The following is a 144,179-nucleotide window of genomic DNA, read 5'->3' on the forward strand; positions in this document are numbered from 1 at the left end:
CAACCCCCCCACCCAACCACCACAAGCAGTATAAGCTAGAACTGAGAAGCTCTCTGGAGAAAGAAGGAAGGGAGGGAAGGAGGGAGAGGGGAGGAAGGAAGAAAGGAAGAAAAAGAGGGAGGAGAGAGAAAGAAAGGAAGGAAGGAAGGCCAGGTATTAGCACAAGGACCTGGGTTCAAGCCCCTGGTCCACACCACAGGGTGAAAGCTTTATAAGTGGTGAAGCAGGGCTGTAGGTGTCTTTCTGTCTCTCTCCCTCTCTATCTCCCCACTTCCCCCTCTTGACTTATCTTTATCTCTTCATAAATAAAAGAAAGAAAGAAAAATAGAAAGAAAGAAAGAAAGAAAGAAAGAAAGAAAGAAAGAAAGAAAGAAAGAGAGGGAGGGAAGGAGGAAGGAAGGAAGGAAGGAAGGAAGGAAGGAAGGAAGGAAGGAAGGAAGGAAGGGAGGGAGGGAGGGAGAGAGAGAGAGAGAGAGAAAGAAAGAAAAAAGAAAGAAAGGAAGGAAGGAAGAAAAACAGAAAGAAGTGAAGAGGTGGCTGGGTAGCAGTGCACCAGGTTAAGCGCAGATAGTGAAAAGCACAAGGACCTACTCAAGGATCCTGGTTTGAGCCCCTGGCTCCCCATCTGCAGGGAGTGTCACATTGCAAGCAGTGAAGCAGGTCTGTTGGTGTCTATCTTTCTCTTGCCTTCTCTGTCTTCCCCTGGTGGCAACAATAAAATAAATAAAATAAGATAAAAATAGGTCTTTATGTGATATGTAAATTACAACTTAGTGGGGTGGCACACTTGGTTAAATGCACATAGAACATAAGTGCAAGTAGCAGTGTAATGGTCTGGGTTCAAGCCCCCAGTTTCCCCCCACCTGCAGGGGGGATGCTTCACAAGTAGTGAAGCAGATCTGCAGGTGTCTACCTTCCTCTCTTCCTCTCTATTTCCTCCTCTCAATTTCTCTCTGTCCTAAATAGAAAGAAAAAAAAAACAAAGAAACAATGGCCACCAGGAGCAGTGAATTAGTAGTGCAAGCACTGAGCCCCAGTGACTGAAGACAAAAATAAATAAATAACAACTCAGAGATGAAAAAGATGTTCAGTTAATTTTATAAAGCTCTACTTGCACCTAAGTATGCCCTGCATCTGTCCCTTTTGGAGCAAAAGAGCTATATTGTCTCCTCTTAACTATTTCATACATTAATATTCACACATATTTTTAACTATGTTTATCACAAACAAATGCACATACACTCTTCATCCATGAAAAAATTTCGAGAGAACATTACCTCATTAGAAGGTTGTTATTTCTATCTATAAGTGGAATTTTCTGGCAGTTGTGGTCCAGTTTGTTATTAAAAATCTCTCCATGGGGCCAGGTGGTGGTGCACCTGGTGGAACACACAGGTTACAGCACGCAAGGACCCAGGTTCAAGCTCCTAGTCCCCACCTGCAGGAGGAAAGTTTTACAAGTGGTAAAGCAGTGTTGCAGGTATCTGTCTCTCTCTCTCTCTCCCTCTTTATCATCCCCTTCCCTTTTTATTTCTGACTCTCTATCCAATAAGCAAAAATGAATCTAATTTAAATAATAATAATAAAATCTGAATCTCAACAACAAGGGCAACAAAAGGGGGGAAGTGCTTAATATAACAGCAAAAAATGAAATAGATTCACTCAAAGGAAATAAAGCCACTAGAAATTATGGATTAAGTTTTCACATGCTGATTTTTAGGTGCTTAAAATTAAAACAATATTATCTTTACTTATTGATAGAGAGTCAGAAATTGAGAGGGAGGGAGGAGACAGGGAAAGAGAGAGACAGAGAGACACCTGCAGACCTGCTTCACCACTTGTGAGGCTTTCACCCTGCAAATGGAAACTAGGGCTTTGAACCTGGTGCTTGGACATCATAACATATGCGCTTAAACAGGTGCACCACCACCCGGGCCCTTCAAATTTATTTTTAATGTTAAATTTTACCTGTTGATGCTTTCAAAACTAGGGAATTGTGCATGCACAATTTTAGTGCTTCTGGGACTTTCTTTTTTTTTTTTAATTTCAGATATAGAGATATGGGGAGATACAGCAGTGCCAGAATGTTACCCAATGCTATGATACTGCCAATGGGACTCAAATCTGGACCACTTGCATGGCAAGGCACACACCTTAACCATGAGCTATATATTCTTTCCCTAATTCTCTAACTTAATTAAATAATTTTTGTAATTTTGGGGATTCACTGTTCTGGGCCAACGTTTCAGATAGAGATAATAGGGTGATAACATGCTGAAATCTAATAAATAACTAAGTAGCATCTACCATTAGATTGCTTGTGCATGCACGTCAGTTTTTCTGTTTTTCACCTTTGGATTATCAGTATGGATTACTTAACCTCTCTAAGCTTCAGCTTCCTAGGCTTTAGTGTGAGTAGTCAATGGATTAATTTATATAGTTGTGCTTGTTATTTCAAGGTACTGAAGAAGTAAGTTATCACTGAATACAAACACCCTCCATGCTCAAGCATTAAACTTGCCCTTTGTCTTAAAAACATTAAAGCATTGTTATCTGACTTCTTTCTCTCACGTCTGTTTCTTCTGTTAACAGATATTGTTATGTAAACAAAATTCTGCTATGCTGGTTTTTATGTGTCACCAGTTGAGATATTTCCTTTAAACATCACTCTTAGGGCTTGGGGATAACTCAGAGGAATCAGCACAAAAAACTTGCAAGCAAGCTTGATGTCACTTCTTCAGACCTTGACTTTACATCTACTGGAGCTTAGTGGAGAAGTCAAGAAAAAAGAGTTCTGCCTTCTTCTCCTCATGTAACAGTTAATAATGTGTTTTTAAATCATTTTCCTCTGATTGTATAGAGTTTAAGGTATTATGATGCAAAAAAAATTAATAAACCCATAGTTCAAGTATCAAACATGTATAAGGAGAATAAACATGTAGTTATATGAGTTGGGAAAAAAAACCTGAATCTCAAAAAAAAAAAAAAAATCTCTCCATGAAAATGCACAAGCATTCTACTGACTCGCTGTTGAGCTGTCTTCCTGAAATCACCCATCACTTACTGGACACAAATAAGACACCAGTGAGATTAAATTCTGCATAAAGGAGTGAAAATAGAAAGCTCTTTTTTTTAATAAATTAACTTACTTATTATTGATTAGAGACAGAGAGAAATTGAGAGGAGAGGGAGAGAAGAGGGGTAGAAAGAGACAGAGAAATACCTGCAGCCCTACTCCACCATTCGTGAAGCTTTCCTCCTGCAGGTGGAGAGCAGGGACTTGAACTTGGGTGCACATACTGTAATGTGTGCACTTAACCAGGTGCGCCACCACCTGGCTCCAAAAGTAGAAAGCTCTAAAGCATCTAGACATGTTACTAATCTACCCAGGATTCGCAAGATGTGTCAGAATCTTCCTCTTCAAGGTTTACTTTAAACTGTCAACATACTGGGAGAGCTTTGGACGTTCAAATATGAGGTTTTGAGTTTGTATTTTCTCCCTTCTCTCCCTCCTCATCTGTCTCTTCCTGCCTCTCTTGCTCCCTCCCTCTCCTTCCCTCCTGCTCCTCTGTATCGTAAAATAAATAGAACACACCTGGGGGCCATGTGGTGGTGCACTCAGTTGAGCACACATTCTACCAAATACAAGAACTCAGGTTTGACTTCCCACTCTCCACCTGCAGGGGGAAGGCTTCATGAGTGGTGAAGCAGGGCTGCAGTGTCTCTCTGTCTCTTTCCCTCTCTATCTCCCCACCCCTTCATTTTCTCTTTGTCCTGTCCAATAAGTTAGAAAGGGAAAAAGTTAGAGAAAATGGCCTCCAAGAGCGGTTGATGTGTAGCGCCAAGACAGAGCCCTACCCGCTACCCTGGTGGCTAAATAAATAAACATCTTTTAAAAATTAAACAAGCAATATGGCTCTTCTGAGAATTGAGCCCCAATGAAATACACTAGCAACAGTGAAACCATCAAGAATCCTTGTCAAAATGTGAAATGTGGGGAAATATAAACTGGCATTAGTAAAATATCCACCCATGTCTCCACAGCGCCTGACACTCCTGCCAATATTGAGTGCACAGAGGAGAGTTAACCATGGAGCTCGAGGCTGCAGAGGCAGCTTAGACCAGTGGAGCACCAGCTTGCACATCTGAGGCCCCAGAAGACACAGGTTTGATTCCCAGCATCACTTTATGGAATAACTCAGTAGTGTTCTGATTCTCTTTACCTCTCTACAGATAAGTAAATACATCTTTTATAAAGAATATTAAGAATAACATCACTCAAAAAAAGATAGGAAGAAAGAAAGAATGAATGAATGAAAGGGAGAGAGAAAGAGAGGGAAGAAGAAAGAAAAGAAAGAGAAAGAAAGGAGGAAGGAGAGAGAAGAAGAGAAAGGAAAGAAGGAAGATAGAAAAGAATAAAGAGAGGGAGAAGGAAGAAGAAAGAAAGAAAGAAAGAAAGAAAGAAAGAAAGAAAGAAAGAAAGAAAGAGAAAGAAAGAAAGAAAGAAAGAAAGAAAGAAAGAAAGAAAGAAGTGAAGGAAGGAAGGAGGCGGTGGGTGTCAGAAGGTGGCACACTGGGTTAAGTGCACGTTGTACAAAGTGCAAGGATCTGTGCACCAGGTTCCTGGTTAGAGGCCCCGGCTAAGGGTGTGCACTTAACCAGGCAATGGCGCACCTGGTTAAGTGCACACATCACAGTGCAGAAGGACACAGGTTTAAGCTCCTGGTCCCCACTTGCAGGGAGAAAGCACTACAAGTGGTGAAACAGGTCTGCAGGTGTCTCACTGTCATTCTCTATCTCCCCCTTCACTCTCAATTTTTCTCTATCCTGTCCAATAAAATGAAAATAAATAAATAAATAAATAAATAAATAAATAAATAAATAAATAAATACCGCCAGAAGCAGTGGATTCATAGTGCTGGAAGCACCCCCAGCAACAATCCTGGATAAAAGGAAAGAGAGAGAAAGAAAGAAAGAAGAAAGGAAGAGAGAAAGAAAGGGAGAAAGAAGAAAAGAAAGAGAGTAAGAAAGAGGGATATTAGAGTGCAAATAAATGATAAAATGTAGAATGTAAATTTAAAAATTTTTTAATATGGAGTGTTCATAGGAGGTGAGGAATTACAGGAGAGTAGTTCCTGTGAAGAAAGGATCAGTCAAAGGTTGTCCAATGAGACCTAACACAGGGAGGAAACAAATCAGGAGGCCACAATGGAAGTCCTTAAACACAAGTGACCACAGAGCCATGAGCACTCATCAGCACCTCCAACTCTACACCAACCGTATGCAAACAAGTGGCCCTACATTTACACACAGAGATACCTTTACATACCAAGAATGACTAGAAGTCTCTGCTGGCCTGAGCTGCTGGGTAGGCAGGCACATTTCTCAAAGGAAGGAAGAGGCTTGGGTGGAGAAAGTCCCCTGTGCTCTCATTGGCTTGCGGCTGTCACTAACTCTTCACATAAATTCAAGGTGCAGTGACATCAAGGGACAAACTCCAGAGGACTTCAGAGACGCCACGAAGACAAGCCCAAGTAAGTGTTGAGACTGAAGATCAAAGACTGTGTGCATTCCAATTACACTCTTATCCTCTGCCTGTCACTGTCTAAAGCTGTTTCCTTTTTCCTCATGCCATCTAACCTTGTTTCATGAGAGCGTCCTTACATTAGTGACCATATGGAAATTTTGTCGTCTTCCTCTTCTCCCTCCTCCTCCTTCTCCTCCTCTTCTTCTCTTTCTCCTTCTCCACCCCTCTCTTCTCTTCTTCCTCTTCTTCTTTAAATTTTTAATTTTTAAATAGAGACAGAGTGAAAGAGACCACAACACCAAAGCTTTTCTCAGTAGGGGGCCAGGCTCCAACCTGAGTCAAGCACATAGCAAAGTAAGCTCTATCCCTGGCCTTGAGGGTAACTTTTTTTGATTTTTTTAATTTATTATTATCTTTATTTATTGGATAGAGACAGCCAGAAATCAAGAGGGAGGGGGTGATAGAGAGGGAGAGAGACACCTGCAGCCCTGCTTCAACACTTGTAAAGCTTTCCCCATGTAGGTGGGGGCCGGGGGCTTGAACCCGGGTCCTTGCACATTGTAATACATGTGCTCAACCAGGTGCACCACCACCTGACCCCTTGATAAGTTCTAACAGACCTTACTAGCGGATTTCTAATATAGAAAGTGCAGTCAATATGGGGGCGCGGGGAGTACTGTTATAATCAGAGTCTGTGGCTTCTTCCAGAAATTCACTCAGCAATGTTTTTCAGTACTGGAAGCAATCATTTTTATGATTTTCAGCTTTCTCTTTTCTTCAGTTCAGGAATTTTAGTGATGGTGTTTTCTATCTCCTAAGTGCACATTCTGTTGAAACATCTTCATGTTCTGCCAACAACTGCATCAGACTGCAATTCGGTTTCAGAGATCATTTAAGGGATTTACCCGGGGCCAGGAATGTGAACTCACAGCTCCCAGAGGGCATCTAAGTTATTCCTCTTGTGCTGGCTTTCACTGTGGCAATCGGTTCCAATGATAATTGGTTGATTTCTGATAGGAAAACAGAGATCCCTGCTTGCCAACTGAGAGTAAAACTGCCAGTGTCTGATTGAAATAAACAACTCTGCTCAGCTAACATAAATTTTCTATTTCTCAAGTGTCCTGCAACTTAACTCCAATTTAATTTTCTGGAACGGAGCTAGAAATGCTCAGAGACACTGTGAATGAGGGAAATTGGTGGTGTGTGTGTTTTTTTAACCCCCAACTGCTACACAGGAATAAAGTACTCTTATTAAATATACAAGAAGTTCCTATGTAAACAATAATGTCTCAGATGATTGCTATCTGAATATGATTTTTTAAAACAATACTGTCTAAGGGATGGGGAGATAACATAATGGTGATGTAATAAGACTTTTGTATTTGAGGCTCTAAGATCCTGTGTTCAATTCCTAGCACCACCATAAGCCAGAGCTGAGCAGTATTCTGGTTAAAATAGCAGTAATAATAATAAATCAATAATAATAACTCATGCATTATAGTTTGTGTAGTGAAAGCAAAGCATTATGCTCTATGCTTTGTACTTGTCAAGTTAAGATAGGGTGGGGGTAGATAGCATAATGGTTATGCAAAGAGACTCTTTAGCCTGAGGCTCCAAATTTTCAGGTTCAATCCCCTGCACTACCATAAGCCAGAGCTAAGCAGTGTTCTGGTAAAAACAAAACAAACAAACAAAATAATAAAGCAAGTTAAGGTACAGAAAAGAACTTATGGTGAATCAAGAAGTTTGTTTTGTTTTATTCTTTACATCTCACATAATCATATATAAACCTGTATGTATAATTCTCAGATATGTTTGAAATTCTTTATATTAGATTTAAGCCTAAGAATTCATACAGATGAGCTCTTAGAATGAAAAGACCTACCATTTTCCATCTAATCCAGACTGTCAATCTGTGAGTTGTCAGAGGGTCTTGTTTGATGGGGACCCTAATTTTCAAATGCACTTCCCATTAGGTGGGGCAGAATTAACTCAGTCATGGTGCAGCAGGAAGTAAAGTGTAGTTATTTGCCTAGGCCAGTCAAATCAGCTAAGCATCTAAAGTCCAGCTGGATGTCATAGTTTCATAAACAAAGAAAACTAAGGGGGCCGGGTAGTGGCGCACCTGGTTGAATGCACACATTACAGTGCACAAGAACCCAGGACTGAGCCCCCAGCCCCCACCTGCAGGAAGAAAGCTTTCTGAGTGGTGAAGCAGGGTTGCAGGAGTCTCTTATCTCTCTTCCTCTTTATCTCTCCCTTTCCTCTAGATTTCTGGCTGCCTCTATTCAATAAATAAATAAAGATTAAAAAAAAAAAAAAAAAAACAAAGATTAAATAGCATTTAGGTTTGGTGTGGAATTACACAATGCCAAAGTCCCTCAAATGCTCTTGGGCAGGAGTTGGGTGGTAGCGCAGTGGGTTAAGTGCATGTGGTGCAAAGAGCAAAAACCTGAGTAAGGATCCCGGTTCGAGCACCCGGCTCCCCACCTACAGGGGAGTCGCTTCACAAGCAGTGAAGCAGGTCTGCAGGTGTCTATCTTTCTCTCCCCTTCTCTGTCTTCCCCTCCTCTTTCCATTTCTCTCTGTCCTATCCAACAACTATGACATCAATAACAACAACAATAAGAAGAAAAAACAAGGGCAACAACAGGGAAAATAAATAAGTATAAAAATTTTTTTTAAAAAATATCCTCTTGGGGTCTACACTCCACTTGGAGACTAGTATATGTATTTCATGAGGCTGAAGGCTGATTATTTTTTTAACTCTTGTCTCAGAGAGCCATTTTAATTTAGTGCCCTTATGTCCCCCTTTTATGTCTTGTCTTTTTTTTTCTTTTTTTAATTTGTATTTATAAAAAGGAAACACTGACAAAAACCATAGGATAAGAGGGGTACAACTCCACACAATTCCTAACACCAGAACTCCGTATCCCATCCCTCCTCTGATAGCTTTCCTATTCTTTATCCTTCTGGAAACATGGACCAAGGGTCATTGTGGGATGCAGAAGGTGGAAGGTCTGGCTTCTGTAATTGCTTCCCCGCTGAACATGGGCGTTGACAGGTTGATCCATACTCCTAGCCTGTCTCTCTCTTTCCCTAGTGGGGCAAACCTCTGGGGAAACAGGGCTCCAGGACACATTGGTAGGGTAGTCTGCCCAGGGAAGTCCAGTTGGCATCATGGTAGCATCTGGAACCTGGTGGCTGAAAAGAGAGTTAACATATAAAGCCAAAAAAAAACTGTTGACTAATCTTGAATCTAAAGGCTGGAATAGTGCAGATGAAGAGTTGGGAGGGGGGGGTCTCCGTTTTGTAGATAGTAGGCCTATTTTAGTTATATTCCAAAGGGCCCATGACTATACTAGTTTTTTTTTTTTCTCCTCAGTCTGGCATCTGATATGCAGGTGGATCCAAGTATTATCTGGGGAGATGATGGCATGGCTGGAAAAAGGACCAGAAAGCTGGATCAGGGGAGAGAGTAGTTCCCAAATATGGGAACGGTGTATAAATATTGTTGACTGTAAACTCCATCGATTTGATCTGATCTGGTCTTTCTATATAGCTAAGGTTCTGTTTCAAAGTTTCATGCCACCTGGGTAAATCTAGTCCTGAACAAATATTCCACCTTATATTTTTTCAATTTTGTAATTATTTTATTGGAGGCTAATAATTTACTGTGTAGTTGTTGACTCATAGGTACAGTTTCTCATTGCCCCATGAAATTTCTTTGTAGAACACTTTTTTTTTTTTTTGCCTCCAGGGTTATTGCTGGGGCTTGGTGCCTACACTACAAATACACTGTTCCTGGAGGCCATTTTTTTTCCATTTTTGTTGTCCTTGTTGTTGTTGTTATTGTTATTGTTGTTATTGCTATTGTTGTTGGATAGAACAGAGAGAAATTGAGAGAAGAGAGGAAGACAAGAGAGGAGGAGAGAAAGATAGACACCTGCAGACCTGCTTTACCACCCATGAAGCAATCCCCCTGCAGGTGGGGAGCTGAGGGCTCGAACTGGGATCCTTAAGCCAGTCGTTGCACTTTGTGCCATGTGCACTTAACCTGCTATGCTATGGCCAGGCCCTCAGAACACTCTTACTTACCCCCAACTGAGCTGTCTTAATTTTCTTTTTTTTAATTTTTATTAGTGACTTAATAATTATAAACAAGATTGTAAGATAACAGGGGTAGAATTCCATACAGTTCCCACTACCAGAGTTACATGTCCCATCCTATTCTTTGGAAGCTTCCCTATTCTTTATCCCTCTGGCAGTATGGACCAAAATACTTCATGGGGTACAGAAGGTGGATATGGACCCATCCTACTATATATATAGATATCAGAGAACTGCTCAGTTCTGGTTTATGGTGATGCTGGGGATTGAACCTGGGACCTCAGAGCCTCAAGCATGAGAGTCTTTTGCAGAACCTGTATACTGTTTCCCCAGTCCTTAATCACAAGACTTTTTGCATTGTCTTGTGTCTGGTCAGTCATGTCTTGTCCTCCTTTCTTGGATTTTGCATATACACAGTAATTTTGGTCACAAGTAAGCATAGTTTTATCTCTTCCTTTGATAGTTACACACTTGCTATTATTGTTTCTCTCAGTGAGTTGCCCAGGCAGGCCAACAGTCCAACTTAGGCTGAGTAGCAGGGTAAGAGAATGGGGTTCAGCAGAGTAAGCCAGGGAAAGGTAACTCATGCCCATGAAAACAACAGTATGAGAGGCCTGATGGTGGTGTGCCCAGATAGCACATAGTACTATGTGCAAGGACCTGGGTTCAAGCCCTGGTGCCCACCGACATCTTAGATGTGTCACAAGTGGTAAAGCAAGGCTGCAGGTGTCTATCTTTCTCTCTATCTCCCATCGCCTCTCAATTCTCTCTCTCCTACCCAATAAAATAGAAAAAAAGCAAAAATAAATAAAAAGTAATTGTTCGATCAAAATTCCGCAGGAACATTCCAGCTAAGGTCACTGGACACAGAATTCATGTGATGCTGTAACTATCAAGGACTGAAATTTCTTGAAAGATAAAAGTATAGATTTGTAAAAAACAAAAAGTTTATGACTTTCTTAATTTTCATATTTTCTTTCTTTATTATTTGCTTATTCTTTCTTTCTTTCCTTCTTATTTTACCATTGGGGCTCTGTGCCTACATAGCTCCACCACCCCTGGTGGTCTTTTTTTTCTCTCTTTCTTTTCTTTTTTCCCTTCCTTCCTTCCTTCCTTCCTTCCTTCCTCCCTTCCTTCCTTCCTTCCTCTCTTTTTCTTTTTTCTCCTTCCTTCCTTCCTTCCTTCCTTCCTTCCTTCTTTCTTTCTCTCTTCCTTGATAGAAGATGAGAGACACAATAGTATATAAAGAGAGATACACCCACAGAAAAGAGATACATGCAGCCCTGCTCCACTGCTTGTGAAGTTTCCCCCATGCAAGTGGAGACCAGGGGTTTGAACCTGGATCTTCTCACATAGTAAGGTATGTGCTCTACCAGGTGAGCCACCACATAACCCCAACTTATATCTTTTATATCCTTCGTTGTTGTAGTTATACAGATGACTATTTTTTTGGTTTTAAGTTTTGAACTCCTGGTACAGACATTGATCAATTTTTATTTGCGCTACTAGATTGGAATGGCTAATAAGTTACTTAGGATACTGAAATCTATGTTGATATGGGAAATTAATATATAAGCATAGTCTTTTATCACTTTTAACCTTTTTCATATAGTCAAACTATTTGGAAAAGATAATAATTGCCTTTCCCTTGAAGGTTAAGTGAAATTCACTTAGAAGAGTGGTGCATGAACCAGAGTGATGTTCTGGTTCATTCTCTCCCATTCATATATATACATATATATATATATATATATATATATATATATATATATATATATATATGATTTATTAGTGAGATAAAGAGAGAGGGAGAGAGAGAGAGAATATGAATTAGAACCTTGCTCTGGCACATGCAGTGTTAGAGATAGAATTCAGGACATCATGCTTTCAAGTCCAGCATTCTAGCCACCACACCACCTCCCAGACTGCCATTATAAATTCTGTTAAGCATTTCCTTTGACAATGCAAACACTAATTTGGAATTCTTACTGTCACATTTAACAAAAGAACTTTGGGCTGGAAAATTAGCTCGGCTGGATAATTAGCTGCTTTGCAGTGTGTGTGACCCGGGTTTGAGCTGGAACTGATTGAGGCCCACAGCATTGAAGGAAGCTTTGGTGCCTGGGTCTCTTTTCCCCTCCCACTCAAAAAAAAAAAAAAGGAAGAGTTTCATAAAACATAGAAAGTGTTTTTATATTTAGTGACCATTTCCAGCTACATTTACCTTATTTTATTTTTGTGTTGTAAAAATATACACATATGGGAGTTGGGCAGTAGCACAGCAGGTTAAGCGCATGTGGCACAAAGCACAAGGACCGGGTCAGGATTCGGTCAGAGGCCCCGGCTCCCCACCTGCAGGGAAGTCCCTTCACAGGCAGTGAAGAAGTTCTGCAGGTGTTTATCTTTCACTCCCCTTCTCTGTCTTCCCCTCCTCTATCCATTTCTCTCTGTCCTATCCAACAACGACGACAACAATAATAACTACAACAACAATAAAACAACAAGGGCAACAAAAGGGAATAAATAAATAATTTTTAAAAATTAAAAAAAAAGAATATACACATATATCCTGAAAAATAGAAAATAAAGTCTCTGTAGGGGCTGGGCAGTGGCCTACCAGGTTGACTGCACATGTCACAATGTACAATGGCCCATGTCCAAGCCTCCAGTCTCTACCTGCTGGGGGAAAGCTTTGCAACTGGTGAAGCAGGGCTGCAGGTGTCTGTCTCTGTCTCTCTCTGTCTCTATCTCTTCCTACCCTCTCAATTTCTGGCTGTCTCTATCTAATAAATAAAGATAATTTTTTTAAAAATTAAGCCTTAAAATATATAAATTTGTTTTAAGTGTCTATAACTGTGGTAATCAAGAAACCAGGATTCTACTCAGTAGAAAACAAAAGTGTGTCAGTAACAACAGGAATGATGTTCGCATGAGAGCAGTTGTTAATGATCTGTGACTGTTGAGAGCATGTTCTAGAAGAGAAGATAAGCTCTGGTCAGATGTGCATGAACTTGGGCTAGATTGAAAGATATGCTGTCAGCAAAATATAGGCAACAGGAAGTTGGGCGATAGCACATCAGGTTAAGCACATGTTGCGCAAAGCCCAAGGACCCGCTTAAGGATTCTGGTTTGAGCCCCCGGCTCTCCACCTGCAGGGGACTTGCTTCACAGGTGGTGAAGCAGGTCTGCAGGTCTCTATCTTTCTCTCCCCCTCCTCTCTCCATTTCTCTCTGTCCTATCTAACAATGACATCAATAACAACAACAATAACTACAACAACAATAAAAACCAATAAGGGCAACAAAAGAGAAAATAAATATATATTTAAAAATTTTTAATATAGGCACCTATTCATGATCAGAATTTTTAGATATATTTTCTAAATTTTCATTAGTGATTTAATAATAATTAACAAGATTATAGATGACAGGGTTACAATTCCACACAGTTCCCACCACCAGAGTTCTCTGTCCCTTCCCCTCCATCGGAAGCTCCCCTATTCTTTTTCCCTCTGGGAGGTTGGACCAAAGTTCCCTACGGGGTATAGAAGGTCAGAGTTCTGATCATGTTATTGCTTCTTAGCTAGGCACGAACGTTGGCAGATGGATCCATACCTCCCAGCTTGTTTCTATCTTTCCCTAGTGGAGTGGGGTTTAGATATCTTCTTGACTTGAATGAAACTCAATGTAAAATACTGTGATTTTGCAAGTTAACAATAAACAATTCTTTTGTTTTCATGGAGAAAAAGGTGGCCACTAAAGAGTGTGCCACTTGGCCAAGTGAGAAAATAATGCATGCCTAACTTTTTCCAAACCTTTTTTCCTTTTTTAGTGTGTGTGTGTGTGTGTGTGTGTGTGTGTGTGTGTGTGTGTGTGTAATGGCTTCCAGACAGCTACTGACACACAGGTACAGTGTCTTCTGTCCCCACTGCAGGTTCTGCACACCACCCTCACCACTCCAAGTCCCCCTTCGACACTGTGCCCTGAATGCCCAACACCCTCCCAGCCATTTCCCCTAGTCCAGAGTCCTTTGCTCTGCTGCAAAACACCTCACCTAGTCCAAGCCTCACCCTGTGTCTCCCTTTTCTGTCTGTGCTCCTTAAGTTCCCCCTGGAAGTGACACTCACCCAGTATTTGACCTTCTTCTGGCTGATCTCTCTTAGCATGTTTAATGCTTAATGGTAATCAGAATGGACTTAATTGGATTCTTTAGATACACACAGTGTTTACAAGAAGCTATCTCAATTCTTTGTTGCTTCAGGAACACAGACTGGTGACAGCTGAAACAAACCCCCAAGTTGTATAAAATGCTTTGCAAAGCAAATTAAAAGCCGCCTCTAAGAATCACACTTCTCCTATTCCAGAGACATTTTTGTGGTGTTGGTGGTGTCCTCCTTCTGCTTTTTGACAGTTAAGGTAAGGAGATAAAGGAAATGTAAAAATTGTACTTTTTTTTTTACGTCTCAAGAATGCATGTTTTTCAGAGGGAACTTGATCCCTTTATTCATTTATTTTGCTCTCTTTCTGTTTCTTTGTTTATTTATTTCATAACTGCTGGATCTTTACTCCAGGTTGATATTTTCAGATAGAGACAGAGACAAAGAGATAGGGAGTATGGTCTGGAGGTGGCACAGTGGATAAAGCATTTAACTCTCAACCCCCAGCAGCACATGTACCACTCGGACATCTGGTTCTTTCTCTCTCTCTTTCTCCTCTTATCTTCTCCATGAATAAATAAATAAATGAAACCTTTTTTAAAAAAGAGAGAGATCGGGAGTTGGGTGGTAGCACGGCGGGTTAAGCGCACGTTACACAAAGCGCAAAGCGCAAGGACCAGTGGAAGTATCCCAGTTCGAGCCCCCGGCTCCCCACCTGCAGGGGAGTCGCTTTGCGAGCAGTGAAGCAGGTCTGCAGGTGTCTGTCTTTCCCTCCTTCTCTCTGTCTTCCTCTCCTCTCTTGATTTCTCTCTGTCCTATCCAACAATGACATCAATAACAACAATAATAACTACAACAAGGGAACAAGAAGGGCAACAAAAGGGAATAAATTTAAAAAAAGAGAGAGACCAACAGCCCTGCTCCACCACTTGTGAAGCTCCCCACCCCTGCTGGTGGGGATGGGGAGCTTGAACCTGGTTCCTCAAGATGGGAGTGTGTGTGCTACCACCAAGTGTGCTACCACCTGCCCCCACTCCATTGGCAACTTTCTAAAATGAAAGGGGAGACAGTGTTCTTTCTTTCTGGATCCCCTGCAGAAGCAATGGAAGAGCTAGTTGTCTGCCTCAGACCATCAGCCATCCTCAGATGTATCTGTCCAGTCAGTGGCAGCAGCCTGCTCCTCAGCCCTGAGTGCAGAGCAGGGGGCAGGCAGTGTTCCTCTGAGCTACAGGTCCTTAGCTGGAACAGTCCAGGGGAAGGAAGGGAGACGTGGCAGGGCCTCGTTTGTACCTGCCCTCACAGGTCAGTTAACTTCACAAACTCTGAGTTGAGTCACCAAAGCCAATGACAAGCAAAATGCCCCCACACAAAACTGGAGCAGAGGGAGGACAGAAACATCTCAACTTGGGGGCAGGAGCGGAGGGGGAGAGGGGAGCGGAGGCGAAAGAACATCATGGTTCTGCAGAAAGACAGTCATGCCTGAGGCTCCAAAGGTCCCAGGTGTAATCCCCAGCACCACCATCAGCCAGAGCTGAGCAGGGCTCTGGCAAAAATAAAGAAATAAATTATTATTTTCTTTTAAAATGTTTACTTTTAAAAATCTCAAGGGGAGGGACCAGATGATGGCACACTTGGTTAAGTGCACATATTACACTGCACAAGGACCTGGGTTCAAGCCCCTGGTCCCCACCTGCAAGGCGAAAGCTTCACAAGTGGTGATGCAGGGCTGCAGATGACTCTCTGTCTCTCTCCTTCTCTATCTCCTCTCCCCTCTCAACTTCTGTCTTTACCCAATAATAAATAAATTGAAATATTAAAAAAAAAAAAAACCTCAAGGAGCTGGATGGCAGTGCATCTAGTTGAGCAAACAGTTTACTATGTGCAAGGACCCAGGTTCAAGTCCCTGGTTCCCACTTGCAGGGGGAAAGTTTTACAAGTAGTGAAGCAGGGCTACAGGTGTCTTGCTCTTTCTTTCCCTCTCTATTTCTCCCTTCCTTCTCAAGTTTTCCACGTCTCTATCCAGAGTAACAGAGAAATAGAAACATATGTTTTTAAAAATCTCCAAATGGAAAGCTTTGACCTATATCCTCTGGGGCACTGTTAAAGAGATTTTCTCTGTTGTGCTAAAACCTTTTCATAAAGACAACTCAAATTTGGTCATTTCATCAGAATGTTCCACAGAGTTCTTAGAGGGGCAGCTATGGTCTTATTTCTGTCAGGTCTCTCCCATAAATAGTTAGGGTAGACGTTTACAACTTGGACTTTGAATCATCTTCTGCTGTCTCTAGTTATCTCAAACAGTGTCATAAAGTCCCCCCAAAGTCGTTGTAGAATCACACTGAAGCATCACTAGAGAGCTGTTGAACTAACCCCTCTGTTTTTTCTCTTTCTCCAGACTCACATCATGCCAAACTACAAACTCACTTATTTCAACATGAGGGGGAGAGGAGAAATCATCCGCTACATATTTGCATATCTAGATATAAAGTATGAAGACCACAGAATAGAACAAGCTGAATGGTCTGAACTCAAATCAAGTAAGTAATACAGACACTATTTCCTGGTGATGCAGGGAAGTATAGATACTTCTCAAATCTTTCATCTTTCCTTGGGTAAATTAAAGCCTGAAGCTTTTTAAAGTATTTTTTTTATATTATATTTATTTTTTCTTTATTGGGGGATTAATATTCTACAGTTGACAGTAAATGAAAGAGTTTGTACATGCATAACATTTATCGCTTTTCCACACAACAATACACCCCCAGTTAGGTCCTCTGCCATCCTGTTCCTGAACTCTCACCACCCCACCCCTACCCCAAAGTCATTTACTTTGGTGCAATACACCAACTCCAGTCCAAGTTCTGTTTAGTGTCTTCTCTTCTGGTCTTGTTTTTCAACTCCTGCCTGTGAATGAGATCATCCCACATTCATTCTTCTGTTCTGACTTATTTCACTTGACATGATTTCTTCAAGCTCTATCCAAGATGGACTGAAAACGGGTAATCACCAGTTTTACTCTGAAAATATCCAATAGTTCCAGTTTACCTTTCTCTTCATTTAGCTCCCTCATTTCTGTATTGATTTTCTGCCTGGATGTTCAGTCAAGTTGAGAGAATGGAGTATTTAAGTTCCCTACTATGATTGTGTTGCTGTCAATATATTGCTGTAGCTCTTTTAGTAGATGCTTGATGTATTTAGATGGCCTCTCCTTGGGTGCATAGATGTAGATAATCATTAAGACCTCTAGATTGATTGATCCTCTGAGCATGAAGTCATGTCCATCCCTATCTTTTCAAATTTTATTTATTTTAAGGTCTATCATGTCAAATATAATGGATTATAGCACAGTTGGTGACATAGGGGTACAATCTTTCATCTCCTGTGACAGGTCTGCAGAACACTCTCATGCCCAACTTAGGTCCTTTCCCTCCATTGTACACCAGACCCCCACAGCTCTCTCCACCCCCTCCCACTTATCCCCTCCCCAGAGGTCTTTGCTTTGGTGTAATAAACTAGAAAAGACCAAAAAAAAAAAAAAAAAAGCACTGAAGAAGATGTGAAGCAAAAATAACCCTCCTGCACTGCTGGTAGGAATGTAAATTAACTCAGTCTCTGTAGAGAGCAGTCTGGAGAATTCTCACAAGTCTACAAGTGGACCTACCCTATGACCCTGCAATTCTTCTCCTGGGGATATATCCTAAGAAACCAAACACACCCATCCAAAAAGATCTGTGTTCACCTATGTTCATAGCAGCACAATGTGTAATAGTCAAATCCTGGAAGCAACTCAGGTGTCCAACAACAGATGAGTTGTTATGGCTGAGAAAGTTGTGATCTATACACACAATGGAACACTACTCAGCTATTAACAACAATGAAGTCAACTCCATTGCTTAATCTTGGATGGAACTTAAAGACATCCTGTCAGGGACCATGTGGTGGCACACCTGCTTAAGCACTCACATTACAATGCGCAAGGACCTAGGTTCAAACCCTGGTCTCTACCTGCAGAGGGAAAGCTTCATGAGTGGTGGAGCAATGCTGAAGGTGTCTCTCTGTCTCTCTCCCTCTCTTTATCCCCCTCCTCCTTCAATTTCTCTTTGTCTCTACTCAATAAAATAAATAAAAGTATTTAAAAAACAAAGAAGTCAAACAAAAAAATAATAACATCATGTCAAGTGACAAAAGCCAGAGGAAAATAATGAGTACTGGATGATCAGACTTACAGGCAGAATTTAAGAAACAAGGCCAGAAAGGGGACATGCAGAGTGAAACAGGCACTATGGCATTCTCAAAATCCACCCCTCAAGCCCTGCTATAGGATGCCATGGAATATGCAGGTACCTTGGTTTCAATCAATATGATTTCCCTTGTTGACACTTGCTTAAAGTACTGGCACCTTGGGCTTCCTGGGGCCTGTTCTGCTCTCCTGGGCTGTTCTTTGCCACCTCTCCATCTACCACCTCAGCCTGTGAAGTTCCTGAGAGTGCCATGAAGGTAGTGGCACACATGGGAAAGCCCTTAAGTAGACAATGATAGTCTGTACTAGGGAAAACACTGTCCTTTCCTTTCTGGAGAGCTCCCAGCAGTCTCTCCGTTCCCGTCCCCCTTTGTTAACAACTCAAGTAAGTACACATTTCTCTCTCTTTCTTCTCCTTTGCACTCTAACTTCCTGTGTATCTATCCAAAAGTAAATAAATAAATGATAGGTGGCTCAGCAATCACCCTTTTAGAGACAAAAACACAAATCTCACAGGAAAAAAAAGAATAATATAAAGATAGATCTGAGGAGACAACACAGTAGTTCTATAGGCAATTTTCTTGCCTGAGGCTCTGAGGTCCCTTGTTTTACCGCCAGCACCACTATTAGCCAGAACTGACATATGGTTAACTGAACTGAACTATGGTTAAAAATAATAATAATAAGGGGGCCTGTGAGGCTAGCAATGTGAGAGAGACAGAGAGAGAGAGATGACCCAGGAACCAAGCCTGTGGCAGTGAGGCAATTCAAATATTTATTCATCAGAGCACCCCAGAGATGGGCGGTAGCACACCTGGTTAAGCCACAAACCGCAATGGCCAGTGTCAGCCTCCCAGTCTGCCTGTGTGCTTCTCCAGGCTGGAAAATGGAAAAGACAAGTCAGAAACGGAAGTGGCTTGACAGTGGTTTGGAAAGGGGCAGAGAAAGGCAAAAGGGACTGGGAAATGTAGGAAATTCCTTAGCAACTATTGTGAGGATTTTAACTGGTAGGATTAATAATACCCTGCAGGCAGGGAGGGTCTTGAGGGTAGAAATAAGATAGATGAAAAAAATTAAAAATTAAAAAAAAAAGAAAGAAGATAGATCAAAGGAATGGAATAGATGGGATCTTTCAGGCAAAACAATGATTATGTAGATAATAAGGAAGCAGGCCATAGTATCAGGAATGCAGGGTATTTTGCCAGCAGGGAATCTGATAAGATGAGGCAAATCTTGGGGAGTCGTATCCCTCCTCACTCGACCTCTCAGTAGAGACAGAAAGACTGACAGGATGGATGTGGCCCTCAGATCAAGCCCTGCCAAGCTCAACCATATCCTCACAATTTCCCTACAGGGGCCAGGCTGTGGAGCACCCAGTTAAGTGCACATACTACCATGTACAATAACCCGGGTTTGAGCCCCCACTCCCCAACTACATGAGGGGAAACTTCACAAGCAGTGAAACTGTTCTTGAGGTGTCTCTCTGTCTCTCTCCTTCTCTATGTCCTCCTCTTCTCTCAATATCTCTCTGTCCTATTCAATAAAATGAAAAAAATGGCTGCCAGGAACAGTGGATTTGTAATGCCGGCACTGAGCCCCAGCAATAACCTTAGTAGCAATAAATAAATAAATAAATAAATAAATAAATAAATAAATAAAATTATACATTAATATGAAGCTTTGTCCAAAGAACTGCAATGGAGGACAGTGAAGTCAACATTCCTTTTTTTTTTTAAAATATTGCCCCAGGGAACTTACCCCGAGCTTCCAGCATGCTCAATACCAGGGTCAGTGTCTTCATTCTTTCTTTACTTTACAGAGTGGGTGGGAAGGAGAAACAGGGAAGACACCACAGCATCACTCTACCAACCATGGAGCTTCCCCTGGTTCCCCATGGTACTCCCATATGATGCTGGGGAGTTAAACCCCATGACCTTGTGTGTAAGGCAGGCTCTGCTGGGTGAACTGTCTCCTGGTGTATTAGAATTGGAGGAACTCTTCGGGTTGTCTCAGGCTCTCCACCTCCCTGGACACTGGTGACAGAGAGCAGGGTAGCCCCTGAAAGTCCAAATGGGGCCCTGGTGATGAGGGCGAAGTGCACAAAGAGGAAGGAACCACACAACCAGCTCCAGGAGAAGCCTCATGGACAACTCACTTATTGGAAGATACAAGCAAGTAGATATACCCAAAAGGTTTGAGAGAGCTTAAGATAATCGCTAAGCCATGCACACAATGCAGAGTTAAACCTTGCCCTGTCAGGTGTTTGATCTTAGCTGGGAAGTTACCATACAGGATCCGGTCATGAGCTCACAATGCATAGGTAGGCCTTTTTCTCTAAGGGTGGATTACAAGCACCTCTGGGCAAGGAGGGGGGGGAGCAGTAGAACTAAGCCAGGATATTTGCAGTGGGTTTCTGGTTGGCCATACACAGTAATTGATGGCTTGTGTTCATAGGGAACGGGGGAGTATGTGCAGCAAGGTACCCCATCTGGAAAAGTGCATCCATTATAAGTTCACGAGGTCAGGAGGACCAGCCTACTGCCCCTCAGAGAGGGGGCTCAGGGTCAACCCACTCAGACCCTCATGGAAATAATGGCTTGGACTTCCCAGACAGTGGACCCTTTCCCCACAGAACTAAACTGCAGATATCAACCACATTTCCACAGAGCACCAGCTTGGCTGCTCTATAGGAAAAACAAGCTCAGACAGGTTCCTCAGAGAAGGAACTGAGTCCTAGCACTGAAAATCCCCAAGGACAGGCTTGCAAGGATGACATGTTGGGTGCTGAGAACAGTGTGGAGTTATACCCCTGTTATCTCCAGTATTAAATCACTAATAATAAATAAATAAATACACTGGTGAAAGTTGCAAATACAACAGAACTGTTGTTCTCTTCTGAAAGAGAATACAAAACTGCTTCCCTAAGGGTATTTTCCAAGATGGAAATACCAGTGCAGAAAAATTTCACCAATGTCAGAGAAAGTATGAGAGAAGTCAGCAGACATCTTTAGCTGACTTCTTTAGCTGATATCTTTATTCCACCCTGACCACCCTGGGCAGATGACCTCACCAATATGTTCTGGAACTCCACCTCCCCAGAGCCCTAACCCACTAGGGAGAGATAGAAACTGGCTGGGGGTATGGAGCAACCCGCCAACACCCGAATCCAGTGGAGAAGCAATTACAGAATCTAGACCTCCCACCTTCTGCACCCCATTAAGATCTTTGGTACATACTCCCAGTAGGGGAGAAATGACAGCAGGAAGATGACCAGAGGGCTCTGAAATCCAACTCCATCAGGACCTAGAGTGAGAAGAAGAAAAATGGAGGGGCATTTGAATGTAGGAATAGTATGTGTAACTTGGAAAGGAAGTGAAGACAGGACCATAGAGAAAAAAATGGGCAAATGTATACAAATATAGAGAGAGTTATAGAATCTGTCTGCAACCTCAGGAGAACTTCTGCAATTTCCAGTGGAGGGAATGGGGTCACAGACCTCTGGTGGTAGGAACAGTGTGGAGTTGAACCCTTGTTATCTTGTAATTTTGTATATCAGTACTAAATCACTAATATTTTTAATTAAAAAAGCAAAAGAAATTAACTAAGCTAAAAGCCATAATAGAGAGAAACACCAGCAAAAACACAGAAGCCAAAGGTTCAAGTGGTTCAAAGGTTCAAGCTGGAGGATAGGGTGGAGTTACTATTCCAGAGAGAGAGAGAGAGAGAGAGAGAGAGAGAGAAAACTAAAGCAAATAAAGAAAATAGAAGGTAGGCATGAAATTCTTTTTGCATAATCATGATGCCATTCCCCCCACTTCTGGTTTTTTACCCTTTCAAGCAGGAATGGCAAGTCAAAAGAACAGATACTTGAGGAAAGTTTCCAAAATAAAACAGAAGAAAAGGAGAAACAGAAGAAAACAAAACATCTCTGAAGAGGTCAAGATGATGTAACAAGAAAAAATCTTTAAGAGCATGATATTCCCTATACAAAAAAAAAAAAGTTGGCATTCTATATACTATAAGGAAGAAGTCTTTGGTATGGGCAGGGGAGATAGCATAATGGTTAAACAAAGAGACTCTCAAGCCAGAGCTGAGGTATACTCTGGTAAAGAGAGAGAAAGAGAGAGAGAGAGATTTAAAAGAATTCTTTGGAAACAAAAATGCCCTGATGATTGAAAATGTGGGCCACAACTAATTAGTAACTACCAATTTTAATAAAATGGTTCTGTTATGAAATTTGACTCTGTTTTATTTCTTTTTCTTTTTAGCTCTCCCATTTGGTAAAATCCCTGTTTTAGAAGTGGATGGCCTTGCCCTTCACCAGAGCCTTGCCATTGCAAGATACCTGACCAAAAACACAGGTAACCTGTGATAAGTGTTGCTAGAAGCTAAAAAAATAAAAAATAAAATAAAAATAAGGCCACACACCTGTGTTATCAAGCACCCTGTGCAGAGAGTAGAATTGAGTGTCATGTGTGCACTTGAATATTCCAGGAAATCCCAGACAGTTTCATACTCCTTGTCCACTGCCCCATCTGGATATGTCTCAGCCCCAACTTTTGCCAGCAGACTCGGGGCCAGTGGTAAAGGTGCCTGCACCTGTGGGTGGGGTGAGAAAAAAGCAAAGGAAATTTCTTGTTTTGTCTTTGACTGACTCCCTTTCTCCCTTCCTGTTCCCTCTCCTCTTAAACTCCTCTAACAGATTTCTCATGAGAACACACACACGCACACGCACACACACACATACACAGCTTCTTTTAAAGTCTTTTCTTTTGTAGCCTGGGAGGTGGTGCAGTGGATAAATTATTAGACTTACAGATTTGAGGTCCTGAGTTCAATCCTCAGCATGGTGTGTGCCAGAGTGATGCTTTAGTTCTCTCTCCCAACTCCCACCCTGTTTCTCCTCTCTCTTTCTATCTCATAAATAAATCTTAAAAAGGTAAATAAATAAAACAAAATAGCTAGACTCAGCATCCCTAGAGATAGTGCAGAGGACACAGCATTGAACTCTCAAGCATTAGGTCCTAAATTCAATGCCCAGCACTGCATGTCCTAGAGTACTGCTCTAGTTCTTCCTCTTTCTCTTGAATATATCATTTTGGGGCCAGATGGTGGTGCACCTGTTACAATGAGCAAGGACCTAAGTTCGAGCCCCCAGTCCCCATCTGTAAGGGGAAAGCTTTGCAGGTGGTAAAGCAGTGCTGCAGATATCTCTCTCCCTATCTCCTCTTCCCTCTTGATTTCTGGTTGTCTCTATCCAATAAATGAAGAAAATAAAAATTTTTAATAATATATCATTTAAAAATTATTTGTAAAAAGGAAACACTGACAAAAAACGTAGAATGAGCAGGGTACAACTCCACACAATTCCCACCACCAGAACTCCATATCCCATCCTGATAGCTTTCCTATTCTTTAACTCTCTGGAAGTATGGACCCAAGGTCATTGTGGGGTGCAGACGGTGGAAGGTCTGGCTTCTGTAATTGCTTCCGCTGAACATGGGCTTTGACAGGTTGATCCATAACCCAGCCTGTTTCTCTTTCCCTATTAGGATGGGAATCTGGGGATGTGGGGCTCCAGGACACATTGGTGGGGTTGTCTGGCTAGGGAAGTCCAGATGGCATCATGGTAGCATCTGGAATATGGTGGCTGAAAAAAGAGTTGTTGACTTATCATGAAATAAATAGTTCAGATGATGAGTTGGGGGGTCTCCATTTTGTAGATAGTTAGCAGGTCTATTTTAGTTATATTCCAAAGGGCCCATGACTATACTAGTTTTTTTTTTATTTTTATGAGCCTGAAATCTGATACACAGGTGGATCCAAGTTATTATCAGGGGAGATGATGTCATGGCTGGAAAAAGGACCAGAAAGCTGGCTCAGGGAAGAGTGTAGCTTCCAAATATGGGAAAGGGGTATAAATATTGTTGACTGTAAACTCCATCTATTTGATGTTATCTGGGGCCCATAATTAGCTTAGGAGTCTATGTGACCGCCGCATCCCTGTAGATTTGAGCTCGCATTCTGTGGTCATGAAGCTGCCCCAATTCCGGGACCCACATTCCTCAGGAGGAACATAGAGTATGTTGTCCAGCCTCTCTTCAGAGGATGGAACATTCTCTGCTGTTGTTGATCGACATTGAGGACAAGGGCCTATGGGGGCCCACAAAGGGTTCTTTTTTGTTGTTCCTGATAGAGATGACCAGTAACAATGGAGAGAGGTATTTATTTGAGGTCTAGGCCCATCATGTCTGTTTGGGAATCTCAGGACTCCCCAGATAGGGCCCCAGCTGATGGGGTGGCCTGGTAGTAACTAAAAAGTCATCGTTAAAGTATGCCAGTCTCTTGCCCTTATTCAGCTTTTGGAGTCCTTGGTTTGATAAGGTTAGCTTTGGAGTGAGTGAGGGAAGTATAATAGGAAGTAGGTTAGGAGGGCATCTAAGTCTAAGTAGACACTATTTCATTATGAACTTTATATATCATTTTTATGTCCTTTATAATTCACCTGAAGACTTATCAACCACCCCCCTCCATACACACACACACTCCACACCCATGCAAGCTCCAGATACAGAGAAAATGGGCCACAACTTTTTTTTTTAACTTTTTAAAAATCCATTTATTTTGAGAGAAAGAAGCCAAAGCCCTATTCTGGTATAAAGCGTGATTCCATGATTGCAAATCCTGCACCCCACCCACTAAGCCACCTAGCACATTAAGTGGTTAATTTTTTTAAGTTATAAGTTTTATATGAAGTATTAAATTGAATATCTTGTTTTCAAATAAGACATTTAGCACGTATCATACAGTGAAAACCAAATAGTCCAAGAATACTGTTATTTTAGAATTTTGATATGTTATGATAATGAAAAATGTCATATCTTCACAAGTGATATCTTTAAACTCTAAAGAAGCTTTGCAGATAAAACAGGAGACTAATCTCTAGAAAACTTTTAGTATTTTAAATATTTTCTTTTTAAATATATATGCTATTATTATTATTTATTTCTTGTTTTTTTCTTTTAAAAATTTATTTATTTATTTTTCTTTTTGTTGTCCTTGTGTTGTTTTTTTATTTTTTATTGGGGAATTAATATTTTACATTCAACAGTAAGTACAATAGTTTGTACATGCATAACATTCCCCAGTTTCCCATATAACAATACAACCCCCACTAGGTCCTTTGAATCCTTCGTGGACCTGTATTCACCCCAGAATCTTTTACTTTGGTGTGCCAATTCCATTTCAGGTTCTACTTGTGTTTTCTTTTCTGATCTTGTTTTTTAACTTCTGCCTGAGAGTGAGATCATCCCATATTCATCCTTCTGTTTCTGACTTATTTCACTCAACATAATTTTCTTTCAAGGTGCATCCAAGATTGGCTGAAAATGGTGAAGTCACCATTTTTTATAGCTGAGTAGTATTCCATTGTGTATACATACCACGACTTGCTCAGCCACTCATCTGTTGTTGGACACCTGGCTTGCTTTCAGGTTTTGGCTATTACAAATTGTGCTGCCAAGAACATATGTATACACAGATCTTTTTGGGTGGATATGTTGGTTTCCCTAGGATATATCCCCAGGAGAGGAATTGCAGGGTCATAGGGTAGGTCCATTTCTAGCCTTCTGAGAGTTCTGCAGACTGTTCTCCACAGAGGTTGGACCAATTTACATTCCCACCAGCAGTGGAGGAGGGTTCCTTTGACCCCACACCCTCTCCAGCATTTGCTGCTGTTACCTTTTCTGATGTATGACATTCTCACAGGAGTGAAGTGGTATCTCATTGTTGTCTTTATTTGCATTTCTCTGACAATCAGAGACTTGGAGCATTTTTTCATGTGTTTCTCGGCCTGTTGGATCTCTTCTGTGGTGAGTATTCTGTCCATGTCCTCCCCCCAATTTTGGATGCAGTTATTTGTTGTCTTGTTGTTGAGTTTGGCTCAACTCAACTCTTGTCTGATGTATGGCATGTAAAGATCTTATCTCATTTTGTGAGGGGTGTCTTGGTTTGGGTAGTGGTTTCTTTTGCTGTGAAGAAGCTTTTTAATTTGATGTAGTCCCATAGGTTTATACTTGCCTTAGTCTTCTTTGTAATTTGATTCATTTCATTGAAGATGTCTTTAAAATTTATGTGGAAAAGAGTTCTGCCAATATTTTCTTCTAAGTATCTGATAGTTTGTGGTCTAACATCCAAGTCCTTGATCCACTTAGAATTTACTTTTTGTATTTGGTGAAATACAGTGGTTCAGTTTCATTCTTCTGCATGATTCAACAAATTGTTTCCAACACCATTTGTTGAAGAGACTCTGCTTTCCCCATTTAATAGTCTGAGCCCCTTTGTCAAAGATTAGATGTCCATAGGTGTGGGGGATCACTTCTGGGCTCTCAGTTCGATTCCACCGGTCAGTGTGTCTATTCATGTTCCAATACCAAGCAGTTTTGATGACAATGGCCCTATAATACAATTTGAGATCTGGGAGTGTGATGCCTCCAGTTCTGTTCTTTTTTCTCAAGATTATTTTAGCAATTCTAGGTCTTTTCTGGTTCCAAATAAAGATTTGTAGCATTTGTTCTATTTTCCTAAAAAATGTGCTTGGGATCTTGATGGGGATAGCATTAAATTTGTAGATGGCTCTGGGTAGTATATTCATTTTGATGATGTTGATTCTACCAACCCATGAACATGGAATATCTTTCCACTTCTTTGTGTCTTTTTCAATTTCCTTGAGTAGTGACTCATAATTTTCAGTATACAAGTCTTTCACTTCTTTGGTTAGGTTTACTCCTAGATATTTTATTGTTTTTGTTGCTATAGTAAAAGGAATTGATTTCTGGATTTCAATTTCTCCTAGCTTAGTGTTTGCATAGAGGAATGCCACTGATTTTTGAATGTTAATTTTGTAGCCTGACACCTTACTATATTGCCTGATGATTTCCAAAAGCTTCTTGCTGGATTCCTTACATTTTTCTGTGTATACTATCATGTCATCTGCAAATAGGGAGAATTTGACTTCTTCTCTTCCAATCTGTATCCCTTTAATTCCTTGGTCCTGCCTGATTGCTATGACAAGAACTTCCAACACTATGTTAAATAGTAACGGTGATAGTGGGCAGCCCTGTCTTGTAACTGATCTGAGTGGAAATGCTTCCAGTTCCATTGAGTATGATGTTGGCTGTAGGTTTGCTATATATAGACTCTACTATCTTCAGGAATTTTCCATCTATTCCCTTTTTTTTTTTTTTTGGTGTTTTGATCATAAAGGGATGTTGTATTTTGTCAAAGGCTTTCTCTGCATCTATTGATATGACCATGTGGTTTTTGGTCTTGCTTTTGTTGATGTGGTGGATCACATTGATTGATTTACATATATTAAACCAACCTTGCATGCCTGGGATAAACCCCACTTGGTCATGATGAACAATCTTTTTGATATACTGCTGTATCTGGTTGGCTAGAATTTTGTTCAGTATTTTAGCATCTATGTTCATCAGAGATATTGGTCTGTAGTTTTCTTTTTTGGTTGTGTCCCTGTCTGCTTTTGGTATCAGGTGATGTTGGCTTCATAGAAGCTGGCAGGGAGTATTCCAGTGTCTTCAATCTTCTGGAAGACTTTTAAAAGTAGAGGTATTAGTTCTTCTTTGAAGGTTTTGTAGAATTCATTCGTAAAACCATCTGGTCCAGGACTTTTTTTTGGGGGGAGATTTTTGATAACTGTTTCAATTTCATTAGCTGTGATGGGCCTGTTCATGTTATCCACTTCCTCTTCACTTAGTTTTGGAAGTTGGTAGGTATCTAGGAAATCATCCATTTCTTCCAAGTTCTCTAGCTTGGTGGCGTATAGTTGTTCATAGAAGCCTCGCATCATATGTTGAATTTTTGCGGTGTCTGTTGTGATATCTCCTCTTTCATTTAGTATCCGATTTATTTGGGTCTTCTCCCTTTTTAGTTTTGTGAGTCTGGCTAAAAGTTTGTCAATTTTGTTCACTTTTTTGAAGAACCAACATTTACTTTCGTTGATCTTTTGTATGGTTTTCTTATTCTCAATGTTATTTATTTCTGCCCTAACTTTAGTGATTTCTGTCCTTCTGGTTGCTTTAGGGTTCCTTTGTTCTTCTTCTAGGTCTTTAAGATGTGCAATCAGGCTGTTTATTTGTGCTTTTTCTTGTTTCCTAATGTGTGCTTGTATAGCTATGAACGTCCCTCTCAATACTGCTTTAGATGTGTCCCAGATATTTTGATAGCTTGTGTCTTCATTTTCATTGAAGTCTCAAAACATTTTGATTTCTTCCTTGATTTCCTCTTTGACCCAGAGGTTGTTAAGAAGTGTATTGTTGAGCTTCCACATTCTGGGACTATTACTAATCTTTTGTTGATTGTTAAGTGTTAGTTTAATTCCACTGTGGTCTGAGAAGATGCTTGGGATGATTTCAATGCTCTTGAATTTTCTGATGCTGTCTTTGTGGCCTAACATATGGTCTATCCTTGAGAATGACCCATGTGGACTTGATTAAAATGTGTATTCCAGTTTCTTGGGTTGAATGACTCTGAAAATGTCCAAAAGTTCTAGTTTATCTATCTCTTCATTCAGCACCCTTATGTCTTTATTGATTTTCTTCCTGGATGATCTGTCAAGTTGAGAGAGTGGGGTGTTGAAGTCCCCTACTATGACTGTGTTGCTGTTAGTATATTGCTGTAGCCCTTTCAGTAGACATTTGATATATTTAGATGGCTTCTCATTGGGTGCATAGATGTTAATAATTGTTAAGTATTCTTGATTGACTGATCCTCTGAACATTAAGTAGTGTCCATTCCTATCTTTTTTAATCTTATCTATTTTAAAGTCTATCGTGTCAGATATGAGAATAGTTGTTCCTGCCCTTTTTTGTGGGCCATTGGCTTGTATGATAGTTTTCCATCCTTTCACTTTAAGTCTGTGTTTGTCTTGTTGAGTTAGGTGGATTTCCTGTAGACAGCATATTGTTGGGTTGTATTTTCTGATCCATTTTCCTACTCTGTGTCATTTAATAAGTGAATTCAGGCCATTGACATTTATTGATATCAAAGATTGAAGATATTTTAACTCCATTCTTGTAGAGTTTTAGAGTGTTCTGATATATGTCCTATTTATGATGGTCTGACTGTTTATAGAAGACCTTTCAGAACGTCTTTCAGGGCAGGCTTGGTGATACTTGATTCCTTCAACTGTTGCTTGTCTGAGAAGGTTTTGATGCCTCCATCTAGTCTGAATGACAGTCTAGCAGGATATAGTATTCTTGGTTGAAAGCCTTTCTCATTGAGCACTCGATAGATATCTTGCCATTCTCTTCTGGCCTGTAGTGTTTGTATGGAGAAGTCTGCTGCTAATCTTATGGGTTTTCCTCTGTAGGTGACTCTTTGTTTTTCTCTTGCAGCCTTCAGGATCCTTTATTTATCCTTATTCCTTTCCATTCTAAATGAGGTGTCTTGGTGTCTTTAAGTCTGGGTTAATTCTGTTTGGGACCCTCTGGGCTTCTTGAATCTTTATGTCTTTGATGTTGTCTAGACTAGAGAAGTTTGCAGCTATTATGGCCCAAAGAATGCTTTCTTCCTCTCCTTCTCTTCCTCTGGTAAGCCAATAATGCATATATTGTTTCTTTTGAAGTTATCCCATAGTCTCTGTTGTTTTTTTAGCATCTCTTAATCTCTTTTTGAGATCTCTTACTTCTTTTTTAGTTGTCTCTGATTTGTCCTCAATCTTGCTAATTCTGTCTTCGGCCTCATTGATTCCATTCTCTCTGCCCTCTACTGTTTTCTGGAGTCCATCTATTTTGTTGGCCTGTTCTGATACTGTTTTAGCTTGTTCAGCTAGTTGTGTTCTTAGCTCCGCTATTTCAGCTTTCAGCTTTCATCTCTCTAATAACCTTGAGATAGTTAGTGTTTTCTTCCAGAGTCTCATTTGTTGTTCCTGTATTTCTGATTACAATTCTTTCAAACTCTTTACTCACTCCTGTGATTATTTCCTTAGCTAATATTTGGGTGTTGAACTCATTTTTTTGTACTTCACCCTTTGGGGGGTTTTTAGCTGGACTGTTGTCCTGGTTCATTGGTTCATTTCTTCAATATTTCTTCTTGTTGGTTTACCCATTTTATATATTGTGTTATGAGTTCCCTCTCTTAGTACTTTTCAAATTACTGATCACTATTTCCTGGATTGACTTGTGTCTAAGTAAGGTAATTAAAGGGTTCATAGTGGTGGAAGTTAACAGTTGTTTCAATATTATTTTAATCCCTGAGTTGGAGCTCAGTGATTTAAAATCCTCTTTTTATTTTTTTCTTCTCTGTAGGCTATGGGAGCCTGAGGGCTTCTAAACTATAAGTAAGACCCTTAGCTTAATCACTGACTCCTGACCAAGAGATGTGGTGTGGCAGAGGTAGTTCAGTGGTTATGCAAAGAGACTTTCACAGCGCCACAGCTATGCCTCCGAGGTATAGGTCTTCTACTGAGTTTCCTGGTTAGATCTTTGTCCCCCAGTGTCCCTCCCTGCCACTGCTTCAGATTCTGAGGGCAGTAGCAGTGGAGACTCAGAGTTGCACTTGGTGAGTCTCTGGGGAGTCCTCTCCTCCCTTCAGTTGTCCCCTTGTTAGTGGAACAGACTGGAGGTAGTGTCTCAACTGATAGACCGTTGGACTGTTACCAGCCACTTAGTCTCTCCCTAGGCTCCTCTCTGTCACCAGCCACGTGTGTTTGCACTCACCAGTGATTTGGTGGGTTCCTGTAGTCGTTCTAGTCCTGTCTTGTTTCAGTCCCAGGTGGTCTCCTTTGGTATTCCTAGTTGATCCGGGAGAGGAGAGGGGAAGAGAGGAGAGGAGAAAAGAGGAGAGGAGAGGAGAGGAGAGGAGAGGAGAGGAGAAGGAGAGGAGAGAAACAGATCTGCTGCTGCTCGTAGCCCCACCTCTGGAAGTCCTGGGGCCACAACTTCTAGACCTGCATCTCGTGGCCCACCAACCCCCTAAATATGGTCACCTCAGAGAAAAGTGCGAAGGACCGCTACAGTGGAAGAGCAGCAGGAAGGATCAGGGAACTTGGAAGGCGACCACCTGGTGGGTCAGGAATGGGCGCAGGGGAGAACAGAATATACCACACTCTGTTGGAGGGTGAATCTGAACTCAATTTTTATTCAGCCAGTGAGAACTTATATATCTTTCAGCCTTACATAAACAATATCTGAAACAGAAAGTAAAGCTCATTTCTTTTTTTTTAAAGATTTTTCCTTTTATTGGGAGATTAATGTTTTACAGTCGCCACTAAATATAATAGTTTCGTACATGAAAGTAAAGCTAATTTCTTGATTAGACGGCAGTAATGTCGTACTTTATGGGGTGATGCATTTCTGAGTAATAGGCTTAGCAGATAGTATTTTACGTAGAGTTTTAATATATTTCATAAGAGGAGGTGAGTAAGTATTATTAAGAATTTTTCCTAAAACTTTATGTATTTGATGACCCATAACTTTGTCTACCTCATTTCCTGTTCATCTGTATCTAATCTGGGAACAGGGGTTGTTTGTCCCCAATTACACAGCATCATTACCATGTACATAATGAAAACAATAATCAGAGTTTTCAATTTAGATCTGCTCAGAATGCCAAGACCCACTCCCAGAATTCTTCTTCCTTGAAGAGAGTTTTCTAGGGTGCTGACCCTGTCAGACCCATCATTCTGGAGTTGAGTGGGGTGTGGCAAAAAGGAGCATGTGCTTTTCACAATTGGCAAAAGGTTCATTGGGAAATAATCAACCAAAAGAAAGATAAATAGTAATTGTGTGAAAAGACCGTACTCCCCCAATTCAGAGCTGACAGACCCTCTTGTCACCCCTGGAGGGGTAAAGTCACCACATCCATTTCACAAAGGGAGACACAGCCTCATTTCCCACAGGAGAAACTGAAAGGCTGGGCTCCATGGTGGGCTTTCACACCCAGGCATCACTCTCTGGTATTGCCTCCTAGGCTCCTTTCAACATGAATCCAGAGCCTGGGAAATAGCTCAGGTGGACAGAGCACTACTTTGCTGCGTGCATGACTCAAGTTCTAGCCCAACCCCACCACAATAAGGAAGTTTTGATGCCATGGTCTCTTTCACTCTCTTTATCTCTCTCCACCTCTCTTTAAACCTCACTTTGAGACACTACTGGGTAAAAACATCTTATGCAGAGAAAATGGTATGAGAAAAAGGAAAAATGGTGGAAATTGCCAGATAATGGAGAAGTAGAAAGAAAAGAGAGTAGAAAAGTAGAGAGGCATCTGGTTAGGAAAATGTGGAGTATAACTATCTTCCCTTAAGAGAAGAATGACAGATCAGGCAGATAGGTTGATAGATAGATGATAGATAGATAGATAGATAGATAGACAGGCAGACAAATGAATAGAAGATATAGACATATGTGCTGTGAACGTGTTTGTTTTTACCTAGGTTTCAGCACTCCAGTTTGACTGGTTTTCAAGTTAAAAAGAGAGAAAGAGATATGGCCTGGGTGATGGTGTAGTGGATAATGTCGTCAAAGTTCAAAGTGTTGGACACTCAAGCATGAAGAGCAGAGAGTGATCCCCAGCATTGCATATGACAGAGTGATGCTCTGCTTCTCTCTCTCTGCCCCCTACCCACGACTCTCAAGAATGAATAAATAAATATTGAGAGAGAGGAAGAGAAAGGTCCCACAGCACAGAAGCTTCTCCCAAAGGGGCAGTGAGTAGATAGCATAATGGTTATGCAAAGAGACTCTCATGCCTGAGGCTCCAAAATCCCAGGTTCAATCCACCACACCACCATTAGCCAAAGCTGAGCAGTGCTATATGGTTTAAGAAAAAAAACAAAAGTACCATGGACATTCCCTAACTTGAGCTACCTATCAACATTTTTCATGCGTGAAAAGATGATGATACACATATGGCTAAATTACAGGTCTACTTAGCATAGACACCATGGTTTTGTTTTCATTTTCTTGTGATGAGAACACAGCGGAGAGACCCTTGCGCTTCCAAGCCTGAAATGCCAAGTTTAGTCTCCAGCATTGCATGTGCCATAATGATGCTCTTTGCTCCTTCATATAAATGCATGCATACATACATACATACATGTTTTAAAATAAATCTACTCTAGGTGCCAGGAAATGGGACACACAGTTAATGTACATGTTGTCAGGTGCAAAGACCTGGGTTCAAGACCCTGCACCCCATCAGCAGAAGGGAACACTTCATAAGCGGTGAAGCTGGGCTGCAAGTCTCTTTCTCTCCCCCCCCCGCAATTTATCTCTATTCTGTCCTATAAAATGTAAAAAAATGGCCACCAGGAGCGATGGATTTGTAGTGCTGGCACCAAGCCCCATCGATAACCCTAATGGATATATATATATAATTTTAAATTGCCAGTTAAAAGGAAAGAGAAAAAAATGAAGTGGTAGGCATAGTAGTTAATCTTCATGCATATTTTTTTACTATTTCAGTCAGATGAAGACTGTTTAATAGCTAATTAAACAGTAATAATAGTAAACATGAATTTAAATGTGTGCATTAGGCCGGGTGGTGGCACACCTGGTTGAGTACACATGTTACACTGCACAGGTTCGAGCCCCCAGTCCCTACCTGTAGGGGGAAAGCTTTTTGAGTGGTGAAGCAAGGCTGCAGGTGTCTCTCTATCTTTCTCCCTCCCTATCTCCCCCTTCCCTCTTGATTTCTGGCTATCTCTATCCAATAAATAAATAAAGATAATTTTTTTAAATAAAAGCATTTCACCAATAAATGTATCATTAACTGGGGCACATTTGTGGGCATAAAGTAACCTCTTTTGTGGCCTGGGAGATGTCACAGTGGTTAGAGCACTCGATTTAGAAGCATGAGGTCCTGAGTTCAGTCCCTGGTATCACATGTGCCAGAGTGATTTTCTTATATCTTTCCTTCTTCTTCTCTCTCTCTCTGTATTTTTAAAATTATTTATTTATTTCAGATAAATACAGAAAGAACTTGAAAGAAGAAGGGGAGATAGAGAGCAAGAATGAGAGAGACCTGCAGCTCTGCTTCACCATGCATGAAGCTTCCCTGCTGCAAGTGAGGACCAGGACCTTGAACCCAGCTGAAGCCAGTTCCTTGCATACTGTAATGTGTATACTCAACCAGGTGTACCACCACCTGTCCTCCTGTCTCAATATTTTTTCTTGCCACCAAGGTTGTCACTGGGACAATCCAATGACAACGCAATGAATCCTGGTGGCCACGGTCTTCCTTTACCTTTCTTCTTTCTTCCATTTTATGTGCTAGAACAGAGAACTTAAGAGGAAGAAGAGAGAGAGAGAAAGAGAGAGACCTGCAGATCTACTTCACCACTAGTGAAGCTTTCCCCCTGCAGGTGGAGACCAGGGGCTTGAACCTGGGTCCTTGCACACTATAGTGTGTGCACTTAACCAGGTGCACCAACACCGGGTCCCTAAATAAATCTCTTTCAAATGCCTTCTCTCTCTTCTGGCCTACAGACTTGGCTGGGAAAACAGAACTGGAGCAATGCCAGGTTGATGCAGTCGTAGACACCCTGGACGACTTCATGTCCCGCTTCCCCTGGGCAGAGAAGAGACAAGATGTCAAAGTAACTGCACCCCTTTGCTTCCACTGCCAGTGCTCACACACACCAGCCAGACTGTGTGCCAGGCACTTTGGAAAGTTTCATCTGAGAGGCCGGGCAGTGGTGCACCCAGTTGGGCTCACATGTTACCCTGTGCAAGGACATGGATTCAAGCCCCCTGTCCCCATCTGCAAGGGGGAAGCTTCATGAGCAGTGGAGCAGGGCTACAGAAGTCTGTGTTACCCTCTATCTAAAATGAAAACAATGATGGGGTGGGGGGGATGGTAGATAGCATAATGGTTATGCAAAAAGACTCTTGAGCCTGAGGCTCCCAGGTCCCGGGTTCAGTTCCCTACACCACCACAAACTAGAGCTAAGCAGGGCGCTGGTAAAAAGACAAAAAGTAGGAAAACAATGGCCACCCAAAGCTGTGTCATTGTGCATGTGTGACATCCCAGAAATAAACCTGGTGGCCAAAATAATAGTAATAATATCAAGTAAAATCCAGTTTAAGGACTGACCTTTTATATGTGACCTATTTGGATCCCAGAGTTCTCAAATTTTAGAGTGATTATTCTTTTTTTTTTTTTTTTCCCAGAGCACTGCTCGGCTCTGCCTGATAGTGGTGCAGGGATTGAACCTGGGACTTCGGAACCTCAAGCATGAGTCTCTTTGCATAACCATTATGCTATCTACCTTCACCGCTGAGTGGTTAAACTTTGTATTGATTAGTGAGAAAGATAAGAAAAAGAACCAGACATCACTCTGGTACATGTGCTGCTGAGGATTGAACTCAGGACCTCGTCCAATGTCTAATCCACTGCGCCATCTCCCAGACCACTGTTTATCAATTTATTATTTCTCTTTAATTTTTCTGTCATCGCTGGACTTCACTGCTCTGGGATTTTTCAGACAGAGACAGACACAGAGGGAATATGGAAATAAATAAATAAATAAATAAATAAATAAATAAATAAATAAAACACAGAAGGAAGTCAGCAAGACAGTGCACCTGATTCTCCCTGCACTTGACCCAGGTTCGAATCTGGCCCCCACCGAACTGGAGAAAGCCTTGGTTCTGAGGTATCTCTCTTGCTCCCTCTCTCTCAAATTCTTATTTTATACATTAGGGACATCTCCTAATCCACTTTGAAGTAGCCCTAAGTACCTGTGGATGGGTAGAGAATGAATAAAAGGTCCTTTGTAGGCTCTACAGCAGAGAAAATATTCTGTGAAGGTTTATGGTAGGAGGGGTTACCCTCTCTCTGCATTAGGAGCACGCTGCTCTTCCGTATCATCAGCTTCAAAAGCAAATGTTACCCACAGACTGTAGCAGCCCAGCTTCCAGAGCCAGCCATAGGCGGGGAGAAGGGGCAGCAACACCACAGGCAGGGCCTTAGGACTTAAGCCCCCGCTGGGTAGCACAGTATTTAGAAGCCAGGTCTAGGGAGTTGGGCGGTAGCGCAGCGGGTTAAGCGCAGGTGGCGCTAAGCCCAAGGACTGGCGTAAGGATCCCGGTTCGAGCCCCCGCCTCCCCACCTGCAGGGGAGTCACTTCACAGGCGGTGAAGCAGGTCTGCAGGCGTCTGTCTTTCCCTCCCCCTCTCTGTCTTCCTCTCCTCTCTCCATTTCTCTCTGTCCTATCCAACAACGATGACATCAATAATAACTACAACAACAGAACAACAAGGGCAACAAAAGGAGTTAATTAATTAATTTTTTTTTTAATTAAAAAAAAAAGCCAGGTCTCTGCAGGCTGCAGGCTCATCAGGTTTTCACTGCTGCCACCTTGTGGTCAGGTAAAAAAAAATTTCAAAAGCAAAGACCTTGAAAAAGGTGCCATGTGCTTTAGCCTCAGACAGAAATGGTTCCTTACTTGTTATCCAGAGCTCAGTGTTTAAACTAGAACAAATTTGAATATAATAGAAATGGTAAATTCAGAGCTGTGAACCAGGGAGCCCCACAAATACTGGGGTTTACACCAGTGTCCTTTTTTTTTTTAATATGTATTTATTCTCTTTTGTTGCCCTTGTGGTTTTCGTCGTTGTTGTTGTTGTAGTTATTGATGTTGTTGTTGTTAGATAGGACAGAGAAATGGAGAGAGGAGGGGAAGACAGAGAGGGGGAGAGAAAGACAGACACCTGCAGACCTGCTTCACCCCCTGTGATGTGACTCCCCTGCAGGTGGGGAGCCCGGGCTCCAACCGGAATCCTTATGCCAGTCTTTGCGCTTTTTGCCACCTATGCTTAACCCGCTGAGCTACTGCCCGACTCCCTCTAGTGTCTCTTCTTTTGAAGTGCCTGTTTCTTTGTTTATGTCTATTTTCCTTTCATTTGATAGGACAGAGAGAGATTGAAAGAGGAGAGGGGGAGTTAAAGAAGGAAAGAGAAGAGGGAATCTGGTGGTAGCACAGTGGGTTAAGCACAGGTGGCACAAAGCGCAAGGACCGGCATAAAGATCCCAGTTGTAGCCCCCGGCTCCCCACCTGCAGGGGAGTCGCTTCACAGGCGGTGAAGCAGGTCTGCAGGTGTCTGTCTTTCTCTCCCCCTCTCTGCCTTCCCCTCCTCTCTCCATTTCTCTGTCCTATCCAACAATGACAACAACAATAACTACAACAATAAAACAACAAGGGCATCACAAGGGAAAATAAATAAATAAATAAATAAATAAAAGAAGGAAAGAGAGAGGGGCCGGTGGTGGTGCACCTGGTTAGGTGCACACACTACAGTGCACAAGGACCCAGGTTCAAGCCCCTGGTCCCCACCTGTAGGTGGAAAGCTTCATGAGTGGTGAAGCAGGGCTGCAGGTGTCTCTCTGTCTCTCTCCTTCTCTATCTCCCCCTCTCAATTTCTGATCGTCTCTATCCAATAAATAAATAAATATAATAAAAATATTTTTTTAAAAAGGAGAGAGAGAGAAAGAGATCTGCAGCACTGTTTCCCTGGTGATGAAGATTCCCGACAGGTGAGAACCCGGAGCTTGAGCCCAGGTCGATGTACATGGTTTAATGTGAGCTCAGCCTCCCAATGCCTCTGTTTCTTTTTTCTCTGAGGACAAAGTAGACGTGGAAATGAGTTCAACTGAGGGAATGTTAGTGGTTCTGCCTCAGTGCTGTGATTTTGACAGCTGGCTCTTTTTTGTTTGTTTGTTTTGTTCTGTTTTCGTTGTTGGTAGAGATAGAGAAGGAAGACAAGAGAGAATGAAAAAGAAGACAACGTCGGGCGGTAGCGCAGCGGGCTAAGCGCAGGTGGCGCAAAGCACAAGGACCAGCATAAGGATCCCGGTTCGAACCCCGGCTCCCCACCTGCAGGGGAGTCGCTTCACAGGCGGTGAAGCAGGTCTGCAGGTGTCTATCTTTCTCTCCTCCTCTCTGTCTTCCCCTCCTCTCTCCATTTCTCTCTGTCCTATCCAACGACAACAACAATAATAACTACAACAATAAAACAACAAGGGCAACAAAAAGGAATAAATAAATAAAATAAATATTTAAAAAATTTAAAAAATGTTTGTGTCATTTAAAAAAATAAATAAATAAAAATAAAAACAAAAAAAAAAAGGAAAAAAATAGCCTCCAGCAGCAGTGAATTTGTAGTGCAGGCACTGAGCCCCAGCAATGACCCTATAGCAAAAAAAAAAAAAAAAAAAAAAAAAAAAAAGAAGACAACATTGCAATTTCCTTCAATACAGCAGGGGCCAGGCTTGAACTTGGCACTAGTGAGCCCAGATGGTTGACTCATTTTTTAAATTATTATTATCATTATTTATTGGATAGAGACAGTCAGAAATTGAGAGGGAAAGGGGAGGTAGACAGAGAGACACCTGTAGCCCTGCTTCACCACTTACCAAGCTTTCAACCCTGCAGGTAGAGACTGGGGGCTCGAACTTGGGTCCTTGTTCATTGTACTGTGTGCTCAACCAGGTGCACCACCACCTGGCTCCTGACAGTTGACTCTCTAAAGGTCACTCTGGAGAAGCACACAGCCCTCCCTACTTTTTGGAGAAGTCATTTGCTAGATCAAATACCACAGCAATGACTGGGGGGAGGGATAGTTCCTGCTTTAACTTTCTGTGGAAGAGGGAATGGGAAATTTCATAGGCCACTGAGTGTAGTAGGTGAGAGTCTAGGATTTACTAGAAAATGCTTTTTTAAATTTTTATCTCTTTTTAAAATTTTTTATTATCTTTATTTGTTGGACAGAGTCATCCAGAAATGGAGAGGGAAGGGGGTGATGGAGAGAGACAGAGAGACACCTTCAGCACTACTTCACCACTCGTGAAGCTTTCCCTCTGCAGGTGGGCTTGAACCTGGGTCCTTGCACATTGGGGTTTTTTTGTTTGTTTGTTTTAAATTTTATTAGTGATTTAATATTGCATTACAAAATTACACGTCAACAGGGGTATAAATCCACTCCATTCCCACCACCAGGGTTCTGAATCTTCAGTCTCCCCACTGCAAGCCCCTGCAGTTCCCCTAAGGTTGTAGACATGGGCCAACCATCATCTCTACAGCTGTTTGTCCACTTGTCCACGTTTATACACATGCCCCCTTTTTCTTCCTGATCCAATTCTCTCTCCCCCTCCAAGCCACTCAAACCATTACCACCTCCACATGCCTCTCCTGTTTTCCTCCTCTCTCTCTGGGACCTGATGGAGCTGGAGTTCAGAGCCCTCTTACCTTCTTCTTCCAATCACTTCTCCCCCTAGCTGAGAGTATGGACCAAGGTTGTTTTTGGGGTGCAGAAGGTAGGTGTTCTGGCTTCTTTAATTGCTTCTCCGTGGGACTCGGGAGTTGACAGGTTGAGATCCTTGCTCACTGTAACGTACACTCAACCAGGTGCACCACCACCTGGCCCCTCTTCCCTTCTTTTCCCCCCTTCTTTATTATGTCTTAGTTTACTAGTGGTCTACAAGTTTCTAATTCTAAAATTACAGGGAATAGTTCCACACACCCACAGCCAGTACTCTGTATTCTCACCCTCACCATAGTTTCACAAAATCCTATAGAAAGTTTGCAGTTCTATGTTCTATGTTTTTTATAAGTGCATGTGTTTCAACTCTATTCCACATGAGTGGAACCAGCTGGTGGCTGTCTTTCTCTTCCATACTTACTTTCTTCTACATCATCACCTCAAATTCCATCCATTTTGTCCTAAAAGACAAAATCATGTCTTTCTGTTTATTTGTTTTTTACCAGAGCACTAATTTGCTCTGGCTTATGGTAGTGTGGGGTATTGAACCTGGGACTTTGGAGCCTCAGGCATAACCATTATGCTATCTATCCCCCAACCCCCAATATAGTCTTTTTCTAACCAGACAGTAGTACTTCATTGAGTATATGCCCCATAGCTTCTTTAGCCAGTCACATGTCAGCTGCTTCTACTCTCTGGCGATTGTGAACGAAACGCATCAATGAGCATAAGGAGTGTACATGTCCCTTGGAACTGATGTTTCTGTGCCCTTTGGACAAATGCGTAAGAGTAGTATTGCTGGATCATATAGTAACATGTTTCCATGTCTACTTGTTTGAGGAGTCTCCGTACAGTCTTCCAAAGGGGTTGCCCCAATAGGCACCCCCAGCAGTGGAACAGAGCTCCGTTTATTTCCACATCCTCTCTAACACTTGTCCTCTCTTGATTTGCATAGGTGAGAGGTTAACAGCTCATTGTGGTTTTAATTTGCATTTTTCTAAAGGTAAGTGAAGTGTTGCAGCACTCCTTATAGGCCATATGTGTAACTTCTGTAGAAAGCTGTCTGTTTAGACCTTTTGTTCACTTTTTTTTACTTCTTTGCATTGCTGTTGAGCTGTGTAATGCTTCATGCTGCAGATTGAACTTGGGGCCTCTCACATGTAAGTGCTCTACCTCTGAGCCCCTTCACCCCCAATATCACACAAGTATGAGGATGATAGAAAAATACAGACTGGGTGGGGGAGATAGTATAATGGTTATGCAAACAGACTTTCCTGCCTGAGGCTCTAAGGTCCCAGGGTCAATCCCCCACACATTAGCCAGAGCTGATCAGTACTCTGATAGAAAATAAAAATAAGGGAGTCAGGCGGTAGCGCAGTGAGTTAAGCGAAGGTGGTGCAAAGTGCAAGGACCGGCATAAGGATCCCAGTTCGAGACCCCGGCTCCCCACCTGCAGGGGAGTCACTTCACAAGCAGTGAAGCAGGTCTGCAGTTGTCTTTCTCTCCCCCTCTCTGTCTTCCCCTCCTCTCTCCATTTCTCTCTGTCCTATCCAACAACGATGACATCAATAACAACAACAATAATAACTACAACAATAAAACAAGGGCAACAAAAGGGAATAAATAAAAATAAATAAAAATAAAAATAAATCAAAATTTAAAAAAAGGAAAATATAGAATTAGGAGCCAGGCTGGGGTGCACCTGGTTAAGCACTTGCATTACAGTGTGCAAGGGCCCAGGTTCAAACCTCCTTCCCACCTATAGGGGAAAACCTTCATGAGTGGTAAAGTGGGGCTACAGGTATCTCTCTGTCTCTTTCCCTCTCTGTCTCCCTCATTCTTCTCAGTTTTTACCTATCCAATAATAACTAAATAAATAAAAAAGAAAAATAGGGCCAGGTAGTAACACACTGGATTAAGTACACACGGCACAAAGCGCAAGGACCGGCACAAGGATCCCAGTTGGAGCTCCCAGTTCCCCATCTGCAGGGTGGTCGCTTCACAAGTGGTAAAGTAGGTCTGCAGGTGTCTTATCTTTCTCTCCCCCTTCTGTCTTCCCCTCCTCTCTCAGTTTCTCTCTGTCCTATCCAACAACAATAAAAATGACGACAACAACAACAACAAGGGCCACAACGAGGGCAACAAAGTGGAAAAGTGGCCTCCAGGAGCAGTGGATTCGTAGTGCAGGCACTAAGCCCCAACGATAACTCTTGAGGAAAAAAAAAGAAGAAACGAAAAATATGGGATGGCCAGGGGGTGGTGCAGCAGGTTAAGTGCACATAATACCAAGCATAAAGACTTGCACAAGGATCATGGTTTGAGCCCCTAGCACCCCACCTGTGAGGTGGGGGGGGAGTCTTCACACTTGATAAAACAGGTCTACAGGTTCTTTCTCTCTCCCTCTCTAGCTTCCCCTCCTTTCCCAACTTCTTTCTGCTCTATCCAAAAAGAAAAAAAGAAAAGAAAGAACAGACGTCTATTTCCAGAATATCCAAATTTTGAAAATAAAAGTTTTTTCCCCAAACTTTTGTTTGTTTTTCATTTTTTAAATATTTATTTTATTTATTTATTCCCTTTTGTTGCCCTTGTTGTTTTTTATTGTTGTAGTTATTATTGTTGTTGTTGTTGTTGGATAGGACAGAGAGAAATGGAGAGGGGAGGGGAAGACAGAGAGGAGGAGAGAAAGATAGGCACCTGCAGACCTGCTTCACTGCCTGTGAAGCGACTCCCCTGCAGGTGGGGAGCCGGGGTTCGAACCGGGATCCTTATGCCGGTCCTTGTGCTTTGCGCCACCTGCGCTTAACCCGCTGTGCTACAGCCCGACTCCCTTCCCCAAACTTTTATGCAAGGATAAAGATGGACATTTTATTTGGTCTCCAAATCATGTAATGTATTCTATTCTTTCTCTCTCATCATATATGAAACCGGATAGAGACAGAAATTAAGAGGGGAGGGAGAGAGAGAGAGACAGAGACACACGTGCAGCTCTGCTTCACTGCTTGTGAAGCTTTCCCCCTGCAGGCAGGGGGGACTGGGTACTTGAACCTGCATCTTTGTGCACAATATTATGTGTGCTTAACCAGGTGCACCACCACCCAGCCCCTATTTATTTTCTCCATTATCCTTTAAGTCACCTTTCTCTCTGTCTCCTAGGACCAAGTATTTAATGAACTGCTTACGTACGAAGCACCCTGTCTACTGCGAGATTTGGATACATATTTAGGAGATAAAGAGTGGTTTGTTGGTAACTCTGTGAGTATTTTTTACATCTTCAAAATATATGTACATATGCTTACAACTATTTCTTTGTTATATGTATTTACATAGACATGTTGAGAAATCAGAGAGTACAAATAAACATTAAACTTTTTCCGACAGACCTTTTTTTAAAAAAATTTCTTTACTGGGAAATTAATGCTTTACATTCGACAGTAAATACAATAGATTGTACATGCATAACATTTTCCATATAACAATATAACCCCCACTACAGACAAACATTTTTGACTTACTGTCAGAACCATAATATTTTATAAACTGAAATATTTTATAAACTAAAATATTTTATATGGGCCAAGTGGTGGCACACCTGGTTAAGCACACATGTTACAACATTCAAGGACCCAGATTCAAGCCCCCGGTCCCCAACTGCAGGAGGAAAGCTTTTTGAGTGGTGAAGCAGTGTTGCAGGTGTCTCTCTGTCTCTCTTCCTCTCTGTCTCTTCCTACCCTCTCAATTTCTGGCTGTCTCTATCCAATAAATAAAAAGATAAAAGAAATTTTAAAAATTAAAATTAAAAATATGGATTTTATAACAACAAAATTATCATTTTAAAATTAATAATTTATTTATAGGATAGAGATAGATACTGAGAGGGAAAGGGGAGATAGAGAGGGGAAAAGAGAGACTTACAGCACTGCTTTCCCACTGGTGAAGCTTCCCCCTTGCAGGTGGGGACATGGAGCTTGAACTGGGTCATTCTTCAGTGTAATATATATATGCTAAATCAAGTGTGTCACCACCCAGTCCCTACATAAAAAATTCTGAAGTTATCACAAGAAAGCAGAAGCAAAGTGAAACAAATGAGGCTGCCAAATTGATGCTAACAGTATAGAAGGTGGAGAGACATCACCAAGCATGCCAGTAGTAAATCTCTTCAAGAAAGAGTATCATCTAACAACAGTGAAATAGTGAGCTAGACTAGAATCAGACTCTAGTACATTGAATGAAGTTTTGGTTTTGTTGCTGTGGTTTCCTCTCTCTCTCTCTCTCTGCCTGCCTCTGCCTTTGCCTCTGCCTCTCCCTCTATAAGGAAGGAAGAAAGGAAGGAAGGAAGGAAGGAAGGAAGGAAGGAAGGAAGGAAGGAAGGAAGGAAGGAAGGGAAAGAGAGAAGAGGAGGAGGAGGAGGGGGAAACCATGGCCAAGAATAGGCTTGGCTTTGCCCCACAAAGGATACTTTAGGAATATGGGAAAGTACAGAATGAGCATTTAATCCAAGGGAAATGGATTATCAGTGGCTGGGTGGTGCACACCTGGTTGTGTGCACACACATTACCATGCAAAAGGACCCTGGTTCAAGCCTCTGCTTCCCACCTGCAGGGGAGAAGCTTCATGAGCAGTGAAGCAGGCCTGCAGGTGTTTCTCTTTCCTTTATCACCCTCTCCTCTCTTGATTTGTCTCTATCCAATAAATAATAAATACTGCAAGAAATAAAGGGAGGGAGGGAGGAAGGAAGGAAGGAAGGAAGGAAGGAAGGAAGGAAGGAAGGAAAGAAGGGAGGACAAGGGAGTCGGGCTGTAGCGCAGCGGGTTAAAGCGCAGGTGGCGCAAAGCACAAGGACCGGCATAAGGATCCCGGTTCGAACCCCGGCTCCCCACCTGCAGGGGAGTCCCTTCACAGGAGGTGAAGCAGGTCTGCAGGTGTCTATCTTTCTCTCTTCCTCTCTGTCTTCCCCTTCTCTCTCCATTTCTCTCTGTCCTATCCAACAACGACAACAACAATAATAACTACAACAATAAAACAACAAGGGCAACAAAAGGGAATAAATAAATAAAATAAATATTTAAAAAAAAAAAAGAAGGGAGGGCAGGAGAGGGGGAGGGAGGGAAGGAGGAGGGAGGATGGCTTATCACAGGGAGGCAGAAGAGTCAGGAAAGTATGGACGGAGGCCCTCCACTGTAGGCAAAGCACGCAGCACATAGGAAACCCCTGAGGCACCAGAAATTGGTATTCACCAGCTATGAGTGCTGGGGGTGTGGCATTCGCTATAACTTTCTATCATACATGCATTGTCTCTTTTTTTTCTGATTTTTTTTATTGGGGAATTAATGTTTTACATTCAACAGTAAGTACAATAGTTTGTACATGCATAACATTCCCCAGTTTCCCATATAACAATACAATCCCCACTAGGTCCTCTGAAGCATTGTCTCTTTTTTAAAAAGTATGTTATCTTTATTTAATGGATAGAGACAGCCAGAAATTGAGATGGTAGGAATAGAGGGAGAGAGACACAGAGGCACCTACAGCCCTGCTTCACCACTCGTGAAGCTTTCCCCCTGTAGGTGGGGACTGGGGGTTCAAACAAGGGTCCTTGCGCATTGTTACAAGTGCGCTCAACCAGGTGTGCCACAACTCAGCCCTCATGTATTGTCTCTATAGTAAGACAAAACATTTTTTAAAGATCTATGTATTCAGACCCAGCTGGTCGTACACCCAGTCAAGCACACGTCTCAGTGAGCAAGGACCTGAGTTCAAGCCTGCAGTGGGGAAGCTTCATGAGCAGTGAAGTAGTACTGTACATGTCTCTCCCTCTCCCTCTGCCTCTCCCTCTCCCTCTCCCTCTCCCCCTCCCCCTCCTCCTCTCTCCCTCCCCTTCCCTCTCCCTCTCCCTCCTTCACTCCCTCCTTTCACCAGATCCCTGCTCAGCTCTGGTTTATGGTGGTACAGGGAATTGAACCTGGGACTATGAAACCTCAGGCATGAGAGTCTCTTTGCATAACCATTATGTTATCTACCCCTGCCCTCTTTCTATCTCTCCCTATCCTCTCAATTCTGTTTCTAGCCAATAAAATAAATGAATAATATATTTTGAAAGATCTATGTATTCATAAATGTGAGCAAAGAGAGAGAAGCAGAGTATCACTGGTACATGCAACACCAGGCTGGGAAGTCCAGTGCTCTAGCCACTGCACCACCTCCAGGGTCACACACGAAATTACTATTATTACTTTTTTTAACACAGAGACCATGAGGGAGAGGGAAGAGAGAAGAGAGAGACCCCACAATGCTCCCTCCAAGTGAGCTATTTTGCCAGCCCCAAATTATTAATTTTTTTAAGATTCATTTTTATGAGAGAGACAGAGGTCAGAGAACTGCCCAGCTCTGGCATGTGTCAGTGCTACAGATTAGGCCTGGGCCATCAGGGGTCTCAGGCATGCAAGTGCTGTGCTCTACTGCTGAGCTGTCTCCCTGGACCCATGAAGAAAAAAAAAAAAGGGCCCAGTGCACCTGGTTGAGTGCACGTGTTACAATGCACAAGGACCCAGGTTCCAGCCTCCCATCCCCACCTGCAGGGGGGAATCTTCACAAGTGGTGAAGCAGGTCTGTCTCTTTCCCTCTCCATCTCCCTCTACAACTTCTGTCCTATCCAAAATAAATAAAGATTTAAAAAAGAAAGGAAGGAAGGAAGGAAGGAAGGAAGGAAGGAAGGAAGGAAGGAAGGAAGGAAGGAAGGAAGGAAAGAAAGAAGGGAGGAAGGGAGGGAGGGAGGAAGGAAAGAAAAGGTTTGGTTGGGCAGTATCTTTCCCAAATGACTTTCCTTTTCCCTTGAATCCAGGTCACATGGGCCGACTTCTACTGGGAAATCTGCAGCACCACACTCCTGGTCTTTAAGCCCAACTTGCTGGACGCTCAGCCCAGTCTGGTGGCGCTGCGGGACAAGGTGCAGGCTCTGCCTGCCATCGCCAGTTGGATGCAGCGCAGACCTCATACTAAGCTCTGAGCCTGCGGCCACGCCCCTGGCAACAGCGGCCCCGCCCCTAGAAGCCCTGGCCCCGCTCCCCACTCACCTCCCTAGCCCCCTCAAGATGGCATCTCTGGGCTGGGAAAATAGCTCCCTTGGATAGTGTGCTGCTCTGCCATGGGCACAACCCAGGTTCGACCCGTCCCCACTGCATTGCAGGAAGCTGTGGCCTCTTTGTTTCTCTGCCTGTCTTTATTAAATAATAATTAATAATAATAAGATGTCATCATTGCCATAGCTTGCTTCAAAAAACTAAAAGGGTAGATCCGGCAAAATAATTCACCTGGAGAGTGTGCCTGCTTTGCTGTGTGTGACCCAGGTTCAAGTCTGACCCCCACTGGGTTCAGAGGAAGCTTTGATGCTTTGGTCCCTTTCACTCTCTGCCTCTATCAGAAAAAGTCAACCTAAGTGGCCATGTCCTGGTGATGATGAAATATTAATAATAATAATAATAATAATGATAGGGGCCAGGCAGTGGCTCACCTGAGCACATATGACCCCGCAAAGATCTGTGTTTGAGCCCCTGCTCCCCAGCTGCAAGGGGGACACTTCACAAGCAGTGACTCAGGTCTGCAGGTGTCTTTTATCTCCCCTCCTCTCTCAATTTATCTCTGTTCTGTCCTATAAAATGGGAAAAAAAAAATGGCTTCCAGGAGCAGTGGATTCGTAGTTCTAGCACTGAGCCCCAGGAATAACCCTGGAGAAGAAATAAGTAATAAAAAAAGGACAAAAGACCACCTCCTTTCCAGTTTGTTTCCCCACACACACTTTTTTAAAAACATTTTTTTCCTTTATTGGGGGATTGTTTTATAGTCACCAGTAAATACAATAGTTTGTACATTCATAACATTTCTCAGTTTTCCACATAACAATACAACCCCCACTAGGGTAGTTTTCCATTAGATTATGACTGAGGACACAGAGTGCACAGGTTCCAGCCTGGATGCTGGTCAGTTTAGTTCCTTAACATGCACACCCCACCCCAGAGTCTGGATGGCAGCTCCCGCGACCATAAACTGGAGAGAGGGGGGCTCAAGTCTCCTGTGAGCAAGTGGGTCCTCCCTCAGAGCGCTTGGATAGTGTGCTGCTTCGTCATGTCATCTACACAACCCAGGCTCTAGCCCCGCCCACATCATGGAAGGAGCCATCAGTGCTGTGGTCTCTCGCTCTCTTTTTTTTTTAAATTTTTTATTTATAAAAAGGAAACATTGACAAAATCATAGGATAAGAGGGGTAAAACTCCACACAATTCCCACCACCAGAACTCGGTCTCTCGCTTTCTTTCTCTAAAAAGGGACTGGACGACTCAAGGGTGAGTTTGCAGTACAGAGTGACAGCAATGAGATGTACAGATAAACGGAGGGGATGAGTGCAGAAGCTCCAAGTCAGGACTTGGTAAGGCTGACTTAATGGACATAACAGACAAAGAAGATGGAATTCCAGAGGAAGTGAGACTTGCAAAAGCCCTCACACTGAAAGAACAGAGATTTAGAGAGTGAGAAGAGAGGCCAGCAATAGTATACCTGGTTAGATGCATGTTACCAGGTGCAAAAGGACCCAGATTCAAGCCCCTGCTCTCCCTTCCTACTCAATTTCTGGCTCTAAACATTTTTTTAAAAGATAGCATATGATCCAGCAGTATCACTCCTAGGTATCCATCCCAAGATGAAAACACTAATTTGAGAGGACATCTGTACCTCTATGCTCACAGCAATATGATTCCTGACAGCCAAAACACAGAATCAAACTAAAACCCCATCAACCTGTGTGTGACTGGATCAGGCAGTTGTGGTACACACAGGAAATGGAGTATGACATAACTATTAAAAAGATAAAGCTGTCTTTGAAAGCAGTATGAAAGGCAGCATCAACAAATGCTGGAAATAAACCCTCCTGCACTGCTGGTGGGTATGTAAATTAGTTCAACCCCTGTGCAGAGCAGTCTGGAGAACTCTCACAAGGCTAGAAATGGACCCTCCCTATTACCCTGCAATTCCTCTTCTGGGGATATATCCTATGGAACCAAACATACCCATCCAAAAGTATTTGTATACACCTATGTTCATAGCAGCACTATTTGTAATAGCCAAAACCTGGAAGCAACCCAGGTATCCAACAGATGACTGGCTGAGGAAGTTGTTGTTTACATACATGATGGAATACTTTAGTTACTAAAAATGGTGAATTCACCTTCTTCACCTCATCTTAGATGGAGCTTGAAGCAATCTTGTGAAGTGAGATAAGCCAGAAAGAGAAAGATGAATATGGGATGATCTCACTCATGGACATAAATTAAAAATAAGAACAGAAGGGACAGAGAAATTGAGAGAGGAAAGGGAGGTAAGAGAGGAAGAGACACCTGCAGACCTGCTTCACCAGTTGTGAAGTGTCCCCCCTGCAGGTGGGAAGCCAGGGGCTCAAACCTTGTGCTTAGCAGTCCTTACGTTTAACTAGGTGTGCTATGACCTCCAGGATTTCCACTCTTAAAAAAACTATCACTGAGTCAAGTACTTCACCAACTAGTTTCATTTGCTCTCCTGACTGATAATGGATCACAGTCTTTACACCTTTCAGTCCAATAAAGGGACTAATGAGAATACACCCTAAGTAATAAATTCCATTTTATTGAAAAACACAATATTAAGAACATAGTTTGACCTCACTTGTGCACAGTTATCTTTTCTTCAAGGGCAAGGGGAGAGGGGATTAACAAGTATTAAAAAGGGTGTGAAAATACAACTTAAGATCAAACATTTTTATTACAGCTACAATGTAACAGAGCAAACTACACTTCGTTAAAAGATAAAAACATGGACTTAACAGTTAACAACAAGAACAACAGAATCACCTTATCACTGAAGATGTCAATACAGAAAGGCTCTGAGAACTCTGTAATATCCCAAAGACATAACTGGCTGAGTACTGATACAGGAGGCAGTAATGGTGTCTGCAGATTCCTCTCAGTACACTCCCATGGTGCTGAGTGCGTGCAGTAGTTTCCAGATGGGGAAGTCTACCAAGTCATGAGTTTCCTGTCTCTGATATACCAAGAACCACTGTCAGAGCTTCATTTGTCTCCTGAATCTAGGAGTGTAGCGCCTGCCATCTCCCTAAGTCAGGATGCCTCAAAAATGATGATCTCCAACAACTAACAAGGGTTTGATTTATAAATAAGTTTATTTATGATATTTACATAATAAAAACACACATGAAACTCACAAATTATACAAAGAAACTGATGTATAATAAAGACAGCAATATAGACTGACAGGCAAAAATTTAAAGGGAGATTAATAAAGTCATACATCAAATAGACAATTGTACGTCTAAATTTTACTTTTTGTCACTCACACTGAACTGGAATTGAACCACTGCTCTCTCATTAGAAGGTCCTGTACTGGGAATTCCAGAAACTGGCAAACTATATTTTGATTAATATTTTAAAGGTAATGACAGATTTCCACTGCCCTAGGAGGTCCTGATCATCATGTCTGAAAGTGAAATAGCCTCATAGCCTGTTCTGCAGGCTAGAAAAATGTCGCTGACATCATGTTGATGTGGGGAGATGTGGCAGGAATGAACTGCTGTTCACAGTCAAGAGAACGGGGGTGACTGGGCCACAGTTTCAAGAGTAGCCAAAGCCAGGAGAGGGGACTCAAAACATGCATAATAGGCAGAACTGATAAGCACAATCAGTGCAATTGGGAAATAAACAGAAGGAATTAATCCATGGAAGAAGATAAGGGCTTCTTTAGTTACTATTCACTGGAAAACAACTTAGTGCCTACTCGAACAAATCTGTTTTAACAGGAATACTTGGGAGGACCTGGGGGTGTTAGTCCATGGAATGCCACCTTAAATTCAGGTTGAGATCTTGCTGACAGCAGTGAACATCTGCTTTTAATAGCAATAAAATGAAAGCTAGCAAATCTATACAGCTGCATTTTAAAAAAATGATTCCAAACAAAACAGGCAAAAAGACAAAAAGCATTGTCAAATAAGGCACATGTAAAAATCTACACACATTTTCCAGTGAAAGACAATATATATATATTTGGAGGTAGAAATAATTACAAAAATACTGACATTTCTAAAGCATTAGCGTATTCGTTACAAACAATCACCAACTAATCCCCGTTCAAAAATCGTTTTGTAAAATGATTATTCAACATCTTCAGGACTACATTTTTTTTTTCTTTTAATTTCATGTGTGAGCATCTGGAGAATTCAGTTAGTGGCAAAAAAGTTGTCCATACTATGAGAAATGTAAAATGGAAATTATAAAAAGGTAGAAATGTTCATAAGCCCCGTGGTCACAGAAGGTGACTGTCCTCGAATGCAGGGAGCAGCATGTCCCCGCCTAGGAAGCAGGAAGCTGGCTTTGTCACAGGCCCATGGACGTCTTGAGCAGTGTGGCGATGTCAGCGGGGACGCTCCCCTCATCCCCTGCAAGGCAAAGCAGCAGAAAAGCTGGATGAGTGCACTGGCAGCTCTCTCCTTTGTGAGTGTCTAGCAGCTGGCTGGCACTTGGCCCTGGACACCTCTTAGAAGCCCTCCCCTGGTCCTCCAGGCAGGGTCCTGTTCCCTCTGTGCCTCCACAGGCCTCCTCCCGCTCCACAGGTATGGAGCATGCTGGGAGAGGCTGGCCCACAGTATCAACACTTTGTATCTGATTAGACAAGGTTAAAATGCTGCAAAACTGGCCCCAACTCTCTCTCACCCCAGTTCCATCTGGAATTAGGAAAGTACTTTCTTCTACTGCTCTTTCAATCAACTCATAAATGGGCAACTACATAAGCTGGTTCTTAAATCTCAAGAAATTCACCACAACTGTGGTTCCTGGCTTATCCAAATTTGAAAATAGCTCAAGAAATTTAAATGGACCACTTATTCAAAATTGTCACCACAGGGACTGGGTGGTGGCGCACCTGGTTGAGCGCACATGGTACAATGCGCAAGGACGCAGGTTCGGACCCCCAGTCCCCACCTGCAGGAGGAAAGCTTCACAAGTGGTGAAGCAGGACTGTAGGTGTCTCTCTGTCTCTCATCCTCTCTATCCCTCCCTTCTTTCTCGATTTCTGACTGTCTGTATCCAATAAATAAAGATAATAAAAAATTATTAAAAAAAAATTGTCACCACAAAGTAAGTGAACAAGTCCAGGAAAAAAAAAAAGACAATAAGAATAAAAAGCCTCTAAGATCCCAAAACTCTGCTAGGAGGGATGGAGGAGACAGTAAGAATACAGACTGGGGGAGTGGGAGGGGGTGTGGGTACACCTGGTAGAGCACACTTGTTGCAATTGCAAGGACTTAGTCTCCACCTGTAGGGGAACAGCTTCATGAGCAGTGAGGCAGGTGTCTCTTTCCCTCTCTTTTTTGCCTCCAGGGTTACTGCTGGGGCTTAGTGCCTGCACCTCAAATCCACTCCTCCTGGAGGATATTTCTTTCCCTTTTGTTGCCCTTGTTGTCTTATTGTTATTGGTGTCACTGTTGTTGGATAGGACAGAGAGAAATGGAGAGAGGAAGACAGGGGAAAGAAAGACAGACACCTGGAGGCCTGCTTCACCGCTCCACGTGAAGTGACCCCCCCTGTAGGTGGGGAGCCGGGGGCTCGATCTTTCCATCAGTCCTTTCGCTTCGCGCCACCTGTGCTTAACCAGCTGCGCTACCACCCGGCCCCCTCTCTCTCACTATCTCCCCTTTCCCTCTCAATTCTTCTGTCTCTATCCAATAAATAAATGGAATGTTAAAATTTTTAAATAAGAAATGCATAATAGCTCTAAGACTCTCCAGTACTGCTAGGCACAGTGGAGGAGAGAAAAATGGCAAGGAAAGGGCAGGGGTAGACAGCATAATGATTATGCAAAGAAGACTCTCATGTTTGAGGTTCCAAAGACCCAGGTTCAATCCCCCACCACCATAAACCAGAGCTGGAGTAGTGTTGTGGTAAAAAATAAAACAAACAAACAAAAACAAGGAAACTCTGCTGCTGATACATTTACTTTGATTGCATCCTGGTTTTAAACATTTATTAATAGTATTAAGGCATTAAGGGTAACTGGGAACATCTGGATGTAGACAATATATGACAGTGTGATACTGTGTCAACACAAGAGAAATATTAAAATATTCAGTCGGAAGCAATGTATTTGCAGTGCTTAGGAATGGTTCACTGGCAGAAAAGGTAGATGATGCAAATACTGCAAAGCAGCACAACTGTTAAATGACAGGACACTCAATCGTACTATGTTTTCAAAATTTCTGCAAGAAAACTGCTATAATAACAATGTTCTGATGTCTCAGAGACAACTCACCGGAGCGCACAGGCCTTTGAACCTTAGCACCACATGTGAGGGCCACGAATGGGGATCTCTGGCACCATAACCTCTTTCTCTGTGTCTGAATAAAAAGATGGCCTGGGAGGGCTAGGAGCTAGCTCACCTGGCACCACCCCCACCACACGAGAGCACTACACTAATAGGATGCTTCACAACAGTGAGGTGAGGCTATTATGTCTCTCCTCGCCCTCCATCTGAAGAAAAGGAAAGGTAAAAGAACAACAGTTTGCTGCAATGGCAGGGAAATAAAAGGAAAAATCCTGGGATGGTGAAATCATGCATGTGAAAGGTCTCAGACAGACACACACACACACACACACACACACACACACACACACACACACACACACACACATCCCTCTACCTACCTTTAAAAAGCAGAAAACTAAAAAGGCTGAATAAAATGAGTTTGTCTGTCTATACCCCCTAGTTTTAGAAGAAAAGCCATAACAATATGAGGAAAAACAGACTTTCAGTCTGGGTGGTGGAGCACATATGTCCATGCACAAGGACTCCAGTTTGAGACCGCATGCCCACCTGCAGGGGAGATGCTTCACAAGTGGTGAAGTAGGTCTCCAAGTGTGTGTGTGTCTCTCTCTCCCTATCTCCCCCTCCCTTCTCAATTTCTCCTGTCCTATTCAATTAATGTCCCATTCAAATAGATCAATTAATTCCACAGGAGACACAAAAGGCCAGTGTAGCAGCAGCAAGACATAGAAGACCTAACCAGCAGAGTGTGTCACTGTGGCCTGCTGTGCACTGGGGAGTGTGGCTCAGAAATCAACCCTCTTCAACTAAGTATGGGGTGGCTGCTCCAGGTCCTGGACTACACTGAGAGCCACTGAGAAAGCTTGAGGAGCAAGATGGGAGGGGTTATGTATGGTCTTATATAGCTTTCTTATTTTTTTAAAAGATTTATTAATTTATGCATTAATGAGAAACATAGGAGGAGAGAGAGAAAACCAGACAACACCGGTACATGTGCTGCCAGGCACTGAACTCAGGACCTCATGCTTGAGAGTCCAATGCTTTATCCACTCACTGCGTCACCTCCCGGACCACTCTTATCTAGATTTCTGTAAATTCATAAAAAGGGTAAACAAATTATTAGCGTATGAGATAAAACATTTGGGGGGAAAATGGAAAAACAGCTTTAACAAGAAAAACAGAAAGGGCGGAGCAGAGGGTAGACAGCATAATGGTTATGCAAACAGACTCTCATGCCTGAGGCTCCAAAGTCTCAGGTTCAATCCCCTGCACCACCATAAGCCAGAGCTGAAAAGCGCTGTATTAAAAACAAAACAAAACAAAAACAGGAAATATCTTACAGAAAGGAAAATGTAATGGTAGGGTTTTTTTTAAGGTAACTTTACTATTTACTATACTCATTATATACTCTTATGAACATTTTAATGCAATGGCTTGAAAGCCTATCAGATGGGGCCAGGTGGTGGTACAATGGTTAAGTGCAAACATCAGTGTGTGAGAACCGGGGTTCAAGCCCCTGGTCCCCACCTGCAGGAGCAAGCTTTACAAATGAAAAAACAGGTCTGCAGGTGTCTCTCTGCTTCCTTCCCTCTCTTCCTCACCCCTCAATTTCTCTCTGTATCCTTAAGTAAATAAATAGCATATCAGAAATAAACTATTTTAAGACATTTGGGGTGAAAAATAAGTTTTCAGACAAAAACTATAAATAACTTATAATATGGATTGTGACAGGCAATGACTGGACTTAACACCTATCTGTTCTCACCTAAAATACCATTAATATCATGGGAGTTAGGAGTGGGGACGAGGAGCAGCAGACAAAAGCCAGCAGTACAGAGAAGCTGCCAATACATTTTGGATGATGAGCAGCAGGTGGAGGAATGGAAAGTGACTCAGTAGAGCACACAAGGAAGGCACTAAATGTCTAAAGGAGAGGACATCTTCATACAGAGTCTGAGCCTGACAGTTGGGACAGAGGTAGTGGGTACCTGTGAAAGGTGGGGGGACAAATGGAGCTAGAAGCTCAGAGCTATGCCATCTACACTCCACTCAACAGAGCCAGTCACTTCCCAGGCAGACAACATGTTCCTCTTAGCAAATTTTAAATCAGGGAACTCTGGATACAGGCATAGCAGAGAAGCATGATTCTCTACTAGAAACAGGAAAATAAACTAGGTCCTCTGCATCTGAAAACCCACTTCTCTTGCAGACTTACTCCATCTTTCCCATAGGTCTCCTTCGAGAGACTAAAGAGTATCTTTCTGGGAACAAGAACTGCCCTTAGAAAAGGGCATAGTGAAAGACAGTTGGGGAACCACTGAAGGACAAGCATGCTTCTATTTGGACTTGATTCTTTTTTTAAAAAATTTCTTTGGCTAATATTAATCTGATGCCTCTTCATATAAATATTGAAATTTCTGCAAATAGCTTACCTTCATCGACTGTGGTCATATCTTGTTCTAATTTCAGTTTCTGTTGATTGATTTTTAGCATAGATTCTTCAATCGTTCCTTGGCTTATTAATTTTATAACTAGTACTTCTCTAAAGAAAATATAAAGCATGTACATTAGTTATGTGGTAACATACAAGTATATAAACTATCTTCCTAAGAGGCCAGTGAGAAGAAATGAAAAATTCTATGATGAACATACATATCCATATGCTAAAGTTTTCTTTATTCAAGTTACATGAGACGGACATTTTCTGAGCACATCACTTTGAGAACTAACTCTTTCTATGGATCCCGGAGAAAACATCAGTAGTCTAAAATCAGTAAACAAAACCTGGATTTTAATCAGTAAACAAAACCTCCTGAGATGCATCAATTACAAATCTTTCTCAAAAGGGTTGGGCATTTACTTTCAATAGCTACAGAACTATGGGAGGTGGGGGGGGGGGAGGGTGGAAGGTGTGGGCACAGAGGTGACTGAGTTCTAATTACCAGAAAATGAGCAGGTTGGGGGGTCAGGAGGTGGCACACCTGGGAGAGTATATATGTCACAGTGGACCCAGGTTCAAGCCCTCAGTCTCCACCTGCAGGAGGGAAGCTTCACAAGTGGTGAAGCAGAGCTGCAGGTATCTGTCCGTTGGTCTCTCTGTGTATCCATCTTTCTATCTACCTCCCCCTTCCCTCTTGACTTCTGTCTCTGTTTCTATTCAATACATAAAAATAAAATTAAAAAGAAAACCAACAGGTTACTTAGTGAAGTTCATATTCAGTACTGATGGTATGGAATAAATACATTAGCAGACATGTTCTGCTAAAAGCAAAAATCAATAAAGCAAGCCATCTAAGAGTCTATATTCTAATAAGTTCTATAAACAGTAAGCAGCTACCCTGCTTAAAAACAAATTTTAGCAGAAAGCACTTACTTTGTCTGGCCTACTCTATGGCACCTGTCCTCTGCTTGCTTGTCATTATAAGGATTACAATCAATATCATGAAGTATAACCACATTTGCAGAAGTCAGGTTTATTCCCAGGCCACCGGCTTTTGTTGACAGCAGAAACACAAAGATATCCATATCGGTGTTAAACTCATCAATTAGATGAATTCTATAATATAAACACAAGTAGTCAAATCTCACTAAAAGGTCCATCATTAAAACTGAAAGCAGTCATGTAGCATAGAATGTAAACTTAAGACTTAAATTCATGCTCTTGACATTTCACAGCTATTTTTCCTAATTTCTGAAAACACTTGATTTCTCTATTAGATAGAGAAATAAATTGAGATGAAAGAGAGAGGAATAGAGAGTTGTAAGCTGCACTGTTTTTACCACCTATGAAGCTTTCTCCCTACAGGTGGGGGCTGGGGCTTTGTATACTGTAATGTTTGCACTCAACCAGGTGTGCCACTGCCCAGCCTCTCGTGCACTAATTTTATTGAAAGTCCTTTGACCAGTGGTTTTATTTCTTTTTCTTTTAGAGCTCCCATGTTGATCACTGATCTCTCTTCTAATTCTTCCTCCAAATTCAACTACCCAGATTCGACTGGTTCTTAAAGTTTTTCTTTGTTCACTGTTTCACAACACCTGGCTTACCAAAATATTGCAACTGGCTTTTTAATCTTTAATATTTTTGTTGACTAAGATGCTCAAGAACAAACTATCATAATTCTCTTGTAAGGTGACTTTTAAAAGTCCTTACCCTACCTACCAGAAAGCCACTCTGGCTGATTAAAAACAAACAAGGGTAGGGAAGAGATACCATAATGGTTATGCAAAGAGGCTCTCATGCCTGAGGCTTCAGAATCCCAGGTTCTATCCCTTGCACCAACACAAACAAGAGGCAAGCAGTACTCATGTAAAGGAAAATAATAATAACCAATGACAAAGAGAAGGTGCCTTGTATGTATTTAAGCTCTAGGACTGAACTACATAAAAACATCACAAAAACAAATAATATATAATAAATGTACTTTGGTATCTCTCATACACACACATAGAGACATACTTAAAAATATTTAAAAACTTGAAATACAGACTTATTGAAAAAGCTTAATTATACAATATAGCTATTTCAAAATATTTCCCCATGTAATTCAGGAAAGAAAACAAATATCCCCACATAAAGGTAAATGTTTGAAGTAGCCAGATATAAACCCCCAAACAACACAGTTCTATCAAATGCTCTAGACATTTAAAATTCTAACGTTTACTTGTACTTAAGAATAGCAGATATTTCTGAGACAAAAGAGAATACCAACCTTTCAGATATCTGAGTCTTTCCATCCAACCTGAGGTACCTATGGTGATGGTGTTTTAAGAGAACCTCTAAAATATCCAACATCATGGTAAACTGGCTAAACAACACGACTCTGTCACCCTGTAAAAATCACAGAGATTAGATATATGAATCCATTAGTGACCCTTGAAATAAATGTCTTGTTTATTTAGTTAAACTTCATAACTACCCTTCATTGTCAGCCTCAATTTAAAGAAAGTTAAAAGGGCTGGAGAGATTGTAAAGTGGTTATGCAAAAGACTTTCATGACTGAGACTCCTAGCCATGGAGCCAGAAGTAGGTCTTGTTTAAGAAAATAATAATGAAATAATAAAACAAAGACAGCTAAATACAGTAAAACTCAGCAACTGGGAATAACCACATACTATAAAAGCCACAGTACTACTCAACTGGCATAGTAGCTTCAAAACATTACTCTTAAAGGGATCATGGTCTTTCACTTAATGAAGTAGTGAAAACTAAAACTGTGAAAGAATAGTGTGTGTAGACTACTCAGTTCCATTTTTGAGGTTTCATGAAGAAAATGAAGTAATCCGGACACTTAGGCTCAAATGCAATAAACTCCCAAATGCTCAAAACACTACTTGCTAGAAAACTGAGAACAAAAGCTAATGCTTTAAGCTAGTCAAATCATGCTACAATTGTTTCAGGTCTGTATGACTGGGGGAACACAAATCGAGTATCATCAGCTTCGTACCTTCTGTTTCAATTCAGACAGAATGCATCCCAAAGCCCGGAATTTCCCAGAGTCCAAAATTAAATCCATGTCTAACTGGAAGTCACTGATATGTCGATACTGCTTACAAAGTCCGTTTAACTCAAAGTCTGTCATGACCTCCATGTCCTCAAAGATTAAGTCAGGGTTAGCTTCACAATGTGTAGGTTCCTTGAAGTAAGACAGAACAGCACACACTTTACAATAATATCCGAAAAATCTAGTAAAATGCTCACATCTAACAAATTCCTTTTTTAAGCAGAATAGTCTAATAAAACTGCTCCCATCTAATAAAAATGACAAAGAGATATTTACAGACAAAATGTTTAGAATTTGGCTCAAAATATCCAAATATCACTCTGTGGAGGAATCTAGACAAGATAAATGTAGCCGCATTTATATCTAGATGATAATGACAGAAAATGACTGAAGGTTATGTGGGCAGAGGATTTCATTAAACAATTTTCTTTGATTAGTTACTGCACTTTTTATAGATTTAAGACATCACCAAAAGCTTTCAAGAAGCATATGACTGCAATCAACAAAGATCTATAGACATTCTAAAGAGAATGATAGAAAAACAGGGATTAATGGCTCAAACTATAAACAAAATACAAAACAAGCAAACAAAGGAGTACACTAATGGAGAAGTGACTCCCAGAACAAAAATTTGAGTGTCTAGCCTCAAGTAGTGATATTAATTAATTAATTAATTAAAATCAAAGAAGTACATCACATAAGTCTCCACTAGAACTTGTTTCCTCTAAAAGGGCTCTGTATTCTGGGTTCTGTGGACAAAGTGACCTACTAGCATCCACTCAGCTCTGACTCAGTGCTGAGAAAGGAGTCAGATCCCACAGGCATGGCTACGGCTGAGCTTGGATGAATCTTCATTTGCAAAACCAGTAAACACATGTGACTTTCAAGTCAAAGGCTGTGGCCTTCTGACTCCCTGGTTCTCATGTACCTCAAATGATCTCGTATTTATCTTGAGAATATTCTCCCAAATAAACGGCTACAGGTTACTATACCTACTAGGTGTATTTTTGTTTTAATAGCCCAACAGCTCTACTTCCTTTTCTGGCTGTGTGTCTGGAGCAATGTACTAGCACGGTGGCCTTACCTTCAGCATGAGCTGAGACATCTCCTTGAGTTTGTCGGGTGTGTAATACTGGCGGTGTAATAGGGGATGATTGGCCATTTTTCTCAATTGCATCATGACATTGCACATTTCTGTGCTTTTTTCTGTGATTCAAAGAGCACACATTAGAAAGAAAAATGAAGCTGATAGATGCTGAAACTGATCACAACTTTAAGAGTTTTAAAATTTTACTTTCAAGTTACAACTAATTATTTTTCTCACATGTAGTCAGGGAATGAACCCAGGGCCTAGCACAATTAACTGCACTCCTGAGCTGTGTACCCAGGCCCACTGGAGTTATCTGCAGGGGTAGGATGGAGAGACAGAGAGAAGAAGACATCACAGGGGCTGGGTGGGGCCACATATGATGAGACTGTGCAAAAACCTGAGTTCAAGATCTCCTCCCCCATCTGCAAGGGAGAGGCTTCATGAAAGGTACTGCAGGCATATCTCTTTCTCCCTACTCCCCCCCCACCAAAACAAAAAAAAAAGTCTCTTGGTCCTATTAAGAAAAGGGGGGCGGGGTAGGAGAAAATGGCCACCATAAACAGTGGATTTGTTGTTCAACCACCAAGTCTTAGCAGTAACCCTGGTGGAAAACAAAACAAAACAAAACAAAAACACAAAAAAAAGGACATCACAGCACTGCTGCCCACCCATTCATGGGGCTCCCTGGTGGTGCTGTGGCTCAAACCCAGATGTTGATGCACAGCAAAGTGTGCCCTGTGCCTGGCAAGCCACCTCTCAGTCCTAAAAAAAACTTCCATTATCATATGACTAAACAAAATGCCAACACTGTTCAGGCCTATTCATCATAGAAAAATCATAAAAATCAGATTCTACCTAAGTTATTGATGGATTTTTTCAACCTGTTGAAAAGTTCCAAATAGAGCTGCTCCTGCTTCTCTGACATGGCACACAGTTCAATCCGGTCTTTTTTGGGGGGCAGCTGTTTGAGAACCTAGACAACCGATTAAGAAGATCACATAAATAAAGAGAAAACAGAACACATCTGGAAAAAAACTCCTAACAATACAAAGACTAAGAGTTACCTCTTCTTTCACTCTTCTGAGAATAAACGGTTTTATGATTTGCTTTGCATGTGCTATTCTCTCCTTTTCATATATACTTTGCTCATCTGCTGATTTCTAAGTAAAGAACACAGACTTTTAGAAGCTAAATAATCACAGTAACATGAAAATCCCATCATCACAGAAACTCAGCCTTAACTGTAATATCACACTTAAATTGAGCCACAATTCCCTTCTTAAACTCTCCATGTCTTCAAGTTTCATGCTGTGTGATCTTTTATTGTTGAGATGACACATTTGAAGTATACTAGGTAAACTGGTTTGGAGAGAGGGAGAGGGAAAGAGAGGAAGAGGGAGGAAAGAGGGAGAGAGACATGGAGGATGTGCGCACATGTGCGTAGGTAAGAGAAGGATGGTGACTAAAGGCTACTAGAGCAGGTGGTGACATAAACCATGTGGTATTTAAAAGGACGAGTCAAAACTTGGTAATCTGGGAGAACTGAAGACATGCAGAAAAGTGAATTTTATTCTCAGATCTGAATAACTTTCCATACCGTACAATCTCCTAAGTCATTTCTTTACTGTAACTTTTAGACATCATTCCTTCTATTTCAAAATAGATTTTTCGGCATAAAATTTTCTAGGCAGTCTAACCTTACCCAGCCCTACAGTAGTTTACCTAGAAAGAAATACTACTCAATTTTACTTGGTCATCCCCCCTCCTTCCCAATGCCAAGGCGCACCATCCCAGGGCAACATTCACTAACAGAACAACAAAGACAGAAAGTGCAAGAGACCACAACACCAAGCTTTCTCTAACTGATGGGCTGGCTCACAGCAAGGCAGTGTAGCCCTGTGAGCACTTTCCCTGCCTCATCTGACCCATTTTCATTTAAAAAGATGCGGTGACCAAACTGCCCTGATAGCATCTGAATGGGCTCAACACTATTTAAAGTTTAATTCATCAGAAAACCTGAATGTTACAATTTAAAATTCCTCAACACTGATTACAGAAGCCACTAACTTATTTCCCACAGAAATAAAGGCAGAAGAGGGTAACCCAAAATCATGTGGGAGAAAATGGGGATTTGTGCGTACGGTCTTGGAAGAGAACATCCTGCGTATCTCACTGGTGCTGCTGCTGAACATGTGCGGCATGACGAAGTTGAGCAGCGACATGAGCTCCAGCAGGTTGTTCTGCACTGGTGTGCCTGTGAGCAGCAGGCGGTTACTGGCCTGCGAAGCAACATTTGGGTTAGTCTCCTCAGAGGGGAAGAACAGCATTACAACTGCGGTTCACACTCATGTTCTATGTTAAGTTTCCAAAACCACTGTTTCATATTGTCATCTGCTAGACTTTAAGGCAGAATGTGTGAGATGACTGGCTGTATCCCAGTCACTTTAGGGCTAGATAATGTCTTAAACCGTGCAGATGGGTCCACAAAGACTCATGAACTAGAGATGATCTAATGCCTTTGCTGGGTCATCAGAAAGTTAAGAGCAAGGGACAGAGGCCAACTGGCCCACAAAGTATGAAATATTTATCATCTTGCCCCTAACATTCTCATTACAATGAGCACTTTTAAAACTTTGTAATTGGAAAGGCTGGCAAAACAACACTCTCTTACATTAATTGTCATAAGATGCTGGTAGCGGATGGAGCCCATATTCTTCAACATATGGCCCTCGTCAAAAATTGCATGATTAAGCTTCAACTTTCGAAACAGACTCCGGTCATCAGAACTGCTGATTGCACAATTATACCTGTCACCGAGGAAAAAAAGAATCTCAAAGATTAGGTATCGTTAAACAAGGAGCCTAGAAAAATGTCTTGTGATTATTCCTATTCGTACATTTCTGACCGCCAGAGCCTAAAATACACCACCATACACAGGTGACATTCAAAGACTAATGTACTTGCATCCAATTATGAAGGATGAACCAAGTTATGGAAGATGCAAGGTGTAGTTAAGAGAAGCTTCACATCTAAAATTCCTGAAGATAGTGGAGTCTATATATAGCAAACCTACAGCCAACATCATACTCAATGGTGAAAAACTGGAAGCATTTCCCCTCAGATCAGGTACTAGACAGGGCTGCCCACTATCACCATTACTATTCAACATAGTGTTGGAAGTTCTTGCCATAGCAATCAGGCAGGAGCAAGGAATTAAAGGAATACAGATTGGAAGAGAAGAAGTCAAACTCTCCTTATTTGCAGATGACATGATAGTATACATGGAAAAACCTAAGGAATCTAGCAAGAAGCTTTTGGAAATCATCAGGCAATACAGTAATGTATCAGGCTATAAAATTAACATTCAAAAGTCAGTGGCATTCCTCTATGCAAACACTAAGTTAGAAGAAATTGAAATCCAGAAATCAGTTCCTTTTTCTATAGCAACAAAAACAATAAAATATCTAGGAATAAACCTAACCAAAGAAGTGAAAGACTTGTATACTGAAAATTATGAGTCACTACTCAAAGAAATTGAAAAACACAAAGAAGTGGAAAGATATTCCATGTTCATGGGTTGAAAGAATTAACATCATCAAAATGAATATATTACCCAGAGCCATCTACAAATTTAATGCTATCCCCATCAAGATCCCAAGCACATTTTTTAGGAGAATAGAACAAATGCTACAAATGTTTATCTGGAACCAGAAAAGACCTAGAATTGCCAAAACAATCTTGAGAAAAAAGAACAGAACCGGAGGCATCACACTCCCAGATCTCAAACTATATTATAGGGCCATTGTCATCAAAACTGCTTGGTACTGGAACATGAACAGACACACTGACCAGTGGAATAGAATTGAGAGCCCAGAAATGAGGCCCCACACGTATGGACATCTAATCTTTGACAAAGGGGCCCAGACTATTATATGGGGGAAGCAGAGTCTCTTCAACAAATGGTGTTGGAAACAATGGGTTGAAACATGCAGAAGAATGAAGCTGAATCACTGTATTTCACCAAATACAAAAGTAAATTCCAAGTGGATCAAGGACTTGGATGTTAGACCAGAAACTATCAGATAGTTAGAGGAAAATATTGGAAGAACTTTTTTCCGCATAAATTTTAAAGACATTTTCAATGAAACGAATCCAATTACAAGGAAGACTAAGGCAAGTATAAACCTATGGGACTACATCAAATTAAAAAGCTTCTTCACAGCAAAAGAAACCACTACCCAAATCAAGAGACCCCTCACAGAATGGGAGAAGATCTTTACATGCCATACATCAGATAAGAGTTTAATAACCAACATATATAAAGAGCTTACCAGACTCAACAACAAGACAACAAATAACCCCATCCAAAAATGGGGGGAGGAATTGGACAGAATATTCACCACAGAAGAGATCCAAAAGGCCGAGAAACACATGAAAAAATGCTCCAAGTCTCTGATTGTCAGAGAAATGCAAATCAAGACAACAATGAGATATCACTTCACTCCTGTGAGAATGTCATACATCAGAAAAGGTAACAGCAGCAAATGCTGGAGAGGGTGTGGGGTCAAAGGAACCCTCCTGCACTGCTGGTGGGAATGTCAATTGGTCCAACCTCTGTGGAGAACAGTCTGGAGAACTCTCAGAAGGCTAGAAATGGACCTACCTTATGACCCTGCAATTCCCCTCCTGGGGATATATCCTAAGGAACCCAACACATTCATCCAAAAAGATCTGTGTACACATATGTTCTTGGCAGCACAATTTGTAATAGCCAAAACCTGGAAACAACCCAGGTGTCCAACAACAGATGAGTGGCTGAGCAAGTTGTGGTATATATACACAATGGAATACTACTCAGCTATAAAAAATGGTGACTTCACCGTTTTCAGCCGATCTTGGATGGACCTTGAAAAAATCATGTTGAGTGAAATAAGTCAGAAACAGAAGGATGAATATGGGATGATCTCACTCTCAGGCCGAAGTTGAAAAACAAGATTAGAAAAGAAAACACAAGTCGAACCTGAAATGGAATTGGAGTATTACACCAAAGTAAAAGACTCTGGGGTGGGTGGGTGGGTGGGGAGAATACAGGTCCATGAAAAATGATGAATGAAATAGTGGGGGTTGTATTGCTAAATGGGAATCTGGGGAATGTTATGCATGTAAAAAAAAAAAAAAAGAAGTAGAAATGCAAAGCAGAAATTGACTGAGTTTGGAGTATGGCACCAAAGTAAGAAAGCAGAAGTATACTAGAGTTTGCAGTGAGTACCTCCCTAATACTTCCTCTCCACTTTTCCAAGCTTTGGGTCCATGATTGCTCAACAATTTGTTTGGCTTTGTATGTTAACTCTCTTTTCAGTCACCAGGTTCCAGGTGTCATCAGGATGCCGGCCAGACTTCCCTGGATTGAAGACACCACCAATGTGTCCTGGAGCTCAGCCTCCCCAGAGACCCATCCTACTAGGGAAAGAGAGAGGCAGACTGGGAGTATGGACCGACCAGTCAACGCCCATGTTCAGCGGGGAAGCAATTACAGAAGCCAGACCTTCTACCTTCTGCAACCCTCAATGACCCTGGGTCCATGCTCCCAGAGAGATAGAGAATGGGAAAGCTATCAGGGGAGGGGGTGGGTTATGGAGATTGGGTGGCGGGAATTCTGTGGAGTTGTACCCCTCCTACCCTATGGTTTTGTTAATTAATCCTTTCTTTAATAAAAAAAAAAAAAAAAGAAGAAGCTTCACATCTAAATAAATAAGTAGCCAGCTTGGGTTCACTGTATAGTCTACAAATTGTTAAGATTATTTGATGGACTGTTACTGTTTAAGCAGCAGCATAGAAAAGGGCATGGGGCGAACACTGCTGCTATTTAGAATCCAATTCTCTTGAACCAAATCATCAACCATAAGCAAGCACTGGCCCCTCAAGTATGAGATGCTGAGTTGATTCCCGACACCACTTGTGCCAGAGTGATGCTCTGACTCTCCCTCTCTCACCAATTAAAACAAAATACACTTTTAAAAATGATATATATGAGGCTGGGGAGATAGTGTAACAGTTATACAAAAGATTTTAATGCTGGGGTTGGGTGCTAGTGCACCTGGTTTCAAGCCCCACCCCGGTTCCCACCAGCAGGGGGAAAGCTTCATAAGCACTGTAGCAGTGTTACAGCTTTCTCTCTGCCCCTCTCTCTCCCTTCCTACCCTACCTCCCTCTCAATTTCTCCCTATCTTATCAAGTCAAATAAAATTTAAAACTTTCAAAAATAAAAAACAAAAAAAATTTAATGCCTGAGGCCCTAAGGTCCCAGGTTCAATTCCCAGCACCATTGGAAGATGGAGCTCTGCAGTGCTCGTCTCTTACTCTGTATCTCTCTCATTAAAACAAATAAATAGATGCATTTTGGATGAATGTTTTACATTATGCTCTTCCAGTGTCAACAGAGGAAACAAGCTTGGAGTAATCAAGCGGGGATGCATAGCATAATGATTATGAAAAGAGACTCTCAAAGTCTCAGGTTCAATCCTCCACACTGTTGTTAAAAAAAAAAAAAAAAGCTTGGAATAATTCGTACAATTAAAAAAATTCTGGGAGTCAGGTGGTAGTGCAGCAGGTTAAGCGCATGTGGTGCAAAGCGCAAGGACTGACATAAGGATCCCGGTTTGAGCCGCCAGCTCCCCACCTGTGGGGGAGTCGCTTCACAAGTGGTGAAGCAGGTCTGCAGATGTCTATCTTTCTCTCCCCCTCTCCATTTCTCTCTGTCCTATCTAACGACGACATCAGTAACAACAATAAAAAACAACATGGGCAACAAAAGGGAAAAATAAATATCTTAAAATTTTTTTTTAATTTGTGAGATACTTATGACAGAACATCATTAATTCATATTTGCAAGTTAAGAATAATATGAGTTACTTTGGTGCAATGACTTAGATTTACTTTAGGCTTGGCTAACAGAGGTATGAGACTATTCTGGCAAATTAGTGGGTCAAAACTACTTACAAGTCACCTGAGGCATTAGCAAAAACCTGTAATCTGGTGTAACACACCAAACTGGAAAATGCCTGAGTCCTCAACATAAGATATTCCATTACTTTTTTTGCATAAGTCAAATCACACACTTTCCTTCATATTAGAATTTTTACCCTTTTTTTAAGTAGCTGAGTTAATTTAGTGTTTGTAAAGAATTTACATGCAAGAAGCTCCAGGTTCAATCACTACTCTGACCTCTACTTCTCTCTCATGAGATATTTAAAAAAAAAAAAATTGAGGGGCCAGATGGTGGCACACCACATTAAGTGCACATAGTACCTGTTATGCACAAGGATCTGAGCAAGGACCCAGGTTCAAACCCCCATTCCCTACCTGTAAGGGGATGCTTCTCTCCCTATCTCTTCCTCTGCTTTCAATTTCTCTGTGTCCTATTAAATAGGGGGGCGGGGGAAGGCCACTGGGAATGGTGGATTCCTAGTGGTGGCATAGAGCTCTAGTGATAACCCTAGAGAAAAAGAGATAGACACAGAGAGACAGAAAGAAAGAGAGAGAGAGAGATTTTATTTTTTTTGAGATGGGCAGTGGTATATATACTCAGTAGAGTACACACATTACTGAGACCAAGTGCCTGGTCCCCATGCATAGGGAGGAAGCTCACAAGTGTGAAGCAAATCTGGTGTCTCTTTTTCTCACTCCCTACTCCCTCTCCCCTCTCAATTTCTTTCTTTAGCAACCAAAGAAAGAAGGAATTAAATGGCCACCAGAGCTATGGGTTTCTCATATAGATATCTGGCCTCAGCTATAACCCTACTGGCAAATTACTAAATTGACTTTTTATTTGGGAACTGCATGCATTCTCTACAAAAAGGAAAAAGAAAAAAAATATATCAGTACTTACGTGGTCACAATTACATTGTATTCTTCATATTTACTGTGAATGTTGTATCTGATCTGTTTACGTTCTTCTTGAGAACCTGTAATTTGACAAAACATACAGGCTGTCTTTACTATGTTTCGTTAGGATTTTGCAGACATAGAGAAAAGCAAAATGATGTGATCTTACCATAGTAACAGAGCACCTTTAAACTAGGGCACCACAAATTCACTTCCCTTAGCCAGTTATCTAGGAAACAAAGAGAGATATCATGTGTGTCTGCTACAATGTGCTATGTGAACACAATAAAAATAACACCAACATTTGACACACCCTGCCCAGAAGTAACTTTCACAGAATAATAAAAGATACACGTTGAAAACAAATCATAAATTTGTGGTCTGGCAAGTGGCAGTGGATTACGTTTTACTCTCAAAAAATGAGGTCCCAAATTCAATCCCTGGCAGGACATGTGCCAGAGTTATGTCTGGTTCTCTTTTTCCTAATCTTTTTCATTAATAAACAAAATTGTTAAAGTTGAAAAAAAAATCATAAATGCCTGGGCCAGAGAACCAATTTAGTGGGAAGGTTGTGTTCCCAGGTCAACTCCTAACACCACATGAGAGGGCCACAGAACTAGAGGAAGCTCTGGAGCTCCAGTGTCTCTGGCTCTCTTCATCTCTCACTGGATGAAACAGCCTGGGAACAGTGAGCATGTGTGAGGCTTTGAAGCAAATAAACAAATAAATAAATGATTCCTCATAACCACACTATTGATAATGACCAACCATTATATGTGGGTGTTATTAACTTCCAATTTATAGAATTATTTTGGTTACATTCATACTCATGTCTTTTTTAAATTAATTAATTTATTTATTGAATAGACAGAAATGGAGAGGGAATGAATGGGGAGATAGGGATACCTGCAGCCCTGCTTCACTGATCATGAAACTTTCCCTTGCAAGTAGAGGCCCAGGGCTTTGAACCTGGGTCTGGGTCTTTGCACATGGTTAACATGTGTATTTAACCAGGTGTGCCAGTGCCTGGACCCCTCTATGAAGCATGACCCTTCTATGAAACATTCTTATTCTAGTCCACACCCTGTCAACCAAATAAAAAAATAGCAACCATGATTTTAGTAGGAAGGAACTGCCCACTTAGGATTTAACCAACATTTGATTACAAATTTAAAAGTACTTGGTTTTTCTTAGTTACACACTCACACTAAAGTAATTAAAATATTTTGAGCAGCCAAGAATGGTGGCTGAGTGGGGCAGAGCACAGGACTTTTCTGTATACTTAAGAATTATGGGTGCTGGGTGGTGGTGCAACTGCTTGTTCAAAGCACAAGGACCCAGGTTCGTACCTCCAGTCCTTATCTGCAGGGAAAAGCTTCACAAGTGGTAAAGCAGTCTTTCTCCCTATCACTCTCCCTCTTGATTTCTGGCTGTCTCTATCCAATAAATAAATGAAGATTTTAAAAAAGCTTACATGCCAGGAAGAAAATTTTAAAAATAATGCTTATGAAAACAAAAAAATCTTGTCAAGGGATCCTGGATCTGTAACTTAAAGGTGAATGATTGGCTTGAATTATTTTCTTTGAAAGGCTGCCCGTACAATCCAACACATACACAAACGGGGAGGAATACAAGACTACCGTAATCAACATTCACAAACTAAGAAGTCACACACACACACACACAAAGGGGGAGGAATATAAGACCACGGTATTCAACATTTACCTCCACAAACTTAGAAGTCACACACACTCACTCATTCTGCTCAACTATAAGACACTAGCTTCAGATGCGTGCTTACAGATCTACCTACCTATAGTCGAGGCTGGAACAACAATCAGATGAGGACCCTTATTCCCCTCCTGGTAGAGGTAGGCCAGGAATGCAATGGCTTGAATAGTTTTCCCTAGACCCTAAAATTCAAAAGTGTTTTGATTTAAATACTAGTATATAAATTTTTAAAAATTAGAAAATAGAAAAGGAATGCTTCTGTGGTCCAGGAAGTGGCGCAGTAGATAAAGGGTTGGACTCTCATGAGGCCCTGAGTTCAATCCCTGACAGCACAGGTGCCAGAAAGATACTGGTTCTTTCTCTCTCTCCTCCTATATTTCTCATTAATAAATAAAATCTTAAAAAAAAAATTTAAAAAAAGGAATGCTTCTGATTTTCTCCCATACGGAGATTGTAATCTCCAAATGACACAACTCACTTTAACAAGCAGGGTTGATCCTGTTAACACAGTACCCACACTAATATGGAGGGCCTTTGAACTATATAAAGAGATTAGGTTTCTGAGAACTGTTTGCCTCACATACTCATACGGAGTGGACTCTGGGGCTGATGTCCAGTTAACTACCTGGTCTCAACATGTCCCTGATCCAAGGCATCAGAGAAGCCTACATTCACCACAAAAGCCCTCAGTGACAGTGTTCATGGTATGCTTATTGTAAGTGCCAAACAATAAATAACAAGTATTTCCATCAACTGGTGAATAGGTAAGCAAATGTAGCATATTAATGCTGTAGAGTACCACATGGCAATATAAAGGAGCAAGCTACTGATCCATGAAGAACAGGGATGCACCTCAGTATTGTCACTGAGAAGCCAGAAACAAGCTTTATTTATATCTATGTAGTTTAAGATAAAGAAAGAAATGTCTGGTGACAGGTGTCAAATAGTTACAGTAGTAGTGACTGAGTAAAGATCTTGAGGGAACATCTATGTATGGTGATCACATGGGTAAGTACCTAAAAAGTAACTAAGCCGGGTGTTTGTATGTGTGTGTTACTTCAAGTAAATTGTACACCAAACTGAAATACTGTTTTTATGCCCACGTGTCAGAAGCTATCGTGCAAATGAAGTGATTTATGGGAAAGGATTGTTTTCATTAACTTAACTGTCCTCTTCCATGCCATGTTCCCCAAATTCATGTGAGTTTCTTGCCACCACTGTGACGATATCTGGACAATGGGCCTCAGTCATTATGAAAGAAAGCAATTTAGCATCAGGGGTGGTAACTCCCCTGGTGGAACACAATTTTGCTGCGTTTGAGGACCCACGTTTGAGTCCCCAGCACCAGAAAGGAGCATCATGCACAGAAGGTGCTGCAGTTGTCTGTCTTTGTCACTCCCTACCTTAAAGGTGGGGCAGGCGGGGGCGGGGGGGAGGAGCCTGCTGGGAGTGGTGAAATGCCAGCAAGAAGAACCAGGCTGGCACTGAAAAAGAAAAATAAGAGAAAACAAAGGGATTAAGTGCACACTAGGAGGAGGCATGAAGACGATCAGCACTGGGAGAAGCCAATCAGCACACACACTGGGCGTGGACTTCAAGGACGCTGAGGGAGGAAACAAATCTGTGCTTTGCATCACCCAATTATTTTTGCACTTCATAGGTTACAAAGAGCCTCATGTGTATCTCACTTGATACTAAAGATGATCTCATGACAGAGAAATATCTATGATTTGCTGACAGTGGCTGAGAAACCGGGTCACATTGGAAGAATCAGAAAGTCTATGGAAGGCAAATCCCCAAGGCCACTTTCCTACAACTATGAAATCCTCTTATTTCTCCAACTTTTGAAATCCCATGAGTATCATTCACTTTCTATTAAACAGTGTCTTAATTTTAACTTACTATGAGGTTTCTATGAAAACAGTCTTCTAAAGATTACTAAGAGCTAAACATTGGAACAAGGATCATTATTTTTGTTCATTTTATTTTGGAAATCTATTCTATAGTGCAATGTACATGCAACCCTTAACTGTTTTCTCAACTGCACTCATTTTCAACGAACACTTTCGGAAAGGTATATGTAACTGACTGGGGAAAGGAAAGCAAAGTTAGATTAATGAAGTTTCTATGAACCTACATTCGTGATAATACTTTTCCAAAACCTGGCATCAAGCAAATGTGACTGTGGAAAGGGGAGATTCAGACATCTAATAAAAAGTAAAATGGCTGAAATAAAGTAGATGATCAATGACTGGATTTATGTACTTACAAAAACATATATGTATGATGAAATAAAATTTAAAGGCAGCTACAGAAAAAGCATTGTAGCAAAAAACTTGTATTAGAATTGCATATCATAGTATGTGTAATGGATACATGAATATGCAGAAAAGATAATCTAGAAAGATCTATGTCAAAAGACTACTTTCTCTAAGATGGTAGGATTATAGGTGACTTCTATCATATTTATACATAGTGTTTAGTCTTTAATACATACTTAATAATTGATAATGAGGGAAAACAATTTTTGTCAGTAGGGGGGAGTGAGGAGGCTGTAGCACAAGAGAAATGGGTGCAAAGAGTTATTAGATAAGAAGTAGAAATACCAAACAATGCTGAGCACTCCTACTTACCATTTCATCTGCCAATATGCCATTAAGTCCGTGTTTATGTAACAAGGCCAACCAATTCAAGCCAACCTTCTGATAGGGCTTGAGCGACAAGCTGGGAAGGAGAGAGTAACCAAATATTATAGAATGGCACTTCACTGCCTGTCTCTGTTGATTTTCTGATGTAAAGGTAAGGCTTACAATGCACACAAAAATGGAAACTGGTCTAGTCTTACCATTTGCCTGTCACAAGCCATTTGCACTTAACAAAAAGAGCTCAAAACTTAAGACATTGCTAGAATGTTGTCAGATTTTATTCTCTTTTTATTTCTTCTGATGATAACTACAAAAATATTATCTTGTTAAGCCATAATGTAACCCTACCAAATTAATTCTGTAAAAGACCAGAATGTTAACTGTAATATTACTAAATTACTACTTACACTAGAGAACTGTACTGATTTGAATTGTAGCATGTTAAAGTAAAGGTATGTATACACCAATACAAGCATGGTTTGCTCCTTTGTCATGTTGTCTAGCAGACACATGCTGAATGAATGCCCATCCCCTCTACCTATGTCAGTGAGATCTATATAATATTGGGTGTGAGTGTAAATTCTCATTTATGCTCAAAAGCACACAAATATTAAATTTTGTCAATCAATGTAAGTGAACAGAACAAAGCAGGTAAGTGCCAAAAGCTGGATTTAATCTGGAGGAGAAAACTGAAAACATAAAGGGCATTTTTATCCTTGAAAATGACTTGTGAGGATGGTGTATGGAGGGCTCTGAGGAATGGAAACAAACCATCTTTCTAAAAGTTTACCTGTTTTAAAGCTTATCTCATTATCATGCATTACATGTCTAATTTATGCAGATACACAAAGACAGTATCAAGCAACACTTCATTTGCACAACCTCAAAAGGAAACAGCTAGTAACTGAAATTATTATTATTCAAATAAAAGACTGGCCCAACAGATGTGATCTGTTGCTGCAGATGCAAGAACTCTGAAGAGGGGAGGCAGACGTGTTTAAGGCCCCAGTGTCCTGTGATGGACAAAGATGTGAATTGGTGGAGGGTGAGATTAGAAATTATATCTGGAGGCACACCTGGCGAAGCATGTTATCATGTGCAAAGACCTGGTACAAGCCCAGTCTACATCTGCACTGGGAAGCTTCATGAGTGGTGAAGGAGTATAGCAGGTGTCTCTCCCTTCTTTCATTCAACTTCCATCAAAGGAGGGGGGAGGGAAAGGAATAGCTACTGGGAATAGTGGCATCACTATAGAGGCACCAAACACCCAGCAATAGCCCTGACTGGGGGGAAAGAGAAAGAGGAAATGGAGTGAGGGGAGAGCGAAAGAGACCGACTAATCACAGACAACTACCTTGCAAATCATCATTTCTCCCCAAAAAGATGATTTTAAACTTCATAAAACTAAAACTGACCCATCCATAAACACAAAGTAGCTCTGTAATATTTAAGCTATTAAATAGCTTTGTCACACTGAAATGTTTCAAAAATCTAAGTATTTATTGCTCTTCTGCTGTTTATCTACATTACAAGTAATTTTCAATATGCAATGTCCATGAAAAGGCAGGGTTGACAATGACAGTGGAAGTGCAAATCATTTGCCACAAAGAACTCTTAAAACAGAGTAGCTAGAGTCTATCTTCAGTGCTAATATGAAGGCAATACAGTCAGCCTTACACAATCTATGTACTTAACTATTTATTACCTGTGACCTCTGGGGCCTCAGGCATAAAGTGTTAACATTGGTGCTACCTCCCTAACTACCCCCAATAATTTTGATATTTAGTTGTTTAAATTTTTCTTCTTTTATAAATTTCATGACTACACATGAATCCTAACATTTGATAAAAATGTAGTGATTTGCTCAAATATTGAGAACTACAGTCCAGAACTCCATAGCTTAATAGGGCTCTACAAAGCAGAAAACTGAGTGTAAGGTCTTCCAGGATAATAAAAGAAAGTGGGATATACTGAAGTTACTTTTTTTGTTAGGGGGAAAAGTACTTTCAGTCAGGTGCTATGGTTTCTTTTCAAAATATTCTGAAAGATGAGGAGAAAAAAGAGAAAGAGAAGGAGAGGTAGGGAAAGAGGGAGAAAGGAAGGAAGGGAGGGAAGGAGGAAGGAATGGAGGGAGGAAAAAAGACGTCAGGTTGAGTGCACAAGTTACTGTGCATAAGAACCTGAGTTCAAGTTCAAATCCCCATCTCCACCTGCAGGATGGTGGTAAAGCTTTACAGGTGGTGAAGCAGTGTTGCATGTGTCCCTGTCTATCTCCCACTCCTCTCTCAATTTCTCTCTGTCCTATTAAATAAAAGGAAGAAGAAAAACAAAAAGGAAAGGTGAGAAAGGCCTGAAATAGAAACAGTAAATGTGTTACATCATAGTTTCAAATACTGAAATATGGAACTAGAAAGCTGAAATAAGGGATGAGGAAGATAGTTGGGCTAAAACTGATGTCCACTGAAATGTGTCAAGGTTGCTGAGACCTCAGTTTGCACGGATAGTATCTACATGACTGAAATGCTCACATCACTGAATTCTGAGCTTCTCAGACTATCTGCGCTAACATCACTGACGGCTTAGGAATAGCTCATATGAGGGCCCTAGTCTCCAAGGGATGGCTGAACAACATCAATAAAGACCAGATAATTCAGGACATGCAGGACTATATATAGAACAGGTGGCAAACTATCATGTTTAAAATAGTTTAAAGCTAACCAGTTTCTGACATAGACACCTCTATGGTAGGAAAAAAAAAAGATGGGAGCTTTGTTACTAAGCTTTGTTTTCCTTTTCCCTCAACTGTCTTACTATATTTTGCATTTTTGTTCTGACATTTTAAAATGATAAAATATAAATGCAATCGCTTTGCAACATCATTTTTCTTTTTTTCCTATAAAGTTTATTTTTAACAAATAGTTATGATATAGCTTGTTAGCTCTAAAAGGCATTTTTCTTCTGTTATAATTAACATTTGTAATAGAAAGATAAACAGCTAACTGTTTCAAAGCAAATACTGCTGCCAATAATCTATTTTGTTAAGAGAAAGATGTTAATTATGGTAATGTAATTCCTTGGGGCACCGACATTTTCTTCTGTGCTAATCCTTCCCCAGGGCAAGGAAACTAACAGCTTCAATCTGAACCTGGCGCAAAGCTGCGTAACTAAAAACAAAAACCAACACAACAAATTTCACCACCTAAAAGTGCACTTACACAGGTCAGTGCATATGGTATTTAGGTTTGGAAGGTGTCCTTTGGACTAGACTCAACTAACAATTAAACTTCTCTTTCTCTTCAATATTTCATTTTAAAAGGCCTTAGTCTAGTGCAAAGAATAAGTGTAGGGCTGGGGAGGCAGCATAGCAGACTTTCATCTCTGAGGCCCCAATTCCTGGCACCACCTTCAGTCAGAGTTCAGAAGTGCATGTTCTCTCTCTCTCACCTATATCTCCTCCTTCTTGCTAAAAATAAGTAAGTCTTACCAAAAAAAGAAAAAAAAAAAAAAAGGGTAAGATATTACCTGATCAGACTATTTACAAGAAATAAGACTTTGGGGGGCATACCTGGTTAAGCACACATATTATAGTGTGCAAGGACCCAGATTCAAGCCCCTAATCCCCACCTGCAGGGGGAAAGCTTCACGAGTAGTGAAGCAGGGCTGCAGATGTCTCTCTCCCTACCTTTCCCCTCCCTCTCAATTTTATTCTACAATAATAAATTTAATCCAATAATAAATTTTTTAAAAATGACATTGTAGATGTGGTTTTGAAAGAAAAAATTTCAAGTGATGCAATACCGAATTTTTTATTAAAATTTAAATTATGATAAAGTAGGCTCAACTGGGTAAGTCTTGTAGAGTAAAGAACTCCCAAGATCCAATGCAGAGCAAGAAGCAGCAGCTCCAACTACACTTTTAGGAAATGGATATGCTGGCATGGCCATAGTTCTTTCTACGCAACAGAGAAAAAGAGCTTCTTTATGGGAATTGCACCACGTTTCCCTACACCATCTCATAGCATACTGGAAGGGCACAGAAAAGATTGTCACTTATGATTAAAAGCCAGTAACCACACCTTGATTTTTTTTCACACTTTGATCATTAATTTAGAAAAAAATGATATAATAGCGACTAAGAAATCATTTTAATGAGTCTTCTTAGATATCAGAAATATTCTGAACAGATACCTGTGCTTGACTTTTACAGCTGCAGAGACTCTGCAGAGTATGGCTAAGCGAGAGCACTGCTTTGTCATGCGTGCAGCCCAGGTTTGAGTCTGGCCCCCACCTCACTGAAGATTTGGTGCTATGGCTGGTCTCTCTCTCTCCTTCTCCCTGTGCCTCTCAGTCTCTGTCTTTACAAGATAAAACAAAACAAAAATTCTTGCTATCTAACCTCATGCTTTTGCCACTCTAAATGTTGTACAGTAAATCATTTCACACATTTTAAAAGGAAGTATCCTAAACAGTTCTGAATCCCCAAACACTTTAAAACAAATAAGTTCAAAGCTATTTTCCATCACAATATTCCAACACCATGCAAAATTAGGGAATTTACAATTAAAATATCAGACTTATGTACTTTAATTTATTATCATATTTGATACTTTTTAGTGAAAATTTAATATGCAATTCTTTCAAGAATTATAATATGGTATTTTACTAAAATTTTGTTTTACAAAATATACTTACTTCATATAAACATTTTTATAATCCAACTATAAAGTATTCTATTGTTTTTGTTTCTATCCCCAAAAGACATGAAAATATATTATGTGTTGTAATATATTAACAATTTTATAAAAAATTGAAAGTCAAAAATATGGATTTAGGGCTAAAAATTAAAAATAAAAATTCTGATGAATAAAAGCTAAAAAACACATCAGATGCCAGACCATAGAGAAGATTATAGATTTTGAAGTTATTATTTAGTTATACTGTGGTAAGAAATGCAAGCTAAGGGACTAATCGTATTGCCTAAGAACAGAATTTGTGGCAAACAATTTTGCCACAAAAACCTGAGTATCTGAAATGGTATATTGTTCATATAAATTTAGCTAGTAGCTTATTTTCAACAAAAAGTCTGAGCTTATTATCACCCACAAAAAAAAAAAAAAGAAAAGAAAAAGAAGAAACTTAGGTTTCCAAGACATTTAATTATAGGTGTAGGGTTTTTAAAATAATTTATAACTAATAACTAATCCTTTCTTAAATAAAAAAAAAAAAGAAAAACAGCAAAAAAAAACATTCATTCTATTTATAATTTAAGAAAAACTGGACTAAGAAATTTTCAAACTGATACAATTAAGAGGCTTAAATATTTACAGCGTACCTGCTTTACCAGGTGCACCACCACCTGGCCCCAAAGCTTACACTTTTAAAACAAATAATTATGTACAGGAGTAGCTAAGAACTTTTTTTTTCAATTTGGCTTTGAACAGACTGTTTTTTTAATATTTTATTTATTTGTTAATGAGAAACATAGGAGGAAAGAGAAAGAGCCAGACATCACTCTGGTACATGTGCTGCTGGGGATTGAACTCAGGACCTCATGCTTGAGAGTCTGATGCCACTGCGCCACCTCCTGGACCACGCTAAGAACTTTTTAATTTCTGTGGTTATATACAAAATTACCAGTTATGAGACTAAGATGGAAGACAAAGAAATAAGCCCCCAGCATTTCCACTTGCCATTTTTAACGATGTGGTGAGAGTAAAAACAAATATAAAAGCACTCATAAAACTCCCAGGTGTTGGTTTTCAGGCTAGCTCCCGATTTAAGTTCTCTAGGCACAATTAAAAATTAAAACATGAATCACATACTTAGATAAAAGAAACAATACCTCTGGTTAAGAACAGAGGGCTGTTCTATGTTCCATCCACCTCCATTTCCAGTGAGCATGGTGACTTGCTTTGTCAACTTATTTGATATGTCTTCACATTTGTTCATGAGTCTTATAACTACATCTCTTTCTTGGATCAGTGTCTTACAATGCCATATCAAATCTTCTGACAAGCCATTCGTTTTGGACATCTTAGTGAACTACGATACAGGAAGAAAAGCCATTCATAAAAAATAATATAATGCAGAAATCAATTCCTTTTACTATAGCAACAAAAACAATAAAATATCTAGGAGTAAACCTAACCAAAGAAGTGAAAGACTTGTATACTGAAAATTATGAGTCACTACTCAAGGAAATGGAAAAAGACACAAAGAAGTGGAAAGATACTCCATGTTCATGGGTTGGAAGAATTAACATCATCAAAATGAATATATTACCCAGAGCCATCTACAAATTTAATGCTATCCCCATCAAGATCCCAAGCACATTTTTTAGGAAAATAGAACAAATGCTACAACTGTTTATCTGGAACCAGAAAAGACCTAGAATTACCAAAACAATCTTGAGAAAAAAGAACAGAACCGGAGGCATCACACTCCCAGATTTCAAACTGTATTATAGGGCCATTGTCATCAAAATTGCTTGGTACTAGAACATGAATAGACACACTGACCAGTGGAATAGAATTGAGAGTCCAGAAATGAGGCCCCACACCTATGGACATCTAATCTTTGACAAAGGTGCCCAGACTATTACATGGGGAAAGCAGAGTCTCTTCAACAAATGGTGTTGGAAACAATAGGTTGAAACATGCAGAAGAATGAAACTGAATCACTGTATTTCACGAAATACAAAAGTAAATTCCAAGTGGATCAAGGACTTGGATGTTAGACCACAAACTCTCAGATACTTAGAGGAAAATATTGGCAGAACTCTTTTCCGCATAAATTTTAAAGACATTTTCAATGAAACGAATCCAATTACAAAGAAAACTAAGACAAGTATAAACCTATGGGACTACATCACATTAAAAAGCTTCTTCATAGCAAAAGAAACCACTACCCAAACCAAGAGACCCCTCACAGAATGGGAGAAGATCTTTACATGCCATACATCAAATAAGAGTTTAATAACCAACATATATAAAGAGCTTGCCAAACTCAACAACAAGACAACAAATAACTGCATCCAAAAATGGGGGGGAGGAATTGGACAGAATATTCACCACAGAAGAGATCCAAAAGGCCAAGAAACACATGAAAAAATGCTCCAAGTCTCTGATTGTCAGAGAAATGCAAATAAAGACAACAATGAGATATCACTTCACTCCTGTGAGAATGTCATACATCAGAAAAGGTAACAGCAGCAAATGCTGGAGAGGATGTGGGGTCAAAGGAACCCTCCTGCACTGCTGGTGGGAATGTCAATTGGTCCAACCTCTGTGGAGAACAGTCTGGAGAACTCTCAGAAGGCTAGAAATGGACCTACCCTATGATCCTGCAATTCCCCTCCTGGGGATATATCCTAAGGAACCCAACACATCCATCCAAAAAGATCTGTGTACACATATGTTCTTGGCAGCACAATTTGTAATAGCCAAAACCTGGAAGCAACCCAGGTGTCCAAAAACAGATGAGTGGCTGAGCAAGTTGTGGTCTATATACACAATGGAATACTACTCAGCTGTAAAAAAATGGTGACTTCACCGTTTTCAGCCGATCTTGGATGGATCTTGAAAAAATCATGTTGAGTGAAATAAGTCAGAAACAGAAGGATGAATATGGGATGATCTCACTCTCAGGCAGAAGTTGAAAAACAAGAGCAGAAAAGAAAACAGAAGTAGAACCCGAAGTGGAATTGGCATATCGCACCAAAGTAAAAGACTCTGGGGTGGGTGGGTGGGGAGAATACAGGTCCATGAAGGATGATAAATGACCTAGTGGGGGTTGTATTGTTATATGGGAAACTGGGGAATGTTATGCATGTACAAACTATTGTATTTACTGTTGAATGTAAAACATTAATTCCCCAATAAAAAAAAAAGGAAAAAAAAATGATTCAGACCTAGCATGCAGCAATTTCTGCCAGTCTCATCTGCTCTCTTTACAAGGAGCTAAATATGTTAAATCTAATTAATTCAAACTTTTTCTTTCTTTTTAAAAGACTGCTAACTTGTTTTTTAAAAATTCTTTTGGTCTTGGGGGAGGGGGAGATAGCATAATGGTTATGCAAACAGACTCTCCTGCCTGAGGCTCCAAAGTTCCAGGTTCAATCCGCCGCACCACCATAAGCCAGAGCTGAGCAGTGCTCTGGTGTTTCTCTCTGTGTCTCTCTTCCTCTCTCTCTGCATTTCTCTCAAAAATAAAATAAATAAAATATATTTTTTAAAAAATTCTTTTGGTCTTTATTTATTCATTGGATAGAGCCAGAAACTGAAAAAGAAGGGGCTGATGGTCCTTGCACATTATAACGTGTGCTCAACCAGGTGCATCACCACCTGGCCTCAATTCAAACTTTTTCTAAGGTCTTTAATAAGTACCAGGGAAATCCAACTGTTCATGTGTCTATTTTTATTTAGTTAGTAACTTTTTATTTACCAAAGTACTGCTCAGCTCTGGCTTATTGTGTTGCGTGGCACTGAACCTAGAACTTTCAAACCTCAGACACGAGCCTCTTTGCAGAACCATTATGCGGTCTCCAGGACAGCCCTACTTTTGAATCCTCGTGTTTCACAAAATGATGCCTAATCATGTTTAAATCTAACTTTCTCTCCAACGTGCACAATTCTAAACTTACTTGACCCTGGCAGCTTTTATAGGAGAAACTATAAAACAGCTGCTCATGTTTGGCACGTTCTGTCTTCAAAGCCTCAGGTTCACCTTTATTACCAAAGGCAACAGCACTAAAAGTCTGAACTAATGAATCCCTGACCTGCTGTCCATTGCCACTTCCCATAAACATGATGTACTGCTGTAAGCTAGAATTCCTAAAACTTAAAAAAACAGCCCTCAAATGTCTCAAAACTCCAAATATGTATGTCAGTTGTCAGTTGGTATTTCACTCCTAAAATGAGACTTGCAGAGATAATTCACGAATAAAGTTAACTGTGGTTCTGATAAAATTTTTATATATTACAATACTCTTTTGTATAAATGGTTTTATGTAATGGAAGAAATTTCTTTCATATTGAATATTTCATAAAGTAAAAGTTGCAACAGGATTGCTGTGGACAGTGAGCCACTGGACCACGTCTACTTCAAGCTATTTGCAGACAAAGTTCCAAAGTCTGCGGGAAGCTTTCGTGCTCTGAGCACTGGAGAGAAAGGGATTGGTTATAAAGGTTCCTGCTTCCACAGATGGCCCTGGATTTATGTGCCAGGGTGATGACTTCACACACTACAATGGCACTGGTGGCAAGTCCATCTACCGGGAGAAATTCAAGGATGAGAAAGAAATCATCCTGAAGCATCTGGGCCCTGTCATCTTGTCAGTGACAAATGCTGAACCCAACACAAACGGTTCCTATTCTTCATCTAAGACCGAGTGTCTGGATGGCAAGCATGTAATCTCCAGCAAAGTATGAATAGTAAGCTATGGAGAGCTTTGGGTCCAAGAATGGCAAGAGCAGCAAGAAGGTCACCATTGTTGACTGTGGACAAATGGAATCAACTGGAGGTGTGTTTTATTCTAACCACCAGACCATTCCTTCTGCAGCTTAGAAGAGCACTCTTCATCCTTCTGCTCAAAGTACCTTTAACTAACTGTGCTCTTGCTACAGTCCCTTGGCTTCCATGTTTTCCTTACTGATCTGCAGTATAGCTGGACTGCAGAGGTATGTGATTATGAAATTAAAAAATGAACAGCTGAGTGCCCTTGGTTGGGCTAGGGTAAAGGAAGGAAGGAAGGAAGGAAGGAAGGAAGGAAGGAAGGAAGGAAGGGAGGGAGGGAGGGAGGGAGGGAGGGAGGGAGATTTAACAGGAGAAACTTTCCATAATGATAGTAAAAATAAATAAATAAATAAACAAACAAACAAGCATGATCCTTAAGAATACTGCAAAAACATCTGTATTTCACAATATTGTGAAGCCCAAGAGCTATTTTACAAGTTAACAATTTGGTTGGACAAAAAGGAAAAAGAAACAAACAATCCAAAAGTAAACAAAGGGAACTGAAATAAAACAACCATCTGTCTGTTGGAATAAGAACTAGGCAATTCTGATTCATGTCATCTTACTTAGCATATTCTTTCTTTCAAGTTACAACAAGAATCATGTGAATAAGTAATCCCCGTTGTCACATTATTTCCAAGTTCACCACGCAACTTAAGCAATAACAACTCAACACTCCAGAGAATGTACTAAGACAATTCCATTTAAAATGCACATTTAAATTGGTTAAAAAAAAAGTCTCAGTCTACATCAAAGCCATGTTCCTAATGAACTAAAGGACTAAAGTGCAAACAAAAACTTAAGTCCTTGGCAAAATGGTATGGTTAAGTGTACAGTTAACTGCTTCACCTAGTAGATCAGAATCAGGGCCACGGAGTTTAAGGCAGTTCTACTAGTACTTTTAATTAAAATACTTAAAACCAAAATCAAAATCAAAGCACTAACCTCGTATATTTTTCTGGTATGTATGTGTGTTGTTTTTAAGAGAACCAGTGTGTATATGATCTGATCTGAGGAGGGGTAAGTGGGGGCCTTGAACCCAAGTCCTTGACCATGGTAAAGTGTACATACACTCTACCAGTTAGCCACCATTGGCATGCATATATATATTATACATTTTGTGGGGGGATGTTGATTTATAAGACTGTTAATGTCACAGGGGAGAGTCTCACATCTCTCAAATAACCTCACTAACTCGGTTTATCAGTTTTGAATGCATGTACTAAGATGTGATTCCTAATATCACAAAGCAGGGTATCTCAATGTCTATCTTTTCATTTCACTATGTTTATATTTCAATATTAGTTATATATAAATGTAATTATCAAGTTGTATTTACCTCTCTAAATAAAGTATTTTAAGAGCCTGAAAGTCACTAAGCAAACTTCTTTCCCTCTTACTACCACTGGCTTGAAGGGGCCTTATACACCAGTCCCCACCTTCATGTAGCTACGGTCATGGGGAAAGCATATAGCCAAGAAGCATAGAAGCTAATATTCTAAGGAAAGGAACACATTTTCATAGTTATTTTTTACAAGGAGAAAAACATGATTTATAACTTAGTCCTTCCAGGGCAGGGGTTGTGCAAGACTTTCATGCTTGAGGCTCCAAGATCCCAGATTCAATCCACAGCACCAAAAGAAGCCCAAATTGAACAGAGCTCAAGAGGAAAGATGGGGAGGGGAGGGGAGAGGAGGGGAGGGGAGGAGAGGGGAGGGGAAGGGAGAATAAAAAGACCAAAGGTAAGAATAATTGTTCTGACCCAAGATCAATCCAGTGTTAGACCTAAAAATCTGAGAGATAAACTAAGAATAAAGATGTAACTCTCTCCTGATCATGTAAAATGACTGGTGAGAGCAAGCAACCTTCTAGCTATAACTTAGCAGAAACACAAAGTTCCAGAGGAACAAGCTAAACTATTCCAAAAAGGCAGTCAGGGAGGTCCAGCTGTAAACAAAGACCCAAATTTCTTCACCAATAATCCAACCATAAAGACAGATGAGTAAGACAGATGAGTAAGGCAAAGAAACATTAAATGAAAGTTTAAAAAAGTTAGTTTGAGGGTCAGGAAGATAGCATCATGGCTCTGCAAAAGACTTCATGCCTAAAGCTCTGAGCTCCTAGGTTTAATTCCCAGCACCACCATAAGCCAGAGCTGAGCAATGCTGGGGGGAGGGGGGGGAGAGGAGGAGGAAGAGAACAAGTACCACCTCAGCATGCTTCACTTCAGACTGTGTCCAGAGACATCAGGCATGGAATACCAACCTTTCACCCTCACTACTTGGGTGAGACCTTTCCTTTCATAGTATTCTCTAATTCCATTCCAGGGGGTTCTCATCCTAACAAAGTCCCAAAACCTAGTTAATAGACCAGGTCCCACGAGATAGAGCATATGTTGCCATGTATCCATAAATTAGGGCAAAATATAACCTGAAAGCAAAAATACACAATAGTCTGTAGTGAGTTAATATAAAGTTCATAATGAAATAGTGTCTACTTAGACTTAGATATCCTCCTCACCTACTTCCTATTATATTTCCCTCACTCACTCCAAAGCTAACTTTATCAAAGCAAGGACAGCAAAAGCTGAATAAGGGCAAGGGACTGGCATACTTTAACGATGACTCTTTAGTCACTATCAGGCCACCCCATCAGCTGGGGCCCTAATTGGGGAGTACTGAGAATCTCCAAACAGACATGATGGGCCTAGACCTCGAATAAATCCCTTTCCATTGTTACCGGTCATTTCTATCAGGAACAACAACAAAAAAAGAACCCTTTGTGGGCCCCCATAGGACCTTGCCTTCAACTTAGATCAACAATGGTAGAGAATGTTCCATCCTCTGAAGGGAGGATGGACAACATACTCTATGCTACACCTGAGGAAGACAGGTCCTGAAAATTGGGGCAGCCTGGAATGTTCCTACTCATGACCACAGAATGTGAGCTCAGATCTAGAGGGATGCATAGGTCTCATAGGCTCCTAAGCTGAATAGGGGCCCTAGAGCAGACCATATCAAATCGATGGGGTTTACAGTCAACAATATTTATACCCCTTTCCCATATTAGGGAGCTACTCTCTTCCCTAATCCCGCTTTCTGGTCCTTTTTCCAACCATGACATCATCTCCCCAGACAATAACTTGGATCCACTAGCATATCAGATTTCAGGCTCAAGGGAAAAAGAAAAAGAAAGGAAAAAAAAAAAAAACTAGTATAGCCACAGGCCCTTTGGATAACTAAAATATGCCTACTAGCTATCTAAAAAAATGGAGGACCCCCCCCCCCCCAACTCTTCATCTGCACTATTCCAGCCTTTAGGTCCATGATTGGGCAACAATTTGTTTGGCTTTGTATGTTAACTCTCTTTTCAACCACCAGGTTCCAGATGCTAACATGATGCCGACCGGACTTCCCTGGACAGACAATCCCACCAATGTGTCCTGGAGCTCTGCTTCTCCAGAGCTCTTCCCCACAAGGGAAAGAAAGAGACAGGCTGGGAGTATGGATCGATCTGTCAATGCCCATGTTCAGCAGGGAAGCAATTATAGAAGCCAGACCTTCCACCTTCTGCATCCCACAATGACCTTGGGTCCATGCTTCCAGAGGGTTAAAGAATAGGAAAGCTGGGAGTCGGGCTGTAGCGCAGCGGGTTAAGCGCAGGTGGCGCAAAGCACAAGGACCAGCATAAGGATCCCGGTTCGAACCCCGGCTCCCCACCTGCAGGGGAGTCGCTTCACAGACGGTGAAGCAGGTCTACAGGTGTCTATCTTTCTCTCCTCCTCTCTGTCTTCCCCTCCTCTCTCCATTTCTCTCTGTCCTATCCAACAACGACACCAACAATAATAACTACAACAATAAAACAACAAGGGCAACAAAAGGGAATAAATAAATAAAATAAATATTTAAAAAATAAAAAACAAAAACAAAAGAATAGGAAAGCTATCAGGGGAGGGGATGGGATAGGATGCGGAGTTCTGGTGGTGGGAGTTGTACCCCTCTTATCCTATGGTTTAGTCAATGTTTCTTTTTTATAAATAAAAAATGAAAAAAAAATCAATTATCTGGGGTGGGAGGAGATAACATAATGGTCCTGCAAAGAGATACTAAGGCCGGAGGCTCCAAAGTTCCAAGTTCAATCCCTCGCGCCACCATAAACCAGAGATGAACAGTACTCTGGTTAAAAAATAAGATAAAAACATTATTAAAAAGTGATACTCTCAGGAGCTGGGCAGTAGCGCAGCTGGTTAAGCGCAGGTGGCACAAAGCATAAGGACCAGCGTAAGGATCCCAGTTCAAACCCCCAGCTCCCCACCTGCAGGGGAGTCATTTCACAAGCCGTGAAACAGGTCTGCAGGTGTCTATCTTTCCTCCTCTCTGACTTCCCCTAACTCTCTTTCTCTCTGTACTATCCAACAACAACAACATCAACAACAATAAAACAAGGGCAACAAAAGGGAATAAGTAAATATTAAAAAAAAAAAAAAGGGGGGAGTCAGGTGGTAGTGCAGTGGGTTAAGTGCACATGGCACTAAGCGCAAGGACCAGGCATAAGGATCCCGGTTCAAGCCCCCAGCTCCCCACCTGCATGGGAGTAGCTTCACAGGAGGTGAAGCAGGTCTGCAGGTGTCAATCTTTCTCTCCTCCTCTGTCCTCCCCTCCTCTCTCCATTTCTCTCTATCATATCCAACAATGACGACATCTATGACAAAATAACAACAAAAAACAAGGGCAACAAAAGGGAAAAATAAATAAGTAATAATAAAAGTGACACACTGGGGCCAGGTGGTGGTACACCTGGTTAAGCACATACATTATAGTGTGCAAGGACTCAGTTTCAAGCCCCCAGTCCCTATCTGCAGGGAGAAAGCTTCATGAGTGATGAAGCAGAGTTTTAGGTGTCTCTCTCCCTATCTCCCCCTTCCTCTCAACTTCTGGCTGTTTCTATCCAATAAATAAAGATTATTAAAAATAATATAAAGTGACACACTTGAAAAAAGATTCTAAAAAAAAAAATTCCATTATTTTTTTGGAGAAAAAAAAAGCCACAAGCTGCGGTAGCTGTCTCTTGCCACAGTGTGTCACTCTTACAATGTCAACCTTTTAAAATTTCCTAGGGAGAGGCTCCCCAGCTAGTGGGTAATCTTCTCGAGGGCAAATAATCATTTTAATTCTAGGTGGCATGTGGATTATTTATATTATGACTTTTCAGAATTATACCTTTAAAAGATAGGGAGGGAGACAGAGACAGAGTTAGAGAGGGAGAGAGTGAGTACTGCTTAGCTCTGATTTACAGTGGTGCAGGGTGTTAAACCTGGAACCTGGGAGCTTCAGGCATAAGTCTTTTTGCATAACCACTATAATAGCCCCCCCACACCCCATTTTTAAAATACTTTTAAAAGCTGAAATTCAAAAAAAAAAAAATCCTTACCAGAACACTGCTCAGCTCTGGCTGTGGGGGCAACTGAATTTGGGATTTTGAAGCCTCATGCATGAGAGTCTCTTTGCATAACCATTAAGCTATCTACCCCCATATGGCATTAAGAACTATTATGCTGTTTTTCCCAGCCCCCAAATTTTTATTAAATGTTGATCCATAACTTTTCCATTTTAATGTTTCCGCTTAAAACTGCACAATACAGTTGAACCTGAAATGGAATTGGAGTATTACACCAAAGTAAAAGACTCTGGGGTGGGTGGGTGGGTGGGGAGAATACAGGTCCATGAAAAATGATGAATGAAATAGTGGGGGTTGTATTGCTAAATGGGAATCTGGGGAATGTTATGCATGTAAAAAAAAAAAAAAAGAAGAAGTAGAAACGCAAAGCAGAAATTGACTGAGTTTGGAGTATGGCACCAAAGTAAGAAAGCAGAAGTACACTAGAATTTGCAGTGAGTACCTCCCTAATACTTCCTCTCCACTTTTCCAAGCTTTGGGTCCATGATTGCTCAACAATTTGTTTGGCTTTGTATGTTAACTCTCTTTTCAGTCACCAGGTTCCAGGTGTCATCAGGATGCCGGCCAGACTTCCCTGGATTGAAGACCCCACCAATGTGTCCTGGAGCTCAGCTTCCCCAGAGACCCACCCTACTAGGGAAAGAGAGAGGCAGACTGGGAGTATGGACCGACCAGTCAACGCCCATGTTCAGCGGGGAAGCAATTACAGAAGCCAGACCTTCTACCTTCTGCAACCCACAATGACCCTGGGTCCATGCTCCCAGAGGGACAGAGAATGGGAAAGCTATCGGGGGAGGGATATGGAGATTGGGCGGTGGGAATTGTGTGGAGTTGTATCCCTCCTACCCTATGGTTTTGTTAATTAATCCTTTCTTAAATAAAAAAAAAAAAAACTGCACAATACTTACTGTAAGAAGTTACAGTGAGACCTTGGAAATGTAGCACACAGAAAATGTCATTAGCTTGAGAATATATACTGTTAATGTAGTGATGTTACCTGAACAAAAACCAGTGGTGTGCAGCTTTTCAAATTGTTTTAAAAAGCCTTGCTTAATGATGTTCCCATATAACTTTCTGTAACAAAACAACAAAAAAATACTAATGGCAATGTTTAATAACAATACCAATGTTATAGAGATTTCAGCTCTAGTTAAAGTACTAATGAAAATGTAAGTGTTTGGCTGAGGAGACAGAACAGAAGCAGCACGCGAGACTTGCATGTGAGGGACTCCAGGTCTGATCCCCAATACCAGCAATGGGGCAAAAATGAGCAAAGCTCTGGTTACAAATAAAGAAAATACGGGCAGGGGCAGATAGCATAATGGTTATGCAAAGAGATTCTCATGGCTGAGGCTCCAAAGTCCCAGGTTTAATCCCCCACATCACCATAAGCCAGAGCTGAACAGCTCTGGTGGAAGGAAGGAAGGAAGGAAGGAAGGAAGGAAGGAAGGAAGGAAGGAAGGAAGGAAGGAAGGGAGGAAGGAAAGGAGGGAGGGAGGGAGGGAGGGAGGGAGGGAGGGAGGAGAAGGAAGGGGAAGGAAAGGGGAGGGGAGGGGAGGAAGGAGAGAGAGAAAGAAGATATATGTTTCATTCACTAGCTCAGTAAATCTTTTCAAATAAAATTATCAGAGCAGAGGAGCTAGTTTACTCTTAAGAGGAGAGAAAGATGGCTTCAAGGCTCAGGTCCAATACTCTGCATTAAGTAGCTGGGTGAGTGAGAATGAGAGTGGGGGGGGAGGAGAGAGGAAGACTCATGCAAATATTTTTGAAAAGTGAATTGGAATAAATTTTAGATTCCAGAATCTGCACGATTAAATAAATTTAAAAGATTTTAGGTGTTTAACAGATGTTTGCAATGTTTTTAATATACATCTTGGGTGGTCCGGGAGGTGGCACAGTGGCTAATAGACTCTCAAGCATGAGGTCCTGGGCTCAATCCCTGGCAGCACATGTACCAGAGTGATGGCTGGTTCTTTCTCTCCTCCTATCTCATGAATAAATAAATAAATTCTATATATATATACATCTTGGAATTCGCATCAAAGTATGAGTGACATGCTAACGTTACAATTAATTTTAAGTGAATTTCTACAAACAACAGCTATGAAAACAAAAGTAAACTATAGTTTTTTTCTACCAAAATGCACTATCTATTCCTTTGATTTAATGTTAAAATGATCTATAAATTAGTCAAACTTCTAAAGTAATTGAAGTAGCTTAGAAATCTAAACAAATTATAATTAAAAACTTAAATGCATCCCTTTCCTAAACTTAATTGCTTTTTTATTTTTATTTTAATTGATTGTTTCAATAAATTATTTCAACTATTTATCTACTTTTCCAGGAAAGTAAGCACTGTATTCACTGACCTTAAGTGAAATTTTGCTTTATAACTTACAAAAATAACTAAGACTTAGATGAATGATTAGCAACATATGGTGTTTTGTTCACTCTTTTTAAAAATGCAAGATATTATAGAAAGTCTAAGTAGATAATGCACAATCTACAGATTCATGTCAAGACTCAACTGCCAATTAATTAGTGGAGAAAATATGTTTTTCTGTGTGTATAAGTTGCTGAATAGTTTTTAAAGCATCTGGCACATAAAACTGGTGCAATTTACTTTTGCTTTAAGATATTTGGGCAAGTGGTTACATTACCAAACACACTGATGCTGATAATTGCATTCCTTACTCAATAAAGCAGAATCCAAACAAGCCTGAGCAGCCCATATTTACAATAACATTGGAGACCATTAAAGATTAAAAAAGAAGAAAAGAAGAACAAGAAAGTCCTCCAGCAAATACTTTAAGAAATAAATTACTAAGGCAGGGCCAAACAAGTTTTCAACAGACCTGCTCTGACAGATGTTCTCTGCAAAAGCGACGGCTTCAGGCAAAATGCAGTCTTTTTTTTTTTTTAAAGTAATAAGCTACTAGTAATGATTCCATATTTTTCAAGTATTTTAATATTTAAAAAGTTTTTGTAACCACTGTTCAAGAACACTTCCATTCCTCCAGCTGCAGATACTTCTAGGTCACTGAAACTTACGCTCACGTATCAATTAGCCACAAGTATAAATGTAATCACAAAAACAACTTTGCTCACTACATCAGGACATAAAACTTTCTGAAAATGCTAAGAGTCACATCAACTTCTAAGCTGTAAATATCAACCATATTGCTCTCAGAGTAAGGCCTATATACAATTCAGGCTATAAAAGCCTCCATTCTCAAAAAAGTCAGCAAAATTAAAAGACAGTATTCCTGTATTTCTCTGTGTAAGTAAGATTTGATGACTAGTGACATCTGTAAAACTCAGAATATGTGCATTCTGAATGAGGCTTGTTTATAGGCGATCGAGGGAAGTGTACTTACCAGAGCCCATGCCTGCCCTTCTTCACCTACCGCTTCAATTCTCAAATTCCACATGCTGTTCTATTTTGCCAACTAAAAACACTGCAGCCTGCTACATCCATAAAATGGCCAAGTTGTTTAACCAAGAAAAACATGTTAGACTGAGCTGTCACTTTTAAAAGGAAAAGAAAATAGACAACTGCTACTTCTATGGAGAAGCACAGAGCTCTCAAGCTGGCTTTCTGAACCATGGAGCTCCCCTGGATATTGGCGTTACTCTTCAAGTAGTTATAGTGAAATTGCTGCCACATTCTTGTTTTCTGCATGGTGTCTCAGCAGTAGCAGATCACAGCAGGGCAGCAAACGACTCCTTCCCAAATGTGAGCTCTAATTTCCTCTTCTGCAGTGAAATGAACCAAGTTTCTTTGCAAAAGAATGAGTGACAGTATACCCAGCCAATCAGCTTGGGTTTTTTTCAGGAAAATCACCCCTTAACTCATTCAAAATTAGGTCATATGACACTATTTGAAATACTATTGGCTTACAATGAAAGTAATGTTTGACTTTACACTGGGTAAGGCCTCCCATCTATGCTTCCCTGGGCTGAACACACCTTGGCTATAAACGGTACTGTGAATTACACACACACACACACACACACACACACACACACACACAAAAAAGAATGTAACCTTACCAGAGCTTCCCAACTGTTAAAGGGCCGGAGTTCTGTTATCTTCTGAGCCTTTTTCTGAGAACACTGAGGAATCAAAGTAAGTTCACCAATTGAAGCATCTTGAAGGAAGTGAAGAATTTTACCTTTATAACCATCCTCCATCACTTCTTCACCACTGCTATAGTCCTCATCTAATGAGCTGCCCACATCAGAACCTGAATCATATTCAGAGTCTTCAGTAACTTTCTTAGGAGCAAATGCATTTTTTTTACGTTTCTTACTAAAGCCATTTTGTGGTTTCACAGAACATTTCTGTTTCAGTTTTGTTTTAGCTGTATTTTTAGGAAAAGTCTCAGTTTCTGAAGAAACTTCTTTTCCATTGGGAAATTCATTTTGTGAAGAATATTGCATATCTGTGTACAAACAAAAACAAAAATAAATTAGAAAAATGTAAAGCAAACACAGGTGTGTGTCAGAACTTAGAATTTTCCTTTTGAATAAGGACTCAACTGTCAGTGTAAATCTTGTTACACTTTAAAAAGAAATCTGAAAGTAGATAGAACTTAAGAGTTATACGAGTTGAAATAATCATTGAAACAGGACTTTCATAAATGAAAGAAACAGAAATCTTTATTTTCAGACAAAAGTTCTGAGAACGCAGATGGCGGCGGCACGTCCAGATGTCCTCAGCTTGACTTAGTGGCTCCTCCCCATCCAAGGACAAGAAAAGCACAGGCGAGCTCATTCCAAACCAAAGCCACCCACATCAGAGGGAATGTTTCTGTCACCATCACTACTCAAGAGTTCATAATTCAAAACACCATTACTTTAAAAAAAAAAAACACCAGTACTTATCACTGATTATCAAATTCTGGAACCTTCTAAGATGCCATGGGCTGGAAATACTGTTGCTGTAAATACTATTATGACTTTCTTCTTTCCACAGTATCATTCTCTCTGCCACTATTCTAGTACTACTACAGCATTTCTTTTATTTAAAAAAGGCAATAAAGAAAACCCATTTACATCACTGGCTGGGTTTTTAAGCTAACTTTTAACTATGAAGAGCTAGTGTATTTTTTGTTTAGATATGCAACTAAACACATGTGATGGAACTCAGCCCTGTTACTTCTCCCCAACAGTGAATCGCTGCAGGTTAAGAATGTTCCACTCTAGGATCAGGAACTTAGCTTCCAGGCTGCCAATATTCACATTGCGGGTTTCCGATATCAATACTTCTTGACTCCCGTGCGAGTGTAAGCAAAAACATTTCTATCACAGTGACTATAAGATAACATCAGTAGTAAGATCCTCCACAGCAAGTGTGAAAATATAAGAAATGCCTTTCTTTGATATTCAGTAGAACATGGTAGTTTAAAAGTATCCCTGGGTCAGAAAACAGCACTGTGCTTGGTTATGCAAAAACACTTTCACGCCTGTGACACCCCCCCCCCCCAAGTTCAATCCCTGGCACCACCAGAATCCAAGCTGAGCAGTGCTCTGGTTAGAAATAACAATAAATAAGTTAACGTTAACAATCAAAAATAAATTGACCAAGTAAAAAATGCATTTACTGTTTTGTTTTCCACTGCTAGAAAAACAAGTTCAAAAAACGTATGAACTCGTCAGCTGAAAGTTTTTCACGATCCCAGAGGTGATACCATGGATAGACAGGGAGTGAGACTTCCAAGTGAGAGGCTTCTAATTCAAGCCTCACAGGAGTCACAGAGCAGGTTTCCCATTATGCACCTCTACTAACTGCAGTGGGAAAAAAATGTGCTATATACAATGACACAGAAAAGATAATTACCTTGGTCTTCAGCAAACACTTTTAAAGATTCTAAAGCTTCTGTGTACATCCATTCATGTTCTTTGAGTACTTCTCTTAGTTCCTGGAAATAAGTCATTGATCTTTTTGTTAAAAACCTAACTTTTGAAACTTGGAGGAAACTTAAAGCATTTTCAAAATATGACAATCATCTGAAAAATTAATAGAATCTATACTTGATTATCCTGGATTGCTTTTTTAATTTTAACACTATGTTGCAAATGTTGTGTGTAGTAGTTCCAATATGTCCCAAGGACACCCTCCCCACCCAGCCCCGGCATTGTAGATGTCTAGAACTATGAACAGTATTGAAAACGATATACACTAAGCTTTTTGTCTTCTATACACATACAACTGTAATCAAGTGTTTTTTATAAATCAGGCACAGCAAGAGATTAACAACTATAACTATGAATTAAACAAGAGCATGGTAACAGTTAAGTGCATGTGGTCTCCCACTATCTTACTGTGCACAGTATTTTCTGACTAGTTGGCTGACAGTAGGAATCTAAATCCATGAGTTGGGGGGAGGGCAGTGTCTGTGGTATATGACTGTACCTATTCAAATCTATAACTCCTCATTTTGTATTTCTGCTCTTCTTATGAAGTGTGCTGAAGAGCAGAGGATCCAAACTATTGGCTCAATTAAAATGTCAGCTAAGAAACAAGTAGGATTTTATAAACTACTAGTTTCAAAATATGTCATTTCAACACAGGTAAAGAATCAGGGTGGCAATAAGGTTTTACATTCAACTCATCACAACTCAACAGATGAGCCATTTGGGCATAAACTTAAGGTTGATGGAAGAGAAAATGCACTGCAATTGTTAAACAATGTTTTTCTTTGTACAATGATGTGATTAAACAGAGCAGAGGGTCTTTTGGCAATGAGTGCTCAGAGTGGGTTTTTACTGAAAAAGTATTCTAACGGCAGGTAGGAAAACATCTATGAATACCAATATACTGAAATAGATTTTTACATAAAAGTCTAAAAAATCCAATGGTAGAATATGGGGGTGGGGCGGCAGGGGGACTGAAACAAGTGAGCTGTCATAGATGGCTTTTCCAGATCCTTTTATATTTTAGAAATGAGTCTAAACTGGTTATGATTAAGCTGCAGGAAAAGTAAACAATGTAAAGAATTTAACAGCAGGTATAAAAATATTATACAGAATCAGTGAGAGAAAACATTTATTTGACAAATTAAAAATTCATCCTAAGTGTTCATACCATGAGTGCCAAGCCCTGTACTGTAATCTGGACTTCTGGTTCATACTGGTGAAATCTACACATTAGCACTCACCTGCTTATCAAAATTGGGGAATTCCTTTTGCAATTTCATAACAATGCTTTCCTGTTTTAACCAATTACTGCTTGATGCTGTAGAATCACTTGACTCTTCTTCCTATTGATGCATAAGAGAAAAAGAATTCAAGGGGCCATCAGTAACAAGTTTCAACGCAATTACACTTGTACTTTCACTTGATCTAAAAGAGCCTTAATTTTTTTTCAAATGAAGACTGACAAATTTATATGTTAACTGTATAAAAATATTGCTGGGCTTAGGATTAACTGGAAATCCAGCTATGTATCCATTTATTAATATTGCATATTCACAGTACTCAAAATTAGATAAACCTACAAAAAATGTACTAAAAGTTTCCCTTAAATGAACTTATAACAAGTCATGTATGTTGAGGCTCTCTAAGCTAGTAATAAAAAATACTCAAATATCTCATCTATGGTCATTTTCATAGCCTCTACAAATCTCCAATACTGAGAGAAAAGCTTATATTTGTCTCAGATTCCACTAAAGAGAATGGTATCTACTGCTCAAAACAACACAAAAGACAAACAATGTGAGAGAAACTAATGTGAGACTAAGTATTGTGCAAAGCAAGCCATGTGGGAATAACTGTGACAAACTTTTCTTTGTCTCTTAACTTCAAGAGTAAACCAAGCAAAAAAAAAACCTTGTAGCAAGGTAACAAGGTGAACTTCAGTAAGGCTATGTATTTATGCTGTTCAAGTTATATAGGGTGCAGCATTTTTTAATGACAGCCTAGATGACTGATACATACAAATAGGCTGATTTCCAAGGCAATTTTGAGGAAAGAGTGAATTTCACTAGAAATACATAAATGGCTCCACACACATGGAATTCACAAATCTTACTTTGTGATTCAACAACTAGCTTACAGAACAGTGGTGTCATTTACTGAAAACTCAGTATTTTGAGCTTATCTATAACACTCAGCGGAGTTAATAATGTTGTTCAACTGGATGTAGAACTATTTTGAAGCAGCACTTCACATAATGCTCTTTATGTGAACCAAAACAGAATCCTACCACTTCCCTCCCCTAGTCATTCCTTCCTCATGCCGAAAAGCCTACTCACAAGGGCTGGGCAGTAGTACATTTGGCTAAGTAATTGTTACCATGCACATGCATGGGGACCTGGGTTCAAGGAGCTGAGTTCAATCCCCCAATCCCCATCTGTAGGGGAGAGCTTCAAAAGTGGTGAAGCACTGGTGAAGCAGTGCTGCAGATGTCTCTCTTCCTCTTATTTTCTGTCCTCTCAAATTAGTTTTTTTTAAAAAAGATTTTATTTATTTATTAATGAGAAAGATAGGAGGAAAGAGAGAAAGAACCTGACATTACTCTGGTACATGTGCTACCGGGGATTGAACTCAGGACTTGCTGCTTGAGAGTCTGATGGTTTATCCACTTTGCCACCTCCCAGACCACTCAAATTAGTTTTTTTAAAAGGTTGCTCACGATATTTTTAAATTTATTTAAATTTTTTAATTAATTAATTTTTTTATTTATTCCCTTTTGTTGCCCTTGTTGTTTTATTGTTGCAGTTATGATTATTGTTGTTGTTGATATCATCATTGTTGGATAGGACAGAGAGAAATGGAGAGAAAAGGGGAAGACAGAGAAGGGGAGAGAAAGACACCTGCAGACCTGCTTCAACACTTGTGAAGCGACTCCCCTGCAGGTGGGGAGCCAGGGAAGAGAACTGGGACCCTCACACCGGTCCTTGTGCTTTGCGCCACCGGCACTTAACCCGCTGTGTTACCTCCTGACTCCCTATTTAGAATTATTTTAAAGATTTATGAGTGACAGTGAGGGAGTCAAAGCACAGCATATGCAATGCTCATATGAGAGACCAAACTCTAATGCCTGAGAGCCCAACCTCTCCAGCTGCTAAGATGTTTCTCTTCCCAGTCAGTACTGATTTCCAACAGGAAAAATGCTTTTACAAAGGAACTCAACCATTACATTAAGATCAGGATACTGACACATGGATGTTTTGAGCTTCTTATACCACTAAGTCACAAGCAAAGAATGAGCTTGCTGTGCTAGTTCAAGTGCAAGATTCTGAACTGTGTTGTGGAAAATGCAGACTAGGAAAGCTACATCTGATTTTATGAGAAAGCTTCTTAGTAGCTGTTATAAAATAAAAGTTGGGGGAAATCAGGCAGCAGGGCAGCGGGTTAAGTTCAGGGGGTCAAGTGCAGTGTGTTAAGTGCGAGTTAAGCGCACATGACGCTAAGTGCAAGGACCCACGTAAGGATCCCAGTTCGAGCCCCCGGCTCCCCACCTGCAGGGGAATCACTTCACAGGCAGTGAAGCAGGTCTGCAGGTGTCTATCTTTCTCGCCCCCTCTGTCTTCCCCATCTCTCTCCATTTCTATGTCCTATCCAACAATGACAACAATAACTACAACAATAAAACAAGGACAACAAAAGAGAACAATTAAATATTAAAAAAAAAAAAGTTGGGAAACTGTGGTCCAGGTGGTGACATAGCAGGTAGACAGTATAAATGCAGGCATGAGGTTCCAAGTTTGATTCCCGGCACTGCATATTGCAGAGTGTTATGTCGGCTTCTTGTTCTCAATAAATATTTTAAAAGTTGAGTGGGAAGCCACAGTTAACTGAAAAGCACAACCATGATTATTTCCAAGTAGGCAGTTATACCAAAGGAGGTATCTAAAAGAAAAGTTTCCCATGGCAACTAGAAAATAGTGCTAAAAGTGGTAACATAGTTTTCAACAAGTGCTGTGCTACCACATGTATAAATTTGGCTTTTATAAAATACAGCTTCATCTGAAAGTGCTTTTTTGAGTCAACCATGTTCCTGCAGTGGCTGAGCCCCACGCTGCTCCAGCACAATGTTTGCAAATCCGTTGGGGGTGACAGGGTTCACTGGGTGCCATAACCCAGTGAAGGCTTCATAACAGCACATATCAGGGCTGTTTTATTTCTGACAACTTTCCTAGACTTCCTCCTGGCCATCTAAGGGTGTGCTTACAATCTCCAAATATTAACAGTAAGGGCAGTACTAGTCTTCACATCTTGATATCTATGGTGGTCTTCTGCTTTAGTAACTTCTAAAGCTTTTTTATTCATCTGGGTATTGCTATGTGATCTAAACCAGTGTGTTTAAACAGCTAATGTTTGATACTGCAATTCAAAATTCACTTACATGATAGATTCTTTTCTTTTTTACAGACTGATCATCAAGTTCATCATCCTCATACTGCTCTGAAGAAGAAGATAATTTCCTTTTCCTGGGACCACCACCTTCTAAAACAGAGAAGGAAGACAAAAGTGTGTAAAGGCGGTGTAAGAATCATCAGTGCACAGCAAAGGCCAAGTGTAGCCACACCGCGTCCACTTTCAGACAGCCCTCTAGCACTCAAGTACTACGATCATGTCTATATGCCACCCCCATCCACACTTAAGCTCAGCTAAATCCAAAGAAAGTGCAGAGACTCTAGCCTTTCCAAAGGAAAAATCATCACAGTACTTTGTAAACCATTGTGCCATATAACGCTAAAAATGTACCCAAGGAGCAATTCTGCAGAGCATCAATGCTAACCAAGGTGCTACTCCAAGACTTTCCACTGCAGTGAACCAAAACTGAGCCTAACCAGTGGAGCTCATCTGAGGAGCAGCATCCACTCCAGTACTGATGACTATATACTACTTTTGTCAGAAAGCTTTGAGAAGCTATAGTTGCATTTGCCTTTACTGAGAATGTGGGCAATAAGCTCACTGTGCAAATGAACTCAAACACAGCAATAGAATTCCTTAACCTACGAGTAACAGAAACTGTTTATGTTCTCATTATAAAGAAATCAAGCATTGTGATCTGAAGATATAATCTGTATGTATTTTAATTACCTATACTTTGCAGTAATACTCTGGTTCTCTCTGCCTTTTGTATGCAGTTAGAAATAAAACTTGTGGGGTCAGGTGGTGGTGCAACTGGCTAAGTGATTATGTTATAGTGCACAAGGACCTGGGTTCAAGCCCCTTGTCCTCACCTGCAGGGGGAAAGCTTTGCAAATGGTGAAACAGTGCTGCAAGTAACTCTCTCTCCTTCTTCCTCTTCCATATCCCACTTCTTCCTAGATTTCTGGCTCTATTCAGTTAAAAAAAAAAAATTATAAAAAGAAAACTAATAAGGCTAGCAAGGAAACATGTCCTGGGCTTTTTTTTCCACATGGAAATTTTGAGATACCCAAGAAAGCTCTAGTGCCATGGTGTCTCTTCCTTTCTGTCTGTTCCTCTATCTGAGTGACCAAGAGAGATATAATAGGGCCTCAGCTTCATAAAAAAGAGGAAAATTTGTAGACATACATTATCACAGAAGATTTAAGGTGCAGGCCTCAATTTTCCACAAAAATTAAACAAAACCAACTAGAAGCCACAAACACTTTAAGCTATAGTAAGTCTGTTATTATGAATACTTAGCTGCTGGGATATTGTGCAGATGCAGTCACATCTGCCATGTTGTCCCCTCAGGCTACTGCTAGTTCCCGCGAGAGTTGGGACATTCTCGGAGTGCCTGTTTCGCCATGTTGTGCCCTCATGACATTGCCTATTTCCCCACAATATTTGGAGTGCTTTGGTCACTCCTCCCCCCTCCCATTCTCACGAGTTATTATCCTATCCTGGAGTGCTATGATTACTCCTCCCCCTTCCCATTCTCGGGAAAGCTGCTCCTATAAAAGCCCTTCTTCTTCCGCACCTCGCTCTCTTGCCGCTCTCTTGCCAGCGCTCCACTTCGGTGTTCAGACGGAGGAAGGGTTACTGCATGAGGTGGCCATTTTCGCTACCCCCACATGGCCCAACCTGTTTCTCTAGCACCCAACTCTGAGGTACCAGCGCAAATAAAGATTTGTGTTCCCTCTTCACTCCGGACCTCCTCTCTCTCTTCTCCGCGGCACACAACAACATCTGGCCCCAACTTGGCAGCACACTGGTTCTTGTTACTGGCTTACATGTTTCTCCATGTTTGTGCCAGTTTCTTTTTTGAAAATTCCTGTACGATATAGGTTTCTGTTCACTCCACACCCCTGATACTATGGTCATTTAGTTAAAAAGAAAAGGGGGAATTGTATGCTTCACAATGGTTTGGTCTCACTCTCCCTCCGCCAGGAGAATTGGTTTGGCCCTTGCTAGTTTCGCACCTCTCTTTCTCCCCCCCTCTATGCTACATAGTTCCAGAGTTCTGGTGTGGCCGCAGGAAGAGAAGGATGCAGGACAGATCTGTGTGGTGATTAGTTTGGTTTAGTTTATGAATCGTTGTTCATGAATAAAGAAATGCAGCTTCCCGACCCAGCCATGTGTCCTCGAGTCTCTGTCTACCGCCGTGACGCTACCCCGGCCTGCTGGAGCTTCCGAACTTTAACAACACTTAATCCCCCAGTTATTTAAAAAATGTGCATTCTTCTAACAACTAATTTCAGCACATACTACAATCGGGGCACAGGTATAACTACCACCCCACTAGAATTCCTATAAATGTTGGGGGTTAAGTAAGCACCACTGGGTGTCAAGATAGTTGCATGAAGACAACACCTAGGCTGGCTCTCTCAAGAAATCTCTTCAGATCCTGGCATCTCTGAATGGGAGTGGAATTTCCAGAACACTAGGAGAAACTGCAAAGGAGGGAACAGAGAAGAAACCACAGTGGAAAATTATATTCCATAAGTGAATTGGCAAAAAGGTGCTGAAAAGGATAAAGGAGAGCCAGAAGGTGAATCTCCCACTGCCTGGGCATACATACAAAAATTTTACCAGAAAGTCTAAATATGTAAGATATTAAGACAAATCAGAATTCATATGAAAGTAGTACTATCACAGAAGCATTTAGGGGGGAGTGCTATTTTTTATAAGATGGCCTCAACCTTCAAATGTAAATTGTATTTATGCTAAGACTAGAATAAGGGTGTGTTCATTAAAAAAAAAAAATGCTGGCAGAAGCTATAACCTTTTTACAAGACACTACATTCCTATTGACTGAAACAGTTCAAAACCACCAGGCCTAAATATAGAAAATAAGAAAATTATCAATGAAAAACTGTCCTCTTTTTTCAACAGGGAAAAATAACAACCAAGGAGATTTGGTAAATAGTTGAATATGCTCTTATAAGTAAATAACCTTTGTAAGCTTCAATGTCTTCTGAAAGAAACCTCATTAAGATGCCTGTGACTCATGAGCCCTATGGAATATAACTAAAATAGGCCTACTATCTAAAAAATACAGACCCCCCCCCACCAACTCTTCATCTGCACTATTCTAGCCTTTAGTTTCATGATTAGTCAACAATTTGTTTGGCTTTATATGTTAACTCTCTTCACCAACACGTTTCAGATGCTACCATGATGCCAACCAGACATCCCTGGACAGATAATCCCACCAATGTGTCCTGGAGCCAGATTCCCCAGAGCCCCACCCCACTAGGGGAAGAGAGAGACAAGCTGGGAGTATGGATCGACCTGTCAATGCCCATGTTGTCAATGCCCATGTTCAGTGGGGAAGCAATTACAGAAGCCAGACCTTCCACCTTCTGTGCTCCATAATTACATTGGGTCCATACTCCCAGAGGGTTAAAGAATAGGAAAGCTATCAGGGGAGGAGATGGGATATGGAGTTCTGGTGGTAGGAACTGTGTGGAGTTGTACCCCTTTTACCCTATGGTTTTGTCAGTGTTTCCTTTTTATAAATTAAAAAATAAAAAATGTATTGTACCAAAGTAAAAGACTCTGGAGTGGGGTAGGGGGAGAGTAGAGGTCCAAAAAGGATGACAGAGGAACTAGTGGGGATTATATTGTCATGTGGAAAACTGAGAAATGTTATGCATATACAAACTATTGTATTTACTGACAAATGTAAACCATTAATCCCCCAATAAAGAAATTTAAAAAAAAGATGCCTGTGACTTTTGAAAAAGAACAATGCAATAAGAGTGAGCAGACATGAACTGTAGCATATCTAAGGAATCATCAGGGAGTGAAACTAGTCAGTCGCACCTGCATCACCAAACATCAACAAGGCAGCAGCAATTGCTCCATCCATTGTGCTTGTGGACTCAATCAACTGAAAGAGAAGAAACCATTGTTTAAAAAAACAACACTTGAAAAAATCATTTCGTAGGATTATCAAATGCATACAAGATGAGAAATATGTATGGCACACTTTTAAGGACTATGACAGATCTTGAGAAAGCCTGGTTTACCTAGAAAGCCCAAAATGTATCAAAGCTTATCTTCTTATTTATTTATTTTAAGTATTTTATTTTTTATTTTTGAGATGAAGAGAAAGACACAGAGAGAAACAGCAGAGCACTGTTCAGCTCTGGCTTATGGTGGTGCACGGGATTGAACCCTGGACTTTGGAGCCTCAGGAATGAGTCTCTTTGCATACCATTATGCTATCTACCCCCTCCCAACAGCTTATCTTCTGATATAGCTAATTTATTCATCAAGGCTACAGAAGACAAATTAAAGGACAGTGATTTACACACAATATATATACAGAGTCCTTGTAGTTTTATATAATTTTTCTAAGTTATATATCCAGATACTGTGTGTGAGCGCATAGGATATACAGACAGGGAGGTCGGGCTGTAGCACAGCAGGTTAAGCGCACATGGTGCAAAACTCGAGGACCGGTATAAGGATCCTGGTTCGAGCCCTGGGCTCCCCACCTGTGAAGACAAGCAGTGAAGCAGGTCTGCAGATGACTATCTCCCCCCCCCCCCCGTCTTTCCTTTCTTTCTCGATTTCTCTTTGTCCATCCAGCAACATCAATAACAACAATAATAATAACCACAACAATGATAAAACTAAGACAACAAAAGGAAAATAAATTATATATATATATATATATATACACATACATACACATACATACACACACACACACAAAGAGCAGGAGGAGGAAGACGGAAGACTTATCAACATGGTATGCGATTTTCTATTTCATTCCTGAAACAAAAAATAAATGCAATTATGAAGTCTTTTTCTTTTAACCTAGCACATCTGTGATACAGAGGGCTCTTGGTTTTTACTTCATTTCTGGTTGTTTGAATTTGTCAAGATATACTTATTAACTAACATAACCCACAGTTGCAACAACAGTGGATCAAGTGTCAGACACCCGTGCATGAACTTCTAAGTTTGATCCATGTCACCACATATGTCAGAGTGACAGTCTGGTTTTCTCTCTCATGAAAGAGAAAGAGAGGGAGGGACAGAGGAAGGGAGGGAGGGAGGGGGGGAAGAAGGAAGGAAGGAAGGAAGGAAGGGAGGAAGGGAGGAAGGGAGGAAGGAAGGAGTGGACTAGACTGGGGGCTGGGTGGGTGGGATGGGGTTGTTAATGCTGAGGTACTATGCATGAGGCCCTGGGTTTGACTCCTGACATTGACTGGAAGCAGCACAGAGAGCACCAAAAGTAATTCTCCATGGATGGTGGAGTGGTGCTTTGGTTCTTCTCCCACTCCTCTGTCTTTCCCTCTCTAAATTATTAAAGTCATTTCTTTATTTACTTATGTTGCAAGAGAACCAGAGCATCCCTCTGGCACATGTAATGCAGAGGATTAAACTCAGGACCTCACACTTTATCCAGCATGCTAGCCACTACACTACGCCACTACACTACCTCCCAAGTTACCTTTTTTACTTAAAAAAAAAAAAAAAAAGTAGGTGATACCTGAGTAGTATTACACATACCCTCAGTTCATCTCCTAGACATTAAAAATGCATGTCAAATGTAAGAGAACAATACAACAGTTTATACTGAAAGGATTCAAACAAGTAGATCCAGGACCCCCTTCTGGCTCAGACACTGACTTGTTTAACCTGAATGACATACTTGTTTAGCAGACAATAGGGGTGAACCCAGACTCTTTAAGCTAAATTAAAGCCAGTAACAAAAGGTCGCTTGTTTCTGCTTCTATTTACATGAACCATCTAGAACAAGCAGATCTATGAAGGCAGAGATCAGTGGCTGCCTAGGGTGGAAATGGAAATGGAAATGACTGCTAAAGGGCACAGAGGTGATGTTTTGAACAATTAAAGTGGTCCATAATTAGATTACGGTGATGACTGCACAACTTTGTTTATCTGCAAATATATTAAGTCCTACTAAGTTATAGGCTTTAAGTAGGTGACTTTTGTGGCCTTTGTATTCTCAATAGTTACTGGACTGATGATCAATACTATTTAAAAAAAAAAAAGCCTCTTCATCTTAGAAAAATTGAATACCTGACAAAATGGGTAGAAATAGATATTACCTAGATACATCCTGGTAGACGAAGGAGAAATTAACCCTTTAGGAAAAAACATGCTACCAAATGACATGCTAGGGGTCCCCACTTCAAGGTGGCCTGTCTAGCTCAGACAGATATGGTCTCTCCAAAGTCTCAGAGTGGAAAATGGCAAGGGATAGAAAGAACTGGTCAAAACAGTAACAAAGATAACATTACTATGAACTTGTAGTAGATGACAAAAATCATTCAACTAGTAGAAAGGTAAGGGAGTAATCTTCAGAGATTTATTCTCTAACAAAACCTTAAGTGAATAGTCAATCGTTTTATCTATTCTTATGACAAGAGATCACTAACACAGACCAACTATAGCCATGGGTTTCTCAGAAGAGTTTCAATTGCATCTCTTTTATTATGCAAGGGTTCCTCAATATGGTAGGACTGCCCATGAAAATGTCTCTAGCAGTTCCTTATCAAAAAAAAAAAAGAAAGGTAGTTGGGCAGTAGTGCAGTGGGTTAAGCGCAGGTGGCGCAAAGCGCAAGGACCAGCATAGGATCCTGGTATCCTGGTTCAAGCCCCTGGCTCCCCACCTGCAGAGGAGTTACTTCACAAGTGGTGAAGCAGGTCTGCAGGTGTCTTTCTCTCCCCCTCTGTCTTCCCCTCCTCTCTCCATTTCTCTGTCCTATCCAACGACGTCAATCATAATACAACAATAAAACAAGGGCAGCAAAAGGGAATAAATACTAAATATCGGGGAAAAAAAGAGGGTTTTTTTTTTACAGACATTTCTGAGAGATTCTAGTAGGAGATGGGGAGGTTCCCCCATTTTAGAACCAGATGCAAATTAAGCAAAATTATAACCTAGGTGAGTTCAGGGAAGCTCAAAACAAACTTATGAGAGCTCTGACATTCCATTCAATATTCCTTTTTTTTTTTTTTTTTAAGATTTTATTTATTTATGAGAAAGATAGGAGACAGAAAGAACCAGACATCACTCTGGCATATATCGAACTCAGGAGGCTCATGCTTGAGAGTCCAAAGCTTTATCACTGTGCCACCTCCCAGACCACAATATTCCATATTCTTAATCATATTCAAGAACGGCTTTAGCAAAATAACTGTTAAAAACAGCAAGGAATTTTTTTTAAATATTTATTTATTCCCTTTTGTTGCCCTTGTTGTTTTATTGTTGTAGTTATTATTGTTGTTGTCGTCGTTGTTGGATAGGACAGAGAGAAATGGAGAGAGGAGGGGAAGACAGAGAGGAGGAAAGATAGACACCTGCAGACCTGCTTCAACCGCCTGTGAAGCGACTCCCCTGCAGGTGGGGAGCCGGGGTTCGAACCAGGATCCTTATGCCGATCCTTGTGCTTTGCGCCACCTGCACTTAACCCGCTGCGCTACAGCCCGACTCCCACAGCAAGGGATTTTAATCATTATGGTTACAATAACCAATTGCTATAGAAGATATATAACCCAATTATGACACCATCTACCAAGACAATATCCTGGGTCCATCAGCAAATTAGCTGTCAGGCTCAGGCAAAAACTAGTAAACTCATGGGCCCATTAGAATATACCTAAAATAGACCTACCAGCTTTTTCCAAAATGGAGACCCCAAATTCTCATCTGCAACATTCTGGCCTTTAGGTTCATGATTAATCAACTATTTGTTCTGCTTTGTATCTTAACTTTTTTTTCAGTCACTAGGTTTCAGATGATACCAACGTGACTTCCCTGGGAAGACGACCCCAACTAATGTGTCCTGAAACCTCACCTCCCCAGAGCCCTGCCCCACTACAGGCTGGGAGTATGGATCGACCTGCCAATGCCCATGTTCAGCGGGGAAGCAATTACAGAAGCCAGACCTTCCACCTTCTGCATCCCATGATGATCCTGGGTCCATACTCCCAGAGGGATAAAGAACAGGGAAGCTATCAAGAGAGGGGATTGGATACGGAAGTTCTGGGGGGTGGAAACTGTGTGGAAATGTACCTCATATACTATAGTCTTGTCAATATTTCCATTTTATAAATAAAAATTAATATTAAAAAGGGTATATCCCTTATAGACCACTATTAAATTACTTATGAAGATATTTTTAAAAGGTTTAACCTTAAGTAAATCATTGTCACTTCTTTGTGGGAAAAGTTCCTTCAAGGTCTGAAGCTTAGCATCTTTAAGATCCTCCAATTCCGAAAGGTCTTCCAACTCTGAAGTATCATTATTTCTACTTGCCGAAGCAGGAAAACTTTGTGATTCTTCATCCTCAGATGGTTCAGAACTAAAAATATTTTAAAAGAAAAACAAATTTAAATGTACTGTTAATGTTATTTCACTAAAATGATATTTGTGTGTATATAATACAGCATTACTGGCAATTATTTTCAATATTTCAGTATGGTTTGGGTCTGAATCCTAAATCCCCCAAGCCAGTACACTTTGAAAATGTCTCAACTTATGGGATAAAAAGAAAGGAAGAAAAAGAGACAACAAAATGGTTATGAAAATAGACTCATGCCTGAGGCTCCCAGGTTCAGTTCCCCACACACCACCAGAAGCCAGAGCTGAGCAGTGCAGTGCTCTGCTAAAAATAAATAAATAATTTTTAAAAAACTATTTTTTATTTAAAGATAAACACTTGCATGGCCACCTTTCCATTCTAACTCTTTTCTTTCACCTGTTCTCTAACTCTACACATCAAGTGAGCCATGTCAAGGTGCTCCTGAGAAAGAAAAAACAATCAAAAACCGAAAAGGAAAAAAAATGTACACTAAAACAAAAACATTGTAACCAATGTTAAAATCAGAATGGAGGGAGTTGGGTAGTGCATAAATCATCAGTGTTACTAAAGAGTCCACTTTCAGTGCCTTGTTTATTAATGCTTCCTGGGAGAATTCATTAACTACCAGGGTCTCTGAATACTAACTACATCAGAGCTTCTCAAAGGGGGTGAATGAATGTGTCTCCAGAGGACAACTGGCAATGCCGGGAGATATTTTCTCTTGATTAGCATTTAGCAGATGTGAGATTTTGCTCAATACCCTGCAAAGCATAGGGGTCTCTCTCACTGAAAAGGAGGACCTGGCTCCAATTACCCAGTTTGAAGGTTAAGAAACCTTCAAATGGCTCAAATACAGGCACTGGTTATTGACTATACCTATGAAACATTCACAATGTGGTAAGAGGCACTGAACTATTATAAGACTAAGATCTCCATGGACTGATATGGTTTCTACATATACATAGTGCAAAGTAAATGCATGTGCAAAGAAGCACTATATATTATATTTATGTTAATATGCTATCCTTGTATACAATGCCAGAGGAAAGACAGGTAAAGAAAAATCTGGCCCACCCTAATAGGGAAAGAGAGGCAGACTGGGAGTATGGACCGACCAGTCAACGTCCATGTTCAGCGGGGAAGCAATTACAGAAGCCAGACCTTCCACCTTCTGCAACCCACAATGACCCTGGGTCCATGCTCCCAGAGGGATACAGAATGGGAAAGCTATCAGGGGAGAGGGTGGGATATGGAGATTGGGTGGTGGGAATTGTGTGGAGTTGTATCCCTCCTATGCTATGGTTTTGCTAATTTATCCTTTCTTAAATAAAAAATAAATTAAAATTAAAAAAAAAGAAAAATCTGACAATAAACAAACAAAATAGTTCTGAGGTGCAACTAAGGCAGAACAAAAGGGGAGAGAAAAATTCTTCTCTGATCATGTAAGTTTTTTGACTTTTGGAATCTTCCTGGTATTTTAAATGTTCAACAGCAGAACTAGGGGGAAATTCTAAAAAGAAATTATAACCAGGGAGTCGGGCTGTAGCGCAGCGGGTTAAGCGCAGGTGGCGCAAAGCACAAGGACCAGCATAAGGATCCCGGTTCGAACCCCGGCTCCCCACCTGCAGGGGAGTCGCTTCACAGACGGTGAAGCAGGTCTGCAGGTGTCTATCTTTCTCTCCTCCTCTCTGTCTTCCCCTCCTCTCTCCATTTCTCTCTGTCCTATCCAACAACGACACCAACAATAATAACTACAACAATAAAACAAGGGCAACAAAAGGGAATAAATAAATAAAATAAATATTAAAAAAAAAAGAAATTATAACCAAATTAATTAGCTGAAATGCATGCCAAATGAATCCTGAAAAAAATTAATGACATAATCCAAGAACTTTGACCATCTACTCCTGACCCAAAGACAAGATAAAAATTGCAAAGAAAGTTTAGACTCAGTGTGCCTTACTGATAGAGGAGCCAGACTAAATGACTAAATCTAACTGGTGGGTTTAATGATCAGTGATATGAATACAGAGGGGGGAGACAGCATAATGATTATGCAAAGACTTTCATGCCTGAGACTTTAAAATCCTAGGTTCACTCCCCTGTACCACCATAAGCCAGAGCTGAGCAGTGCTTTGGTCTCTCTGTATCTTTCTCTCATTAAAACAACTTATCAATTTATATATTTTTTTAAAAAGTGTCCCTGGTGGTCTAGTGGAAAAAAAAAAAAAAGTGGAGGCAGGTGGTGGCACACCTGGTTGAGCATGTGTTACAATGCACAAGGACCCTGGTTCAAGCCCCCAGCTTTGTAAGTTGTGAAGCAGGGCTGCAGGTGTCTCTCTCCCTGTTTCTCCCCCTTCCCTCTTGATTTCTGGCTGTCTCTATCCAGTAATAAAGATGATTTTTTAAAAATGTGATGATTATAGCTATTCTAAAACAACTTCATGTACACTGGGAGGTTGAGCAAATTAGTGCCTATAATGATGCTGGTGGAAGCCAGAGTTTCCACTTTTAAGAAGGGAAATATAGAATGAAGAAGAAAACAAGGGAGTCGGGCAGTAGCGCAGCAGGTTAACTGCAGGCAGCACAAAGCTCAAAGACCGGCGTGAGGAATCCGGTTCAAGCCCTGGCTCCCCACTGCACAGGTGGTGAAGCAGGTCTGCAGGTGTCTACCTTTCTCTTCCCTTCTTTCTTTTCCTCCTCTTTCCATTTCTTTCTGTCCTATCCTGTCCTATCCAACAACAACGACATCAATAATAACTACAATAAAACAAGGGAAACAAAAGGGAAAATGTTTTTTAAAAAAAATTATAAGGGAATAAGTGATTGTGCCTGTCATAAGTTTGATAAAAATAGTATAAACTAGTGGTCCGGGAGGTGGAGCAGTGGGTAAAGCGCTGGACTCTCAAGCATGAGGTCCTGAGTTCAAGCCCCGGCAGCACATGTACCAGTGATGTCTGGTTCTTTCTCTCCTCCTATATCTTTCTCATCAATAAATAAATAAAATCTTTTTTAAAAAAAAATGGTATAAACTCATGATTTAAAAAAAAAACACTCTCCTCCTTCCCTGCACTGCTAAGTGTGACGACACAGCCCCCGGCCTACCAACATCAGAGAAAGAAGACCCCTGAACAACCAGATTTCCAGATGTCATTCTTTAGTTGCTGCCTCTGCTCCCAGTCAACTTTTTCTGACAGAAATGGAGGGAGATAGTAAAAAGACGACAGCACCTAAGCTTCCTGCAAGCCCCTGGGGGCAGGCTCAAACCTGGGTCCTACATGTAGCAAAGCAGGTACTGTTCAGGAGAGTCACCTTGGCAGGCCCTGGACTTTATCAAAGGAACCGGTGGTACATGGACAAATGACTAGAGCTAATTTCAGACCTTAGGCAGAGAAAGCACTAGTCTGGAATATCTTGTTTGAGAAGAAAAAAATGAAAGTCAGGTGTGGGGGGATATTCTTACTACCCCCACCCCCAGCCCTTTTTTTCCCCAGTCTGGTGGGACTAGAAAGGTTACTCCCTCCCCCAACTCCATCCGCCTCCTCATCCTCCTCCCTCTCTCTGTCTCTCGTTGGGTGGTGGATTCAGCTGGCTGTATTGCTTTTTAATAATCGCACCGGAAGTTTTTTCTAAAATAAAGTTTTTTTAAAAAAAAGTCAGGGAAGTCACCAAAATATTTCAAACTAAATACTTTTTTCCCAAAAGGAAAAATAATACTTCATACAAGTATGTACAATAATCTATTAAGCAGCTTACACTATGATTACTGTATCTTTGTTGAGATTTTTCTCTGGAGCTGTACTGGAGCAATTTGGGGAAATATCTTCACTATCAGAAGACAAATCAATATACTGTATTCCTCTTTGATTCTTGAAATATGATATACTTGGGTTCCTTTCATTTTCTGGCACTTCTGGAACACTAGAATCTTCTGCAAAAGAAAATGGAGATCATGAGCAACCTGAAAATAAATTTATTTTCCATTATTACAGACATGTGCTAGAAATCTATCTTTATTCACTTTCTGTTCTAAAACCAAAAATCCAGACATGTGTCTGTGTGTATGCACAACTATGGGGCAAGCCTAACACCCCAAACATACAAAGCTTGAATTCTACTACATGTCTTACCTAAAACTAAAATACATAAATTGGGGGGAGAACAAATTTTAAAAGAAAGAACTGTATCCCCCAAAATTTTTGTTAAGATTTAGAGAGACTGCTCAGCTCTGGCATAAGGTGGTGCCAAAGATTGAGCCTGTGACCTCTGGGGCCTGGAGTTCTGCGCTCTAACAGGGTGAACTATCTCCCTGGCCCCCAATTCTTGCCTAACAGAAAGTACTGAGGCCCTAGAACCCAAAGGACTTTTAAGTTCTGTCCCTTAGACCAAGTTACGAACTGTTCTGTCTTAGTGTCCTCAGCTACAGAGATGCTAAGAATCACACAGGTAGCACATGCACTCAGACAACACACAGAAAAAAATCTAAGTAGCTGGCACAAGTCAAGTGTCCAATTGGCATTGCCTTTAAGCAAATCTTAATGCTATGCGGGCGGGGGAGACAGCATAATGGTTATGCAAACAGACTCTCATACCTGAGGCTCCTAAGTCCCAGGTTCAATCCCCGCACAACCATAAGCTTGAGCTGAGCAGTGCTCTGGTGTTTCTCTTTCTCTCTCTCCTTCCTCTCTCTCTCTCCCTCTCTCCCTCTCTCTCTCTCCATCTCTCAAAAATAAAATTAATAAAAAAAAAAATCTTAATGCTATGGGCTGAATTACATTCCCTCCAAAATTTTGATGAGGGTCCAACTTCTAGTACACTGGAGTGTAATGTATTTGTAGATACAGCTTTCGGTGAGATAATTAAGCTTAAAATGAAGTTTTGGGCTGGCAGAATAGCTCACCTGGCTAGTGTACTGCTCCATCTTGTGCAGAATAACCTCACCACCACCACCACCACCACCACCACCACCACCACCACCACCACCACCACCACCACCACACTCAAGGAAGCACTGGTGCTGTGGTTTTCTTCCCCAGATCTGCCTTTGTCTTGCTCTTTCTGCAAAGTCACCCCAGAGCACTGAAGCCCTAGAGATGACAATAAATGAATATGATGGTTAAAGTCCTGATCCACTGTTAACTGCTGTCACTGTCAGAGATCAGGGGACTGACAATGCAGAGGTGGTTGGTGCACTAGGCAGGCTCTCATGACTGAAGCTGCAATGGTCAGAGGTTCAATCCACTAGGTTTTCCTGAGCAGGTCTCTGGTATTAGTCTATCATGAACAAACACTGGTTGGGGAGGGAGGGGGGAAGAGATAGCATCAAGGAGTGAGAGACCACTGCACTTCAATACATTGGGCACTGGCTCAAATCTGGGTCACACATAGGACAAAGCAGCACACTATGCAAGGGAGTTAATTCACTGGCCCCAAAAATAAAATAACTCTTGGGTAAGCTGGATGCTTCACCATGCACACAGCCCATATTTGAACCCGTGCTCACCTAAAGGAGGGAAGCTTCACAAGTAGTGAAGCAGTGCTGCAGGTGTGGCTCTTTAGCTCTCCCTCTCTCATCTCTTTTGCCCTAGTTCTGTCTCTATCACAGTGAACATAGGAAGAAAGGAAGGCTATGTTAAACATAGTGGTAAGCGTGACCATAGTGTGTGTGCATGACCCAGGCTCAAGGAGAAAAGTCTAAGAAGAAATTGAATGTTAACAGTAGGTTGGACTTCCAGCCTGAAACCCATGAGAACACAGCAACTGGCCACGTCACCCAAATTATGGCACTTAAATATGGGTGCAAACTAATGAGGCTGGCATCACTTCCTTGTCCAAAACAGATGGTGAATAAATGTGTTCCTCCAAGGCCTCCTATTAGCCTCCCTTCTCCCAGTAAACACACCATTCTTTCTTATATATTCAAGGAGGAAGAAACCAAGTTGAAGACATTCACATATATTGGGCGGGGGTAGATAGTATAATGGTTATGCAAATGGTATTGGCTAAGGCTCCAAAGTCCCTGGTTCAATCCCCCATACCACCATAAGCCAGAGCTGAGCAGTGCTCTGGTAAAAAAAAAAGAAGAAAAAAATTCATAATTGGGGCCAGGCAATGGTACACCTGGATGAGCGCACATGATACAATGTGTGCACGTGTTACAATGCATGAGGATCAGAGTTCAAGCCCCCAGTCCCTACCTGAGGGAGGAAAAACTTTGCAAATGAAGAAAGAAAAGTTATTTAAACAAGTTCGATCCCCTGCACCATCGTAAGCCAGAGCTGAGCAGTGCTCTGGTATTAAAAAAAAAAAAAAAAAGTAAAGCTTTGCAAGTGGTGAAGCAGGGCAGCAAGTCTCTCTTTCTCTCCCTATCTCCCCTTTCCCTCTTGACTTCTGTCTCTATCCAAAATATAAATATGATTTTAAAAAATAAAGAAATTCATATTATTAAAAGTAGTCAGAGTGGTCCAGGAGGTGGTGCAGTGATAAAAGCTTTGGTCTCTCAAGCATGAGGTCCCAAGTTCGATCCCCAGCAGCACATGGTTCTTTCTCTCTCCTCCTTTCTCATAAATAAATAAAATCTTAAAAAAAAAAAATTAGTCAAGAGTCCTGGTCTAGCGAGTATATTTTTAAAAGCAAAGGTCAGAGGGTCAGGTGATAACACATATGGTTGAGCACACACATTACAGTGTCAAGGCCCTGTGTGTGTGTGTGGGGGGGGCTTTCATGAATAGTGAAGCAGGTGTCTCTTCCCCTCCCTCTCTCCTTCTCCCTCCCCCTCTCTTCTCAATTTCTATCTGTCCTAATTTAAAAAAGGAAAGGAAAGAAAAAATGGCCACCAGGAGAAGTAGATTCATAGATAAGACACCAAGCCCCAACAACTCTGGAGACAATTAAAATGAATGAATGAATGATCTAGAATCTAGATAATTTTTGATGGACTATATTGAGCATTGTCTACAAGTTTTTTTTTACAGTAAAACAAATATAAGTAAGCAATATATAATTGGATAACAAAGTATTGCTTTTGTTTGTTCTGCTGAGCACAACACAAGTAACTAATTATGAGCCTGCATGTAAGGAACAAGCTAGGCATAAGAAACAGTAAAATTCTTTAATTCAAAGTACTTAAAGTACCATGAGGGGCGGGGTGGTGGCACACTTGGTTGAGCAAACATGTAACTATGTGTAAGAAACTGAGTTCAAGTCCCTGGTCCCCACATGCAGGGGGAAAGCTTTGCAAATGTTGAAGCAGTACTGCAGATGTCTCTCTGTCTCTCTTCCTTTCTATCTCCCCCTTCCTCTCAATTTCTGGCTGTCTCTATCAATGAATAAACAAAGACAATTAAAAAAAATTACCATGAACTGCTTCTTAATTAGTCCTTAAGGGAAATGCATTTTAAGCCTCATAGTAACCAAAGGTGCAGTATGTCTCCATCACAGATAAACCAAGACTTAGAAACAGCAGCCCTCCAGTCATGTAGATGGAAGTAGCTTATCTTAAATCAATGTCTGAAAATCTAAACTTCTGCTGAACTCTAAAACTCCCACCACCAAAGGCTGGGGGAGACAGCATAGTGGTTATGCAAATAACATTCTGCTTGAAGCTTTCTGGTCCCAGGTTCAGTACCTAGCACCACCTTAAAAAGAAGCTGAGCAGTCCTCTGGTGAAGACAGAAAGGAGAGGGAGGGAATATACATGAATATATATTAACATATACACATATGAAACAGTAATAGGACCAGCAAAACAGCTCCATGGATAGTGTGCTACTACTCTGTTGTGTATGTGCATGGCCCAGGCTCAATGCCAGATCCCATGGCACTGAAGTTTTGGTGCTGTGGTCTTTCACTTTCTGCAGAGGAAAAAGGTGAGGAGGGGGAGAATCTTAGCCTCCTGTTCTGTTTCGTGCTTAAACAGAGACAATATAAACCTAAGCTCTACAGAGGAGCTGCCACTGCATTTGTGACTATAAATGCAAGGAGCCCAGGATTCAGTCCCTACATGATCATCTTGCAAAGTCATTTTTTTCCAAAAGAACAATTTTGTAGGCAGTGTAAGTGTGCCTCAGGTAAAGAGCTCTGCATGAGAACAAACACTGGGCAAAGGAGACAGCATGATTGTTATGCAAAAAGTCTCATGCCTAAGGCTTTGAAGTCCCAGGTTCACTTCCCTGTCCCACAACAAACCAGAGCTGAGTAGTGAATAAACTCTAAGTAACATGGTCTGGGAGGTGGTGCAGTGGATAAAGCATTAGACTCTCAAGTGTGAGGTCCTGAGTTAGATCCCCAGCAGTACATATACCCGAGTGATGTCTGCTTTTTTTTCTTTCTCCTCCTAAGCCTCTCATTAATAAATAAAATGTTAAAAAAAAAAAAAAAAAAGTGCTACCAATGTTAAGTACGACAAATAGGAAGACACAGATTCTGACCACTACATTAAACAATAAAAACCTCAGTCTGCAGTCCGAGAGATGCAGTGGACAATGCTGGACCCAGAAGGGTCCATGTGGCTTAGAGCTGGTCCCATCATCTCATGTGCCAAAGTGATGCTCTGGTTCTCTCTGATCAGTAATTAGAATAATCATAAAAAGTAATAAAACATAAAAGTAAATACAATGCAACTCCTATTAAGTTGAAGGTACAATGGTCTCTGCTTCTACAAATTATTCTTGATTGCCACAAAGCACACATAAAATCTTTACTGTATCAAATGTTTCATATAGCATGAGGCATAATGTATAGAGAGGCTTCAAAGTCCCAGGTTCAGTCCCCCATACTACCATCAGCCACAGGTGAGTAGGGCTTTTAAAAAAAAGTTTCATACAGGCATTGAAAAGTTTAACAATAGACAGGACCACTGTCCAAATATTGCAACTTAGCCAGTCACACAAATCCCTTCACTTCCCTGTAGGTATAAAATTAATGTTCACATGGCACTCAAGTCCAGTAAGCCAACAGCATCAGTTTAGAAACAATGTAACAACGTGTGCAGGCTGAGAGGAGACTCACACAGGCCTGGCACACTCCGGCTGGCATGAAGCTCCAGTTTGTGAAACACACTTATCTCTGAACCTATTGAGAGTTCTAGAAAAAGAAGGCATCTCTGTAGCACCACACATTCTTCTACTTTAAAAGAGCTGTGTCCAAATCATTCAGGCTCTTTTCTTTTTTCTTTTCTTTTTCTTTACAAAGTCCCTTTTACTGGCTCTGGGAGACAGCATTATCAGTAGCTGGATTTTCATGCCTCAGGTAATAAAGTCAAGATCAATCCCAGGGAACACCACCAGCCACAACTGAGCAGTGCCCTGGTCAAAAGTAATAATTCGGGGGCTGGGCGGTAGCACAGCAGGTTAAGTGTACATGGCGCAAAGTGCAAGGATCGGCTTGAGGACCCCAGTTCGAGCCCCCCCCGCCCCCGGTTCCCCAACTGCAGGGGGGGTTGCTTCACAGGCGTTGAAGCAGGTCTGCAGGTGTCTATTTTTCTCTCCCTGTCTTCCCATTCTCTCTCCATTTTTCTGTCCTGTCCAACAACAGCAGCTATAACAACAATAGCAATAACAACCACAACAAGGGCAACAAAATGGGAAAAACAGCCTCCAGGAGCTGTGGATTCATAGTGCTGGCACCGAGCCCCAGCAATGACCCTGGAGGCAATAATATTATAATTCAAGGTTGGGGAGATATGTCAGAGAAAGCACACCAGACTTTCAGCCTAAGGCTCCCAATGCCCCCAGGTTCAATCCCCAGCACCACTATGTCATAGCTGAGCAGTGTTCGTGTGTCTGTGATGAAAATACTAAAATATTTGGCATAATAATGGCTTATAAATAGCAGTTTCACCTCACCAAGCTGAGAAGATTGGTATCTTCCTGCATGTGGGAAAACCTCAGATAACAGGAAACAACAAGATTTTCATTTCCACTTTCCCAACTACTCTGTTGAGGGTCTTGCTTTTGTTTTATAAGGAAAACCATCTTTCTCACAATTAAGGAACCATAGAAGGGAGGAGGTATTTTTTTAAGATTTTTAAAAATATTTATTTCCTTTTTGTTGCCCTTGTTTTTATTGTTGTTATAGTTATTATTGCTGTTGATGTCATTGTTGGATAGGACAGAGAGAAATGGAGAGAGGAGGGGAAGACAGAGGGGGAGAGAAAGATTATTCACCTGTAAACCTGCTTCAACGCCTATGAAGCAACTCCCCTGCAGGTGGGGAGCCGGGGGCTCGAACCGGGATTCTCACTCCGGTCCTTGCGCTTTGTGCCATGTGTGCTTATCCCACTGTGCTACCACCAGACTCCTGGGAGGAGAATTTTTGTAACAATTTTAGTTTGACTCCAGATGTTCCTCTTTGAAACAAAACTCAAGATAGACTGATGTGAACTTTGAAAACATTAGTTGCAACCTCATATCTGAAGCCTTAACACTGTTACACTAAAACTCACAAGTTTATCTTGTGTTTTAAAGAACTATCAACCCGAGTTGCCTTTGAAGCTTTACATGTATACTCATCTGGAATATATCAGCATACTCACTGGTTAAAGCTCACCTTCCCAGTGTTGGCAGGTGTAATGGTATCTAAAAAATGACACGATTAAAAAAAAAAAATTACGTTCAGGGCAGGGTAGATAGCATAATGGCATAGTGGCTACAGTGCTGAGCCAAAAAGCATGAGATCCCAAGTTCAATCCCCAGCATCACATGTCCTAGAATGATACTCTGCTTCGGTCTCATTAGTTTAAGGGGGTGGGTGGGGGGAGACAAATTCTGCTCATGAGTCAAAGTAACTGCCTAAACATTTTTTTTTCTAAACACTTTTTTTTTTCTAAACACTTTTCTTGAGATAGCCACTATACTTTGGTGAGCAAGACTAGTTCAGACATGGTAGTCTCACAAGATACGAATAAGGCATCTCCTGGCAAATGGTTCCACTGAACTCCTCTTTTGAGTTTCCCCTCTATCCTGCCCCAGTAACTCCTCTGCCAACTGTTTCTTATGGTACCACCCAGGGAATACCTCTGCATTGCTCTGATGGCCAATAAAACTTAAATTTTTTAATTTAAATTTTAAGGCTTATTCACTGATTATTAGAGAAGGATAGTAGTTCATGAAATACATTCCCAGGATTGAACTCACTCCAGGAATCAAAGCTTGAAAGTCCAACACATGGCGCAAATACCAGATGTAGTGCAGGCCTGCTTATTAGTATACTTTAAAGAGCTGCCTGGAGGCTCTCAATCTGCTTCCAATCAATCTGAATGCAGATTCCAGGGGAAATTCTACCCTTTAGAGCTACAGCTCAACTGCTGGGAGAAACATTAAAAGTAACAAAAGCTTAAGAGAGACACAAGAACTAGGAGAGATAAGGTCACTTGTTTATCTAAGACCACTCCTTCAAAACTGGGAGAAGCAGCTCTTTTAGAGAAAAGTCAAGAAAAGTGAAAAAAAAAAAAAAAAACAGGAATGTTTTTCAAACAAAAGATCAAGATATCACTTCGGCAGGAGAGCAGGACAAGACAGCAAGACTTGAGGCTCAGAGGTCCCAGTCAAGACCCATACTAGCATAAGCTGGAGCTGAGCAGTACTCTGCCTAATAAAAATGGTAACTCTTCAGTAAAGGTCTTAATGAAATGGATGTGGATTGAAGCTGTCCAAACATCGCCTGAGCAACAACAAATAATAAAGCTCCACGATGGTGAGCAGTGATCTGAATTCTCTTCCTCTTGGTCTCTACCTCACATCATCATTATTATCATAATAAAAAATGTGGGCTGAGACATGTGTACCAGACTTTCATACCTAAAGCTGTAGAGGTCACAGGATCAATCTGGTACCACTATTTGCCAAAGACTGCCCTTCCCTCCTCCCTCCGTATGAAAATAAACAACAACAAAAAATTTTTAAAAAAAAGATTAAACAGGACCTGCAGAGAGTCAAAACCGCTCTCTTTGACTGAAAATAAGAATTGCACATGGTCAGGGAGGTGGAGCAGTGGAGAAAGCATTAGATTTACAAGCAGGAAGAGTTCAATCCTAGGCAGCACACATGCCAAAATGATGCTTTATTCTCCCTCTACCTCTCTAGTTAATAATAAGTAAAATATCTAATAAAAGAAGTTGGCATTACTAATGTTAGTAAAAGACATTCTGGGCAGGGGTGATAGCATAATGGTTATGCAAGCAGACTCGCATGCCTGAGGGTCCCAGAACCCAGGTTCAATTCCCCACCACCACCACCACAAGCCAGAGCTAAGCAGTGCACTGGTTAAAAAAATAAAATAGTAAGACATTCTTGTAAATTCCATTTGCAAGGTGCTTTAACTTCAGAGATTATAGGTTTCTAGTTTTAAGTGATCTGCCCATTGTCCCATTTAATTAACAGACTTCTGAGGATTCAAAGTTCCCGCCAACACATCAGCCTTCCCAGACCTAACTACATCACACTCTTACGTTTTCTGTTAAACTGTTAAAGCACCTGAAAGTTTAGACATTAACTAGAGCACGCTATGCAAACCAGTTCTCTGTTGAAAGAATGAATAGATGTCAATTCTGCACTTAAATATTTTCAGTGGCTCCCAAAAGAATTCAGATGTGTTCAAAACATGACTTATTTGTTTAGTAAATTACTAGAGAGCCAATGAACCAGAGCTTCACTCTGGCCTATTTGATGCAGGGGAAGAGAAAGGAACCCTCTGGAGATGACCTTAGTAACTAGAGTGTTGGACTTAAATACTTTGGGTCCTGAGTCTGATCTTCAGCATCACATGTGCCAGAGTGATATTCAGACTCTCTCTGATGAACAAGTAAGAGAAAAAATACAAGATAAACTAAAAAGTCGATATGGTCAGGATGAGCTTAGATTCAAATTTGGGTTCTACTACTAGACACTTCTTAATCTCCCTGGGTCTCCCTTTTTCATTTCTGCAGTGAAAGAGAGAAGAAAGAAGCAATGACATTTTGTGGACAGCTGTGAAAATTAAGAGATTGTGAAGCATTTATCACTAAGCCTAGAATTGAGTGAGAATCCAAATAATATTGTACTAACAAAGAGCATTAAACGGAGGCAGATAGTACAATGGTTATGCAAAAAGACTCTCATGCCTGAGGCTACAAGTCCCAGGTTCAATCTCTTACATCACCCACCATAAACCAGAGCTGAGCAGTGCTCTGGTGTTAAAAAAAAAAAAAAAAAAAAAAAAACATAAAAATAGGGCCCAGATGGTGGCATACCTGGTTGATTGCACGTTACCGTGTTCAAGGATCCAGGTTAAGCTCCCAGGCCCCATCTGCAGGGGGAAAGCTTTAAAAGTGGTGAAGCAAGGGCTGCAGGTGTCTCTTTCCCTCTCTATCTCCTGCTCTTCTCAATTTCTCTAATAAATAATTCAAAAACTAAAATAAAAACCAACCTAGAGAGGCTGGGGAAACAGCATAAAAGTTCTGCAAAGACTGTCATACCTGAGGCTCTGAGATCCAGGTTCAATCCCCAGCACCACCATAAGCCAGAGCTGAGCAGTGCTCTGGTAAAAGTAAAGACAGACAGACAGACAGACATACAGGAAGAAAGAAAGAAAGAAACTTCCTAATAATAAGAGCAACTTGAGTGGTTCGGGAGGTGGCTCAGTGGATAAAGCATTGGATTCTCAAGTGTGAGGTCCTGAGTTCAATCCCCGGCAGCACATGTATACCAGAGTGATATCTGGTTCTTCCTCCCTCCTATCTTTCTCATGAATAAATTCTTTAAAAAAAATAATAAGAGCAACTAGAAAAATTGCTCAACCAGTAGGCTAGTGGGCTCCTATGCCTGAGATCCTAGGCTCATCCCAGCACCAGAGTGGCCCCTGGCTTCTCTTCTCTTTTCTTTGTGAAACTCTCTTGTGTCATCAGTAAATTAACATTTTAATTTAGGACTTCCGAAATCTATTGTCAGCAACAGCCTGAAGAGATTAACAATGGTTAAGGCAAAAGATGTCTATGATCTTAAAAGAACTGCACTAACGGCAAAAAGAAATGAAACTCTGCAGAAAGAAGGGAAGGATGGAGAAGGCTTTGGGGTACTGCAGCAGGATGGTGGAAAGGCCCTAGACAGTAGGTCAAAGTGTTTTGCAGACACTTATCCCAGGAACTAAGAAAACCCTTGTCAACTGTAAACCACTAACACTAACAAAGTGATTTTAAACAATGAAAAGTTTGCTATAAAAAGTAAAACAAGAGGGAAGTTCAGCAGAAGGAACAGCAACCACTCACTGGTAGTCTGCCCCCCCCCCCCCCCCAACATCAGGGGGAGGCAAAACTTGGAAGCAGAACGCTGCCTGTCTGTGGTGGGTGTCCAGGACCTTTCACACAGATGCTCTGGAGGAAACCCCAGACTGACTGCAGGCACCCTGCCCCACAGCAGCCCCCCCAAAATCCACTCCAGGGCAAACTCCCCACTTCCTCCTCAGGCTAGCCTCAGGGTGACTTGGGAATGACAGCTGTCCTAGAGTTGTCCTCAGGTCAGACTCTTGAGGGCTCAAAGAGAGTGGGGTGCAGGGTTGCCCTGGGCAAGACAAAAGGGCGGGAACAGAACAGGGGCCTGGCCTTGGTCCCCAGACTTATGGGGACAGGCCCTGCATCCCAGGTCTAAGGGGATGGGCCTTGATCCCAGATCTCAGGGGACAGGCTTTGCTCCCCAGATCTGAGAACACAGACCCTGCAGCCCGGGTCTGAGGAGACAGGCCTTGCTCCCAGATCTCAGGGGATGACTTTGCTCCCCAGATCTGAGGGGATAGACCCTGCTCCCCAGATTTGAGGGGACAGACCCTGCAGCCTGGGTCTGAGAAGACAAGCCTTGCTCCCAGATCTCAGGGGATGAGCTTTGCTCCCCAAATCTGAGGAAACGGCCGCTGATCCCTAGATTTGAGGGAACAGACCATGCACCCCAGTCTGAGAGGTCGGGCTTTGCTCCCAGATCTCAGGGGACGGGCCTTGCTCCTGGGCCTGGAGTCCAGGCCGCCCCCCGCCCTGCTCGCGGGCCTCACCTGTCTTCTCCGAGATGTCCGAGTCAGGGGTGTCGGGCCTGCTGGGCGCGGCGCTGGCAGCCTCCTCGTCTTCGGCGCTCCGGGCGATGGGGGCGGCGGGCGCCGGCGAGGACGCGGCGGGAGCCCCGTCGGCCCGGCTCCTCTTTTCGAAGCGAAAACGGTCCAGGTTGAAGAGGTTCATGCCGGCGTCCGGCGTGCGGTGTCGCGCTCGCAGTCTGCTGGGACACAGGGCGGCGGGCAGGAGGCCGTGACCAGGCGGCACACAAAGCCCGAGGCCTCCCGCCTCGCGCCCCGGCCCCCGGCCCTCGGCGCCCGGCCCCGCGGGACAAAGGCCCAGCGCCCGCCCGCCGGAAGTGGACGCGGCGCGGGCGCAGCTGAGAGGAAGGAAGAGGGATGGGAACGCCGGGCCGGGGCGCGCGGGGTTTCTCCGCCTGCCCACGCTCCCTCCCCTCCTTGCCCCTCGGTACTCACGACCGCCGCAGCAGCAGCCGTAGCCGCACCGCAAAGGAACAAAGATGCAAAAGCAACAAATAACGTCCGGCCGGGTGACGGGAGCCGGGTCGGGACCTTCCAAAACAGCTCGGCGCTCCCCACCACCCCCTTCAGCACATACAGACACACACGGCCTGCGCGGAGTGATGACGCAACGCGCTGCCGACGACGCGCCCGCGAGACAGGGCTCCGCGCGCGGTTGTCATGGAGACGGGACCCCCAGAGCCCTGGGGATGCGCGTGACCGCGCCGCCGGGCTGCTGGCGCGAGCGGCTCCCGGAGCCTTGATGCGCTGGGGGTAACGCCGAGCAGCCGGACCGCGCTGGTCAAGGCGGCTCCCGGGACATTGTGACCCATAATGCCCCGCAGCCCGCGTCTCACGATTGACAGCCGAATGTTTGTAGAGGGCCCCGGCTGCCCCAGGAATGGCGGCGCCCATTGTGTGCAGGGTGCGCCGAGGCCTCGCCGTCGCGGTGGGGGTGTCGCCCTCGCGGGGAGCTGTGGCTCTAGCCTGCACGGAGGAGGGCGGGCCCGGCGGGCCCCGAGGCCGGCAGCATCCTCTGCAAACAAGACGACGGACGGCTTAAAGTCGGTGTGGGGTGGGGGTGGGAGAACAGCTCGGCGGGGAGGGCGCTGCAGCGCCGGGCCCCCAAGCTCTGTTGTCTCTCCTGGTCAACAGTCCTGGCAACAATGAATGAATGAGAGGAAGGGAGGGAGGGTTTGCGCGGTGTAATTGTAACAGGAACCAGATAGTTTTCACCGAACATTAGCAACTTTGTAAGATCAAGTGCCCGGGCTCCTAAAATTCAGCCCGGAAGCCTGTAGTTCAACTACAAAAGAAATTCACTAATGAGAGAGAATCTTCAAAAATTAAGCCCCTGAATATGCTTGTAATATGTGCTTATAAAATGACTGTGGTATGTTTATAAAAAGGCCCCAGAGAGTGCTTATTAGAAATCTAGGTGTTCCAAAAATATCTTTGCTAACCCCCCACCCCAGCAGCTACCCAAATAGAAGGTGCCTGCAGGAAGGCCAGAGCTGGGGGGTGGGGGTGAGAGGACAGAACTAAGAGGGGGAACCAAAGGCATATTACTAAGTCACAGTGACACAGAATAGAAAAACTGAAAAATACATAGGGCTAAGAATATGAGGAGGGTGTGGTCCGGGAGGTGGTGCAGTGGCTAAGGGAATAGACTCTCAAGCATGAGGTCCTGAGTTCAATCCCTGGCAGCACATGTACCAGAGTGATGTCTGGTTCTTTCTCTTTCCTATCATTTCTCATGAAAAGCAAATAAAATCTTTAAAAAGGAAAAAAAAAAAAAAAAGAATGTGAGGAGGGGTTGAGTATGTGCAGGAGTTTGAGATTGTGGAGGTGATGCAGAAGGTCATGGTCAAATAAGTGAAAACAAAGAGTTGAGATGAACTTCACTGAGTAAGCTTTCTGCTCTCAGCCTGCACCCCCTATATAAACTTATACTCTCCCTTTGTTGGGGGCCATGAGTTCTCAGAGTGACCTGGACTTGCAGTCCTGGTGAATAAACTCCTTTCTTGTGATCTGGGAGGTGGCACAGTAGATAAAGCATTAGACTCTCAAGCATGAAGTCCAAAATTCATTCCTCAGCAGCATGTACCAGAATGGTATCTGGTTCTTTTCTCTCCCATTCTCATTAATAAATAACTAAAATATTAAAAAAAAAAAAAAAACTTTCTCTTTCACCCATCTCAACTCTATCCAGTTTTTTGATATCCAGCAGAATTCCAATTTCCTGACACTAAAGATGGTGGGAGTAGGTTGCATGATGATTATGCAAGCAGACTCTCATGCCTGAGGCTTTGAGGTACCAGGTTCAATCTCCAGCACCACCACAAGCCAGAACTGAGTGGGCCTCTGGTTAAAAAGAGAAAGAAAAGCACTAGGGAATGGGGTTGAAAGTGTCCAGAGAACAGAGGATGGAGGTAGATAGTATAATGGTTATGTAAAGATACTCTCTTGTCTAAAGCTCCAAAGTCCCAGGTTCAGTAACACCACCACCACCACCACCACCATAAGCCAGAGCTGAACATTGTGCAGATACCTATCACAGGAGATGAAACTACACATGCGGTAGGGGTAAATAGCATAATGGTTATGCAAAGACGCTGCCATATCTAAAGCTCCAAAGTCCCAGGTTCAATCCCCACACCACCATAAATCAGAGATGAACAGTGCTTTTGTAAAAGAAAACTCTACTCAACCATACTATAAACCATTAATCTCCAATAAAATGACAGAGAAATAAATGCACTAGCTGTGTGTAGGCCGATGAAATCAAGTGATCCCAGGATATTATGGATAAGCACATGCACAAAGGACTATTGATTATACAAGTTCCCACTTATCAGTCAATCATGTAATATCATACTCCTCTAAAATTTTTGCTTTAAATACACCTGGTGATGTATTTGTGTACTCATTTCCTTTCTAAGGAGTGAACCCTCTCATTCTTTGAGCACCTTTGCTTACTAACACAGCAGTAAAACTAGTTGCTTCAAATCTGTGTGTGTGTTGATCTTCAATTCTTTGCTAGTTGTCACAAGGACCCAAGTGTCTGTGGCTCCCGGTTTGAGCATACATGGTAACAGCTCATTCCAATTATCCACTTAGTGCTTACTACAGACCTATCCCCACCACAGATACATAAATATACAAACACACAAGCACACACAGACATACATAGATGTAGACACACACACACACATACACACACACATTGTCACACTTGATTTCTTACTGGACATAGTGACCAATGTACAAAGAATGGAAAAAGTTGGCCTGTGAGTGATAAAATTATGTTTGCAGGAGGCTCCAACATTACAAAATGAAAAGCAAGCAAGCAACAGTAACAAAAACTGTCTTGGGTCAGTAAGACAGTTCAAGCAGGTAGGGCATAGTGATATAGAGAGTTCATTTTGACTCTTTTCCATGTATGCCCAAATTGTAGCAAAATCGAGCACAACAAACTTCTTTTTTAAAACTGTATTTATTCAAATATGAAGTAGGTAGAATCCAGAAGAGAAAGGGAAAGAGATACATAACACCACTCTGGCATATGAGATACCAAAGATGCTTCCAAGTTCAACATCTTTCACTGTGCCATCTCCTGGGCCCATGCAAGAACCTAAGAGACCAATCCTCAGGGTTGGCTCTTCAACTGCATAATCACTGAATCAAAATGAAATACAGGGATGGGGAGATAAATGAGTGACTTTGCAAAATGACTTCTGGTGCACCAAATTTTCCCAGCCTCAATCCCCAGCACCATGATAAACCAAAGCTAAGCAATGTTCTGGTCAAAATAAAAATCAAAATAAAAATCAAAAAATCAAACACAGTAGAGTCAGGACAAGGTGGCCTTGGTACCAGAGGCTTTCCAGGGAAATAGGGAGTAACTGCACCAAGACAACTAGAAGCTTGGGTTAAAGGAGTTATACTTGGAGTTATACTTGGGTTAAAGGAGTATACTGGTGCCAGGTTGCAGTATACTGCAACCTGGCACCAGTTCCCAGGAGAATGAGCCAGAGCAGAGACCTGAAAATACTTCAGAATGATAGCAAGAACTACAGCCAAAATCCTGTCTCTGATTTTTCTTCCTTTGTATCCTATGAATGATCTTCCTCCAAATTTTGGCCCTTGATCTTGTGTTTATTTTCCTTTACTCCTTCCCCACAGAAGATAGGATGTACTTATCAAATTTAGTTAACTATAAGTTTAAAAAAAAAACCTGTAAGTTGATAAAAAAAAAATGCTTGACCTCATAAAGTATAACTCAATAGACCTAGCAAATACTTTTAAAGTTACTATAAGTGTGGGTAGATAGTATAATGGTTATGCAAAAAGACTGCCTGAGGCTCCAAAATCCCAGGTTCAATCCCATGCACCGCTATAAACAGTGCTCTGGTAAAGAAAAAAAAAAAATGAAAAAAGAAAGTTGCTATAAGCAGTTATTACCATACAAGAAAAATCATCTCTCCTCCCAGAATGCAGAAGAAAAAGACAAAGGGATGGAAATCAGTGAAACTTAATGAAAATGTGAGCTGTAGCAAAGAGACTTTCCATGATCCAGTTTCCAATGCCTCAAGTCAACTGAAGACATTACCACAAGCCAGAGATGAGCATTTTACTTCTTCAAAACATGTGTTTGCATTCAACCAGATGTACCACTGCTTGGTCCCTCAGAATCTTTTTTAAATTGATCCCACTCAGTGGTTTTCTGTACACTTTTAGGCCCTGACTTCAATATATATATATATCTTGAAGAAATCATGTTAAGTGAAATGTCAGAAACAAAAGGATGAATATGGGATGATTTCACTCATAGACAGAAGTTGACAAACAAGATCAGAAGGGAAAACACTAAATAAAACTTGGACTGGAGTTGGTGTATTGCACCAAAGTAAAAGACTCTGGTGTGGGTAGGGGGAGGGTACAGGTCCTAGAAAAAGATGACAGAGCACCTAGTGGGGGTTGTATGGTATATGTAAAACCAAGAAATGTTATGTATGTACAAACTATTGTATTTCACTGTTGACTGTAAAACTAATTCCCCAATAAAGGAAAAAAAAATGTGTTAGCAGCCTACACCACACCCATCAACCCCTTCCAGTGTTCCTCCTCCAAAGACCATTGACTCTCTTCTACTCTGACAATCCATTCCTCACTGTCCCCATTTGGGATCCTTAGTTCTGCAGTCTGAGTCCAACAAACTATCTTTCCATCATGTTTCTTCCCTTCCATTATTTCTCCATAACCCATATGAGAGACACCATTCAATATCTTTCTTTTGCATAACTCCCCTTGTAATTTTTTTTTTAGGACCAGTTTAGTGGTACTGAATTCCTTTAAATGTTGTTTGTTTGAAAAGGTTTCATCACTCCTTCAGCTCATATTTCTTTAAACAAATTTTTAAATTTATTTATGAGAAATAGAGAGAGGGAGAGAGAACCAGAAGTGGCCTGGGAGGTAGTGCTGTAGATAAAGCATTGAACTCTCAAGCATGGGGTCCTGAGTTTGATCCCTGGCAGCACATGTACCAGAGTGATGTCTGGTTCTTTCTTTCTCTCTTCTTTTTTTCTTTTTCTTTTTGTTAAAGGTTTTTAGTTTATTAGGCTGCTGTAAATAGCATAAAGGTTATGCAAAGAGACTCTCATGCCTGAGACTCTGAAGTCCCAGGTTCAATCCCCTGCACCACCATAAACCAAAGTTGAGCAGTGCTCTGGTAGAAAAAAAAAAGATTTTTGTTTATTAGAAAGGTAAGAGGAGAGAGAAAGAATCAGACATTGGTCTTGTACACGTGTTGCCTGGGATAGAACTCCAGACCTTTATCCACTGCTCCACCTCATCCATATGTCTGATTCTTTCTATCTCTTATCTCCTTCTCCCTCTCATAAATAAATAAATAAAATATTAAAAGAGAATCAGAGTACTACTCTGGCACATACATTCTTGGGAATTAAACTCAGGACTGTTGTTGAGCCAGATGTTGTTGTGCACCAGTCGCGGAGAAGAGAGAGGGGGTCCGGAGAGAAGAGGAAACACAAATCTTTATTTGCGCTGGCACCTCAGAGTTGGGTGCTAGAGAAGCAGGTTGGGCCACGTGGAGGTAGCGAAAATGGCTGCCTCACACAGTAACCTTTCCTAAGTCTGAACACTGGAGTGAAGAGCTGGCAAGAGAGAGAGGTGCGGAAGAAGAAAGACTTTTATAGGAACAGCTTTCTCCAGAATGGGAAGGGGGAGGAGTAACCATAGCACTCCAGGATAGGATGATAACTCTCATGAGAATGGGAGGGGGGAGTAACCAAAGCACTCCCAATATCATGGGGATATAGACAATGCCCTGAGGGCATAACATGGCGGAACAGTTACTCCAAGAATGTCCCAACTCTCGCGGGAACTAGCAGTAGCCTGAGGAGACAACATGGCAGATGTGAGTGCATCGGCATAATTTCCCAGCACAGGACTTCATGTTTGAAGACCAACACTTCATCCACTGTGCCACCTCCTAGACCACTCAAACCTGATTGACAACATAACTGCATAGAGTGTTCTTGGATGGCAAGCTTTTCTATTCAAAAGGTTAAATATATTACACTAGTTCACTTTGACCTTTAAAGTTTCTGTTCATTTTTCTTTGCTTTTAGGATTCTTGTTTTATCTTTGATCTTTGCCATTTTATTTTATTTTGCTTCATTTATTTAAATTGACACTGCCATTTGTTCCTCGTTTCTGGCACTAGAAAAATAAATAAATAACTTGACATTGCCATAGCTTTCACTCCTTGAGAGAGATTGATTTTTTTCAAACAGAAAGAGAGAAATGGAGCTGAGTGGTGGTGCACCAACTGTGAAGTGGGGAAGTTACTACATTTTTTTTTTAATTTTTTTTATTTTTTTATTTAAGAAAGGATTAATTAACAAAACCATAGGGTAGGAGGGGTACAACTCCACACAATTCCCACCACCCAATCTCCAAATCCCACCCCCTCCCCCGATAGCTTTCCCATTCTCTATCCCTCTGGGAGCATGGACCCAGGGTTATTGTGGGTTGCAGAAGGTAGAAGGTCTGGCTTCTGTAATTGCTTCCCCGCTGAACATGGGCGTTGACTGGTCAGTCCATACTCCCAGTCTGCCTCTCTCTTTCCCTAGTAGGGTGGGTCTCTGGGGAAGTTGAGCTCCAGGACATATTGGTGGGGTCTTCAATCCAGGGAAGTCTGGCCGGCATCCTGATGACACCTGGAACCTGGTGACTGAAAAGAGAGTTAACATACAAAGCCAAACAAATTGTTGAGCAATCATGGACCCAAAGCTTGGAAAAGTGGAGAGGAAGTATTAGGGAGGTACTCACTGCAAACTCTAGTATACTTCTGCTTTCTTACTTTGGTGCCATACTCCAAACTCAGTCAATTTCTGCTTTGCGTTTCTACTTCTTCTTCCTTTTTTTTTTTTTTTACATGCATAACATTCCCCAGATTCCCATTTAACAATACAACCCCCACTATTTCATTCATCATTTTTCATGGACCTGTATTCTCCCCACCCACCCACCCACCCCAGAGTCTTTTACTTTGGTGTAATACTCCAATTCCATTTCACCATAAGCCTGAGCTGAGAAGTGCTCTGGTAAAAAAAAAAAAAAAAAAAAGTTACTACATTTTTTTTTTTTTAAACCAGAGCATTGCTCAACTCTGGTTTATGGTGGTATAAGGGATTGAACCTAAGACCTTAGAGCCTCAGGCAGGAAAGTCTCTGCACAATCATTATGTTATCTACCCTACCCACAAAAGTCTTCTTTTTTTTTTGCCTCAGGGTTATTGTTGGGGCTCAGTGCCTGCACCATGAATCCCCTGCTCCTGGAGGCCATCCCCCCCCCTTTTTTGTTGCCCTTGTTGTGGTTATTATTGTTGTTGATGTCGTTCGTTGTTGGACAGGACAGAGAGAAATGGAGAGAGGAAGGGAAGACAGAGATGGGGAGAGAAAGACAGACACCTACAGACCTGCCTCACCACCTGTGAAACGACTCCCCTACAGGTGGGGAGCCAGGGGCTCTAACTGGGATCCCTCCCTGGGATCCCTCCGCTGGGTTCTTCCGCTTTGCACCACCTGCGCTTAACCCACTGCGCTACGAAGCGACCCCCACAAAAGTCATTTCTGTCTTTCTCTCCCCCTCTTCTTGTCTCTCACCATCTATCAAACACAAAAAGAAAGATCACCAGGAATGGAGTTGTGTGTGTGTAATGAACATGTAACCCTAATGTAGTGAATATATAAATGTAGTGACCATGTAACCCTAATGTAGTGAATATATAAATGTTGTGAACATGAACTTGTAAACTAAGTGTAACTTTAGTGCAGCTGCATAGAGTAATAAGACAGAGGCATAATCAGGATGCTAGCCAGGCTTCCCTGGATTGAAGACCCCACCAATGTGTCCTGGAGCTCAGCTTCCCCAGAGACCCACCCTACTAGGGAAAGAGAGAGGCAGACTGGGAGTATGGACCCACCAGTCAACGCCCATGTTCAGCGGGGAAGCAATTACAGAAGCCAGACCTTCTACCTTCTGCAACCCTCAATGACCCTGGGTCCATGCTCCCAGAGGGATAGAGAATGGGAAAACTACTGGGGAGGGGGTGGGATATGGAGATTGGGCGGTGGGAATTGTGTGGAGTTGTACCCCTCCTACCCTATGGTTTTGTTAATTAGTCCTTTCTTAAGTAAAAAAAATTAAAAAAAAAAAGACAGAGGCATATGTGTGCATTAGATAAGATGTCAACTCGAACATGGCCAAAGGAGATGTAACTCTGAAACCAGAGGCAAGCTAAGTATAAATAGAAACTCAGAAACTAGCTAAGGTAAGCACTTTCCACCGTTACTGAATAGCATGCTGTCAGTGTGGCTAAACTTAAAGCACACGCCTTTAGCCTCAGTAACTTAACTTCCTAGCTGCCAGAGCCCCTCGCTTATTCTGGTTGCACCAGCAGAACAAAGGACCACCTCCTGGCAACACAGCGGGTGGTAACAGTGACGACTTCGTGAGCCCGGCAGGCATACAGATACTAAGTAAGGAGGGCACTGTTGGGTTGGCTGTGTGCTGTATGAGTTGTGAGATCTTTCTAAAGCATCTAAAATAAGTAAAAAGTATTGCTCTCTGAGTGAGTCCTTTGCTCAATTCTGTAGCTCACAACAGTGTGCATCAAGCCCCAGCAATAGGCCTGGTGGCAAACCGAGAGCCAAGATAAAGGAAGAGAGAAAAACACCATACAACACAGCAGAAGTTTCTTCCACAATAAATTCAACTTGTGAGTTGACCCCACACACACACCCTACCCCCCTACCCACCCCCCCAAAGATGGGGAGCCAGACACCAAACCTGGATACTTGCAGGGTCCTTGTGTTTTATGCTATGTGCACTTAACCCAATGTGTCACCATCTAACCCCCTTATAAAAATACTTTTTAAAGGCACAAAGATGCCTGGGCAGTGGATGAAGCACTGGACTGCAAGAAAGGTCTCAAACTCAATCCCCAGCATCACATATACCAGACTGATGCTCTGATTCTCTGTCTCTCTCTCTCTCTCCTCTCTCTCTGTCTCATTAGTTAATAAATCTTTGCAAATAAAGTAAATGCATCGAGGGTAGATAGCATAATGGTTCTGCAAAGAGACTCTCATGCCTGAGACTCTAAAATCCCTCACCTTCATAAGCTACAGCTGAGCAGTACTTCGGTAAAGAAATAATAAACAGCACATAAGTAAGTGCATATATTAGTTATTGTTCTGTAAGCAACCACTACAGTTTGCTTGCTTTCTAATAATAGTTTGATTGGCTACTGTGATGCAACTTTAAGCTATTGTTCATATCTGCACATGCTCTATCAATATTTGTTGAGTGAAGGAAAAACAGTAGTAACTAGATAAAAATGCTTACACATACAGATAATCACAAAGAAACCTAAAATAAGCTACCTGTCCTGTCATTGGGAAACGACCAATTTTTAAAAATATTTATTCCCTTTTGTTGCCCTTGTTTTTATTGTAGTTATTATTGATGTTGTTATTGATAGGACAGAGAGAAATGGAGACAGGAGGGGAAGACAGAGAGGGGGAGAGAAAGATAGACACCTGCAGACCTGCTTCACCAACAGTGGAGCAACCACCCCGCAGGTGGGGAGCTAGGGGCTGTAACCAGGAACCTTATGCTTGTCCTTGGCTTTGCGCTTAACCCTCTGCGCTACTGCCTGACTCCCAGGAGTCAGAAACAACCCGTTTTAACCAATGTTAAAATCTGGTTAAGTGTGAAGTGTGCAAAGCTCAAGGACCGGCGTAAGGATCCTGGTTCGAGCCCCGGCTCCTCACATGCAGGAAAGTCGCTTCACAGGTGGTGAAGCAGGTCTGCAGATGTCTATCTTTCTCTCCCCCTCTCTGTCTTTCCCTCCTTTCTCAATTTCTCTGCCCTATCCAACAAGGAATGACATCAACAACAACAATAATAACCACAACAAGGCCACAGCAACAAGGGCAACAAAAGGGGGGGAAAAATGGCCTCCAGGAGCAGCGGATTCATGGTGCAGGCACTAAGCCCAGCAATAACCCTGGAGGCAAAAAAAAAAAAATTTGGTTAAGTGCACACATTACAATGCTCACAATACAATTCAAACCCCTGGTCCCCACCTGCTGAAGGAAAGCTTCACGTGTGGTAAAGCAGAGCTACAGGTGTCTTCTGTCTCTCTCCCTCCCTATCTCCCTCTGTATCCAATAATAAATAAATATACTGCTTAAGGATCCCGGTTCGAGTCCCCGGCTCCCCACCTGCAGGGGAGTTGCTTCACAGGTGGTGAAGCAGGTCTGCAGGTGTCTCTTTCTCTCCCCCTCTGTCTTCCCCTCCTCTCTCTGTTTCTCTCTCTGTCCTAACAACAACAACAATAAAAAAACAACAAAGGCAACAAAAGGGAAAATAAATAAATAAATATTTTTTAAATTTTAAATAATAAATAAATATATTAAAATAAAAGTGTTAAAATTTTAGAAAAGAGGAAACATTACTCAAAAAAAAAATTAAAATTAAGTGGCCCATTCAGACTGGGAAGTGGTACAATGGGTGGAACCTTGGACTCTCAAGCATGAAGTCCCAAGCTTGAGTCCTAGCTCTACATATGCCAGAGTGATGCAGACACACAACCACATCACAAATAGTACCGTCTGACAACTGTTTTATGGTCAGAATTTCTTACACAGTATTTGCAAACTCCTTTCATACATGTGCACAATATATAAAATCTGGGTCCTGGGACCCAATTCAGGTCCCAGTTCTCCCAAGACAACATAAGGATCATTCCTAGATTCAAGTCAATTAAATTATTTAGTGAAAAAAAATTATTTAGTGAACTCACTAAATTTTTTTTTTTCCACCAGAACACTGCTCAGGCATGAAAATCTTTTGCAGAATCATTGTGCTGGCTCCAGGCCCTTACTAAAAATATACAGCTTTTCTGTTTTTCTGGATAACAGGATTTACGGTCCACTGGTTTGAGGGTACTGAGGGCTGTTGGCTGACTAGGGGAGCATTACTCTGGGCATGTCAGTGAATGTGTGTGAGGAACCCTTAGCATTTGTATGTGCAGAAGGTTGCCCTTGGGGCTGGGTGATAGCACACCTGGTTGAACGCACATGTTACAATGTGCAAGGACCCAGGTTCAAGCCCCCCAGTCCCCATATGTAGGAGGAAAGCTTCACAAATGGTGAAGCAGTGCTGCAGGTGTCTCTCTGTCTCTTACCCTCTCTATCCCTCTTCCTATCGATTTCTGGCTGTCCCTTATCAAATAAAGAATCTTTTGAAAAATGACAGAAGGTTGCCCTCAGACATGCTACAGTGTTCAAGGGTCCAGGATCAAGGCTCAGTTCTCAACTGCAGGGAGAAAAGTTTCAGGAATAGTGGACCAGTGCTGCAGGTATCTCTGTCTCTCTCCCTTCCCTCTTAATTAAAAAAAATTTTTTTATATTTATTTACTCTCTTGTTACCCTTGTTGTTTTATTGTTGTAGATATTATTGTTGTTATTGAGGTCGTCATTATTGGATAGGACAGAGAGAAATGGAGAGAGGAGGGGAAGACAGAGAGGGAGAGAGAAAGACAGACACCTGCAGACCTGCTTCACCACCCGTGAAGCGACTCTCCTGCAGGTGGGGAGCCAGGTGCTCAAACCGGGATCCTTAAGCCGGTCCTTATGCTTTGCGCCATCTGCTGCGCTACCGCCTGACTCCCCCCTCTTAATTTCTATCTCTATCCAAAATAAATAAAGTAAACATTGAAAAGTGACATTAGTGGTCCGGGAGGTGGCGCAGTGGATAAAGTGTTGGATTCTCAAGCATGAGGTTCTGAGTTCGATCCCTGGCAGCACAAGTACCAGTGTGATGTCTGGTTCTTTCTCTCTCTCTCTCTCTCTCCTATTTTTCTCATAAATAAATAGATAAATTATTTTTTTAAAAAGAAGTGACATTAGGGGTGGGGGGTAGATAGCATAATGGTTATGCAAAAAACAATGTCATGCTTGAGGCTCTGAGGTCCCAGGTTCAAACCCCGGCACCACAATCAGCCAGAGCTGAGCAGTGCTCTTATCTGTTTTCCTCTCCCTTCCTGTATTTCTGTCATTAAATAACTAAATACATTTTATTTATTTATTTTTCAGCTTTCATGCATTATTTAAAATACATTATTTAAAAGAGCAGAATAAGGGGTTTATGGTGGTGTGGGGGATTGAACCGGGGATTTTGGAGACTCAGGCATGAGAGTCTCTCTTTGCATAACCATTATGCTATCTACCCCTGCCCAAGAGTCTAATATTTTATCCACTGAAGGCCACTTTCATGCCTGAGGCTCTGAGGTCCCAGGTTTAATCCCCAACACCATAATAAGCCAGAGCTGAGCAGGAATTTGGTAAAAAAAAAAAAAAAAAAAAATATATATATATATATATATATATATATATATAAATTGTTATGTGGAAAACTGAGCAATGGGCAGGGTTAGATAGCATAGTGGTTATGCAAAGATACTCTTGCCTGAGGCTCCAAAGTCCCAGGTTCAATTCCCTGTACCACCATCAGCCAGAGTTGAGCCGTACTCTGGTTAAAACTAATTAATTAATAAATAATAATAATAGAAAACAGAGAAATGTTATACATGTACTACTGTATTTTACTATCAACTGTAAATACCAATAAAAAATTAAATATAATATTTTTTTGAAAAAGTAAGTAAATAATTTTAAGCACTATAACTTGATGTAGCATTTATTTATTTATTTTGCCTGCAGGGTTATCGCTGGAGCTCAGTGCCTGCACTAGGAATCCATTGCTCCTGGAGACTACTTTTTCCTTTTGTTGCCCTTGCTGTTTATCATTGTTGTTGTTGTTACTGTCATTGTTGTTGGATAGGACAGAGAGAAATCAAGAGAGGAAGGGGAGACAGAAGGCAAGAGAAAGATAGACACCTGCATACCTGCTTTACCGATTCTGAAGCGACCCTGCAGGTGGGGAGCCGGAGGCTGAAACTGTGATCCTTACACTGGTCCTTGTGCTTTGCGCTATGTGCACTTAACCCCTTACACTACTGCCCAGCCCTCAGTGTAGCACTTTTTAAGCTGATTTGTTTGCTTGAGAGAGAGAGAGAGAGAGAGAGAGAGAGAGATAGAGAGAAAGAATGCTATCATAGTGTGACCAGGCCTAGTTGGCATTCTACCCACGGTGTAGCCTCCTAAGCCACTAGCAGAACTGACAGTAAAGCCCAGAACTCAGCTGGGCACTCACTAAGGTATTATGTATGCAATCCTCACACAGTTCATCAATATATGTTTTAGGAGGGGCTGAGAGATAGCTCACCCAATAGAGTGTCCTCTTGGCCTTGCACAAGGATCTTAGTTAGACAAGTGGGATCCAATACAATTCCCACTTGCCTGAGGCTTATTATAACAGGACTAAGTATTATCTCTGAAAACAAGAAACTACTGGTGATTGGAAGAGCTCACTTTGGTGGCTGGGTGCTGGTGCACCTTGTTGAGCATACATGTTACAATGTACAAGGACTCAGGTTCGAGCCTCTGGTCCCCACTATAGGGGGAAAGCTTTGTGATGCAGTACTGCAGGTGTCTCTCTTTCTCTCCCTTTCTATCATGCCCTTCCCTCTTGATTTCTGGCTGGCTCTATCGAATAAATAAATAAAGATAATAAAATTAAAAAGAGAGAGAGAGTGAGTGAGCTCACTTGGGTAGTGAGATGCTTTGCCTTGAGGAAGATCCAGGTTCAAGCCATCCTTCACCACAATGGAGGAAGCTGACATCTCTCTCTCTTTTTTTTTAAATTAATTAATTTATTTAAGAAAGGAGACATTAACAAAATCATAGGATGGGGGGGGGTACATCTCCACACAATTCCTGCCACCCAATCTCCCATCCCTCCCCAATAGCTTTCCCATTATCTATCCCTCTGGGAGCATGGACCGAGGGTCATTGTAGGTTGCAGAAGGTGGGAGGTCTGGCTTCTGTAATTGCTTCCCTGATGAACATGTGTGTTGACCGATCCATACTCCCAATCTGCCTCTCTCTTTCCCTAGTAGGGTGAGTCTCTGGGGAAGCTGAGCTCCAGGACGCATTGGTGGGGTCTTCAGTCCAGGGAAGCCTGGCCAGCATCCTGATGGCATCTGGAACCTGGTGACTGAAAAGAGAGTTAACATACAAAGCCAAACAAATTGTTGAGCAATCATGGACCCAAAGCTTGGAATAGTGGAAGAGGAAGTGTTGGGGGCTACTCACTGCAAACTCTAGTGTACTTCTGCTTTCAGGTATATATTTGCCCTAATTTATGGATACGTGTGAACATATGCTCTATCTCCTGGAACCTGGTCTACATCTAGGTTTTGGGACTTTGTTAGGAAGTGAACCACCTGGGATGGAATTAGAGAATACTATGAAAGGAAAGGTCTCACCTGAGTGATGAAGCTGAAGGGTTGCCATTCCACACCTGAAGTCTCCCTCTCTCTCTTTCCAAAGTATTACCAGCTCTGTTTTATGGTGGTGCAGGGGGTTGAATCTGGGACCTCAGAGGCTCAGGCATGAGGGTCTCTTTGCATAACCATTATGCTATCTACCCTAGCCTCTCTCTCTCCACCACAAAATGTATTTCCACAGGGAAAGAGCAATACAGAAATAGAACTCAACTGTGGCTGATGGTGGTGCTGGGGACTGAAACTGAGAGCCTCAGGCACGAAAAATCCTTTTGCAGAACCATTGTGTTATCTCCCCAGCCCTTTATATTTTATTTTGTTTTGTTTTATCTTATTTTTACTGCCCTCCCTATATACTAAAAGAGCTAACAATTAGTTTTTTTTTTTTTTTTGATAGGACAGTGAGAAATTGAGAAGAGAGGGTAATGGTCTGGGAAGTGGCACAGGTAAAGCATTGCATTCTCAACCATGAGGTCCTGAGTTCAGTCCTTGGCAGCACATGTACGAGAGTTATAACTATTTTTTTCTCTCTCTCTCTTCTTATCTTTCTCATGAACAAATAGATAAATTCTTTTAAAAAAAAGAGGGGAGGGTAAACAAAAGAGGAAGAGAAAAATAGACACCTGTAGACATGCTTCACTGCTTGTGAAGTGACCCCCCCACACACACACACACATAGGTGGGTAGCCAGGGGCTCTAACCTGTATCCTCCCACAGGTCCTTATGCTTTGTGCTATGTGTGCTTAACCTGGTGCACCACTGCCTGACCCAAAGATCTTTTTTTTAATGATACTTTAGAAAGTTTTTTTAAGGGGTCAGACAGTGATTCACCTGGTTAAGTGCTCACATTACAGTGTGCAAGGATCCAGGTTCAAGCCCCTGGTCCCCACCTGAAGAGGGGAAGCTTCACGAGTGGTGAAGCAGGGCTGCAGGTATCTCTCTGTCTCTTTCCCTCTCTATCTCCCCTCTCAACTTCTCTCTGTCTCTATCCAATAGTAAATAAACAAATAAGTGTTAAAAAGTTTTTTTTTAAATTTTATTTATTTATTAATGAGAAAGATAGGAGGGGGAGAGAGAGAGAGAAAGAACCAGACATCACTCTGGAACATGTGTTGCTGGGGATTGAATTCTAGACCTTATGCTTGCTAATCCACTGCTCTACCTCACGGACCATAATTTATTTTATTTATTATTTTCTACTAGGATTGTTGTCTAGGGAACAGGTTTGTTCATTTATTTCTGCTTAGAATATGTACTCATCTCCTTACACGACCAGACACAATGACAATTCTTAAAACTCATCAAAACACCCAGGGTAAATGACTCCACCAATGTGTCCTGGAGCCCCACTTTCCCAGAGCTCTGCCCCACTAGGGAAAGAGGCTGGGAGTATGATCAACCTACCAACACCCATATTCAGCAGGGAAGCAATTATAGAAGCCAGACCTTCCACCTTCTGCACTCCATAATGACCCTGGGTCCATACTCCCAGAGGGATAAAACATAGGAAAGCTATCAGGGGTAGGATACAGAGTTCTGGTGGTGGGAATTGTGTGGAATTGACCCCTCTTATCCAATGGTCTTGTCAGTGTTTCCATTTTATAAATAAAAATTAAAAAAAAAAAGGACTGTAAATGCAAACAGACTCTCATGCCTAAGGCTCCAAAGTCCCAGATTCAATCCCCCACACCACCATAAACCAGAGATGAGCAGGGTTCTGATAAAAAAAATAAAATAGAAGGAAAGAAAGAAAGTGTTTAATAAATTAATATTTAGATAATGTACTAAATGAAAGCCAACACATGGGTGAAAACTGGGGTGAACATGTAACCAGTTAAGTGTGTGACCTTATGAAGAATTCTTGGCAGTATTAACAACACAATCCACAGTTTCTCTGCCTTAATCAGCCTGTTGAAGTTAAGCTATTTATGTGTATTTAGTCATTTGAAGTGAGGCTTCAAAAGTGGACAGAAAAAATCATTACTCCAGCAAGGATTTCTCCTGACAGATCTAAAGAGCTGGAGGCATCAAAGCCACCCAAGCTGTATGTGGCATGAGTCACTAGCCAGATACGCCTTCCTGTGCCTGAATTCTCCATCTGAGAACTACGCTGACTGCCAGGAACCGATTCTGCCATGTATCTCTTTGTATCCAAGAAAAAGAATTGTAGAATAAAAATCATTCATGCTGTTTAAATATTATTTATGTATTTTACTTTTATTTACTTGTTATCATTATTATTATTATTATTATTTTTACCAGAGCACTGCTCAGCTCTGGCTTATGGTGGTGAAGGGATTGAACCTAGAACTTTAGAGCCTCAGGCATGTAATCATTATGCTATCTACCTCCACCCTTTTATTTTTTTTAATGAGAGAGACACAGCAGAGAGCAGCTCAGCTCTGCCTTGTGATGGTGATAGGGGATTGACTTGGGGCTCTTATTCAAAGTCATTTGAATAAATGTCATACTATTTTTCCCATTCACATAACAAAAAGCTTCAAGATCAATCTGCAGTATTTTAAGCTCTAAGGAAAGAAACATTTTTTTTTTTTTGTGCTTGGTGCCAGGGCCTCACACATGCACAGTTTCATCACCCTCAGGGCATCTTTTTTCCCACTCATTTGTATTTCTGACAGAGAGACATCACAGCACTGAAGCTGGCCCTGGTGCAGTGCCACTCCCGTGTGGTGTATAAGCTAGAATTGGGGTCACGCTCGAGGGAAGGCACAGGCCCTGACAGGTGAGATATCTTGTGGCTCGTAGGACAAATTCTTCAAGAATTTTTTAAAAAAATATTTTATTTAATTTTAGTGAGAAAGGGAGAAGAAGAGAGACAAAAAGAGAAAGACCAGCTCTGGGTAGCCCTGCAGGGAACTGAAGCTGAGACCTTGGAACTTCAGATTTGAGAGTCTCTTTGTGTAACCATGATGCTGTCTCCTTCACAGGAATTTTAAAAAAAATATATATTTATTTTCCCTTTTGTTGCCCTTGTTTTTTTATTGTTGTAGTTATTGTTAGATAGGACAGAGAGAAATGGAGAAAGGAGGGGAAGACAGACAGGGGGAGAGAAAGATGGACCTTCAGACCTGCTTTACCACTTGTAAAGCGACTCCCCTGCAGGTGGGGAGCCAGAGCTCAAACCAGGATCCTTACACCAGTACTTGTGCTTTGTGCCATGTGCACTTAACCTGCTGTGCTACTGCCCGACTCCCCATAGAAATTTTTCTATGTGATCCAGGAGGTGGTACAGTAGATCTAATGTTGGACTCTAAAGCATGCTGTGTGCATTTAACCAGGTGTGCCACCACCTGACCCCTGTTGTTTTAAATATATAGCATATCTTTTTTTCTTTTTCAGGGATCAAACTTGCAAACTCGTGCTTGAGAGCCCAACCTTACCCACTGCACCACCTTCCAAGTTCATATCAGTGTATCTTCACAATTATTTGAAGATGGGGGTTGAGAGTATTTTACAGACACTTATTCTGGGGAGATGACAAATTATACCCATGTGCCAACAACTGTACTGTAAACTAATAAGCTCCTCCCAATACAATTATAAAACCATTTCAAAGAAAATTAAATTGAGGGTTGGGCAGTGTAACACCGGGTTAAGTGCACGTAGTACAAAGTGCAACACAAGGATCCTGATTCAAGCCCCCTGCTCCCCACCTGCAGGGGGTGGGGATCACTTCACAAGTGGTAAAGCAGGTCTGCTGGTGTCTATCTATCTCCCCCTCCTCACTCAGTCTCTCTGTCCTATCCAATAAAATGGAACAAATGACTGCCAGGAGTAGCAGATTCCTAGTACCAGCACCAAGCCCCAGACATGACCCTGGAGTCAAAAAAAAAAAAAAATATATATATATATATATATTTGAGGGTTTGGGAGGTGGTGCCAGGTAGAGTGTATATGTTGGCATGTGTGAAGATCTGATTCAAGTCCACAGCCCCCACCTGCAGAAGTGAAGCTTCATGAGTGGTGGAGCAGTGCAGTAGGTGTCTCTCCTCTCTGTCTCTCTACTTATATATATATATAAATGGCCAGCAGGGATACTGAAGTAGTGAAAGCACTGAGCCCTAGTGATAGTTGCTGGTGGCAAATAAATAAATTTAATTTTGGGTGGGGGTAGATAGCATAATGATTATGCAAAGAAACTCTCATACTTGAGGCTCCAAAGTCTCAGGTTCAATCCTCTGCTCCCATCATTAACCAGAGCTGAGCAGTGATCTGGTGAAATAAAATGTATAGGACAGGATAGGATAGGATAGGGTAGGATAGGGTAGGGTAGGGTAGGGTAGGGTAGGGTAGGGTAGGCTAGGCTAGGCTAGGCTAGGCTAGGCTAGGCTAGGCTAGGCTAGGCTAGAACAGGATAATAGAATAATTAATTCCATGGTCAGGGAGGTAGTACAGTGGATAAAGCATTAGACTCTCAAGCATGAATTCTTGAGTTCAGTCCCTGGCAGCACATGTACCAGAGTGATGCCAGATCCTTTCATTCTCTTTCTGCCTATCTTCTTCATTAGTAAATAAAAAAATATTTTAAAAAGAATTTTGATCTTTTTGATTTCTAATTTTTTTTCTGTTTTCATTGAAGAAGAGGCTAACAAATTATTCTTTCCAACTCTGATGTTCCAGTAGACAAGACTGCTGTTGTCACAGGGTCCATCTTCACATTTCCCCATGACAGGTGTCAGTACACTTCCCCCTCCATCAAGCCATTGTCCTGTCCCACCATAGGGACTTAGGTCTGCAGCCTCTCCTTTATCAAATTCATTTTTAAAAAGATTTACTAATCTATTTGTTTATGAGGAGGAGAGAGAGAGCTAGAGTGACTCTAGTACAAGTGATACAGGGGATCAAAGTTAGGACCCCATGTTTGACAGTCCAGTGGCTTATCCACTGCATATCTCCTGGGCCACTATCAAATTAATGTTTTTATAAACTAATATATTCATATATTTAATTTACTGGATAGTAACAGAATGAGTTTCCAAGTTTGATCCCTAAAAAAAGTTATATATTTAAAATCACATGGTGCTGGGCGATAGCACACCTGGTTAAGTACACACATTAGAGAGTACAAGGGACTGGGGTTCAAGACCCACCTGTAGGCGGAAAGTTTCAGGAATGGTGAAGCAGTGCTGCAGGTGTCTCTCTATCTCTCTTCTTCCTTCTAAATTTCTCTCTGTTCTATTAAATAAATAAAGGTTAAAAAAGAAATTAAAAATAATTAACTAGGATGAGGCTAGATAGCGTTATGGTTATGCAAAAAAATTCTCCTGCCAGGACTGGGCATTAGCGCACCTAGTTGAACTCACATGTTACAATGTGTAAGGACCCAGGTTTGAGCCTCCAGTCCCCAACTACAGGAAGAAAGCTTTGTGAGTGGTGAAGCAGGGCTGCAGGTGTCTCTCTGGCTCTATCTCTGTATGTCCCCTTACCTATGGATTTCTGGCTGCCTCTATCCAATGAATAAACATAAAAATCAAACACACACATACACTGCCTCATTAGGAGAGAGAGAGAGAGATTCTCCTGCCAGAGGCTCCAAAGTCTCAGCTTTAATCCCTGGCACCACCATAAGCCAGAGTTCAGAAGTGCTCTGGTGTAAATAAATAATTAAATAACATTAACTTGTAGCCCAGGAGGTAGTGCAGTAGATGGGGCAATGGACTCTCAGGCATAAGATCTAGAGTTCAATCCTCAACATTGCATGTGCCAGAGTAATGCTTTGATTTTCTCTCCCTCTCTCTTTCATTAATAAATGAATATCATGGCCTGGGAAGTGGCACAGTGGATAAAGCATTGAACTCTCAAGCATGAGGTCCTGAGTTTGATCCCTGGTAGCACATGTGGGAGTCTGGCAGTAGCGCAGCGGGTTAAGTGTACATGGCATACATGGTGCAAAGCACAAGTAAGGATCCCAGTTGAGCCCCTGGCTTCCCACTTGTAGGGGAGTCCCTTCACAAGTGGTGAAGCAGGTCTGCAGGTGTCTACCTTTCTCTTCCCTTCTCTGTCTTCCCCTCCTCTCTCCATTTCTTTCTGTCCTATCCAACAACGACGACAACAAGAATAACTACAACAATAAAACAAGGGCAACAAAAGGGAATAAATAAATAAATAAATAATTTTTTTTTTAAAGTGTGGCACTTGGGTTTCCCCCCACCCCACCCCATTCTGTTTTTTTTTTTCCCTCTCTCTCTTTAGTAAGTTAGTAAGAATATCAACAATGGATACATCTTGAAAAAAATTGCATAGCTTCTCCCCTGCAAAAAAAGCCAATTATTGGAGGTGGGGGTAGATAGCATAATGGTTATGTAAAGAGACTCTCAGGTCTGAGGCTCCAAAGTCCCAGATTCAATCCTTCACACCACCATCAGCCAGAGCTGAGCAGTGCACCAGACCTCTGGTGCAGGCTGTGGGAACCAACTGCACCTTCCCTTGAGTTTTTCGATTCTCCCAAGATGGCTTTTATCTGGCTTGACTTACCCAAAGAAATTGGTGACTTCCTACGTTCTAAAGAAAAAGGAAAGCTTCCAATAGTTTAATCTCAGAATTCAGATGTGAAAACTCCAGTACTAATTAAACAAATTGTTCAAAAATGGAGGGAACTTTCATATATATATATATATATTCCCTTATGTTGCCCTTGTTGTTTTATTGATGTTGTCGTTATTGGATAGGACAGAGAGAGGAGAGGAAGACAGAGAGGGAGAGAGAAAGATAGACACCTGTAGACCTGCTTCACCGCTTGTGAAGGGACTCTCCTGCAGGTGGGGAGCTGGGGGCTCAAACCGGAATCCTTATGCTGGTCCTTGCGCTTTGTGCCACCTGCGCTTAACCCACTGCGTTACTCCCTAGAGGGAACTTTATAATGAAGAGAAAAAAGTATATGAAGATGTTTACAGGGCAGACTGGGAGTCGTACAAAGAGGAGTTGAACAGAACTCAGAAACAGCTAACAACACATCAAATTGAATCTTTGGAAAAAGAAGTCTTGCAAAAACTTAAAAAAAATTTTTAATCTTTATTTATTAGATAGAGATAGCCAGAAATGGAGAGGGAGGGAAGAGAGAGAGAGAGACAGAGAGACACCTGCAGCACTGCTTCACCACTCACAAAGCTTTCCCCCTGCAGGTGGGGGCCGGGGGCTAGAACCTGGGTCCTTGTGCACTGTAATATGTGAGCTCAACCAGGTGTGCTGCCACACAGCCCCTGCAAAAATGTTGGAGAGAGAGAGAGAGAGAGAGAGAGAGAGAGAGAGAGACGAAGGACAATGCTTGGGTAACCAAAATGACCTCACACAGTTTATAACATCTTTATCTGAATGATTCCAAAAGCAAAGAACTTGTCATCACAGGGAAAGCTGAAAGTCTATAAGTGAAAACTATAAGTGAAAGTCTATAAGTGAAAACTGGAAAAGTGTTTAGAGTTCTCAAAAGCAAGTGCATATTCAATTTGCTGAAGATGATAAAGTTCGTTATAATGAAATGAAAGTTTGGGAAGAACAAGTGATTGAAGCTGGACCAAATGATCTTCTACATTGCAAAATTAAGTCCTCAATAAATAAAGATAAAAACATTAAAAAAAAAAGTGGCCCAGGAGGTAGTGTGTAAAGCACTGGACTCTCAGGCATAAGGTCCTAAGTTCAACCCCCAGCAGCACATGTACTGGTTCTTTCTCCCCTCCAATTTTTTTTCTTTGCATAACCATTATGTTATCTACCCTCTCCCCTACCTTTTTCATTAATAAATAAAATCTTAAAAACAAACAAAAATCAATTACTCATTCCAGAATAATCATATATGGGACAGTAATTTTCTTTCTTTCTTTCCTTCCTTCTTTCTTTCTTTTCTTTTCTTTTTTTTTGAGACAGTAATTTTCTTTTGGGCCAACTTCATAGGATCTTATCTTTCTTGTTGCTAGCTCATGACTGGCTTGTGTTTTTTCTGCAGATAGGGGGATACAGCCCCCTTCAAGCTGATCTCATCAGACATAGTGTCTTGGAAACAAACACATGAAATATATGTGTTAGGACCTGTCCCTCCAGATTACTGAGCATCATGACAAGTAAGGGATCTACAGGGCTATAAATTGTGAACTGGCATCGGGGCTGTCAGGCCAGATAAGTCTCTACAGGAAATTTCCCCTTCGTAATAAAAGAGGAGGGAAAGGAGTCTTCCAACATTAAACCCTCTTAACCATCTCCAGTAAAGGACATGAGGAGGAACATGTGTCTTATGACTATCTGACTAGTCTGTTGCTGCATAGGTATCCCAAACCCTACAATGCCCATGAGTCCTAAATTAGCTACTGCTCTCATCATCTTCAGCTTTCTGTCCCCTTCTACTTACTCTAGCTGATATAAATTATATTCTCAGGAGTTCTGGAAGCTTTAGTAGAAACATTTCAATAACTTAAACATATATATTTCTTTTTTGTCATCAAGGTTATCTCTGGGGTTTGGTAACTACACAATGATTTCTCTGCTCCTGATGGACTTCCCCCCTTTTTATTTTCTTACAGAGACAGAGAGATAGAGAAGGAGAGAGAAGGAAAAAGAGACACCAGAAGCACTACTCCACCACTTATGAAGCCTCCCCTCTGCTGCCCCACCTCATCCCGAAGGTGGGGACTTGGGGCTTGAACCTGAGTCCTTATACATGGTAACTAACATCTGCGCTCCACCACTGTGCCACTGCATAGGCCGTGTGTGTGTGTGTGTGTGTGTGTGTGTGTGTGTGTGTATTCTAATAGACAGAGGGAAAAACTAGTTCTAGTCCTCCCTGGCTCAAAAAACAAGACAAAACTAATTTCCAAAGCTTTAAATAAGGAACTTACTTAGTGTCTTCGAGAAAAATAACTTGGGGTCAGGTGGTGACACACTTGGTTAAAGGCACTATGTTCCAAGAAGGATGACAGAGGACCTAGTGGGGGTTATAT

General features: G+C 41.4%; 2 protein-coding genes and 1 pseudogene across 5 annotated transcripts; 2 read left to right on the top strand and 1 right to left on the bottom strand.

Moving 5' to 3' along the window:
• Positions 1-5,461: 5,461 nt before the first annotated feature.
• HPGDS (hematopoietic prostaglandin D synthase) lies at positions 5,462-46,556 on the top strand. 2 transcript variants are annotated; one of them, XM_007524542.3, is made up of 6 exons: positions 5,462-5,534; positions 16,189-16,330; positions 22,302-22,394; positions 34,539-34,648; positions 42,465-42,563; positions 46,150-46,556. In XM_007524542.3, exons 2-6 carry the CDS (start codon positions 16,198-16,200, stop codon positions 46,312-46,314), a joined length of 600 nt encoding a protein of 199 aa, XP_007524604.1. In that variant the 5' UTR covers positions 5,462-5,534; positions 16,189-16,197; the 3' UTR covers positions 46,315-46,556. The 2 variants fall into 2 exon arrangements, with proteins under 2 accessions (XP_007524604.1, XP_016044292.1); XM_016188806.2 differs by lacking the exon at positions 42,465-42,563 and having other exon boundaries at positions 5,479-5,534.
• Positions 46,557-48,938: 2,382 nt separating this feature from the next.
• Positions 48,939-120,825, bottom strand: SMARCAD1 (SWI/SNF-related, matrix-associated actin-dependent regulator of chromatin, subfamily a, containing DEAD/H box 1). Of its 3 annotated transcripts, XM_060187729.1 has the most exons (24): positions 120,684-120,825; positions 120,213-120,430; positions 108,954-109,128; positions 105,029-105,197; positions 100,675-100,741; positions 96,836-96,936; positions 93,645-93,746; positions 92,324-92,405; positions 90,535-90,926; positions 77,354-77,553; positions 71,501-71,591; positions 68,950-69,049; positions 67,306-67,365; positions 67,141-67,216; positions 61,924-62,059; positions 61,394-61,531; positions 60,317-60,412; positions 60,108-60,225; positions 59,247-59,368; positions 58,106-58,294; positions 57,371-57,489; positions 56,035-56,217; positions 55,094-55,203; positions 48,939-50,781 (listed from the first exon to the last, which is right to left on the bottom strand). In XM_060187729.1, the coding sequence occupies exons 2-24, from the start codon at positions 120,391-120,393 to the stop codon at positions 50,720-50,722; spliced, it is 3,069 nt and encodes a 1,022-aa protein (XP_060043712.1). In that variant the 5' UTR covers positions 120,394-120,430; positions 120,684-120,825; the 3' UTR covers positions 48,939-50,719. The 3 variants fall into 3 exon arrangements, with proteins under 3 accessions (XP_060043712.1, XP_007524607.1, XP_060043713.1); XM_007524545.3 differs by lacking the exon at positions 120,684-120,825 and having other exon boundaries at positions 120,213-120,639; XM_060187730.1 differs by lacking the exons at positions 90,535-90,926; positions 92,324-92,405; positions 93,645-93,746; ... (4 more) ...; positions 120,213-120,430; positions 120,684-120,825 and adding an exon at positions 89,859-90,227.
• LOC103114812 (peptidyl-prolyl cis-trans isomerase A-like) lies at positions 80,316-81,075 on the top strand (annotated as a pseudogene).
• Positions 120,826-144,179: the final 23,354 nt, after the last annotated feature.

The sequence above is a fragment of the Erinaceus europaeus genome, chromosome 3, assembly GCF_950295315.1.
Source record: "Erinaceus europaeus chromosome 3, mEriEur2.1, whole genome shotgun sequence".
Classification (NCBI taxonomy): Eukaryota; Metazoa; Chordata; class Mammalia; order Eulipotyphla; family Erinaceidae; genus Erinaceus; species Erinaceus europaeus.

Coding starts and splice junctions, on each gene's coding strand:
- SMARCAD1 (XM_060187729.1), bottom strand. CDS start 120,393: ATGAACCTCTTCAACCTGGACCGTTTTCGCTTCGAAAAGAGGAGCCGG. Junction 96,937..100,674: donor GTTGATGTTTGGTGATGCAG/GTGCGACTGACT, acceptor TCTCTGTTTTAG/AAGGTGGTGGTCCCAGGAAA. Junction 92,406..93,644: donor TCCCCAATTTTGATAAGCAG/GTGAGTGCTAAT, acceptor ACTTATTTCCAG/GAACTAAGAGAAGTACTCAA.
- HPGDS (XM_007524542.3), top strand. CDS start 16,198: ATGCCAAACTACAAACTCACTTATTTCAACATGAGGGGGAGAGGAGAA. Junction 16,331..22,301: donor ATGGTCTGAACTCAAATCAA/GTAAGTAATACA, acceptor TTTTCTTTTTAG/CTCTCCCATTTGGTAAAATC. Junction 22,395..34,538: donor ATACCTGACCAAAAACACAG/GTAACCTGTGAT, acceptor TCTGGCCTACAG/ACTTGGCTGGGAAAACAGAA.